The sequence below is a fragment of the Camellia sinensis genome, chromosome 9 (genome assembly GCF_055761805.1).
Source record: "Camellia sinensis isolate YWXY chromosome 9, ASM5576180v1, whole genome shotgun sequence".
In the NCBI taxonomy this organism is placed as follows: domain Eukaryota; kingdom Viridiplantae; phylum Streptophyta; class Magnoliopsida; order Ericales; family Theaceae; genus Camellia; species Camellia sinensis.
Window position 1 is genome coordinate 107,462,756 of NC_138969.1, and position 144,179 is coordinate 107,606,934.

General features: G+C 37.9%; 2 protein-coding genes across 6 annotated transcripts in view; one reads left to right on the plus strand and one right to left on the minus strand.

Annotated features, from left to right (window-relative positions):
• Nucleotides 1-6,446: 6,446 nt before the first annotated feature.
• Nucleotides 6,447-76,255, minus strand: TRANS11 (translocase 11). Of its 5 annotated transcripts, none has more exons than XR_014340165.1 (10): nucleotides 75,826-76,241; nucleotides 75,632-75,700; nucleotides 66,393-66,610; nucleotides 51,346-51,796; nucleotides 51,160-51,224; nucleotides 39,533-39,726; nucleotides 30,742-30,829; nucleotides 16,941-17,137; nucleotides 15,286-15,494; nucleotides 6,447-6,833 (listed from the first exon to the last, which is right to left on the minus strand). XR_014340165.1 is itself a non-coding variant. In XM_028254587.2 (8 exons), exons 1-8 carry the CDS (start codon nucleotides 75,985-75,987, stop codon nucleotides 6,651-6,653), a joined length of 1,551 nt encoding a protein of 516 aa, XP_028110388.2. In that variant the 5' UTR covers nucleotides 75,988-76,255; the 3' UTR covers nucleotides 6,447-6,650. The 5 variants fall into 5 exon arrangements, 2 of the variants coding, with proteins under 2 accessions (XP_028110388.2, XP_028110391.2); XR_014340167.1 differs by having other exon boundaries at nucleotides 16,953-17,137; nucleotides 75,826-76,239; XR_014340166.1 differs by lacking the exon at nucleotides 16,941-17,137.
• Nucleotides 76,256-143,560: 67,305 nt separating this feature from the next.
• LOC145799672 (uncharacterized) overlaps nucleotides 143,561-144,179 on the plus strand; it is a 2,828-nt gene continuing 2,209 nt past the window's right edge. Inside the window, exons 1-2 of the mRNA XM_082889282.1 lie at nucleotides 143,561-143,649; nucleotides 143,869-144,179. The exon at nucleotides 143,869-144,179 is cut by the window's right edge and continues 480 nt beyond it. Of these exons, the coding sequence (XP_082745408.1) occupies nucleotides 143,561-143,649; nucleotides 143,869-144,179 (400 nt within the window). The remainder of the gene's footprint in view (nucleotides 143,650-143,868) is intronic.

The window sequence follows — 144,179 nt, forward strand, 5'->3', positions numbered from 1 at the left end:
CACCGGAAGTGGCGTATGACCACGAAGGTGGTCTCCCGGGCCACAGTGTCCCTCTAAAGGGAGGAAAAAAGGTGTGTGCCAAAAACCGGAGCAAACGGAGGTAGTTAAGCGGTCCTGAACCGAGGCACACGGCCGACGGCTTCGAAAACCGGAAACTGGGCTCCAAACAGGAAAAATGGCCTACGACCACGAAACGTAGCCTACGGCCACTGAGAGATGGTCTACGAGACCTCTCCCTCCCTTTGGGAAGAGAAAACGGAGAAAACAGGACCCGGTTCGCAAACCGAGGTAAGGCACAAAATAGCCCCGAAGTCCGGAGGCAAGGCTCGCAGCCGAGACTCTGAAACCTCAGAACGAGCACAAAATGCAACATCACCGAGCGCTCAACTGGTGACGTCTGAGTCTTAAGGTCGGTCAAAAATGGGGTGTCTACAATGGGTTTTCTAAATTTTTTAAAAATATTTAGATGGCGACTCTGAAATCTGGAAATGCAGTCAATTTTTGGCATTTTTTATTTTAAATCGAATTTCCAAAGATTTGCCGGATTTTGACTCTTTTTTGTTTTTTTGTTTCACATTGCACTTGTGAAACCAGATTCAGAACTACGGGAGTCCGAAATGTAGGGCTATCGTATCCGAGAAGACTAAACCCCTCTGAGGTATACGAGGAACCAGTTACAGTTAGTACCGGTAAAATGGCTTTGATAGTTCTTGTATAGCCTACTTGCACTACAAGAAAACTGGGCTTAAAACACGGAACTATTTGCGACGGCACACATGCCGTCTCAAAAAGTCACTTTTTGCGACGGCAGAAAATGTCGTCTAAAAAAAGCAGAGTATTTGCGACAGCAACATTTGCCGTCTCAAAAAAGCAGAGCATTTGCGACGGTAGTACACTGTTGCAAAAAATAGAAATTTTCATATTTTTAATACTTTTTGCGACGGCACCACACCGTCGCAAAAACAGTGTTCTTGCCGTTGCAAAAAAAAGACTATTAGCGACAGCATTTTTTGCCGTCTCAAATAACATTTTTAGCGACGGTAAAATAGTGCCGTCGCAAAAAGTCAAGAAATTTCAAACGTTATTAGCGACTGTAAAGTGCCGTCGTAAAAGGTTAAAATGCTGTCGCAAAACATTAGCGATGGCACTGTGCCGTCGCAAAAACTCTTTTGCAACGTCCCCAGTTGCGACCCCCCTATTGCCGTCGCAAAAAGTCATTTGCCGTCGCAAAAAGTTTTTTGCGACGGCATTAGGAGTATTAGCGACGGTATTTCACCGTCGCAAAAAGCTGAAATTTTAGTAGTGTAGCAGACACGTACCTAGATATTCCTAGTACTTTGTATCTACTGCCCTGTTTTCTGATTTAAAAAGTATTCTTTTGTGAATCTTTACATATATGACTAAGGCATTGCATTGTTTCGAAAGAGAAAGTACAATGTTTTGGTAAAAGGGCATGCATGTACATTCACCATATAACTTTGTTAAGTTTCATACGTTGTGTTCAAATATCTCTATTGAGTTTTAACTCACCTTATGTGGAAACCAACTTTCAGGTGCTGATGATATGCCTCCATCAAGGACGTAACTTGGGAGAATTGTGGAGCTGAATGCTCATTTTTGTTTATTTTATTGTAATTATTTTTTGTACAAGCCTCAAGCTTTTAATTGTTTGGGAACTTGATCCACTTTTGTTGTAACCAAGTATCATCTTGGAAATATGTAGTCATTAGGGTATAAACTTATCTATAATCCATTTTGTTCCAGTTTATTTATATATGTCATATGCTATAGATCAAGATCTACGATTTATGAATTTATACATGCATACGTCATCTTTTGTACAGGAAAAGAATATCAATGAAATGTATGTAAGTTTTTACTTTTCCATTGAATATTATAAGGTGGGTTGTTATTATTTTGGGCCGTTACAGTAATACTGTAGTATATGCAGGTGAATAGATGAGAAAGAAAAATGATGGTGGAAATAAAAATAAAAAACTCTATTTATATGTAGAAATTTATACCAAAAATATCATAAATATGATGTGATAGTGATATTGTTATAAATATAAATCATCTTTATGCGTGTTTTGTTTTAAAATGAAATGTCACCATTAAGCTTGTATCATTGTGTTTAAAAATTCTGTATAAAATTTATATTTGTATATCATTGCTCAATAAGAATATGTTCAAATAGAATTTAATAATGAAAAGTTGTAGAGTGTAGAGTAATGATGATAGGAAGAAAGGAAAAAGAGGAAGATGGTCATTTAGAAATTTTAAGGCATAATATCAACAATTTTTGTTTAGTTCTTAATGTCCACTTAACAAGAGCTAGCAATTTGTAATGAGATTATAAACATCAGGGGAGAGAATGTAATTTTTAAAATGTGAGAAGGAAAACGATATTAAACATAAACAACAGGGGATGTAACTGTAATTTACCCTAATAAATTTGGTTCAAGGACAAGCAATCTAGTCCTCCGTCGCACAGTTAATAATTTTTGTAGACTACGCATGTTGGTAACGCACCCAGCTAATAATTATGAGTTATGTTATGGACTAAATAATTTATTAAATTTTTTATGAAATCTCTTACATGTGTGTGAGACCTATATATATGTGGGTTTGTGTAGATCTCACACCTATGTGAGCGGTTTGATAAAAAATTTAATAAATTATTTGGGATTTATAACATTTTTCAATAATTATAGACTATCAATTGGTTTGAGAAGTGACATTTTTTGGTGTTTAGTAACTATTCCGTTTTTAGTTTTTAATTTATATTTGTAAAAATTTTAGAAATTGTCATATAAATTTGTTTGGTAAACTTTTAAGTGTATAAACACATCTCAAATTAAAAATTAAGCTTAAAATTATAAACTAAAAAAATTGTATTTACAAAAGTTTAAAAATTGAAAAAACACATGGAAGGACTGTTTTTTTTTTGATACATCGGAAATAACATGGAAGGACTGTGGAGCACCTTGTGTGGTGCACAACAAAGTTAGCTGTTCAAATCACAGGAATAGCACTCGCGAAAACATTTTTTGCTTTATTTGTTTTTATTATTTTTAACGTACAAAATTTTACAAACGACGGGAAAAAAAAAAGTGAATAAGGTACACAAAAAAAAAGAAACAACGTGGTTAACTTTGTTCAATCATAGGGCAACAGCTCAGGAGAGTTTCTTTTATTTTTGTTTTTAAAAATTTTCAAATATTTTATTTAAATCAAACATATTTTTCGTTTTTAATTTTTTAAAAGTAAACAAAAATTAATTTATAAATTTTTTTATAAATATAAACGAAAAAACATAAACGTTACCAAACATTACATTAATAATTTTTATTTTATTATTAAAATGTGAGTTAAAAAAAGGTAATATGTTTAGAAAGAAACTTTTGACTCTTTACAATAAAAAAATTAAAAAAAAAAACATATAAAAAAAAATAAATTATATATTTTGTAGAATGAATGAAAATGAATCTTTAACTTTTTCTATGAGTTCAAAACTTTAAAAAAAAAAAAAATTTATCTAAAATAGTGACTTATCAAATAGGGTCTTTCTAAAAAATAAAATTAATGATAATTTGCGTAAATTACACTCTAGCCCTTTATATTTGGTTAGAAAGAAAAAAAAAAAAAAAAAAAAAAAAACCCCATATTAGCTACCACATGATATAAAAACATATATTATTATATTAAGATTTAAATTTGTATAAAAAGTGTGAGTTATATATCATGAAATATTTTTATACAATGTGACAGTTAGTGTGTCATTTTTTATTTAATTTTAGACATAAGTTAATTTTTAGAATAAATTAAGAAAAACCAAAAACATAAAGAGTTAAAGTAAGAAGAAAAAAAAAAACCCCCCCTTCAAAGACTAAAGTGAAAAACTCGCTAAATGCAAAAGAAAGTGTAATTTGCCATTTTTTTTTAAGGAGCACCCCTTAAATTTTCAAAAAACATATAAAAAACTTTACTTACGGAACACTTAGATCCCATCTATATTTTTGGTAAATTACATCGGTAGTACATACGTATTATCCCTTGTATTATTTTAGTTCATATATTTTTAATTGACTCAATTTTTATATTTAATTTTAAATTTTGTGTCAATTTGATCCAATAGATAAAACTATTAATGTTTTTAACAAAAAATTATTATTGAATTGCTTGCGGTTAACTCATGAAATTGCGCAAGTATATATTTTTTTCCCTAAAAGCATGACAATTGCCATTTATGTGTGTATTTTTTATTAAAAAATGTTTACAAAATTATAATCAATTGAACTAAATTAAGACAAAGTCACAAATTCAAGGTCAAAATTGAGCGAACTGAAATTACTAGGATCAAAATGACACAATGATCAAAATACAGGAACTACCAACGTAATTTGCCCTATATACAATTACAATATATTGTGGGAAAATTCTATCATATGCCCCAGTTCCAACTTTTGTGATCTTTGATTATAACCTATTATGCTATTAGTTATGACTTGATTATGATTCATTGTGGCCTTATTTATGACTCGTTGTGATTTTTATTATGATATTATTTTGGTTATAATTTATATGTTATATGGTGTTTAGTTATGACTTATTATTTTTATTATTTAAATTAAGACTAAAAATGATCTAATTATGACGTTGGTGTTGATCAACATCACAAATATCATAATTTGTAGGGTGCATATCCTTTTTAGAGTGTGTCATATTAAGTTTGACAGTCCAGATCTATTTTTATCTAAAATTTTAAACTTTCTAATTATTGAAATTCAATTTTCATTAATAAGTTATTGGTTTGATCAATATGCTAATAATTTTTTGGATAAATTACATTTTAATTCCCTGTGGTTTGCCTAAAAAATACGAAATTCCCCTATAGTTTCATTTATAACACGTAAATCCCCTGAACTTAATACCACACTGTAATTTTTGACAAATTTATTTATTTAAACAAAGCGTGGGATTCACGTGCATAAAAGTGTAAGCAGCACTCTCTCATGCGAAAAGCGTTACACTCTTGGACCAAAACACCCTTTCTCTCTCCCCTTATTATATAAATATGCAACGAACACATTAAAGCTTTTGAAATTGCCCAGATTAATTAACTCAAGATTTTTCTTCCTCACTGCACAACAAAACCAGCTTTCAATTCAACACCACCATTCACCCTCCATCTCCTTCTCATTACCCTTTCCTTATCACTCACTTCATCCAACAAACCAAGGCGATACACCCCTTACCACACCATTTCCATTCAGCACCACTACAAGCTAATATATATAAATACATCTTAGGTCTTGTTTGGCATATACTAAAAAAGTTAAAAAGTCAAAAAGTCACTATCCTATTTAAATCACATCATCTTATTTAAGGCACATCACCTCTCTACAACATCACTTCAAACCCAACCCATATTTTATAAAAAGTCAAAAAATACACTTATTTAGAACATTCCAAACCACCCCTTAATCTCTAAATAAATTTGTTAAATGGATCGAACCCAGTTAGAATTAAAGAAAATTAGTTTTTTTTTTTTTTAAGTTGTTCAATAAAAATTGCAAATTATAATGCAAAGAATGGTTAAAACTTGAAATAATTTTTACCTCACAACTTCATATTTTGTTCACATCAAATTGACTGCTCACATTATATAGATAATATATAATGTTCGTATATATGCCCACAAAATTACTTACAGAGAGTTCAAGACAAACAAAAAATTTCAACTACAAAATCTTACCCGACACTAAGCTATTTTTCTGAAGAGTGCAATGCAAGAGGGAATTGGGTTTGATGTGAGGTGTTGTAGGTGGCTACTTCATGTTAGGACAGCCATGGCTTCCATGGGGAAAAAAAAGGGCGATTTTTTCTTTTCTTTTCGAAAAGTGCAATGTAACAGGGAATTGGGTTTTGGTTTGAGGTGTTGTATGTAGTGGCTGCTTCAACTAGGACAGCCATGGCCTCTTCCATATTAAAAATTATATATGGTAGTTGAGTGCTGAGGGGAGAAGAAGAAAAAGAGAGAGTGAAAAGAAATGGTAGTTGTTGGACCTGAAAACGGCAGGTGGTGTCCATGACATAATGTGAGGGGGAAAGGATCAGGTATAATGAGAAAGATGGCATACAAAAGAAAATTAGAGAAAAAAAAAGTAAAGGTATTCAAGACTTTTTACAAAAGTTGTTACGTCTGTCCGAAATTACACTTTGGTATAAAATTCAGGAATTTAAGTGTTACAAATGAAATTACAAGGAAGTTTCATGTTTTTTTGGATAAACCACAAGGGGTTAAAGTGTAATGGGCACTCTATTTCATTAACCTAACAACAATTGACAATGGACAGGCAAGAGCCAATTAATTAATAAAACTCATCTCCGAGATTGAATTGTTTCCATTCAAATTGAAATAAGTGATCTTGTACTCAGAATCAGCCTGCATAAACCTCCAATATATATATATATATATATGCATTGTTTCTATATATAAATTTCACATTTTCTCTATCAAAGAATGGATGTGGCAGCCGAAAACAAAGACAACAAATAAAATTAACAAAAAGAGGAAGAACGGAATGACAATTATAAGTGAACATGCTAAAACAATAAAGGGGTCAGGCAAAAATGCTTTTGACTAGTTACACTGAAATAAGACCCACATATCCTGCAAATAAAGCTAACACGCAAGAAAGAACGTATGCGCTTGCAACAATAACTGGTTCTTTGACTCCACATAGCTCAAGGTGGTGGTGAAATGGTGCCATCCGGAATAAGCGGTGGCCAGCTCCGTGAAAGCATTTGGTGGTCTTGAAGAAGGATACCTAAAACATAAGCACCTCAATTCGGTTACAAGCTCATGAGAATTGAATTTACCAACTTTTGTTTCTTCAATCCAAGCACAACATGCTACCACAAACTTTAGGAAGAAAAATTGATCATAATAAATAGAAAAACCACCAATCCACCACAAAATACCTAGCATGTATTAAAAATATCAACTGTCACTTTGTGCACCTGAATATGTGCTTACTTGCATGTATTCATGTATCTACATATAAGCCCTTGCATGTGGATATCTAGCCAACAAGAACAATACACAGTTTAATTTCAGGTTCTTCTAATGAAGAAGATGCGGACTACAATCTTCAATTCTTAGAAATTATAATGATAGTTTTATCTTATTGCTTGCATCTCACTGTCTTGTTGGCCAAACCAATTCCATTAGCAAAGGTCTAGTTTCTCAAATTCAAGAGGAAAATCTTCCTCCATCCAAGTGGAAGAAGGGTGAAACATGAGACAGTCGTCCATTGTAGGGGTTCTTACTAGATACCAAATACATTGCACTTGTATTAATATCTTGAAGAAGCTTTTAGGCAACTTTGAACATACGAAAATGGCAATACTTGAGTAGCAGAAATCAGAATGGAGAGAACCAAAAGTAGGAAGAAAAAAGTTAATCAAGAAAGAAAGGGAACATGTCAAGACTGCATTAAAGGATTATATCAATAGCAATGGGCTGATTACAGTGAGATCACAAAAAAAGAGAGAAAAAGGAAAAGAAAGAAAATATAAAAACAGTAAAACAAATAAAGGAATTCAGTGGCGAACAAAAATATCAAAATTGAAGACACATCTGAGTCTTCTCATCACAGGTGAAAAGAATGATCGAGGGAAAAAAAAAAGAAGGTTATGGACACTGTTTGGATTAAATATAAAGAGAGAATGAACAGGACTAACACGAGAGAACGAAGAGCTATGAAGCACGGACACGATACGGACACGGGACACGACACGGACATGTGGACACGCAAATTTTCAAAAAATGAGAGATGACATGCTGGGGACACGTTCAATATATATAATATTATTTATTTATTATATGTACAAAATTAAAAAAATAAAAAATAAAAAATAGAAAAAATAAAAAGAGGGTCTCAGGTATAAATAAATAAAAAAGTAGGTTTTTTTTTATAAAAAAAAATACTTTCAATCTTTCATGAGAATAAAAAGAAATAAATAAATAAAAAGGGAGAGACAGAGAGTCTTTCATGAGAAGAAAAAGAAATAAATAAATAGAAAGGGAGAGAGAGAGACGAAAAACAAAGAGACGGAGACGATCAACGAGAAACGAAAAACAGAGAGGAGGGGACGACGAAAAGCACACCGAGAGAGAGAGACGACCTTCGAAGTGATGAAAGAAGAAGAAAAACGAAGCAAAGAAGGAGGACATACCTCAATCTAGGGCTTCAACTTCACCGCTTGAGGTTCAACACGTTTAGGTTCTTCTTCACCTTCTTTCTCTTCTCTTTCTCTTTGTCGACCAACAAGCTAGGGTTTTTGTTCAGAATCGTATCCCAAACGTGTCCAAGCATGTCCCAAATGTGTCCGACTACAAAAAAATTCAAAAAAAAAAAAGACACCTCCCACAGAGTATCGGACACATGTCCATGACGTGTCCGATGCGTGTCCGTGTCCGTGTCCATGTCCGACACGTGTCAGACACCCATACACTACCTTCGGAGAGGTGTCCATGCTTCATAGATGAAGAGAATAGCAACCGAAAACATATAACCTAATATATATACATTATCCCCTTCAAACTCAAGGAGGTAGTGTAGATACCATCTTAAGTTTAGAAACCAAGTCATGGAATGTCCCAGAAGATGTACTGTTACACCCTAAAGAATGCCACATTCTAAGTCAAATTAACTGTCTCATTACACAAATATTTAAAGTGAAGCTTAGAAATGAGTGATTAGGAAGCTTGGACCCGTCGAATTTCACTATCAACTAATAAGACTTAAGAACTAACCACCTCTTGAACATAGTGAGCAAGTGTGTATTGCATCAAAAGTATTTTTACATGACATGAACGAATATTTAGCTTAATCTAATCACCTTACAATACTCTAGAGATAGAAATATGAATTTATAAGATGAAACCTTAGAAGATGAATACAATTGGAAAGAAACTTCAAAGTGAAAAGCAAGCATTGATGAGACACACTTGAGAAGAAAAATACTTGAAGATTACTAAGAGTTAGGGGACACCTTAAGTGTAGAATTTGTGAATGCTAGGATGTGCCTATGCACTAATTGGGGAGCTTAAAGATCTTAGACTAATGTACTCATTATTTTAATACTCTATGTCATTTTGCAAATCATAATTAGAGTTAATTAAGTAGAATTAGTGAACCCTAATTGAGATTAATTAAGCTAAGCAAGATTAAATTAAACCTTGATTAATCAAAGACTAACATGGATTAATTATAATTAAGATTGATTAACTAAGTTAAGTACGTGAGATTAGAGAAATTGGTGAAGCATACACGTAGGTGAAACACACATCTCTTCTTTTATACAAATGTCCAACTTTGTCCTACCTAGCTTTTGTCTTTACCTTTAAATAAGCTAAATGAGGGGAGTGAAATCAGATTTCACAAGAAAGAGGGAGAAGAAAAGAGAGAAACATAGAAGAGAAGAGAAGGGAAGAGAAAGAAGAGGAGAAAAAAAAAAAGAAAAAAAAAGAAAGAAAGCTTGAAAAATCAACCAAAAATCCATCTTTTGATCATCCTAAGGAAAGATTTCAAGCCTAATACTAGTAGTAATCCTACCTATTATCAAAGATTGAGAAAAAGCTAAGATTTAATTGAGTTATTAACAAAGGTAGGAAAGATTGAAGAACAAGCTAGGTAGTCATGATTCTCACCAATCTGATCTTGATTCTGGTGCTCTTGATGCGTAAGAAGCTTCATCTTCATGTTTTCATATGATTTCTAAGAGTTTTGCAAGTTTAAATTCATGTTTTGGAAGGATAAGCAAGAAGGGTTTTAATAAAAAATAGAGTTAATGATTTCTTGACAAAAACCTAAGTTTTGATCCTGGTGCCTTAAGAATAAATCATGTTTTGAAGTTATTGCTTTGAAAAGAATCATATTTCCATTTTTTCCTTTAAGTTTTGAATGTTTTATAACAAGTTTTCCAGGTTCGAAGGCTTAGAAATGAGAAGAGGTAAGCTAGAACAAGATTGGATTTTCAAACAGCCATCCTTGCACGCCTGAAAGTGACTCCCGCACGTGTGGCCAGACCGTCTAGAAATCAATTTTTGGTTCTGAAATAACTGCACGTGCCCTCAGATTTTCCGCACGTGTGGTAACCTTCCCAATTTTTGGTAGGTCAAACAGGGTATTCGCCCGATTTGACTCCTTTTTTGCTTGTTTCGATGCACCGGATCTTATAGAACTTATTTTAGATCTAAAATAGAATTGAATAAAGTTTAGAAACTGATTTTTAATAGGAAAGTTAAAGAACAAAGTTTAGAATTGGGTTAATACATTTGTTTTGTGTTGCACATGTGGCAACCCTGCTCCAAACCTATTTCATATTTTTCAAGCCTTGTTTGCTTAGGACACCCCCATGCTTGCATTTGACACATGTTATGCACTTGTTTAAGACTTGAATTAAGCCTAGAATAGCACCTGACATGTAAGAGAAGTTTAGGAAAGTGTTTAGCCAAACTTAGGCATTCGGTTTGTTATATTTGTACATGTAAGCTAGGTACTTTAATACCTTGTTCATGCTTTGTGTAGGTCAAGCACTCGGAGGAGGAAACCTTTTATTCAAGGAGCCATTAGTAGTGTAGTGAAGTTATGTTTGTTAAAACTATGATTCAAAATGCAAACCTATGCTATGTTTATGAAAGTTAAGCTATTGTTTTGTTATGAATGAACATCCTATATTCTTGTATCATATATTAAGATGACATTCTTGGATCATGTCCCAAAATTGGGGAAATAACCAATCATGTCTTGATGGCCGAGCTCACCTTGCCACCTTCGGGTTAGGTGTCTAGCCGATATCGACACCGGTTAAACACCTTATAATCCTTGATATGTTCATCATTATGTAAATGTTTGCAAGCCAAGTTATGCAATGTCTTGCTCAAGTTAAATCTATGTTGAAACTATGATTTGAGGTTATGTTTAAAAGCTTGTCGGTGTTCATTCATTTACCACTTTACTGGCGATGGCTTACCCATCTCCCCTATATGTATGTAGGTACAAGAGAAGCATCATGGAGAAATTAGTTCCTTGAAGTTTATGCATGTATGCTAGAGACAAGAGGGTTGTAATTCATCTTGTATATTTTTGTATCCTTGTAAATATGTATGTAATCAAGAACAATGTATGCTTTCATTTCATATAGTTATGCACTATTCTAAATGGATGCTTCAAACGGACTAAATATAAGCAAAAAAATGGCTTTCACACAATGGAAAATTTGCCTAAATTATCCAAAGAGTCCAACTCCTTTTGTATGTTACGCCTTTGGTAGTCTATAACTACTGGCTAGTCACCTCACTATCCTGTTTGGGGTGAGATGGGGTTGTGACATGTACCTTGGTGAAGACATTAGTAATTTGATTGGATGAGGAAACTGAGAGAAGGCAAATAGTGCCACACACTTCTATTGTTACAGTGTAGTGTACTTACAGAAGAGTGAGAAACACCTAAGCCAGAGAAGTTCTTGAGTGGTATCAGCAATACCACAATATTCGGCCTCAATACAAGATCTACCTCTAACAATATGCTTCTTGAAGAAATAAGTGAATTGCCTAGAAAGAAGCAGAAGCCTAGAATGACAATCAATGGAATCATCCACCCAATCCGAGTAAGCATGTAATTACAGAATAGAGTACGCTGAGTAATGAAGACAACAAAATAGTATTATCGAGAGTAAAAAAGGTTGTGGCCATTTTTGTGACCTTCTCCCTCTTCTTTTTCTACATCAAACAGTGAGATAAACAAGGTTGCCAATGAACTATCATTAAAGTGACATCAGAAAGTGGGGTGGCATCCAAAGAGAGTGAGGCAAGCATTAAACTCTAGAGGTGTAAATGCAATCTTAGTATCGGTAAGTCCAACCCATGCTATAAGATCATAAGCATACTTAGCTTGAGAAAGAGAACCCAAAAAGTAAAATCATCCGTGTAAAAGAAAATTTCAAGCCCCCAAAAGTAGCTAAGAGAACCCAAATCCTTCATCTCAAAGTGCTTGCTGAGGGTTGTTTGAGTTTAGAAATAGTAGTAAAATAATCCCCAGTGATAATCATATCATCAACATGAAGGAGTAAGAGAGTAATACCTTGCTTTGTCTTGCAGATAAAGAGAGTAGAATCATAAGGACTTGAGGAGAAACAAAACGACCAATAGTAGCACTAAATTTTGCAAACTATGCTCGAGGAGCCTACTTGAGACCGTAGAGAGTACAACAAAATTTACAAACCTTGTGTCGTTGATGTGCATATCTAGGCAGAGGTTGCACATAAACCTCCTTAGTAAGATCACCTTTGAGAAAAAGCATTTTTGACATCGATTTGATACAATCTCCACAGGCGAGCTGCTGCAACTACAACTAGACTCCTAACAGAAGTGACGCAAGATACTAAAGCGAACATCTTCTCATAATCAATGTCATACTCATGTAAAACCTTTTGCAACCAAATGAGCCTTATAGCATTCTCTGGTGTTGATCTTGCAAACGCACTTACAACCAACTACCGTCTTGCCTAGAGGAAGATCAACCAAGTCCCATGTATGAGTTTCGTCCAGGGCTTGCAATTCTTCTACCATAGCTTGCTACAAAAGACGGTTAGAATTGGCGTCATGATAGGAAAGTTCATGATAAGAAGTATCGTGGGAAAATATTGGTAATCACATAGATGAATAGGTATATATCTCTTACATGAGTAGAGTGACAGATGGGTGGAGCAATGGAATGATAATTATATTGAATGGAGGCCAAAGTATATAGGGGCAGAACCATTAGATGAACCAGATACGGAGAAACTGTATTAATGAGCTCAGGATAAGAAGTTGAATCAAGTTCGTCAAGAACAGTTCAACGGAGGAATTGGTAAAAAAATGTGGTATAAGTGGACGGAAGATAGAAGAAAACATTTTATGTTTCTAAAAGGGGATATGGCGAGAAAGGTGAAGACATTTGCGAATGCCAACGTGGATAGCCCTTTTGTTCAATCCCATACCCTAAGAAACAACAAAAAGGAGCCTGAGGCTCTAACTTGGTACACTCGTGAGGCTGAAGCAAAACAAAGCTTGCATAGTTGAAGACTCTAAGAGTATTGCAATTTTGGAAAGCACCACACAAACACTCAAAAGAATACTGATTATTAATGATGGGAGAGGGAATACGATTCGTTGTATAGACAACAGTGAGAGCAACTTCTTCCCAAATTTGCTGAGGACAAGAGGCAGAGATAATAAAGACACAAAATGTGTCAACGATATATCTATGCTTGTGTTCAACAAGCCTATTCTGCTGGTATACAAGAACAATGATAGACTGTCATTTGTGTGAAGAACATTAAATGAACACTCTATATTCCGTAGCATTATTGGCACGAAAGACTTTGATATAGCAAGAAAACTGAGTTTTTACCATGTTTACAAAGTCACAGTAGATCTTTGGTAATGCAGATCGATTATGCATTAGAGGTATCCATGTAAAACGTGAATAATCATCAACAAAAATAACAAAGTTCCTGCAACCCCCCTCACCGCCAATGGTAGAAGAGATGAGGATCCCTAGACCTTGGAGGGAATAAGTTCCAAGTAGAGCAAACGACACAAAATCACTTTTATTAGAAGGCAAAACAAGTTTTTTGGCAAGTTAAAAAAAAAATAAAAATAAAAAACAAACAAACAAACAATCGACATCTTCATTTTCTATTAGACCTAACTAACAACTAGAGACTAAAGTTCTAAGTGACCAATAGACATACATGACTGAACCGAGAATGCTAAAGACTGATAATGAGGGTGTTAAAGTTAAGGCAACAGACTGCACTGGGGGAGAAGGCTAAGAATGAATCTGAAGATTAACGAGCTTTAATAGGAGCCCAAGCTTATGGCCTATCCCAAGGGTCTGTCGCATCCATAGACCTTGCACAAGACATCTTGTTGGAAATCTGGGTCGGGTTTCAAACTCGGGTTTGGGCGCACCATGGTGGCATGACCCAAGACCTGTTTGGAGACCCAGTTCTTTTGAAGATGGTGTTAAGAAGTGACACACTATAAGTGTAAACTTGGCCTATGTTAAACTTGGCCTATACCCGAGTTGATATTAATGAGCAAGATCAGCAGTGGTATAACACTCAGCCAAGAAATTCCAAATAGATTGGCAGTGTCAAAGCATCCAAACTGAAGGCTAATGGATGTAGTCAACGTGTTGCGAAACCAACTAATAGTCTGATGGTTTTTGTTATCCCACTCAACAAGGAGCGGAGGAAATTTATCATCTTGTTCTTTTCTGTGCTTGAGCTCCTTTAGATCCTTAGTGAAATATCTCCAAAGTTTATGTCCTTTGAGGAAACTAGAAATTTCTTGTGTCCAAAGGATGTAATTGGAGCCACTTAAGACGACAGATATTGGCTGAGAAACTTCATAATGTTCCATAGTAATAGAACAAGTAAGCTACCAACGCAAAAGTGAAATACAGAGGCTTATTTTCAGAAACAGAGGCCATAGACATTCAGAAGGCCAAAAATTTAACCAGATCAGAAAGGTTCAAAAACACCTTAAACCAGCCAATTGTAGTTGCTGGAAGGGGCTGAGTGAACCGTCAGCAGAAAGAAACCGGCCAAGATGCACATGCTGCACGCAGAGGAAATGGTACACGCATTGCACAAGAATGCAGATGCACGCATTGTGTGCTAAGCAAACAGAGGAAACAAGGCGACCATGCCTTACAGCACATAAGACAAGGGGCTGAACATGGAACAATGCACCAATGTTGTGGGGAGTGTGAGATTGTCCGTGGGTGATTGGAGCCCAGACTTCACTAGTGAACTCGGTTGATCGGGGCAAACACAATGGTGCTTTTAAAATTGAGATTGAAGCACTGGAATATTATTTCAATAGGCGAGGCACAAAGAGTGGACAGTGGTGGCGGCATTGCAATGAGATGCGACGGCAGCAGTTCACAGACCAAGAAAATAACAGATAGAGGATAGAGTTTTTGATAAGATAAATGACGGGATTTTTTACAACCATGTTGGATTTAATACAAAGAGAGAATGAAGAAAATAACTCTGGATTGATCATCCATTCTCTACAGTGAGCCATTACGCATATATAGGCAGAGTGCTGTACAAGAGCAAAGGAAAAGGAAAGCACAATCATAGGAAAGAAATAATACATGAAAAGAAACCAAAAATATATAACCTAATATATATACACATTTACACACAAAATACCTGCATTATAACTGATGCCGCTTCCAAGACAAAGATCCCAGACGAAATGAATAATGGAAGAAACATTCCTGTACAAGAAGCCATTGCAGCTAAAGCTCCACCTAGTGCCAACGAACCCGTATCACCCATAAATACAGATGCCTTGTATCGATTGTGGGAAAGGAAACCGATACAAGCTCCTGCCATCGATGCTCCAAATATAGCAAGATCTGATTTGTAATGCAATAGTCAGTATTTCAGGTCAATAAAATTTCTCCTCAACAGAACATCATGACTTAACACAGCTTATCGTCATGAAATCAAACTTCAAAACATTGAAAACAAAGTGAGTAGATTTCAACTTGCTGTCTGTAATTGTATGACAACTTTTATCGAAATATGCTGCAACAAAAGACATATGAAATTTCTTGGGAACAATGTGGGACCGTGCCTCTGATTAGCCATCTTATCCCTTTAAAAGCAAACAATACCCACATCACTTTGTACTAATCTCTGTGTCTGCTCTACTCTCTCTCCACCTCTCAGTACTTGGTCTCGTTCTTTCTCTATTTACATTTCCTTCGTGACAGTCGGCAAAAACATCAATCCAGCACCGTAATCTCACTAGTCAAACCAACTACCTCCTCCATAACCATCACCTCCTACCATCATATTTGACCTCCACAACCACCACTGCAACAATCCAATTATGTGAACACCATCTTCTCTCTCTTCTCCTTTAAAACCATTTACATCAAACCACCTTTTGTCTCTCCACTTCCTCTCTAAAACTTTTGATAAATTTTCATTAATTTTAATAACCACAAAACTACATGTATTAAACAAATCAAAAGATATGATGAAATAATATATTTTTATTTTTTTTTAGTTTTTTCCCCAAAAGACAGTCTCTCTAAAACATCAAGTAGTAGACCAGAAACAAATTTAATACAAAAAATAAACACAAGTAAATCAACTTCATGGATTTTCTCTTTCTACGTTCTCCATCTAAAAACTCTTTACCAAACCATTTTCTTACCATAACTTCCTGATGTAGGACAATTAGGGACAGGGCTGTAAGGACTACAAAGCTAACTTTTTGTGGGTTTTAATGGTTGCTTAAAACTGAATCAATAGGAATTTTAGGATTTCAATTATTGAATGAAATGAACTAGGTTTAGAATTAATAAACTGGGTGAAAGAGATCAAAACAGAGGCTATTTAGGAGCTGTGAACAGTAGCCATGAACAGTAATTGGCCTATGGAGGTGCTGAAATTTAAGGAACAAATAAAGGAAAAGAAGATAGGTCTAGGCATCACACCTAGGGTTAGGTTGCATCACACAAACCCAAAACAGGCTTCAAAGTTCTAAAAATTCTATTAAATATCAACTCTATTAAATTATAAATATTACATGGCTTTATATAGAACTAGGAGACATCCTAAACCAACTATAACAAAAAAAGAAAACTATTATAATATTTTTGACTTTCAAAACTAATCTAAGACTAGATAAGAAACAGAAACAATGACTAATTAAACAACTTGACCCATGAGATGACCCATGGGTGACCCACACAACTCGTATTTGGAAATTTTGCAAATTACCAAAATACCTCTAACCTAAAAATCCTAGAAAACATCCAATTAAACATAAAATAAGACAAGAATAATACCAGAAACATAACTATATAAGATTTCTATCAATTTCTCTATGAAATCATGCCAATGTCCAAGTATCATCGCTTCTCTGAATTTAGCCTTCCTTGAGCTTCTCATACTCTGCATCACTTCCATTCAACTTCCTCTGGAACCAATATCACACACCATTTAATTAACCGGGCAGCCCCGTCAAAGACGCGTCATCCATCAACTGAAATCAGAAAACTCCAATGACTTGAGAACAACTAAACTAAAAATTAGATCATATGCGCCTTCCATCATATCATAATTCACTATCACCATATGCACCATGCAAATGCACCACCACTATCACAACATGTTAATGCACAATCATTGTCCAATATAAACAACCACTGTCAACCTGTGGTACAAAACTGCATAAAGAGAAGTAAAAAGGAATTTGTAAGTTTTATACACTATAGAAAAATGGAAACTCTGGCTTTGTTTATAGGGAGTTGACTTTATCCAAGTTGAGCTTCAAATAGAGACGAGGAAATAGAAATTTAATCTTATACCAATTCCTTTGTTTTAAGGTTATAGAGATGAATGAATTACGGTTAAGACACACACACACACACACTTCCTTTGTTTTAAGGTTACAGAGATGAATGAATTACGGTTAAGACACACACACACGTATATTATTAATACAATCAAGAAAGACAAGGGGTACCACCCAATTTTTGGTGAAACTATGTCACAACTTTTTGTTAAATTAGTGAACGATAAAGATGTCAATTCATAATAACCCCAAGCGGTTGGCCTAGTGGCAAGACCTTGGGTCTTGGGGGTGTGCTCCCTCCAAGGTTCATGGATCAAAACCTCTTAGGTACTAACAATTCCTTGGGACCATTGGAATGGGGAAAACCCTTGAATTAACCATGGTACACTTGCGGGAAACTCCTTACCGAGGGCCTGTGCACCTTTGCAGATTAGTCGGGTTTTGATCCAAACACCCCGGTGCTCAAAAAAAAAAAAAAAAGATGTCAATTCATAACAATTAATGCAAGGTAAAGATGTAAATAGCAAATCTTCAACATTCTTCCAATAATTAAACTCAACAACTCACATTTTGTGGGAAGGTCCCTCATGAAATGTGGGTTAGTGGAAGAAAAATTAGGAATAACTAGATTAGAAGGAAAAGAATCAGGAATAAAAATACTTAATAAAAAGTAAATATAAAAAAAAAAATAATAGAATTAGTATTTGTTAACGCACAAGATAGCTTCGGTCATGAATGTTTATTGGCCATGGTAGGCGCAGTCGGCGGAGAGGTAGGCGTAGAAGTCCTTGGGTGTGTTTCGGACATAGTCCTTGGTCAAGGGAGTTTTCCGGCCATGGTTCTTTCGACCATGGGAGGTGTGATGGTAGTTCTCGGCCGGTTCAACGAAATTGCATGGTGGCAGTGTTCCTTACACGTGCGTCACGATTTTTGATGCTACAGATCAGTAAACTTCAAGCGTGGGGGTTTTGTCCTTAGTTTGTGTGGGTTATTGAAAAGTTATGTTGTTGTAGCTTTTGGTGGAATAGAAGAGTGTGGGTTGGTGAAAAGAATAGTGATTTGGGTTGAAAAGTAGGGTGTGGTTTGTAGAAAGAGGAGTGCAGCAGCATGGGTGTTGAAAAGAAGATTTTGGTTTGTTGAAAAGAGAAGCAGCTTGGGTGTTTTTGTTTTGGGTTGTGTGGGTTAATTTTGTGGGGATTCATGTATTTTATTTTTTAGTTAATACTTAATTTATTTTTTATTTTTTTGGTCTGTCTTATATTTTGTTTTTAAAAAAAAAAAAAGTTCGTGAGGCCAAAGAGTTGGTTGTATGGATGCGAATAGCAGTAGTAGGGGTAATTTGTACTTTCCGAATCCCTCTCGATACATGTCATCTTCCTGTACCTTTAATTTCATGCTGCTAATGAAATTTTTCTTTACTGATCAAGAAAAAGTTAACGCACACACCTAGGTGTGGGTGTGTGCCACACTTCTAGTATAAAAACTCTTCCATGGATGATTGATGATTATATATATTGCTTGACATAAAACGTTTCCTAAAAACATTAAATAACCACAAACATAATGAGTTCACTAATTTGTTCATAGACTATTGATAGGAAATCAGCATTTATTCCTAAGGCGAGTCCAAAAGGGATCTCGTTCACTAAAAGGCCTAGAAAGAAGTGAAAAAGACAATCATCTTGCTAGAAATGACGATGGCAACAAGGCAACACAAAGAATGATGACTACTTCTCCTACTCACAAAATTGTTTAACACTATGAAGCACGGATACTCCAAAAAAGGCCACGTATGTGTATCAAAAATGTATTGGATATTGGATATTGTATCAAAAATGTATCTCTCTCTCTCTCTCTCTCTCTCTCTCTGATGAAAAGGAACAATAAAAAGCTAAGGTAGTATATTCTTCGCTAAATGTAATTTCTTTTAGGATAAATTAGAAATATACAACTAAGTTTTGTCAAAAATACATATTACCCCCTCACATTTTGGAAATCACAAATACCCTTTCTTAGATTTTTTTGTAAAACTAACGTAGTAGAAAAACATAAAACCACCCAACTGCCCTCTAATACCAAAATGAAATTATCATACCACTCTCATTTTCATTCACTGACCACCAAATCCCTCTCTCTACGTCACCACAAAAAGGCAACATAATATTAACTAAAATTAAAAAGACATAACATAGATATCAAGAGATCATTTATATAACAATTATTACATTATAAAGAATGCAAAACAATTGCAAAATATTAAAATACACATAATGCATTCATTTTATAATTGTTATAAAATATATTTAGACTGCATGAGTTGCATTTCAAAGAATGCAAAACATTGACCTTGTTTTGAGGGTTTCAGAAGTGTCACAGTGTCACAAAAGTGTCTGATATTATGAATTTAAAATTTTAATTAAGACACGTTGAAGAAGTGTCGAACGCACTTTAGGAGTGCCGGTGTCAACCACAAGGGTCCAACATGACAGAGAGAAATATGTTTCCACTAGAACAAGTCCGTTGTGAGCCAAGCTATTTTATTTACTCAACCGAGCCGAGGCACTATTCACCAAGTGGGATGAATCAGAGAATTGTTGAAATAGCCTGTGTTACACGGACTCTTCTATTTCCCCCACAATACCCGTGTCCACTGGATATGACATTGGTAAGGGTGTGGGATATGTGTCCGACGCTCGTACACAATTTAGACACTCAGATCCTTTAATTTGTGGCAATACATGATGAAAGAAGAAATTCATTCATGTTGGTAAAGCAATATTTTTAGGCTCCCACATGAATTAGATATAGAAATTTTATATTTTTTCTGAATCATATTTAATTTCTAATATATTTCTACACAATTTAAAACATCTCATTTGAGAATATTATATAATATGCAATATATATGTACATATGAGGTGTCCCCGTACCCATATCCAATTTTGGATATGTATCCCAAGATCCTAAGATTTAAATTTATGAAGGTCTGACGCTTGGATATATACCCGTACCCGACACTCGTACTCGAGTCCATGTAGCATAGGAAATAGCTAAGAGTATGATGTACCCGATGAATGTTCCACTGGATGACTGGGGAGAAACAATTGCCAACTGGACTCCCACGTCTACGCTGAATGGATTCTCCTTGGGGCTCTATTTTTCTTTTTTTGACTAATATAGTTGATAGAGTTTACAAGGATGGCTTGGTAAGCAAGTAGGCAGACACCAACTCCCACATCCTTCTAGTCTTTCTTTCTTTACAAACTAAATATAGAATTTCCTTCCTAAAGTCCTGAATGGCGAGACGGGGAACTAAAGAGATAGGAATGAACAAAATCCAGAGATCTTATTCAGAATTTGCTCAATTTATCCCCTCATGAGGAATTACCAAAACATTTGACTCTTTACCCATTCTAATATAACGGATTAGTTAATCAAATAATAGATAGTGAATTGGTCAGTACGAAAATAACTAAATTACTAGTCGTAGAATATTATTCTCTTCAGATAATAAGAGCTTTGACTCGGCTTGAGCAACGCAAACAGTGGCAATGCCCTGAAAAACTAAGGGTTCCTTTATATATATATGAAGTATGGGCAACTCTCTTAGGTACGATCTAAAATAATTCCACACGTTGCCTCCATAGAAGAGTTTGCGTTTCATAGCTTGCTACAATTTTTCTCTTGCTTGTAGCTTTTCTTTTGTTCCTTTAATCATATGTTTGAGACTAGAGAGGTTTCATTCCAGTTAGGAACGTTGTTCATTCTCAATAAGAACGTGGTTGTAACTCGATTCTTACTCTGAATCCAGGAATCACAGTTTTGGAGTGGATTCATCACCCCTAGTAGGAAGTTGTTAAGCTAAGGTAAATATCTCTCTCGAATCGTTGGGAGAGCTAAGCAAGTCATGCCAAAAAAAAGAGGGACACATGTTGGTAGTAGTTGACATCATATTACTAAGATTATTTTGGAGGTAAGGTTTGTTGCTAAATGCAAGGAGCCATTCAAAAATTGTGGGACACTTGGCATTGTGAAATTAAAAAGAGATAAGTGGGAAAAGTGGCTTGTAGCTATTATTCTACCTATCTCAAAAAAGGATTAGGGCCGAGTGGACTACTACATATACCATCGCTCCATTAAAGACCCAACCAATGAATGTTGGGCACTCAGATCCTTAGTCCAAAGAATGATGGTAGATGACACGCAATAGCTCCCTCGCTAGCTGGAGGATGTCCTGAAAGATTCTCTCCCTCACCACAAAGACAATGGAAAAACAATCATGATGCCTTCTCACTATAGGTAAGCAAAAGAACCAATGGTGTGCAAGGCTCAGTTTGGATGGCACAAACTTGAGGGGAAATTAGAATATGATTTTAGGTCCCCTATAGTTCCACCATTTGAAATGGATTGGAATAGGAAAGTGTAGGTAAGTGAAGTTAGAGGTGGTCGGTTGTTGACCTCTGGGAACATGGCTGGCACTTCTACAGTCTGAGATCATCGGAGGCGGAGAGGAGAAGGCCAAGGCAGACTCAGAGATAGAGAAGTTGGCAGTGATGTACCTTGAACACTTAAGTATGTTGATTGTATTGTGTTACTGTATGAGTGTGTTTTTATATGTCGTATACATGATACATTATATAAGCTCTAGGAATATTGGAGCCTAAACAACCTGTTAGACAGGTGGCCAGCTCTTCCCAATCCCATAGAAGGTTGATATCAGCCCTACTACCATATGTAGTTTAGGCTAGCAGGTGTGAAGGCAACATGCCATATTATATATACAACAGAAGCGTGAGTGTAAAGTCCACACCACCTCTCTCTAAGCCTAGTCAAAGTGGCGCTATCTTAGCAGAAAGACAACCAAGCAAAGATCTTGACGTTCGCATGACCTTAGCCTCGAATTCATCCTCCAATTCATAATCCTCTGATGATCCCAAGCGGTGGTGCCTAACTACTACTCCCAACCTAGGTAGCCAAGTGTACGAGGGCCCATCCTAGTGCTAGGTGAGCCAAGGGCCCAGCCTCAGCAGCCCATTAAGCACAGGTAGGCCAAGGGCCTAACTATGTTGCTATTGGGTGGGTAGTGAGCAAGGTATAAAGGACCATGGGCTTGAGGTAGGCCATGGTGCTGCCTGTTGTTGAGCTTTTTGTTGACATATTATAATCACCGAAAGGCACTTAGCATATTATATTAGCCGAAAGTCTCTAAGATCTGTAATCATTTTTACGCACTCAGGGATCATCTTGTAATTGTCTTCTTTGTAAACCCTAAATCTTCATTTATAAATAAGGGGTGATATCTCATCATACCCTAAGCTGGTTACCCAAGCTTCATGGTATCAGAGCATCACCTCCAGGGCTAGGGTTCAAAGCATACCTAGTTGGATCATCTGCTGAATCGATCTTCTGCCATCATCCTCATTCCGCTTCTTCTTCGTCTCTGCCATCATCATCATTCCGCTTCTTCAGCCCTCGTCTTCATCTGCTTCGTCTTCATCTCAGCCCGTCGATCTTCTCCCGCAGTTCGTCGCTCGTCTTCATCAATCGCAGTTCGTCGATCTTCATCGCAGTTCGTCGCTCGTCGACCTTCTCCCGCAGTTCGTCGCTCGTCTCAGCCCTAGCCCTCGTCCTCGTCGTCCTCTGATCTCAAACCAAGGTACATATAATATATATCTATATATCCTGATATATATATATATATATAACTATAGCCTGATATATATATTTATATATAAATACATGTATATATAAATAACTCAACATATAAAAACAAAAAAAAAAAAAAAAAATGGTTTCTTAATTTTGTATTTTGTATGTCTTTATAGTGATCATTGTGCCTGTTATCTCACTACCACCTTCCGGGTTTTTGATTTCCACTAATTTGTTGCGGGTTTGGTAGTATTGTATCCATGACAGATTCCACTAGTGTGTCCCCTTCGTCTCAAACACCAAAAAGTGAGAGTCTCATTCTACCTACTACCATGACTGAGAACCCCAACCCTAGTCTGAAAATCACCACCTCTCTATTTAATGGTCAGAACTACCTAACATGGTCTCAAAGTTTGACTTTGTTTTTAAAGAGCAGAGGGAAGATGGGGTATGTTCATGGCAGGATACAGGCACCTAGTACCACTGACTCAGGTTATGACCAATGGGAGATTAACAACTCTTTGATTATGAGTTGGCTTATCCATTCGATGGTTCCAGAACTTGGTGAGGGCTACTTGTCTATGGAGACTGCCCAGGACATTTGGGAGGCTGTGGCTGTTACCTATTCCTGCAAAGGAAATTTTTCACAGGCATTTGAGTTGCGTCGCTCTATTGAGAGCACACTTCAGGGGGAGCAGACTGTTCTTCAGTACTTCACTTTCCTCACCAACGGCTGGAAACGCCTTGACCACCTGGAAGACTATAAGCCCGTTTGCCCTACTGATTCTATCGGGTACAAGAAGTTCATCGCACGGGAACGGGTCTTTAAATTTTTGGCTGGCCTAAATATGGAGTATGATCCAGTTAGGGGTCGAGTTCTGAGTATGGACACTCTCCTTCACTGCAAGAGGCATTTGCCTATGTCCAAAATGAGGAGAGTCGTCGGTCTGCTATGATGTCCCCTGTCTCTACTGACCGTTCCGCATTACTGTCTACTCCTCGAGATAGCCTCAACCTGCCTCCTCCGTCTGCTGCTAAGGAGTCTGTATTCTGTGATTATTGCAAAAAGCCGCGGCATACTCGTGAGACATGTTGGAAGCTTCATGGGACTCCATCTGGGGGTCGAAGTGATCGGTCGGGTTCTCAAGGAGGTCGGTCAGGCCACTCTCGAGGACGTGGTTCCTATTCCCGGGCTCATCAGTCTAGTGCCGTTGATACCCTTGATTCTAATTCCACTTCTGCTACCCACGCTTCTGATACTGAGCTGGAGGATGCTTTGCGCCAATTGTTGGACCGCAGATCTTCTACTGCTCTCAGTCCCGCTTCCTCGTCCTTTGCCTGCTCAGGTAATTTAGTACCTTCTCCTTGTGCTTTCCTGTGTCATACATCTTTGCCTTGGATTATTGATTCTGGTGCCTCAGATCATATGTCTGGCTCCTCTGATCTTTTCTCTGCCTATAAGCCTTCTTCAGGTCAGGACAAAGTTAGGATTGCTGATGGAACTGTTTCTTCTATTTCTGGAAAAGATTTAGTCCAAGTCACTCCTACCATGCATCTATCTTCTGTTCTCCATGTTCCCAAGTTTTCTGTTAATCTATTATCCTTAAGTCGTCTTACCCAGGATTTAAATTGTTGTGTGACGTTTTTTCCTGATCATTGTCTTTTTCAGGACCTTGTCACGGGGAGGACGATTGGCAGTGGTAGTGCAGAAAATGGTCTCTACTTCCTAGATCAATCGGACAAACTTGCTTATTCTTCCACCCCGTCTTCTCCTACACCCGTTGATGTCTGGCTGTGGCATCGGCGTCTTGGGCATCCCTCCTTTCATTTACTTAAGCATTTATTTCCTTCTAGTTTCGCAAATCATCATGTGTCTGACTTTCTTTGTGAGTCTTGTCAACTTGGAAAACAACATAGAGCTTCTTTTGCTCCCAGTTTGAATAAAAGCTTAGTTCCTTTTTCATTAATACACTCTGATGTTTGGGGTCCCTCTCGTGTTCTGTCTGTGAAAGGTCATTGCTGGTTTGTTACATTTATTGATGATTTTTCTCGTGCTACTTGGGTGTATCTCATGAAAGATAAGAGTGAAGTTTTCTCTGTGTTTCGCACTTTTCATAAGATGATTTGTACTCAGTTTGGGGCCACTATCAAAATATTTCGTTCTGATAATGGCGGGGAATACATAGATTCTGGGTTAGGACAATATTTCTCTACTCATGGCATTATCCATCAGACCTTTTGTACCAATACCCCTCAACAAAATGGGGTGGCCGAACACAAGAATCGGCATCTTCTTGACATGGCTCGGTGCATGTGTTTTTTTATGAACGTACCTCGACCCTATTGGGGCGACGCCGTTCTCACCGCTGCCTATCTTATTAATCGTCTCCCTACCCAGATTTCGGACAAACAGGCTCCGCTTCACGTCCTCCTCGGTTCTCAGTCCTTGTTTTCTATTCCTCCCAAAATATTTGGTTGTGTCTGTTTTGTCCATAATCACTCTCCCTCTCGTGGTAAGTTGGACCCTCGCTCCCTCAAATGTGTTTTCCTTGGTTATTCTCCTACTCAAAAGGGGTATAAATGTTACCACCCTTCTTCTCGTAAGTGGTTTGTGTCCATGGATGTCACTTTCTTTGAGTCTCAGTCCTATTTCTTGTCCTCTCCGGTGTCCCCGTCCTCACTTCCGGGGGAGCCTTGGTATGAAGTGAGTCCTGTGCCTCCTATGGTAGAAGTGAGTCCTGTGCCTCCTATGGTAGAAGTGAGTCCTTTGCCTCCTATGATAGAACCAGTTGTTCTTGCACCACCCTCTTCTACTGGAACTATAGAACCCACTGTCACCAAGAATAAGGATGGACATGTTTATATCTGGGACATCGATAGAAAACAAGTTAATTGGATACACGGGACCGTTTCTGCTACTCCACTGCCATCTCCTGCTTCTGATGAGAGTCTAGGTAATTTTGAATCTCGTGTGTCCATTGATCTTGATGTTCCTATTGCCAAAAGAAAGGGTGTGAGATCTTGTACTCAACATCCTATCTCACAGTTTGTATCATACTCTCATTTGTCATCCTCATATAGAGCATTTGTGTCCAATATTTCCTCTGTTAGCATTCCTAACCATTTTCAGGATGCTCTTGCTATCTCTGAGTGGAAACTAGCCATGATTGAGGAAATGAAAGCACTTAGGAAGAATGGCACTTGGGAATTGACTGAGTTACCTACGGGCAAACGACCTGTGGGCTGTAAATGGGTATATACTGTGAAACACAAAGCAGATGGGTCTATTGAGCGTTACAAGGCAAGACTTGTGGCAAAAGGGTTCACTCAGACATATGGCATTGATTATCAGGAGACCTTCGCACCCGTGGCTAAAATGAATTCAGTCAGAGTACTTCTTTCTCTAGCAGCTAATCTAGATTGGCCGCTTTATCAGTTTGATGTCAAGAATGCTTTTCTCCATGGTGACCTCGAAGAAGAAGTATATATGGACATTCCTCCGGGTTTTGAGAATCATCAAACAGAAGGGAAAGTATGCAAACTTCGGAAGTCATTATATGGTCTCAAACAGTCTCCAAGGGCTTGGTTTGAGAGATTCACTCAGGCTATGTTTAAATATGGCTTCAAACAAAGTCAGGCAGATCACACATTATTTGTGAAACATTCCTCATGCGGTAAGACTACAGCACTTATTGTTTATGTAGATGACATAGTTCTTACAGGCAATGATAGTGGGGAAATACCTCTGTTGAAGAAATATTTAGCCAAAGAGTTTGAAATCAAAGACTTGGGAAGCTTGAAGTATTTTTTGGGAATTGAAGTTGCTCGCTCTAAGGATGGGATATTTATCTCACAGAGAAAATATGTGCTTGACCTGTTGAAGGAAACTGGGATGCTTGGCTGCAAGGCATGTGCCACCCCACTGGAACCCAATCAGAAATTGGGGGATGATGAAGGAGGAGAAGTTGTAAATAGGGGGAGCTATCAACGTTTAGTTGGTAAGCTCATTTACCTATCTCACTCCCGTCCTGATATTGCTGTTGCTGTCAGTGTAGTTAGTCAGTTTATGCATGCTCCTCATCAGATTCACTTTGAGGCTGTCATGAGAATCTTGAGGTATTTGAAGTCTGCTCCTGGTAAGGGTCTGTTTTTTTCAAAGTATGATCATCTTCGTGTAGAAGCCTATACAGATGCTGACTGGGCTGGGTCAGTAACTGATAGGAGATCAACTTCAGGGTATTGCACATTTGTCGGCGGCAACCTAGTTACTTGGAGGAGTAAGAAACAGAATGTGGTTGCCAGGTCAAGTGCAGAAGCTGAGTTTAGAGCTATGGCACAAGGTGTGTGTGAACTTTTATGGATCAAATTATTGTTGAGTGATCTAGGTATTGCTCAGACGGACTCCATGCGGTTATACTGTGATAATAAGGCCGCCATCAACATTGCTCACAATCCCGTTCAACATGACAGGACAAAACATGTTGAGATTGATCGCCACTTCATTAAGGAGAAACTCACTAGTGGTACCATTTGTACTCCTTTTGTTCAGTCTGGTGAACAACTTGCTGACATTCTCACCAAGGGAATTGGGAATAAACCGTTTCATGACATATTAGGCAAGCTGGGCATGAAAGATATCTTCGCACCAGCTTGAGGGGGAGTGTTGACATATTATAATCACCGAAAGGCACTTAGCATATTATATTAGCCGAAAGTCTCTAAGATCTGTAATCATTTTTACGCACTCAGGGATCATCTTGTAATTGTCTTCTTTGTAAACCCTAAATCTTCATTTATAAATAAGGGGTGATATCTCATCATACCCTAAGCTGGTTACCCAAGCTTCACTTTTCATACTCAGACTCATTATTGTGGTGTGTACAAGTAGTCTTGTGAGGATGTGTGTTGCCTTGTAGGTCTACCACCTAGGTAGGGTATTGATGTTGTGACGCCCTAGGCGCTCGCCACGTATGAAGTGTGGTACAAGTACCCACATAAAGTAATTTATGATTACCCATTCAAATTGAAATTAGTTTTCCAAATTATGCAGGAATTTGATCCCCAATGCCTTCATGATAATCTCATTTTATCGCAATCCTATGTTTTAAAATGTTAAACCAAATATTTTCCGTTCTAAAATTTTTTTCCTGTATAAGATTCCTAAATACATAAGGTATTAGATTATAGGGTATTGGATTCCTAGTAATGAGATTCTCATTCTCCCTCTAGAATCCAAGCATCCAAACATAGCCCAAAGGAGAGGCCAATGGTTGCATTTCCAAAAATGGTAAAAAGAATAAGGTAAGAGGGAGAGCCATAAAAGTCCGACTATGGTTTTCCTATCCTCAAAAGGAGCTTCACCATCTAAAACATATAGGGCCTTGACAAATTTTCATCATCATTCTGACTTTTATAAATTTGAGAGGCTTTTTCAAAAGTTTCAAGAGAAGATGAATGGCTATGTGGCTTAAAGCTGTTGGCGAGGTGGGGGCTGGTCCCTGACAAAGGATTCTGTTTCTCAGCGGTCGTTTTTTCGAGTAAGAAGAGGAAGTGAATGATCATATTGGGTGGTGTCGTCTGTCTGTGGTGGAGCGTGGTCAAGGGCTCCGAAGGGCTATTGTGCTTGTTGGGTATAAAGTGCCATGGTTGTGTGTAAAGCTTCGGATTGCGTCGCGCAAACCAGGTAGGCTGGCTTTCTTGGGACGTTTGTTTGGGGGTCATAGAAGCATGGCGGCATGGGTTTGTGGTGAGGAAGGAGGTGGCTTTTCCATTCAAATCGTGGCAACAACAGGCGACAAAAGGGAATAGGTGTTCATTCTGCAATTCAATTTTGGGGATGGCTGGGAAAGGGTGGCTCTGGTCGTCTAAGGCTCTGCGATGGGTGATGCATGGGTAAAGAAAACTGGTTCCTCGAGTAAGGGGAGGAGGCAACAAGGGGCTTCAACAAAAGTGATAGAGAAGACGAAGGGGATGACATCATTGCGAAGATTGGGTCAAAGGGGGTCTGGTTTTGGAAGTTGGGTCGGTCGTTGGTTGGATGGATTGGGGACTTGGGAGATTTAGGCTTGGAGGTTCCTGTTGTATCTGATTGGGTTCACCAATGGTGGGCGAAGTAAGGAAGGTGGAGGATACCGGGATAAAGGGACAATTTTTCTTGTTTGTGTTTCAGTCAAGGCAAGAGGCAGAGGCTTTGATTCGTCTGCGATGGACTATTGCGGGACGTGATTTATTGTTGGACTAGTGGTCGCCAGTGACTTGCACAACCATTCATCTTTTCCACAAACTTTTGAAAAAGCCTCTCGAATTGAAGTCAGAATGATAGTGGAAATTTGTCAAGGCCCTATACGGTAACGAAAGGCGTGGTTGCTCCGTGCTCAGTGATTAATGTGGTTGATTTGGTTGGAGCGTAATAAACGTACTTTTCAAGGGATTTCTCATTTAGTGTCTTGGTTAGAGAATAGGCTTTTTTTGGTTTTTCATAGTTGGGTCACGGTGTCGGTGGATCCGAATGTGCTGGCCTCTGTAAATTTTGTGGATGATTTGATTAGTTAGGTTTCGGCCTATTGTGGCCCTTAGTTTTGTATTCTTTGCATTATCTTAATGCTTTATAATAATATTTGATCTTATTTATCAAAAAAAAAAAAAAAAAAAAAAATTCCACCATCATTCCTGAGGTGAAAGAAAACTACGTGCAAATAAACCCTACAAACCTTAAATCAACAATTTGATGCTAGTTATATGAACCCATCTTCTCAAATCAACTCTTATTGAGACAAATACCTTTTCAATCAACTAAATAAAAATGAGGATATTATGCTCACATAGTACGGATTTTACCCTAAGAAGCGCGGACACATTTTAGAGGATGTTGACACTCCAACAAGCGTGTCTACCACTTCTTCAACGTGTCTTGATTAAAATTTTAAATTCATAATTATGGCCACTTTTTAGACACTTCTTAGATACTTTGACGACACTTATGTGATGATTCTCTCCATAGCTCATAGTAACAATGTCCCACATCCTTTGGAATGGAACTTGTGCACTCCAAATGTGTTTTGAATCATATTTAAGATGAATAAATCATTTGTATCTCAATATTCTGTTTTGCATTTTATAGAATGCAATTGTTTAGTGAATTATATCTTGATGTTTAAGTTATGAAATATATGGATTTTTAATTTAATAAGAATTATATTGCCTCTTTTTTTTATAATTACCCTTCAACAAAATTATTTAGGACAAATTACATTGGTGGCCTTTACATTTTGTTCCTTGTATCATTTTAGTCCCTGCACTTTTAATAAATTTTATGTCAATTTGGTCCAATTGATAATGTCGTTAGTGTTTTTGACTGAAAATAATCATTGAATTGGTTGAAGTTAACTAAGGTTAGTAAATTTATAATATCTAAAAAATATGACACATGCCATTTATATGCATATTTTCCATTAAAAATGCTAAGAATTGTAATCAATTAGACTAAATTGAAACAAAATTATAAATTCACAGTCAAAATTGAGCCAATTGAAATTACAGGGACCAAAATGACACAAGAACCAAAGTACAGGAACTACTATTACAATTTGGCCAATTATTTATATATTAGGAATAATTGAACTACATCCACAAAATGTCAGTACCATGTAGCTGCTTCAAAGCCAACAAGATGCTCCAATGTCAGATGACCAAGATATTGGCACATACCACATATGATCAAGAAAAGAGTGCCTATAATCACATGAAAACCATGAAAGCCAATTGCTAAGTAAAAGGTAGAAACATAACGTAATTTGATTTGAAATACGATAAATTTATAAAAAATAAATTTTTAACGTATCCCAATGTGTCCTACATTTTTTAAAAATCATCATGTCGGCATATCTATGTCATGTCCGTTTCGTTTATAGTGTCCATGTCTGTGCTACTTAGCTTTTATCCTATTGTACAGACAAGAAAATTGTTTAAGTCACCAATTATCTAAAAAGCTTAAGTTCTTAGAGAATGAGCACAACTATGTATGTCAAGCTACCCAACGCCCTTCCTCACCAGCAACCTTGTCTTACACGTGGAGAAACAAACAGAATATCAAACAGAAAGAGAAGCAAACAACTAAACAGACCGCACCAAATGCCAACGGAGAGACATCCACCCAATACTTCTCTCAACCTGAGCTCTGATACCATATTAAATCATCAATTATCCGCAAGTGGAAGGTGGACAATAGTGGTCGGAGTTGGTTGCCAACTGCGGGAAGGGGTGGCCAACGATCAGTGATGGTAGCCAACCGCTAGAAGTAGTGACTTAAGGTGGTGGCTGAAGGTGTCTTCCAACAAGAGATCGAAGGTGGTTGACGCTGGTGGATGATGGTTGCCAGCCAATGTTGTGAAACCCGGACCGGACCGGCCGGTCGAACCGGTTGGACCGGGAACCGGGCCGTCTTCCGGTCCAGTCAACCCTCTAGAACCGGACTAGGAGCAAAACCGGCCTAGAAATGAAAAACCGTCGGACCCGACGGTCGAATCGGGATAACCGGTGACCCGGACCGAGTTTTGGCGGCTTAGACCGGTGATTTCTTCTTTTTATTTTCTTTCTTTCTTTCTTTTCCTTCTTTGTTTATTATATATTTATATATATATATATTATAAATATATTTTAAAATTTTGACTAAAAATTCTTACTTCAAGAGTTTCCTCTCATAAGGAAGAGTCTCATTGGAAGTTGGAGAAGATTATGAAAGTCTATTCGTTTTTATAGGAAAAGATTTTTTAAAAAGAACCTACAAAATTCTATGTGGGATTCAATCAAATTATTTGAAACATCTTGATTGCAGGGAGAGTTGAAAATTTCATTTCCCTCCAAAATTAAACCTAACATTCAATCAATTTGTTTGGAGGGAATGTTTAAAAAATTTAATTTCTTTAAAACAAGTGACTTTTTTTTTATCAATTATGACTTTATTAAATATTATTAATAAATATTATACAACAATTTTTATTTTTATTTGAGTATTTATATATATTTTTATTTATTTATAATTTATAATTATTTAATATTAATTATGACGTCATGGCTCGACCGCTTTGACCCGACGGTTGAACTGGTGACCCGTCCACCCGGTCCCTTTTCCGGTTCGCTCACCGGTCCGGTTTTCAAAACATTGTTGCCAGCCATGAGAAATGGTGGCCAAACGTGGTTGTTGGAGGAGGTCACCAAAAAAGTGCCAGAGGTAGGGGTTGCTGGCTGTGGCAGCTAATGGTGGTGATGAAGGGTAGGTGGTAGGTGAAAAGGGTGGGTGAAGGAGGAAGGAATAAAAATTTGTTTTTAAATTAATGAAACCAACTTTTCTACGAATATAAGAATTTAATAATTTTTTTGATAAGTAATCATACTTTATTAGAAAAGTATCGAGACGATGAAAAGAATAAAAAGAAAAAGCCAACCCAAAATGGGCCCAAACAAAGCTAACTAATCAAATCTTCCACAAAATCTACAAAAACCAAAGCATTAGGATCAACCAAACCTATAACCCAACTATGCAACACCGTTAACAGCCTCCTCTCTAACTATAGAACTAAATGACACATCCCCGAAAACCCACCTATTGCGCTGTTATGCTCCAACCAAAGAAAACTATGAGAAGCAAGCACCCAAGCTTTCCGACGCCTCTTCCCCACCCTAGCTCTACCCCAACTTTGTAACACACCCAACACAGACCCCGGTTGCACCCAAACCGGGCCAAACAAAGCAACAATAAAACTCCATAGTCGAGACATAACTAGGCAATGAAGGAGCAAATGATCCACCGTCTCTACATCCCCACAGCACATGCAACACCAATTTAGCAAAACATGCCTCCGCCAGAACAAGTTGTCAATAGTCAAAATACAGCCCAAAGTAGAATGTATCAAAAACAACCAAGTTATTTCCTCTTACTAGCATCCTACATTTATTAATGATATATGGCAAAAAGACCAACCTTTCACTTGACCACACAAAAGGTGAAAATATGGGTAGAGTCATTAGGCCCATTGTACATCAAGATATACAAGACCACAAGACAAAATCTAAAGTTTTCTGTTTCGAAGAAACTAAAACTTAAATTTTAAAATAATAATAATAAGTCCATTTGTACTTTAATACTTGGCATTCCTGAAAAGTTGAACATCCAAAATTTTGAGAGTACTAAATTTCTAGATCGTTAGTGTTAAATGCTGCTCACATGTAGGTGCTCTTTCTGAATTTGAATTTCTAAGAATGATTGTTCTTGTGGTATGTGTAGCTACCCAGGTCTTTCATCACCAGTCTACGTATGGTCAGCCAAAGAGAATCACTTCTGAGAGGAAATGAACTGCACCACCATGTAAATAGTTCGGGGCTTCCACTCCCTCCAATGATTTCTGCTCATATCTATGGTCTATTGGCAGCATTTTTAAAAACATCCTTAGTTGCTGAATCTGTCGAATTTTCCAGATCACCAGAAAATCCCTAGTTTTAGACCAGCCTAAGTTAATGTCAAACCAATCATATACAAATAAAAATGCTTTCAACAAAAATTCCATTCTATCGAATGATTTATCATCTTTTCATTGAAATAATATCCCAAAAATATATATATTTCCTCATGTTTGACGACAAATTAAGTAAACACCCCATGCCACCCAATAGCTGGTGCAAAGGACATCCATATTCAAATATGCAAGCACAATTAGTTAGAGACCATGATGCACTCTGAGGACATTAAAATTGAAATTCTGTGGGGTTTTTATAAGCTTTGTGAATAAATCTGTATATACAATTGTGTATAATACAAGGAGTACAACTGATACTAATTTAAAATAGGAAATATGAATAAACCTAATATTCACACAATCAATCTAATATATTAACCTAATTAACATAATATTCTTACACCCCTGCTCAAACTCAAGGTGTTTGAGCAGAAAACACTGAGAATTTGCAAAGAAGAACTGAAATCGAGCAATGGTGTGAGCCTTGGTAAAGAAATTAACAAGTTGCAATGCTGAAAATACGAAAGGAAGCGAGATGGAGGCAGACTGCAAATGTTGACGAACAAAATGACAGTCAATCTCGATGTGCTTCGTCTGCTTATGGAAGACAGTGTTATGAGCAATTTGAATAGCATTGCAGTTGTCACAATAAAGGGAGGTCGCAGAAGACTGAAGGACACCTAAATCAGTCAAGAGACAACGAAGCCAAATAATCTCAGTAGTGGTATGGGCCATAGCACGATAATCAGCCTCAGTAGTGGAACGCGCAATAACAGTCTGTTTCTTGTTTTTCCAAGAAATCAAGGAATCACTAAGAAACATGCAAAAGCCAGAAGTGGACTTGCAATCAGTGACGTCACTAGTCCAATCAGAATCAGCATAACCAACCAAGTCCAACGAGGAAGTAAAAGATACCAATAAGCCCTGAAATATAATACCCCAAAAATAATGAAGAATTTGAAACAAAGCAGCCCAATGTGTAGAATAAGGCGCCGAAACAACAGACAAACCACATAAACAGCATAGGCAAGATCAGGGCGAGTAACCATCAGAGAGACTAAGCAACCCATGAGCTCTCGATATAAAGTAAGATCATCTAGAAGAACACCATTAGTAATGTTAAGCTTCGCAGTAAGCTCAATGAGGGTATCAAAAGTCTTAGTGTCAACAAGACGGGCACGGTGAATAACCTCATTGGCATACTTGGCCCGAAATAGAAAGTAGCCCTTGAGAGAAGAAGCCACCTCAGACACAATTCTACGGTCTTGCTCCAAGTACTTTCTGGCCTCCTGCTAAATATACTACATCTACTCTGGCTTCAGATCCTAACTTGGCAGTGGGGGTGGGCATACGGTTGAGAAGAAAAACAGCTGTAAGAACTGCTTCACTCCAAAAGGGAACTAGAATAGAGGCAGAAGAAAGAAGGGACCCAGTTGTCTCAAGGAAATGACGGTGTTTACGCTCAGCGTGACCATTTTGGGCAAGTGTATCAGTACAAGAAGTTTAGTGAATGGTATCCAAATTGGCCAGATACTGACAGAACTCAATTTTAAAATATTCCCCACCTAAGTCAGGCCATAACAATTTAATGGTAGACCCAAACTATATAGTGATCATAGACTGAAAGGTACGGTATATTGGGTAGAAGTCAGATTTACAAGTCATAAAATAAACCTAAGTACAACAGGTGCAATCATCAACAAAAGACACATAACATGCAAAATCCCCTTTAGTGAGAACAGGAAAGGGTCTCCAGACATCAGTATGCACAAGAGAAAAAGGAGAAATAGAAATAAAAATACTTTGATTAAATGATAAAGCTAAAATTTTGGCAAGTTTACACCCCGAACATTTATCAATTGGACTAGGAGAAACTTTACCCAACAATCTTGATTGAGCTAAAGACCATAAGTGGTCAACAGACAAATGACCTAAGCGAGAATGCCATAAATAAAACTGACTAAATTGAGAATCGAACTGAAACGAGGAAAGTGCAGCTGGAGAGGTGGATAGAGGGAGATGCAAGCTTTCTACCACATAAAGGTCTCCAACTTCACGGCCCGTCCCAATCTGCTTCTTCGACACCCGATCCTATATACAACAAACAAAAGAGGAAAATATAATATCAAAACCAGAAGCATCAAGTTGACTGATAGATAATAAACTGACAGATAGTTGAGAAACATAAAGATCAGAGGGAATAGTAACAGCAGACATGGCAGAGGGTAAGACAAATGCAATAGATAGAACGAACATACTAGACCCATTAACAGTATTAATAGTAATAGGAACGAGAAGGGGAATACAGTTTTAAAGTAAGAAAATGTGAGTAGTCATATGATAAGAGGCACCAGAATAAAAAAGCCAAATAGAAGAAGGGATACCAAAAGAGGACCCAAGCAAACCTGAATGAAGAGAGGTAAAAGCGGAGGCAGATGGGCATGGCTGATAGGTGGACAAGACATGCTAAAATTGAGCAATCTAAGTACCTAAGGAAGCCAAGTCAGGATTTGGAGCCGGAGTAGATGTAGTATATGCGGCCGAAAAGTACTCGGAGCAGGACCGCAAAACTGTGTTTGAGGTGGCTGAGAAGACAAAGTAGGTTGACATCCCTTCTTGGGACATTTGTACTTCCAATGACCCCTCTGGTGGTAGAAAGCACACTCATCTGAACCTAATGGCCCCTTCTTGGGCTTCGCAGTGGCTTGAAGCTGATGAGGAGGTGAGGTCAATAACAAAGGAGGCTTAGCAGGAGCCAAGAAGATAGAGGGAGGTAGAGTCTAACAGGCCGTCTTAAGACGGGTTTCGCCACAGAGGAAAGAGGAGACCGGTGAAGGACGTCACCACGAATAGGAAAAACCAAAGCTAAATGGGTCAAATACTAATAAATTATGAAGCACGAACACCTCTCTGAGGGCTACGTATTAGTGTCAAACGCGCGGTGGACACGTGTCCGACACGTCGCAGAAGGGTCTTTTCTTCTTTCTTTTTTTTTTTTTTTTTTTTTTGTGTGCAGTCGGACACGTTTCAGACACCTTGGGATGAAAAACATAATTTCTAAAACTTCAAATGGGGGTCAATTTGTAAAAAACAAAAAATTGAAGAAATCCAACCAAGCCCTAACCTTGATTTTGAACAAAAAGAGGAGAAGAGGCGGAAAGAAGGTTGCAGGCCGATCGCTGCTCTTTACTCTTGCGAAGGTATGCTCTTCTTTCAACCTTCTTCTGCTTTTCAATCTATGTATCTCAGTCGCTCTCTCTCTCGATCTGCTCCCTCTCTTCTTCTTTCGATCTTCTTCTTCGTTCGACTTCTCTCTCTCTCGCTCTCTCTCTCTCTCTCTCTCTCTCTCTCTCTTTTGTTTGTTTTTTTCTTTTTCATTTTATATGATGAAAATCACTCTCTCTGTGACATTTTTGTTATATTGTTAATTTTTTTCTTTTTCTTTTTTTGACTTTTCTCTATCTCTATCTCTATTATTTATTTGTATTTTTTTTGTTTATTTTTTATTTATCTATATTCTTTTTTTGGTTGGTTGGTTTATTTATTTATTTTCTCTACCTTTTTAATTTTTTTTAAATAATTTTATGACATATAATAAATAAATTTAATTATATATATTGAACGTGTCCTTAGCATGTCGTGTCCCCCATTTTTTGAAAATTTGCGTGTCCACGTGTCTATGTCATGTCATATGTCCGTGTCCGTGCTTCATAGCTAATAAGAAACAAATTTAATTATATATATTGAACGTGTCCTTAGAATGTCGTGTCCCCCATTTTTTGAAAATTTGTGTGTCCACGTGTCTCTGTCATGTCATATGTCCGTGTCCGTGCTTCATAGCTAATAAGAAACAAAGCACAGTACTAGATGGGTCAACTATTCAATGGAGCAAATAAGAAGTATACCCGATTGGCAAACCAAACACTGAACTAGAGAGAGAAGACTAAGCAGTGAGGGGTCAAAGCACACTAAATCATATCGAACAGATAGGTCGACCAGATGAGTCACCCAAGTCGACCAGAAGGAAGAGACGAGCCTCATCGAAGGGGAGCCCTTTGGCAAGACAGAAGAACAACTATTGTTGATGAGAGAGAACTAGACTAAGATGATCCAGATAATCGACGAGCCAGACGAACCAGACGACTGATGAAGCAAGGAGCATCGATCGACACCCAATTCCGTAAGAGAAGTCACGAACCAATTTGAGCCAAGAAGACGACTCACGACCAATGATTGTGACCTCCTTCAACTGACCGCTAGGATTTCTCAACCAGCTCTGGTACCATGTAAGCTTTGTGAATAAATATGTATATTCAATTGTGTATAATACAAGGAGTACAACCGACATATATAACAATCCTAGACCTAATCTAAAATAGGAAATTGGGATAAACCTACTATTCACACAATCAATCTAATATATTAACATAATTAACATAATATTCTTACAGTTTTATGGTGGTTTAAAGCTGAAAATCAGTGGGAATTTTAGGCTTTCGATTAATGAATAGAATTAATTAGGCTCAGGATTGATAGATCAGGAGAAAGATATCAAAACAGGGGCTGTTTAGGAGCTGCAAACAAGAAACTAAAACAGAAAAGAAAAAGAAAGAAAAAAAAGTCTAGGCATAGCACCTAGATTCCGTAGGCACCACACCTGGTGTTAGGGTTGCACTACATCACACAAACCAAAAAGAGACTCAGAAAATTCTATAAAAATATCAACTCTATTAAATTAGAAGCATTACATAGTTTTATATAGACTTTAGAGATTTCCTATTCCAACTAGAAACAAAAAAAGAAAACTATTAAAAATACTGACTTCCAAAACTAATTTAAGACCAAATAAGAAATATAAATAAAAAACCAATTAAATAACTTAACCACAAGACAACCCATGGGCATCCCCTACAGCCCATGTTAGCAATTATGAAAATTACCAACATACCCTTTACCTAAAAATCCTAGAAACATAAAAATAATTATAAAATAAAACTCTAATAATACTAGAAACATCTATTATATATGTTTCCCATCGGATTTTCTTTGAAATCATGTCAATTTCCAAATATGTAGCTTATTTGAATTCACTCTTCCTTGAGCTTCTTATACTCTGCATCATCAGATCAGCTTTGGAAAGAATTGATGGATCCAAGAGTTTTTAAGTATAAGCTTAAGCCTAAAGTCTCATTCATTTTCATTGTCTTAGTCAGATGCCTGGATGAAAAATTTAGCACAAATTACACTAATCTGATAAAGGTAAGAGCAATTCTTGGACAAAGCATAAAAATGCATAATTTCGGCCTTGTTTGGTTTGTTTTTCAAAAACAAATTTTGAAGAAAATTTTTCAAAATTTTGTTTCGTTTAGTGATTTTGGAAAAAAATTTCTAAAATTACTTTCTCTCTCCCACACATCAATCAATCACTTTTTTTCTCTCCTCTCTCTTTGTCAATCACTTTTTTTCTCACACACATCTACCCAATTATAACAAAACATCATATCATCCCAAACTCCCATACTACAAAACTATTTTCAAAATATACAACCAAACAAACCAAAAATATTTCTAAACTCTCTCTCCAAAATCTTTTTTGAAAATTTATCTCTCAAAACCAAACCAAACATACCCTTAGTTTCTCCGAAGATGCTTGACTTAAAGCTTGGTCAGATTCTAGTTCTCTTCTGCTTAGTGTTTGTACAGTATATGCCAACAACTCGAAAGAATTCAATTGAATAGATACCCAAAAATACAATCTATGCTAATAATTCCATAGAATTTCCTATTCTTACTACTTCAGATATAATTTTTTTGGGGGGGAAAGCAACGAAATAAATTTATCAAATGTCGTGCTCTGATTTTATAGGAAATACATCAACATCCAATTAAGCGAAATTTTAAGCTATTGGATATCCATACTGACCAGAACATATTGGAAGTACCACAATTGACATTCCTATAAAAGCCAATGCAGCAGTCCCTCCAGCCAATCCATCAAGACCATCTGTTAAGTTAATTCCATTTGCCATGGAAACAAAGCAGAATGAAGTCAGAAGTAGATAACATTTTCCTAGAAAAACAAGCCCCAGTGGGGGAGGTAGAGGAACCAACATTTTCCTGCAATGCAACACAGTTAAATATGAGTAACAGCAGATGTTTTTCAACAATTATGACAAGAGTTATTCATGTAGGATGCAAGTGTTTCAACAGCAGATGTAAACTAAGAACTTCAATGCACTCGAATGGGTAATTTGTTCATGTCACTAATTCCACCAAGATTTTATGTCATCGAGTTAAGCACCAATGGGTAGAGAATTTTTCACTGTTGAAAACAATCAATTTACAGCTTTTAGACAGGGCTTTATACCTCGAGAAAGTTGGTGGAAATATTAAATCATTTTAGACAAGTTATTGTGCATTTTCTTGTTGCTTTGGTGAAACAAGCATTTTTTTAAGGGATTAAATAACTGTATGGTCATCAGTGATGTTGCATTTAACTATATGTACATAAATATGACAATGAAACTTCAATATCCCTAAAAACTAGTAAAATATAGTTATTTCCGTTGCGAAGTTTGGGCCAAGGAAGCATTGTTTATTTTAGGAGAAATCAAAGTTAGGGAATGATGAGACCATCACTCCCTTATATTTTAATAATATGAAATGTACAGTAGAAGCCTCAAGGCACAAAAGGAAACTACAACTAATGACAGCTAAGCAGAATCACAATCACAAAGATATTATTGTAACATTCTCCCTCAAATTGGTGCAAAAATATCTCTCATGCCCAACTTGCTAATAATATCATGGAACGGTTTACTTGCAACTCCCTTGGTGAGAATATATGTCAGCTACTCTCCAGACTTTACAAAAGGAGTACATATAGTATCACTAGTGAGTTTCTCCTTGATGACGTGACGATCAATTTGAAACATGTTTTATCCGGTCATGTTAAACTGGATTATGAGCTATGTTAATAGCAGCCTTATTGTCACAGTATAACCGCATAGAGTCTATCTACTCAGTTTCTAGATTACTCAACAGTAACTTTATCCACAAAAATTCACACACACCTTGTGTCATGGCTCTAAACTTCGTCTCTACACTAGATCTAACTACCACATTCTGCTTCTTACTTCTCCAAGTAACCAAACTTCCCCCAACAAAGGTACAAGACCTTGATGTAGACCTTCTATTAGTTACCGATCCTGCCCAATCAACATCTATATAAGCTTCCACACTAAGATGATCATGTTTGGAGTAATAGAGGCCCTTTCCAGGCAAAGATTTTAAGTATCTAAGAATCCACATAACTGTAGCTAGGTTTGCCTCATGAGAAGTATGCATGAACTGACTAACCACACTAATCGCAACAGCAACCACACTAACCGCAACAGCAATGTCCGGATGTAAATGAGATAGGTAAATGAGCTTACCCACAAGTCTTTGATAACCTACGTTACACGGACTTAGGTGTGGGTATCGGGTTTGGGTTCGGGTGCGTATCTGGGAGTCGGATACTTCAAAACTAAAAATTGAGAATACGGGGATATGTTAAATAATTATTTTTAAAATATATTTATTATATAAAAATGAGTTAAATAGTTATTTTTTAAATATATTTACTATTTTTTATCTTATGTATTATTTTTATTGATAATATTCTTAATTTATCTATATAATTAATTTTTTATTTTTAATTGACACATATATTATAAATACAAAATTATAATAAATAAGGAATAAAAAATTATGTTAAAATAAATAAAAATTAGATATTTTATTTTATAGATTTTTTTTATTATATATGATTTATTTCTTTTAAACAATTAGATGATTTATTTTATTTATTATATGTTAAAAAGTTAAGAAATAATAAATTATGTTAAAAAATAAAAAAAAGAAATAACAAATAAAAATTATATTAAGCAAAAGAAATTATATTATATATGATAAAATAAATACTTTTTTATTTTAGGCATATAAATTATATTATATACGATAAATTATATTATATAAAACAAATTCTATAAGATAGTGGCATGTATATAATATGATAGTGGTGTTGGTGACAGATAGTGGCATGTATAGAATATGATAGTGGTGTTGGTGGCAGATAGTGGCATGTATATAATATGATAGTGGTAGATAGTGATAATATATAATATGTAAGTGGCATATAATGGGTTATAATGATGTTTGTAATATCTCCTATATAAGTAGTGTCATTTGGTCTTGTAAGATAAGAAGTTTTGAATATAACAGAAATATATTTCTTCTTCCTCATATTTTCTAAGTAAATGAAGAGAGAGAGAGAGCACAGAGACAGAGAGAGAAGCAAATAGACACGAAGAGGAGATCAAGAATGAGAGAAGAGAGAGACGAAGACAATCGAAATCGACAATGAAAGAAGAGAGTGACGAAGACTATCGAAGCCCTAAGACATGAAGACGATCAAGATCGACAGTGAGAGAAGACAGTGATGAAGACAATCGAAGCCCTAATCTCAGCCCTAATCATAGGTATGCCACCGTATCCACTTTCTCCATGTCGTATGTCGACCAGATTCCTTGTCGACACGGGTACTTTGCCAAAACTGGTGAGTTCATGTAATATTAGCTGATAACTCCCCCTGTCAACAAGAACTCCTCCACTATCATCACCAAGTTTTTGGTTTGGCTCTAATGGTGTGTCACAAACTTTACTGCCAAGCATTCTAGTTTCTTTTAGAAGATCAAGCACATATTTCCTTTGACAAATGAAGATTCCATCCTTAGACCGGGCAACCACAATACTTAGAAAATACTTCAAGTTCCCCAAGTCTTTGATTTGAAACTCACTTGCCAAATATTCCTTTAACCCAGGAATTTCTTCAACATCATCTCCTTTAAGTATTATGTCATCCGCATATACAATGAGAGCTGTAGTCTTATCATGTAAGGAATGTTTAACAAACAGTGTGATTAACTTGACTTTGTTTGAATCCATATCTAAGCATTGCCTGAGTAAATCTCTCAAACCAAACCCATAGAGACTGTTTGAGACCATATAATGATTTCTGAAACCTGCACACCTTACCCTTTGTTTTAAGATCATCAAAGCCAGGGAGGAATGTCCATATACACTTCTTCTTCTAGATCACCATGTAAGAAAGCATTCTTCATATCAAACTAGTGAAGTGGCTAATCCAGATTAGCTGCCAGAGAAAGTAGTACCCTGACTGAATTCATCTTAGCAACTCGTGCAAATATCTCTTGAAAATCTACTCCATAAGTCTGAGTAAAGCCCTTTGCCACAAGCCGAGCTTATAGTGCTCAATCGAACCATCTGCCTTGTGCTTCACAGTATACACCCACTTGCATCCCACAGTTCGTTTGCCCTTAGGAAACTCTATCAATTCCCAAGTGCCATTTTTATGAAGTGCTTTCATCTCTTTAACCATGGCACGTTTCCACTTAGGGGTGGCAAGAGCATCCTGAAAATCATCAGGTATACTAACAGAGGAATTTTTTAACACAAAGGCTCTATATGAATGAGACAAATTAAAATATGATACAAAACTAGCGATAGGATGTTGAGTACAAAACCTCACACCCTTCTGGTGGGCAATATGAATATCATGATCTGTGTATTCAGGGTTATCAGAGTTACCTAGACTCTCATCAGTTGAAGGAGACAACAGTGGAAAAATCAGGAGAAGTGGTCTCTTGGATGCAAGTAACCTTCTGTCTTTCTTCGTCCCTGACATAAACTTTTCCTTACTCCTTGAGTGTATCAACTTTCATATTCCCAATAGCTGGTTCACATTGTGGTTCACATGCTATATCCTCGACAACTGGTAAAGGTTCAGAAACAGATCCTATGCCAGGAATCTCTACAAACCAAGGCTCCCCCTAAAGGGATGACTAAGAAACCGAAGAGGACAAGAAGTAGGACTGGAACTCAAAGAATGTGACATCCATGGACACAAACTACTTACGTGAAGAAGGATGATAACACTTACACCCTTTTTGAGTAGGTGACTACAAAAGAAGGACACATTTAAGAGAATGAGGATCTAGTTTAACACGAGTAGGGGAAACACACCCAAAAACTTTGAGGGAAATAGAAGACACGGGCTAAAAGCCAAAGAATACCTGAAGAGGGGTTTGCTTGTGCAACATTTGAGTAGGGAGGCGATTGATAAGATAGGCAACGGTGAGGATAGCTTCACCCTAGTAAGACCGAGGCATATGCATAAAAAAGTCATACAACGAGCTATATCAAGAAGATGACGATTCTTGCGTTCCGCAATCCCATTTTGCTGAGGGGTATTGGTGCAAGAACTTTGATGAATAATGCCATGTGTGTTAAAGTATTTCCCTAAACCCGAATCAATATACTCACCCCCATTATCAGAACGCATAATTTTTACAACAACCGCAAATTGAGTGCGAATCATCTGATGAAAGGTTTGAAACACAAAAAAAAAAAACCGCTCTTTTCTTTTAGTAAATACACCCAAGTAGTGCGAGAAAAATCATCAATGAAGGTGACAAACCATCTATGGCCTTTTAATGAAACAACACGAGGACCCCAAATATCAGAATGAATCAATGAAAAAGAAACGAAACTTCTATTAATACTCGGAGCAAAAGAAGCTCTGTGTTGTTTGCAAGTTGACACGACTCACAATTATACTCATAAACATTATTGTTCTTAAAAGAAGAAGGAAACAAATTCTTAAGTAATAAAAAAGATGGATGTCCCAGACGCCGGGTGGTTGGAGACTGGATGGCATGATGAGTAATGTGATCTTCCTAATCTAAGATGTAGAGGCCATTCTCTCCTCTAACACTGCCAATCATCCTCCTCATGATAAGGTCTTGAAAAAGATGATCATCAAGAAAAAAGGTTACACTACAATTCAAATCCTAAGTAAGACAACTCAATAATAGAAGATTAATAGAAAAATTAGGAGCATGTAAAACTAATGACAAAGGTAAAGAAGATGTGGCATGGATTAAACCTTTCCTAGAAACAGAAAAAATGGTGCCATCAGCAGTCCTTACTTTGTCCCGACCTGAAGAGGGCTTATATTCCGAGAAAAGATCAGAAGATCCAATCATATGATCCGAGGCACCAGAATCAATCCAAGGCAAAGTTTTATGAGATAGGAAAGTATGTGTAGAAGAGGCTAAGTTACCTGAATGGGCAAACAAAGAGGAAGATGCACCAGCAGGGAGTTGTGGAAGTCTGACGGTCCAGCAAGTAACGTAGAGTATCCTCAAACTCAGAAGAAGGCATACTAGACACAACATTAGTAGATGGGACAGCTGGAGCAGAGTCATGTGTATCAACTACATTACAATGATGGGCGCGTGGATTAGACCCACGTCCTCTAGACAGTCCAGATTAACCCCCTCGACTATCAAAGCAGTCACCATGACCCCCAAATAGAGTACACGAAGCTTCCAACATGTCTCACGAATGTGTTTAGGCCATTGACAGTAGTCACAGAATAAAGTATCCTTCTCAGAAGGATTGCGTGTACCACGGGACATACGATCCTCATCTCTAGGAGGAGCAGAGACTAAGGCCAAACACTTTGTGGAGGCAGGAGGAAGCATAACTGAGCAGCGACTCTCCTCATTCTGAACATAAGCAAATGCTTCCTGAAGGGAAGGAAGAACATACACCCCAAGGACACGACTTCGAACAAGATCGAACTCCACATTGAGACCCTCCAAAAATTTGAAAACCCTCTCCTGATCAATAAATTTGCAGTACCCCATAGAATCAGTTGGGCAGATTCGTTTGTAGTCCTAAAGATGATCCATACATTTCTAGCCATTACTGAGGAAGGTAAAGTACTGAAGGATGGTCATCTCACACTGTACTGTGCGCTCAATTGAGCGGCACAAGTAAGTATGTGAAAAATTCCCCTTTCAAGAATAGGTACCAGCCATAGCATCCCAAATGTCCTGAGTTGAATCCATAAATAAGTAGCCCTCACCAATATCAAGAACCATTGAGTGGATGAGCCACGTATACTCAGAGAATTTGTAATCTCTCATTGGTCATAACTAGGATCAGTGGTACTAGGTGCTTGGATGCTCCCATCAACATAACCCATCTTTCCTCAGCTTTTCAAGAAAAGTGTTAAAACACTGCGACCATGAAAGAAATTCTGACCATTAAACAAAGAGGTGGTGATTTTCCAATTAGGGTTAAGGTTTTCTTATGCAGTAGTCATAATGAGACCCTCCCCTTTAGGTGGCTGGGAGCTAGTGTTGGATTCACTAGTAAGTTCAGCCATCTTAGTATACTACTATCTAAACAACAACCTGCAACAATCACTACTACTAGAAGAGCGAAAAATGACTGGAATCAAGGCACATACAATCAACCACAAACCATGGAGAGATATAATCAGTCAAGGCTGAGGATTAAGGCCATATATTGACCCAAAAAATTAAACAAAAAATAGGGAGAAGGTACAATCAATCAAAACAGGGATTGAAATACTCTCAGTAATAAAGTGAAGACTTGTAACAAGGGAGAAACAAAGAACCAGATGGGTCAATCAAAACATAGATTGGAACAAAAAAAGGCTATGAAAACCCTAATCATGCATCAAGGGAGGTGCCGAAATTGTCCTGTCCAAGTTGTGAGCCCTAGACGAGGCTACAGAAGAGCAAAAATAGGCTCTGGTGGTGTCGGTTGGGCCTGGGTGGCTGTCGGCTGGTCTTGGTGGCTATTGGATGGGTCTGGGTGGCTCGGTAGCGTGTGGTGGTTCAGCAGTGTAGCGTGGTGGTACTATGGTGGTTGAGTAAGGGTGGATGATAAACGTGGCTCTGATACCATGTTTATTTTAGGAGAAATCAAACTTAGCGAATGATGAGACCATCACTCCCTTATATATTAATAATATGAAACATACAATAGAAGCCTCAAGGCACGAAAGGAAACTACACTAATGACAGCTAAGCAGAATCACAATCACAAAGATATTATTCTAATAAGCATGGACACTCCAAAATGGTTGTTGTGTACGACACATATTGGACACAGACATGCCGCTATGTCACAAGCAACTCCAAAGCGCCCATGATGTCCCGCACAAGCACCTCAATGCGCTTGTCAAGTGCTAAGGGGTGCCCAAGCAAAGAGCCAAGGATTGCCCAAGAGATGCCCCAGACAAGGGCCAGACATTGCCCAAGAAGCGCCCACACTGCCAAGCCACAAGACTGCGCCCACGTCCAACCCACATCTACCTTGCACGCACACCCAGTTGCAGCCTTGTTCAGCCAACAAGCATAGCACTGCCTCTAGCACACATACGGAAGAATCAAGCCACTTTTTGCCACACAACCAAGCTATGTTACACGAACTCTTCAAAATAAATCATGGGTTGGACACCCGACACTCAGACAAGGGTATGGGATATGCGTCAGATACTTTTTAACAGATACTTCTTATATAATCGTATACAACGTAACACTAATATTATATGTACATATTGTTGTATAATTACTATAAATGTCTTTTTGACACTAAAGTTACATATAGCACCAATTTTTACCTCACATACTTGATTAAAAAAATAACATTTTTTTGTCAAGTCATCGCATCCTTAAAATTATGATTTGATGAGTCCGACATCTAAATACATACCCACACTCGACGCCCATACCTGAGGGTGCTTAGACTAGTATAAATATGTATTTTGAGCATGTGACCCATTCCCTTTCTTCATAATTATTTGTAACTCCTCAAGCAAAGTGAATGTTTCCTCCTAGCACTTTCTTAATGGCCTAGAATGCTATTACAAAGAGGGGGTACCCAAGTGTTAAAACAGACCACTTGTGCCTTTAATGTACCCCAACTTAAGAGTTGTATTAGGCCTATTTTGTAGCACATTTGTGCATAGTAAAAGCATTGTAATTTCACTCTTCCGTTAATGAAATGTTATCCTTTTGTTTCTAGATTATAACTCCAAATGTAACACATTTGCCTTGTATTTGCTTTGATTGCTTGCTTGTAATTTGTATTCAAAGGAGTATTGAGTTTCGCGGGCTTGCCTAACAAGACGTGGTAAGCACCAAACATGTCATGACGCGCAAACATGCATGTCCACGTGTCGAACACTCCACGTAACACGTAAAAAAAAATTTATTTTTTTATTTTTTTTACAGGACACTTACGAGACACTTTATGTATGTGTATCTTGTGTTTGGTTTGGACACATCTCGGGACAACGTTATATATATATATATATATATTCTCTAGAAAGCTAATTTGGGATCAAAGTAAAATATATGGAAATTAAGAGTGGGAAGTGGAGAAAAAAAAATAAAAATAAAAATAAAAAGGCACTCACACATACATTGATGCCTCTTATATGTCTATGTTCTTAATTTATATACATTTATATAACAAATAAAAATATGTTTAAAAAATACTTTGTCATATCCTTGTCATGTTAGTATATTAATTTTTTCAAAATCGTTGCACGACATGTCCAAGGTCATGTATGCATTCGTGCTTCTTAGGTTTGGGCATCAAATATTCCAGACAAAGCACAAGTTAAGAACCATATTAATAAAAAAGAATACTTGAGAGCTCCTGCAACAAGTCAAACCATATTGGTTAAATTCATTAGATTTCAAACCTTTAGGATACACCATGAATCTAATCTTGTGTTTAAGACATACCATTGCAACAACTAACCCTAACTAGGATTTCACTTTCCTTTTACTAATTATTCATAACAATAGGGTTTCTTATCAAGGTTAGGCATGTGTATTGAATTTGACAATGTAAGTGTGAAAGGAAGGATCTTGAATATATAAACGCTGTGGCAACTTATGACATCAAAGATAACTTGCATTGATGATTTTGTGGACTTGGGAGCACTGCAGCATGGAGTCATTTTGAAAAGGGATAGTACTTGTGTCTACTGGACCCCTGATGAGAACACTAGTGGGATGAAGGGGGAGCATATGTCATGACCCAAACTTGCATAGGCATGTGTTGGGTCCCATGTCAAAAGCAAGTAAAGCGAGATTCACACTAAAATGTACTCAACATACATATCCACAAGACCTACAACCATTTGTTGTACACCATTTTATAGCACAAGTAAATTTGAAAGTCATAATGGCCATTCAATTGTCAAGTTGTTTAGGTTACTATTGCCTTAATATGTCAACAAACCAAACCAAACTAAGTAGTGAGCCCTACGAGCACCACATCATCGCCACCTAGGCATTCTCATCTCATCCCCACATGGCAGTCCTCCCAAGCAAGGTGAATGCGTAACTCCAGGCGTTTTACCCCTCATGAAGCAAGGTGTAAGTCTTAAGGCATTGAGATGTAAGCATTTTGAATTTTAAATTTTAATGTTTAATAAATAAATTAAATATTTTTCAATAGTGAAAAATAAATAAAAATTAAATATAAAACGTATAAATACTTTTCTCTTCAAGGCATCAAACATTTCACTGCGGAGAATGAAGCTTGCCTTCATTGAAAGTGGAATTGACATTCTTAGCTTAGTGATTGAGCTTTCGTATTTTTTGTTTATTGTTCATAAACTTAGTTTTTTTGTATAGAATATAGTCACAAAAGGGATTCTTTTTTATTTTTGACTTTTTGATGTTTAAACTATCTACTAGACTAAGTTTAACAAGAGTCTAAGGCAACCTCTTCATATGCATACTCATCATATGCTTATGCGCAAAAGACATACAAAGCGCACACCTTAAGTATAGCCTAAAAATTAAAGCGTTGATGCATTTGACCTTAGACTCGAGGCTAGGTGAGCCTCAACAAAGCCTTTGAAAACTTTGCTCCTAAAGCAACATAATGTATCCCTGAGCTAACTAATTGGTGTTATATGTCGAGCCTAATTTGGGGCATATATACCACCAAGTATGGCCTAGAGCGCCTGCCACCCCAGTACGCCAAAGCACCAAATGAACAAGTCAAAGCATGAAAAGCCCAACGCATAGCTCGCAACACTACATGGTAGAGCCAAGTTCACCTACTTGGTCATGGCCTACTAAGAAACGTCATAACTCGGTAGCACCTTGGCTCGCTAGCTAGGACAAGCCTCCATTTGATCATGGTCCTTCATTCCTCATTCCCATAGGATATGCCGAGGAGCTACTAGGAGCATCGCTTGCCCGAGCATGCCTCCACTCGGTCACTCCCACTCGATAGCAACATAAACTAGACCTTGACTAGCTTATGTCTTCCTTATGCGCAAACCCCCGTAGTTAGGATCACTTATCATGACCATGACCATGCCATCCTAAGCTAGAAGCAAGGTATAGGTATCCACAACTAGTAATCATCAAAGGCTTATGAATTGGAGGCTAAGATAAAGGGTTCATCAAGGTTGCTTCATTTGCTCCCCAAGTGAAGACAACTCCTCCTTGACTAGTATTAGAAAGAGGGACATTGACCCAACACCTGACACCTTGGGAGAGGTATCATATCCTACCACCTACATCATGCCATGATACACCCTCCGAGATATGATACCTACAATTGTGGCTCCCATAATACACCCTCCAAGGTCTGAATTATAGGACCCAACAATAGGCCTAATACCCCTACTCTATCAAACCAAGGAGACTTGGCCACTCATCTATAGGTGAGTTGGCCTGCAACGGTCTTAGAGCCTACAAAAGGGAGTATCCATGCAAACACAATCATAATGTTGGCTATCATCTGCTACAGCTGTGGTGATTGAGGACTCTCACTGCCACCTTCTCTCCCTCTAAGGCTGCTTTGGTTCTCTCCTCCGCCACCTCCACCAATCTCTAGCCATTTAAGTATCCACCATCTTTCCAGAAGTCTACGACCAATCACCTAACATACCTAATACCTACAAACAGCATGCTTCGAATGTACAAGAGTTGTGGCACCTTTAGGCACTTCCGAGAAAATGTAATATAAGGTCAAGTAACTCACCACTTAATTTGTGAGACAAGCTGACTCCGTTATCACCCAACAGGTAATGAACATTGAGATATGACAGGTAAAATATGTCAATTAAGATACTACAAAATGGCATTTTAGTCTGTTAAAATCAAGACCTCTCACACAAACACAGAACAGTAAACTACCAAATGGGAAAGGGAAAAAAATTAATAATAATAAACATAAAATAAAAAACAGAACTCAAGAATATCAGAAGCCACAAAACATCCTTAGCGGTACTTATTGTTTGGAAGAATCAGAGGTTTGCATAATCTTGTCTTTTCCTTGTCGCTTTTTCTTATTGACTGCAAATATATAATAGTTGTAATTGGGTTTTAGGGGTTTAAATTATTATTACGTAGAATGCTCAACCATCAAATTATTATTATTAGTTAAAAAAGAAGAAATAATGTAGAAGTGCTCAACCATCAAACTAACTTCTAACAGATTAGTGAAATTGCAAAAACTAGTATAGTTCTAAGTTTTAAACACTGGCTTTCTCTTTAAAACTTGTACAAGAATAGATATGTGAGTTACCATCAGACAAATGTGGAACAGATTAGTTACAAGAGGGTATACATGCTGTAGGGTGATGAAATCTTTGTGTTATCCAACCAAAACGAAAACAATGATCCAACGGCTACCTGTAAAGCAGCACAACTTAAGATTACTCAAGATATTGACAACCATCGTCTCTAAATCGTGTAAAAGGAAGCAAAAACAAAAAAACAAAAAAACTATTAAAAGCAAAAAAAAATGCTTTACCTCCAAAAGAATCCTCATCCAAGCAGACAAACCATTATTATGATTCTTGATGAGGCTTAAGATATCATCAAGTAGCCCAATTGCAGCAAAAGCTAGAGTTGCTGCTGCTGCACCAGAAACCTCAATGGAAGAAAAACCAACTAGTACTTCTGCAACAATTATACCAATTGGTACAAAAAACAACCCGCCCATTGTGGGGATGCCCTTCTTAGAAGAGTGCCTAGCAGGCCCTTCTTTCCTAATGATTGAGTGAATCTTCAAAATGTGTAGTAGTGGGACACAGACATAGCCTACACAAGACACTACAACTGCAGATATACAAAAGGGCCGCGTCAAATAAAAAGGTTCCAAGGGTAGTCTGACAATCCGCCATGCACACCAATCCACAAATAAAAGAAGCGTTGTCAAGAAGGTCATGAGTCCAATATTGTTTATCATTCCGTATTTAATCCTGCAATTTAAATGTTCCACAGTACCATGTCAATAATATTAAGTATAATAAACAGGTTGCTGAATTCATAACTTCATGAACTACCAAAAAACAAAAATGAGAAAAAACAGTCAAGTATCAGAATGTCTGCATATATCAATAATTACAATAATCACTTGCCAATGATGCTGACAGCTGCTCAGGAACACAGCTATAGAATGCCACCCCGCTTAGATGGCAATGGAAAACGGGGGTTCCATTATTTGAGGGGATATACTTTCATAGGAACTTTGAGCAATCCCACTGACTACTATTTGATTAAAGAAAAAAATTTTGAAAATGTCATTGTTAGAATACTTATTTTTGTTCTCTTGTTAATGAGGGTACAATAGTCATATTGCTTTGTCAGGGTTTGTATATATATTTTGCTGATGTATGAGGGATAATGATTATTCAATATATATACATATATATAATTTCTCTCTCCTCTCTTCTTCTTCTTATTTTTCTTCCTCAATCCCAACCCTAAATTCCTTCATTTTACATTCTAACTTGGTATCAAAACAATCAATTCTTCATTAGAAAGGTTTCTACAGACTCTGGAGATCGATTGGAGGTAACCGAGACGTACTGATGTCATCAGCCGTACGATGACGTCAACATGAGGTAAGCACTGTACGGATAGGTCATTCACCCTTGGATTCGAAATTTCCTTCTCAGATTTTTGGTGATTTTTGTGAAATTTTTTAATCATCCCTGATGTGAGTTTTCTATTTTCGAATGTTTTCGTGTTTTTTGGTGTCAATCTTCAAATCTGAATTTGGGATTGGTTTTTGTTGGATCTACTTGCTGAAATCCTATCTCTAGGAGCCGAAATACACTCCCACGGTGCTATTTGCTATTATTTGGTTGATTTACTACTGTTGGGTTGATGATTGATTCAATTATGGCCTCTATTTGGTACTGGACATATTTGGCTGTTTTATTTTCCAGTTTCTACCTACTAAAACTTATTGAATAGGGGCCAAAAATTATCTAGCAAGGACTGTTTGATCTTAAAGTGTTGATTTGTGCTGGTGAGTTTGTGTTTTTGGTTGAATTTGGCTCCAAATCTGTTTGCTAGACATAGGTTCTCCCCACTTATGTCTCTATAGTCATGGATTCTTGTTGATTGAACTAGTTCCAATGTCTATACTCATTGTTGCAAGTGCTAATTGGTGTGGGCAATTCCTATTTGCAAGGATTCTACTACATTCATACTCTTTTGTTGAGTATTTTGTGTGATTGATTGTCATGACTGAAATGTTGGAATGTGTTAGAAATATTTCCTATTTCATTCTTATGTATATCTAAGGCCAAGTTTGGGTACTTCCAAAAAAGCCAAAAAGTTATTCAAAAAGTTAAAAAGTTAACACTATTCACCAAAAGTCAACAATTACGGCTGCACAACTCCCAATTCAAATTTTTCCCTACAAATCAATTTTTACAATTTTTTATTACACATTTTTTAATAAAAAGTCAAAAAGTTAACCCAAACATCCATATTTTCAACCTCAATTTTTTAGTCCAAAAAGACAAAAAGTGCACTTTTTTAGTCTTCCCAAACTTGGCCTTAGTATCTTTATTTATGCCTTAGGGTGCTCTTGTAATTATGGTAATAATTTAACATAAAAGCGAATGAGATACCACTCATACCTCTAACTTTTCTCTTTTCAAAATAAACATGGTATCAGAGCCACTCTAAAACCCTAGAAACCACAGCACCACTCAGTGTTGTGAAAAGCACGCCTAGGTGCAATGAGGCGCACCCATTGCGCCTGAAGGGGACCCAGGCGAGGTGCGTTTGAAGAGTCGCACGCCTTGGACCTGACTTGGACCAGGCGCAACAAGGCGCAAGGAGCGAGCCTAAGGGGCTTTTTTTTTTTCCTTCTTGAATCTGATCTAACAGCTGTGATCTGTGTAGGAGAGGCTCCAACTAGGATTACAACTCATGTAATACAACACGGCAACAAGAAGAGTACATGAAAGAGAAGAAGAGTAAAGGAGAACAAAGGAAAGAGGAGTAAAGGAGAACAAACCTGGTCAGCGACAACTTCGACGACCTCCCTTCGACTTCGCCGACTTCTTCTTCTCGATTTCGACGACCTACTGTCGACTTTGTCTTCTCAACTTCGACGACTTGACCTCCCTTCGACTTCGATCGCTCTCTCTATCTCTCTCACCTTCGCCTCTCACGAGCTCGCGGTCTCTCTCTCTCTTCTCTCTTCTCTCTTTCTCTCTCTCGGCTTCTCTCTATCTTAGCTAGCCTCTGTTTTACCTATATCTTATATATAAGCATATATTATCTTATATCTTATATAATATATATTTATACATATTAATAAAAAAACACAAATATATGTATGTAAAATAAAAATAAATTATATTACACTGAAATTATAAATTATTTTACACTGTTGGTAAAATATAAATTATTTGTAATTATTTTACACTGAAATTCCAAATTATATTAGACTGAAATTACAAATTATATTACATTGGTGGTCAATTTTTTTCCTCTCTATTAGGAAAAAAAATTACAAATAATTAATTAATCACGCATTGCACTACACTGAAATTACAAATTATTTTCAATTTATTTTCCACACCCTTTGTCTTGATTGCTTTTGTTTTAAAAAAAAAGTTGTCTTAGTACTGTGAATGATTAGTCTATGTTAATTTATCTATTTTTTACTAAGATTGTGCGCCTTGCTTCAATAAAGCCCGCGCCTCGCCTTGCGCCTAGGCCCCGAGAGACCTTCAGCGCCTTAGTACGCCTTGAGCCTTTAAAAACACTGGTGCATACTGAGATAAATTGTAGTTTGCAAATAGAATTTCCCATAAAAAGGGCCTTATCCCGAACTGTGAATCAAATTTCCCATCAAAAGGTCCTTGTACCAAATTGCGAATAGAATTGAATCACGAATCGAAAAGTTTCAATCAACTTTTCTAAATTACATAGGAAAATGCATCACAACACTTAGATGTATCTTACAAATATGAAATATTTTTTTGATTAATAAATTTTATTACCACAGCATCAAGAAGATGCTAAAAAAATACAAAACGAACCCCTCAAAATAGGAACCTAACCTACTAAATCATCAACAAAATCTAAGATAACAAATAAATCTGGATTCACCTTCCCGACATGCAGCTGTACAAAACTCCCAAAAACCGAGTCTCGAAACAAGAAAAGAACAAAGCACTTCCTTGAAAAATCCGACGACTCCGCTCCAGCCAAAGCAACCACATCAAACACAAAGGAGCTAAAGCCCAAGCCTTCCGCCGCCGCTGCCCCACTCGGCCACCCCCCCAACAACAAAGAACCTCCCTGACTTGCTTCAGCTGAACCCACACCACTCCAAACAAAGAGAAAATAAGCACCCACAAACGAGAAGCAAACAAACAATGAATCAGCAAATGGTCCACTGTCTCCGCACCCGCACAACACATACAACACCAATTAACCAAGATATGATGCTGACGGATAAGATTGTCAATAGTCAAGATCCTACCAAAAGCTGTTGTCCACGCAAAGAAAGCCACTTTCGAAGGAAGACGAGGTACCCACACAGAACGCCAAGGGAAAACCCCCCCTTCACCACCACAAAAGGACAAATAAAAAGATGAGACTGAGAAAACACCTTTAGCCCCTAGAACTCCCCAAACCAAGACATCCGCCCCTTCCCGCCTAACTTGAACCCCGTATAGAGAGGCTAACAAATCCACCAACTGCCCAACCTCCCAATGCTGCACATGACGACGAAGAACAATATCCCAAACCAAACCCGCACCCTTTGCAGCCAAGCAAGACGCCACCAGCACATCGGGATCCACCACCAAACGATAGATCAAAGGAAAATGCTCTAGCAAGGTAACCTCCCCACACCACTTATCTTTCCAAAAACGCACCCTTACTCCATTGCCCACCCGAAACTGGACACGATCCCAGAACTAGACCCTGCCCAACCAAATCGCCTTCCACAACCCATAACCAAAAGAATCCCTTACCACCTTAGTACACCATTCTCCTCTCCCCAACCCATACTTGGAAGCCACCACCCTGCGCCACAAGTGATCTCGTTCCTGAGAAAACCTCCACAACCACTTTCCCAACAAAGCCAAATTAAACCTACACATCCTACGCATCCCCAACCCCCCAGCCATCTTAGAGCAACAGACCTGCTCCCAATTAATGAGATGATACCGAAGCTCTCCACCATCACTGCTCCACAAAAAATCACGCTGTAACTTTTCTAGCCGACGAGCCACCGACACAAGAATAACATGCACAGACATAAAATAAGTCGGAATACTACCCAACACACTCTTCACCAAAGTTAGCCTCCCCCCTTTCGATAGATATTGCCTCTTCCACCCTGCAAGCCGTCGCTGAACCCTTTCCAACACCCCATCCCACACCCCCTTCGCCTTATAAGGAGCCCCTAAACGCAACCCCAAATAAGATACCGGCAAATGAGACACCTTACAGCCTAAAATTGCTGCTAAAGACGGAAGTTGAGCCACCTCTCCTACTGGAATCAACTCTAACTTCGCCAAATTGACCTTCAGACCTGAGACCACCTCAAAACATAACAAGACACATCGCAGATACCCTAACTGCTTTGGATCAGCCCCATAGAAAATCAAAGCATCATCAGCATACAACAGGTGAGAAACACCAACCCCATCTACCACCATAAAACCCTCCAACAAGCCCTCCTGCACCGCCCGAGACAACAACCGACTCAACGCCTCCATGACAAGAATAAACAACAAAGGGGACAATGGATCCCCCTGCCGCAATCCTCTAAACGTCTGGAAATAACCCACCAGTGTCCCATTCACTAATACAGACATCCGCACCGTCGAAATACAAAACCAAACCCACCACCTCCACCTTTTCCCAAAACCCATCCGCTCCATAACAGCCATCAAAAAACCCAGCTGACATTATCATAAGCCTTTACAATATCAAGCTGACCTTCCCGCAACCGTGAATCCACACATTCATTGGCCACTAAAACCGCATCTAAAATTTGACGGCCACCCACAAAAGCATACTGGGGTTCGGACGCTACCTCCCCCACCTTTAACCGCAACCTATTAGCCAAAACTTTCGCCAGCAGCTTGTACACACTACCCAACAGAGTAATAGGACGAAACTGCTGAATATCCTCAGCCCCTCCAACCTTAGGAATCAAAGCAACAAAAGTCACATTGAAACTCTCCCCAAACTGTACCACTGCCATCACATCCCCCTTGACAACCTCCCAATAGTGCTGGAAAAAAGCCATTATAAAACCATCCAGACCAAAACCATCCAGACCAGGAGCCTTATCTCCACCCATCCCCTTCAAAGCCCCCACCACCTCTTATTCTGTAAACGGCTGCTCCAACCCATCAAAATCCGAAAGCATATCAAAATCCAAACTAGCAACCCCCGGACGCCAACCTTCCTCTGGCCTCTTGAGCAAATAAAACCCGACAATCCCCTTCTGAACCTCCTCCGCATTGTCAACACCACCCCGTTAACCCGAATCTTCTCAATCTGATTCACCCTGCGATGCGCATTTGCCATCCGATGAAAGAACTTTGTATTATGATCCCCTTCTTTCAACCACAAACACCTAGACTTTTGCCTAAAACAGACCTCCATCAGTGCAATTCGAACAAAATTTGCCCGCAAACGCTCCTTTTGAGCTATCTCCTCTTTCGCCAAACCCGTATGAACTGCCACCTCATCCAAAGAATGTAATTGAGCCAACACCGTGGCCTTCTGCCCATCCAAAAGACCAAAGACCTCTTTATTCCAGTGTTTCAAGTCAGCCTTTAAACATTTCAGCTTCTGCGCCAACCTATGGCTTGGAGAACTGAACATAGCATATCCCTCCCACTAACACTTCACCCTATCCACAAAACCATCTGATCGGAGCCACATGTTCTCAAAACGAAAGGGCGAAGGACCCCTACAAATACCCCCACCATCTAATAGAATTGACCAATGATCAGAAATTGGCCTAGGCAACTGACGTTGAACCGTCCCTGGAAAGTGCTCCTCCCAATCTCCTGTCACCAAAAATCAATCAATCCGGGAAGAAAACCGGCCCCGAGACCATGTATAGTCCCCCCGTGTAAAGGCATATCCACCAAATGCAACTCATCAATCAAATCAGAGAAGTTTTACATCACACCCAATATACGACCCTCGTGAGATCGTTCACCCGACCATCTCACCATATTAAAATCACCCCCTACACACCACAGAGTCTCCCACCAAAACGCAACACACTCTAACTCCTAAAAATATCCGCCTCTCCACACCCTGCACCGGCCCATACACCCCTGTAAACGCCCAACGAAAACCATCCTCCACACATCTGAACAAGCAGGACACTGAGAAAGCCCCAACCTCGGACTCCTCTCTCACCACCACCCTACTATCCCAACATACCAGAACCCCTCCTACCACACCTACCGCCAGAAGGAACACCCAATCAAAACACCGACCACCCCCGATCTCCTGAATAACATCCCTACCCAGACACTCCATTTTGGTCTCCTAAATACACACCACATCTGCTTTCACACTTCTCAACAATGCTCCCACCGCCACACGCTTCCCCCTGTCATTCAACCCACCCAAATTCCATGATAAAAGCTTCAGTCTCATTTCAACAAAAGTTGCTTCTCCTTTCCAGGCCGCACCTTCTTCCTTTGCGCCCCCAAACGACTATCATAATTAATAGAACACTCCAGATTACGCAACTCCCGTTCCCCCTTCTGACGATGAACCCCATTCTGAACAACTTCCTTTGATGGAATCCCACCACACCAAGACATTTCTATCGCCGAGAATAATTGCATAGCATTTACCTCATGCCCCTCAAATGAAATCCCCAACAACCGACTGACCTCGCTAATTCCCCCCAAAACCCAATCTAAAGCCTCCGAAGTTGAAGGCTCCGAAGCCCCAAAGCAATCTCCATCAATAGACACTCCTCTACCCAACCTATCATGTGACACTACCAGTGGCTGAAGAAGCAGTGAGTTTGAGGCGTCCTCATTCCCTGACACAACCAAACCATCAAATACATCATCCGCTAAATCCTCCCACCACAGCGGAACCACTGCCCAAACCTGACTATCCTGAGCCTGTGTCAGAAGCACTGATGGCTCACCCTCTGTTTGACCTGTTGATCCCTTCGTAAATTGTCCTGCTCTCTCCCAACAGCCATAGTCAGCCCCCAACACCAAGTCAACAGCTCCATCTTGGTACCCTCCCTCATTCCTCATTCCGCTCAACTGGAGACACAAAAAGCCTATCCTCATGGGCTGACAATAGAATCTCCTCCAAAGACGGTTGAACACCCTCCATCCCATCGGCGTTCACAATCACCTCACCTCCACACCCAAACACTGCAGACAAAGATTCGAAAACCCGACTAACAGACTGTTCAAGTTGGCTTCGACATGAGAACGAATCGGACCTCCCTCAACAAATGGGTTCAAAACGTGGGGCCAAACCTCATGGATGCAAACCAGGTGGCCCTGAAGAACTACCCAAAGGCCGACAGCCCCATCGTTGGGTCGATCGCCCAACTGGCCCAATCAGCCTTGCACTGACAGGCCCAAATCTTTTCTTACCCAAACTTGAATGGCCCAGTCCATAAAGCCACCCACCCCTCACATTTCGACCCAACAACACAGCCCCCCGACTACGCTATTGCAAATGACTTAGCCCCATAGGCCCAAGCCCAAAAGGCTGGCCATGGCCCAAAATTCACTGCCCCAATCTAGAACCCACTAACCCAAAAAGGTAGTTCCGAGATCGTCTCCCACCAACTAGCTCCGCAATTGACAAACGAAACCATGGCCCTGATCTCGCACCAGCATCCTCATCGCCGACCGCCAATTCCGAAACCTACCACTCGGCAACCACCAAGACTGATTTCGGCTAATCCACCCCCAACCTAGATCGAAGCCCTCTAGTACCAAAACCAAGCCTTCCCAACCTCCATCCATCGCAAGAATGAACATCTGTTGATGACGTTACCCCGACGACATGACCACCTACACCACACACCCATCCTGCTCTAACCTCAGCCCAAGGTTGTTAAAATCGGGATCCTACATTAGATCGTTGGAGGTGTTTATAGGATCGGATCGTAGAATCAGATCGAGGACCGTAAGATCCTACCGAAAAAGACAAATTACATAATAATTTAATTTAAATAAATATTTCTTATAAAGTATACACAAAATAAACTTATATTCTATTAAAAAGACGTGAAGATATTGTGAAAAATATAATACTCCATGTAAAATGTACATATAATATTATGCAATAGAAAACCCGACGGTAAAAGTTCTGTATTTTATCAAAAAAGAAGGTGAAGAAGAAGAAGAATTCTATAACAAAATACTTTACAATGTACAATAATGCATAAAAAGTGAAGAAAAAATATTTAACAATATTGGAAATGAAAATAGATTAAGAACTCAAAAGAGTAGCTTAGTCGAATGATAAGGTTTGTCGTTAGCATCCCTAGTGGAGCGGATTTGAGTCACAAAAATAATTTCTCCAAAAATTGAGATAAAGTTGCAATCATCTTACCCTTCTTAGACTCCGCTAAAGCTAAGTTTGTTTTTCCGACTATTTAATTTTCTTAAATTACCACAATATTTGAATGTTTGTTTCCTAGTTTGTTTTTCTTAGTCTATTTGATTCAATACTACTTAATTTTTAATATTTATTTTGACGACATAAATTAGTATTTAGACAATAAACATAAAATTTACAACAAAATATGTCATACAATACAAAACAAGGCTTATAAATTGGATCGGATTCGGATCAGGATTCCATGATCCTATAAGATCCCACTACTAGGATCGAAAGATCCTACCAACAAAGAGTTTTTTACATGATCCAGATCGATTGTACTCAAATGGATCGTAAGATCGTAGGATCGTAAGATCCGGATCGGGATTCTGATAACCATGCCTCAGTCACACTGCCACACTCCGGCTTCCACCCGACACACGACCCAGAAACAAACCACTGTCCGCCAACGCATCTGCCTGCCGAAATCGTCCTACTAACCACCTAATCTCAGCCCCAATCAGCACTATCTCACTGCGTCGACCCTGTCCTCGTTCCACCACTGACACCAAACGGCGACCTCTAGTAACAGCACCAATATCAACTCGTAAGACCGTGGACCTAAAAACAAACCTCCGTCGAGGTCCACGCTCCAACACCAGCAAAGGATTAGCCGGTCTCCCTCTGACACAAACGTTTTCGCTCATAGTTGATCAAACATTTTTCACCCCTGAGAAATCCGCTCGACATACTTTAGTAGATGTAGGGGTTGGACATGCCCCTAGCATCACAAGTCCCATGCTTGGCTCACAAAGAACCAAACGGTGTTACTTCAGCAACTTCCAATAGTAACCCAATGCCTTCCTGAAGGCATTCAACGGCATTCAAAGCCTTCCAAAACCTTTGGAATCCTACTAGAAGGTCCAACAAATATTTAGACTTAAATCAATGAAAATGTTTGTTTTGAATGATGATCAAGAAGTTAACACGAGGATCACCACCGTTGTTTTTTCTCTTTTAGATATTTCTTATCAACCATTCTTAATAAATAAATTAAAAATTAAAAAAAAAGTTAACAAAGACAAACTCTCAATTTCTAAGCAACAATATAGCTCAACGTAAATGTTTTCATTATTTTTTTTAATCAGCAACAAGAAGAATAATATATTAGAAGAGAAAAAAAGTATGACGAAGACAAGTGGTCCTCAAAGGAAACAACAAAAGGAAAAGAGAAAACAAAAGGTCAAACAGTCACAATCTATGTATATCACAAACAACCCTCTAATCATTAGAAAAAGAAAAAAAAAACATATATTGTTATTAACTTCTTACAACTAAAGTAATAAAAACACTCACCTCAATAGGAGTAAACAAACACAAATCTCCATTTTTTTCTTTTCAAAAATCTCACTTGATGCCTTCAAAAGATTTATTCAGTTTATAAGTGCAAACACTTGGATAAAGTTGAATATGTGAGCCTAGAATATTGAAGGTTATTTTTTTTTCCCCTCTTAGGATTTAAGTCTTCGAGAGTAAATATAGAGAGAGAAAACCAAAAGATGGCGTATAGTAAAACAATCTCAATTCAAACAATAAAAAAGCAAAAAAGAAGGCTAAAATTCAATTTTAGCGAAAATTGATTGATTCACAATTCACCCTCAATTCACAACCTATGAAGCATGGACACTTCAAAATTGGTGTCGTGGCAGTGTCCGACACGCGGACACTCTGGAGACACGGGGACACGTCAGGGACACGCGTGTCCATATCTGGACACGCCATGGGACACGGCGGGGCTGTTTTTTGAATTTTTTATATTTATTTGGGGTCAAAGTATAATATTTAAAAAGTAAAAAAAAAAAAAAAAAACAACAACAACAACGTTCAAAGCCCTAATCGAACAACTGAGGGAGTAAAGGAGTAAAATCAGACCTGCGAAGACCTTGTCTCTCTCAGTCGAAGCCCTCTCAAGTCAATCGAACCTCTCTCTCTCAATCGCAACCCTCCGATGTCCATCGAGGCCCTCCAAAGTCCGTTGAAGACCTCCGATCCAGTCGTCTCAATCTCTATTTCAGTCCATCCAGTCGTCTTCGACCTTCGATCCAGTCGTCTTCGAAGGTAAGCCTCTGTCGTCTCTTTCTCTTTCGCCTTTGTCTCTCTTTCTCTTTCGCTCTCTCTCTCTTTGCTCTGGTTTCGACTCAGATTGAGTCTGATTTTTATTTTTATTTTTATTTTTTTTATACGTTTATATATATATATATATTTATATGTAAGATTTTTTTTATTTTGATTTTTATTTGTTTATACGTTTATATATATATATATATATATGTGGAGACTTTCTTTTTTTTTTTTTGTACTTATATGTTTATATATATGTATATATATAACTGTATTTAAAAAAAAATTATAGGTTTATATATACATATATACAGTATGTAAACTCTTTTTTTTTTTTTTTTTTATCCTTCTAATGTTAATGTTAATTTATAGAAAAAAAGTCTAGTTCAAATTCTGCCAATAACACACAATCTGCCTTTGATGCTGAAGATGATAAGCCACTATGGAAATATGTGACTAGATCAGAAAAATCTGATGCAAGAGGGGGGAATTATACTTTTCAATGTAACTTTTGTCGGGTTAGTGTTTGTTAATTTTATTGAATTACACAAGATTGGATGTTGAATCTTTTGCCTCTTATATTTATTGAATTAATGGTACTATGTTAGTATTTGTTAATTTTGATTTAGAATGAATGTAATACGAATCTACATAACACATAAAAATATATATAAAAAAAAATAAAAATTCGCCGTGTCCCCCGCCGTGTCCGTGTCCGTGTCCCCATTTTTTGGCACTTCCCGTGTCCGTGTCCGTGTCCGTGCTTCATAGTTCACAACTATTTGCAATTCATGCAACCTATTTGTATACTATTAATTATACATTGAATTATATCGTATGATTCGAATCATGAATTGTACGATTCTAATAACAAAGATTATACCTAACATCATACAAAAAGGTTGACAGATGGACAAAGAAGGGCTGGGTTATGGTGCCAATGTGAATAGCAAGGACAAGAATTTTGCACAAAAAATGATGGACAGAAGCGTAGCAAATAGCAAAGACGTAGCAACAACTTATGCAAGGACCATCATGGGTTCATAAAGACATAAATGCCAAGTGTTGGACGGAGTCTGAACAGAAAATCAACGAGTCAAGACATATAGGACTAACCACCTTCAAGTTTTCATGGCAACCAGGAAATCTGTTGGAAATGAATTGCCACAAGTCATTTCTTCTAATAAATTACCACCAATTATGAACTCACTTATCTGCTTGTACAAGTTTTATTTAGAAGATAGACACTTCACTTCAAGGATCTTAGCTTGTGAATTCTCTCCAACTCAACTTTAGTGCTGAGGACAAACCAAAAAAAAAAAAAGAAATTAAGTTTAACCCTAAATCATAGATGCACATAATTGGCCTATGAAATTGAACATTTTTAGATATTTTTACATCAACTACGGTTCTACGACACCATTTATAATTCAATTAATATATAGACTACAATTTCATATATTCCTTTACACCAAAAGGTAGCCACACATGATGCACAAGAGCATTATCTTATGAGATGCTAAAATTTTGCCACGTGGCACTGTCTGCTTCCAAAACAAAGAGTCAATCCAACTTTCATTCACTTTATTATATGATGCACATGAGCATTATCTTATGAGATCCTAAAATTTTGCCACGTGGCATTGCCTGCTTCCAAAACGAAGAGTCAATCCAACTTTCATTCACTTTATTATATGAAGATTCCCCCCCCCCCCCCCAACCCAAATAAGGTACATACGGAAAAACATCAAATGATGCAAAAGTATCCCATATTCATGCCTAATTGCCTACATATGCAAAATTCCTCCTGCATAAGATATGAAAGTGGTCAACTCATCACTCTCAATTTGCAAGCATAACTCCTCCATGGCCATCTCTAGAAAAAATTAGGGATTTGATTTCAATTCACAAATTTTTGAGGAGCTGATATAGACAAGTTGACACAACAAATTCTAAAAGAAGAGTATGACAAGAACATATTAAACTACTAATATAATAAAAAATCTTATGTGCATATCATATAGAAATAATGTTATTCGATTTATTATCTAAAGGAGTATATTAAAATTGCGAAAATTTGATAGACAAAGCTCCACAAATATCATGTATGTAATACATACTTCTAGTACTGGCTTTCTTATCTTTAATAATACTATGTTCTTTTACCTCCCACATTGATTTTCACTAAGTTTTCTAAAACTCGATCATTCTATATTTTATTCTTTCTAAGGCTTTGTTTGTTTTATCAGAAACAGAACCAAGATGATGACAACAACAAAAAATGATTTCCTATTAGAATTATCATAAATGGGATTTTTAGATTATGAAAATCAAGACGAAACTAGAAATTTTGTTTAAGGGAGGTCAAGGTAACTGTAGAGAGAGAGAGAGAGAGAAGCTTTTAGAAGTGATAATTTCACACATAAGCTTTGTGAAAAAAATTAGCACCCAAAAAACAAACAAAAAAAAATTAAAAAATAAAAAGATCTATGTCAATGATTTGTTAATACTTATCCTAATTATTTTATACAATTTTTGAGATATAATTAAGATCTTAGTATAATTTATTAGACTGACATTTTAAGACATTTTATTGGTTGATATAATTTATACAAACAAAAAAACCTGCTTTGATTTTTATAATAAAAAAAATTAAAAAATACCAATAACATTTACATATCTAATCAATGCAATTTATGCTATTACATAATATGTGAAATAGTCAGGGTCATGCCATATATATTGTAGGAATACTAATGAAACAAAAAGGACCAATAAAAGAGTTTTCAAAAGCTCAGGAGGGGCCATTCTATATAACTTGTAGGGCTACAAACGAATCGAGCCGAGCCAAGCTTTGCTAAGCTCGAGCTCGGCTCGTTTACTTATCGAGCTCGTTTATTGAGCTCGAGCTCGGCTCGATAAAAAACTGGGCTCAAGCTCGGCTCGGCTCGGCTAGTTAACATTAATGAAGCTCGAGCTCGGCTCGGCTCGGCTTGGCTCGGCTCGATAATTTTTTTTTAATATTAGTTATATTATTTAATATATAAATAATGTATTTATATTATTATTTATATATATTTATATATTATTTAATATATAAATAATATATTTATTATATAATTTAAATAAAGATAAACAAGCCAGGCTTATATGAGCTCGAGCTCGGCCAGGCCGAGCCGAGCCGAGCCGAGCCAAGCCAAGCCGAGCTTGTTCATGAATAGCTCGGTTCATTTGCAGCCCTAATAACTTGTATAAATATTCATAAACTAGAGGGGTAATAAAAGAATTTTGAAAAACTGGGGGAGGGCCATGGCCCCCCTTATCTCTTTCTCTAAATTGAAGATAATATTATTGTAGAATGAAAATTATATGAGTCAGATAAAGTAGTTCGCGACAACCTATTTTCTGACAATAGTAACAAATATTCAAGTGGGGTATCTCAATTCAACGAAGCTGAAATTTGCAATGAGCATAGTGCCTACACAGTTCTGTAGTAAGAACAACAATTAGGATTGCCAATATATTTTTACGATCTCTTTTGCGTAAATGCAAATTGAAGTATTGTATATTGCTCCGTCAATTGAAAAGATCTTTAATAAGCTAGAATTTTTAGACTTCCGTTGATGTAATTAATTTTCTCTCTATTTTTCATTTCAACAGAACCTTTTATGGTCTCTCTTGATTTATTACCCCACAAACTTATGGCCAAACAAGACAAAACAGAATAAACCCCGAAGAAGAGAAGAATAATTGCAAATCTATCAAATAAAGAGCAAATTTCCACGTAAAGCATAAAAAATATTCAAAATAGACAAACTCAATCACTAAGAACTAAGCACATGCCCTTACCTACTTTTCCTACGTCCTCTCCTGATCATCGCAAGCCGATGGGCAGTCACAGTCAAAGTATCATTAGATGTAGGAAAGTGCTCTCTAGCTGTAGGCAAATCAACATCGGTTAGTGGATTTAGCATGACTTCTCCATCACTATCTTCCCCTTCACTTGATGAAAGCATGTATTCAACAATCCCCTCAGTGTCCTCCCAGTCATCAAGTGAAGAAAAACCCTATAAAACAAGGGGGGAAAAAGAACTAATAATAGAATTATGAAAAATGAATTTCTCAATACAATGCAAATAATTTGTAAGATCATTTATGGCGCTACCATCAACTATTGTAGATATCATATTAAATAGCATTGCAGGATAACATAACAAATTCACCTCTACTTAGCTAGACTATCATCTCCCAAGCTCTTTGATGTACATCATTATGCACTTGTACTAGTGTTGTTGTGTGACAAAGAAAAAAGAGGGGATGGGTGGTGATTGCAATTTGTAAAGAAAAAAAAAATACCAAAAGATATTAGAACAATCTAAAGCAATGGCAGAACCACAGAGGGAGCAAGCAGGTGCTCTCCTAACTTGTAAAAACACTACTCTCTAACTATTATTTTAAAGAAAATTTTTAAATGTACCCGCTCTGAAATTTCATCATGCCCCTCTAATTTTTTTATAGCCCTTCTTTTATTTTATTGTTTCAATATAATTCGTGCAATTTGTACCTTTAAAAGGCCTTGTTTGAGAGCAGGCTATTTTAGTAATTTTTTATTTTTTGGCTAAAATATGAGGTAATAAAACTAGTATGTTTAGGATGACTTGGTGGCCATTTATGGAAAAAAGTGCGAAAAAATAGGGAGAAAAAATAATCTTAGACTTTTTTGTATAGTTTATTGGCTTTTTGGCTTTTTTAATAACTTTTTGGCTTTGAAAAGTCTTCACATTATTTCTTTCTAATATCCCAATATTATTTTCCCCATTATGTTTTTTTGCTTATCTTCAATAAGAAATTAACTTATAAATCTTGTTCTCTTGTTAAATTTTGTGATGACCCATTACTAGCTTAGATCAAACCTATAAATCTCTGTTTTAGGAGGTTCTATTGGTTAAAACATTAAAGATTTGTTTAATTCATAACTTAGGTGAATTTGGGACGGTAGTATTTGCGTTTGAACTAAGAAACTTCTGTTTTTTGTGGCTCAAGAAAATAAAACCTTTGTTAAGGCTTTCAATAAAAGGTTAATGAGTCTATATTTTTATGAATTCTGAAAAAAAATGAATGAGTTATTCAATCAACATGACAAATTATTTGTTATAATCCCCTTATCAAATTACTCTGATGGGGTGTGTATGTAGTGATTACTCTAGATTTGGAGTCAACTTCCGACAAGTTGTATTTTCATTGATTCAGGTACCACTAAGTGAGAAGCATGAACATGAAAAGCATATTGGAATCCCTATTAAAACCACTTAGGGATGTCTGGATGAGTCTTAAACATATTAGCTCAGTTATAATGTAGTCATAGATGTATCTAGATCATGACACAAATATTGGTCATTCTACTTCTATGTACATGGGTGTATTTACATATATATACTATACACATATTACATATATATATACATATCTCAATTAAATATAAAATTTGAACAGAAAAAGCTTGCCTGTTTCCACCACCGGTCCAAAGGTTTTTATTTATTTATTTATTCAATTTATTTATTTATTTATTTTTTTTTTTTTTTTTGATCAGCAACAAAAAGATTTTTTTAAAAGCCAGAAAAAGAGGCGAGAATAAGACATCCTCTACAAAGAAGAAAGAAATAAAAAGACAAAACTGTGGGAGAAAATGAAAATTCCAAAAAAAAAAAAAAAAGACCATAGACGAGGTGACACTACATATTATAAACTGACACCCAATCTGCTGCAATCAGAAAAAGTGGAATCCCTCTGAACAAAGGATTCACCAAGGCCCAAAAAGAAGTTAAGTGATCCTTACCCACCCTCACAAAAAGGAACAGGGGCCAGATTGGATAAATTTAAGAAATTGACTTCCAAGGAGCGCAACCATTACCCCTAGTGACCACCTATGAGTTTTTACCATTAACATGAGTCTCATGCTTGCTTCTAATAACCGCATGCCATAATAAATCACACTCAATTAGGAATCTCTATAACCACTTACCAAGTAGAGCCATGTTCCTAACCACAATATTACCAATGGCCAAACCCCCCTTTTACTTAGGACAGGAAACTTTCTCCTATTTCACCAAATGATCCTTGCCCTCATCCTTCCCTTCCCAAAGAAAATCCCACATCAATTTTTCTAAAGATCTTGCCACCTTGACTGGAATCTTAAACAAAGATAAAAAGTAAATTGGGATACAACTTAGGACTGTCTTAATCAAAGTGTACCTACCCCCTCGTGAAAGTAAACCCTACTCCACCCCCCTCTAACCTCTTACCTATCTTTTCCACAACTAGATTCCAAAACAATTCACTTCTTGGATTACCTCCCAATGTAAGTCTCAAATATCTAATCGGGAGTGTCTAAATACAACATCCTAGAAGCGCGGCCACTCACTGAAGCTAATTAAAATCTAAATTAATACCCGCCACACAGTTTTCCAAATTAATCTTACAACCCGAGATCAACCCAAAAAGTTTCAACACTGAAAAAAGATTGCCCATTTGTCTCTCATCCCCCGATGAAAAGAAAATAGTACCATCCACAAACTGTAAATGTGTCACGCTAATCCTATCTCTACCAACATGTAAACCCTCAAACAAAACAGCCTCTCTAGCCCTATCTACCATCTTTCCTAACACATCTACTTCCAAAATAAAAAGAAAAGGAGGTAAAAGATCCCCCTGCCTTAAACCTCGAGAAGCCTTAAAACTCTCCCCTAATTTACCATTGATTATCACTGACATATTACAAGTCGCCAAACACATCTCTCTCCATAACCTTTCATATCCATTACAAAGTCCAAAAACTGCCAATCCACATGATCGTAAGCTTTCTCAAAATCCGCCTTAAAAGACAAGACCCTCCTTCCCTAAACTTCTATATTCCTCCACCACCTCATTTGCCACCATAACCACATCTAAAATGTCTTCCTTTCACAAAGGCCCCTTGTGTTAGAGAAACAGTAGCCCCCAAAGAAGGCCTCAACCTTTTTGACAAAACCTTTCCCAAAATCTTGTGAAGTGATGTAACCAAACTAATGGGCCTAAAATCCCTAATTCCGATAGCTCCCTCCTCCTTAGGGATTAATTAGATAAAAGTGGCATTTGAACACAAGTTCACCACCCCCATCTCGTGAAATTTCGTAAAAAATCTTGATAAATCCCCTTTAACAACCTCCCAACAATCTTGAAAACAGCCATAGAAAAACCATCCGGACCTGAACCTTTGGCCCTTTCACAATCAAAAACTGCTTCTCTAATCTCCAGTTCTTCAAAAGGTCTTTCTAACCAACTTGCACACACCTAATCAATAGACCCCCACTCAAGTCCTGTAATCTCTGGTCTAACCATCTCATCCTTCAAAAACAGCTTAGAATAAAAATGAAAAATCCCTTTGACTATATGATCCTACTACCCTAGGGCTTACCTCCAATCTTTTGATTAACTTCGTTTTCTTCTTTTTTTTTCTTTTTTTTTTTTTTTTTGGATAAATAAGAATACTTTATGGAAAGAGCATCAAGACAATGCAAAAAATACAAGAATGCAAAAGATCAAAAAGAACTCAAACACCTAACCAATAACATCATCCAAAAAGTCTAAAAAAAGAAAATAAATCCGGATCCACCCTTCTCTCCAACCAACTATACAAAGTAACTAATAAACGATTCTCTACCCACCACACATCATGAGAAATCTCTTGGAATTCCTCTCCAACCAACCCAGCGACATCAAACAAAATGGCACCAACAACCAGACCCGCCTCCATCCACAACATCTCCAACACCCACTAGGTTGCACCCAAACAATCCCGAACAGAGAACACACAAGACCCCAAAGTCGTGCCGCCGTCCATAAGAAGAAAACCACTCTAGACGGAACACCCGGTACCCAAATGCTCCTCCAAGGAACCCCCCCCCCCCCCCCCCCACACACCAAACTCCGATAAAAGGACGAAACAAAGAATTGTCCTTTAGTACTCTAGACACCAAACCAATATATCCTCTCCCCAACCCGTAACACCTAACCCAAACAGCAAGCTAAACAACTCCCCCAGCTGGTCAACTTCCCAATCCTAAACTTGACGCTGCAACTTAATCTCCCAAACCACCACATCCCCATCCCCCAAACAAGCAGCAACAATGACCTTTAGATCCAAAGCAATCCCAAATCAAAGGGAAATGCTCCTCCAACACAACCTCCCCACACCACCTATCCTTCCAAAACTAAACCTTCACACCTATCCCCACCCGAAAGTTCACCCTATCCCAAAACTCCCCCCTTCCCAACCATATCTCCTTCCATACACCCCGAACATAAGAGCCAATCATATCCCTCGTCCGCCAATCCCCACTATCCACACGATATTTGGTAGCAATCACCCTTCAGCAAAGACAATCCCGCTCCCAAGCAAATCGCCAAAACCACTTCCCTAACAACGCCCTATTAAAAGTTACCAACCTCCGCACCCCCAAACCACCCTCCTCCTTAGAACAACAAACCCGATCCCAAGCCACAAAATGATACCTAAACTCCTCCCTCCCCCCCCCCCCCAACTCCCCCATAAGAAATCCCTCTAAAGCTTCTCCAACCATTGTGCCATCGATATAGGAATAGCATGCAAAGACAAAAAGTAAGTCAGCATACTACTTAGCACACTCTTAATCAAAGTCAACCTCCCACCTTTCGACAAATATTGCCTCTTCCATCCCACCAACCAACGTTGCACCTGCTCCACTACACCATCCCACGCCTCTTTAACCTTGAAGCTGGAACCCAAAGGTAAGCCCAAATAGGGCACCGGCAAAGCCGAGAGCTTACAACCCAGAACTGCTGCCAAAGTCGGTAACCGATCAGCCTCTCCAACCGGAATCAACTCAGACTTGCCCAAATTGACTCGTAGGCCTAACACTCTCTCAAAGCAAACTAGGGCACAACACAAATAACCCAACTGCTCCACTACTACATCACAAAAGATAAAAGCATCATCCGCATACAATAAGTGAGATACTCCAATAGCACTCCCAGGTAATGGGCCCACTGAAAAACCCTCCAGCAAACCTTCACAAACTGCCCTCGATAGCAATCTATTGAAAGCCTCCATAACTAAAAGAACAATGGCGACATCGGATCCCCTTGTCTAAGACCCCAATAAGTCTGGAAAAAAACCCGCCGGCGTACCGCTCACCAACACAGACGTACATACTATAGATGGGGAGTAGAGACCAGTCACCAACACAAGCATACTAGAACTTAGATCTCGACTAGCTACTCGTATCCTGACAATCTGGTTAACCCGCCAATAACTATTTGCCAACCTATGAAAAAACTTCGTATTCTAGTCACCATTCTTCAACCACTGGCATCTAGATTTTTGTCCGAAGCACACCTCCATTCGGGCTAAACAAACATAATCCTGCCTAGCCGCCTCTCGTCTAGCAATATCCACCCCTAGAAGCCCACCAAAAACTTCCTGCTCATCTAACGCTTGTAAAATATTTACCACTTCCACTTTCTGAGCCTCCAAATGACCAAACACCTCATTATTCCACTGTTTCAGGTCTCCTTTAAGCAATTTTAATTTCTGAGCCAACATACAGCTTAGCGTCCCACTAACCACAGCTATTCCACCACCTGTGGACCTTATCCACAAAGCCTTCTGACTACAGCCACATATTCTCAAAGCGAAACGGTGTTGGCCCACCTCGAATACCCCCACTATCGAATAATAGTAGCCAATGATCTAATACTGGTCGAGGAAGGCGAATCTAAGCCACCTCGAACAAATGTTCCTCCCACTCAGTAGCAACCAGAAAACGATCAATCCGGGACATCTGTTGTCCGTTCAACCACGTGAAACTCCCTCCCTTAAAAGGCAAATCGATAAGGTGCACATCATCAATGAATAAACAGAACGCCCGCATCAATCCCAAAACCCTGCTACTCCCCACCTTCTCTAATGGCCACCTCACGGATCTGACCAATGCAACGCAACATTCTCCAATTCTGACAGAAAAGCCCCTCGCTCTAAATTATGCACCGGACCATAACGCCAGTGAACACCTACCGAAAATTGTCTTCCACACATAGAAACAAGCAAGATACAGGAAACCCCCTCCCTCCTCCCCCTTATAACCACCACCCTCTTATCCCAATAAATAAACCCCCAGTCGTCCCCACAGCTGGCAAGTAAGACCACTTCACAAAACAATCATCCCAAACCTCTCTCACCACCTTAGCCCCCTAACACCTCCATTTTAGTCTCCTGCAAGGACACCACATTATCTCTCGTACCTCGTAACACTGATCTGACCGCCACACCTATCCCTATCATTCGAACCCCGCACATTCCATGATAGAATTTTTAGTCTCATTTCAACAATAAAGGGCCAACCTGATCTCTTTGAAACCTACGCATCTCCATCGCTCCTCCACAATTGTAATTCATAGAGCACTGTAATTTTTCTAGTTCCCAGACCCCTTTGCGGCTTGCAATTGCTGGAACCTGACCTCCCTTACCTAGGACACCTTTCCTCCATAAAGCTTCAACCGCTGTAAATTATCACATTGCTTCATCCTCATGGCCTTCAAATGACACCCCGAACATCCGACTCACCTTGCTGATTCAGCTTAAGACCTGCTCCAAGACAGCCTATGCCATCAACTTTGCCAAAATCGTCAATACAACCTAACTCATCCAACACTTGGCCCAACACCTCATCACATTGTCTATTTGCCCCTTCTACTGCAAATAGATGCACCCCCGGGGGCAACTCCTAGCCCTGTGGCGACAAGCCCAAGCCTTGCCTCACCCCACCAACATAGCCCACCCCTTTATTTATAAGAGTAAATGCCTTGGGCCTTACATTATGTGGCCTCATACATTAACCAACCCAACCTTGGGCCTTTGGATTTCCCTCCTCCGACCAAACTAGCAAAATATACATCCATTAACCCCACCGGATGCTAACTCTCACTGGAGCACCATTTGGAGAGCCACGAACTCTAATTTGGACAAAACCTCGGGACTCAATTTTCAACGTCGCTCCATCTACCTCCAAAAAGCCTCCACACCGATTGTCAATAGCTCGAAACACCTGCTCCCCCACGTAAATGAACTGGGAGACTCAACACCTGTACCCAGAAGCTCTAATCGTGTAAAGAGTCTCTGCCCCTTGTGCACAACGCCACCGGTGACCACCAACCAAGTATCAAAGATCTGCCTTCCAAAACCCACCAACTCTTCAGAATTCTTGTAGCATCCGACCTGGTTAGAAAAGCAAATAGCACAAATTGGCCTCCAATCACCATCGCCGTCACCTGCATCCCTTAATCGTCCATAGTCGATTTGCCCATTCTGCAATTCGACAAGTCTCCATTCCCTTCTCCCTCAACTCTCCCACACATCCCAACAAGCATGAATCTAAAAACGAAATCCACCATTGCTCCGACCCCTGTTGAACCTCCGCATCGTATCCATCTAATACTGGATCAACACAGCCCTCCCAATCAGCCACAATTTGCCTCTTAACTCACTTGCAACAACCCCTCTGTTAACCCAACCATTACCCATTGACAAACCCTCCAACACTGAAGTAACATGATCTCATGCATCCCCAAAGGAAGATTGTGGTAGGAAGACATGATTCTAACGATCCCCTTTCTGTACACAATTTAGACTGATGCCCCTTCCTCCTCCGACCGCAACCAGACAACAACACTGTTAGTTCCTCCATAAACCTAACCCAAAAACACTCCGACAACCTTCTTTGGTGCCCTACGCAATTGGTCTGCCACCCATTTTATCTCAGCACCATACAACTCAATGGCCCTGCAAATCCCTTGGCTACGTTCCACAATATCAACCCGTCTCCTACCAATCCCATCTGCACTCCCTTCATTAAATTCAAAAGATTGGTCACCCAAAAAAATCAGCCTCCGACAAAGCCCCTCTGGCTCTGGTGAAAACATCACTGCCACAAGGTTAGGACATTACTATGTTCAACTACTCCCTCCTAGCCACCTTTAACTTCTTTTTCTTTTTCCCATCTGTAATCTTATGAAAGAATTTTGAATCAATGTCCACCTCCTTTAACCACTTCACCTTTTGCCTTATGGGACCAAAAAACCTACTCCCTAAAAATCAACTCTTCCAACTTCAATCTTAGCTCACCCCCCTCTCCTCATTGACTCAAACAAATCCCCTCGCATCTCCAATGCATCCAAATCCTCAAAATCCTACGGACAACCTGAGATTTTGAAGTCTCCAAATCCCCAAAAACCTCCCTGCCAACTCTTCACCTTTTCTTTAATCAACTTCAATTTTCTTATGAATCTAAAGCCTTCCCACCCATGACATCTAGCATTGTCCCACCACCCCCACAAAATTCTCCTTGAAAGAGTGATGTTCCAACCACATATTCTCAAATCTAAAGGGAGTCGGTGCCCACTTAAAAGGACAACTCTCTATCATAATGGGGCAATGATCAGAAACTAATCTTGGTAACGTTTCCTGTCTCACATTAGTAAACATCTCCCAATCCAAAGAAAATAAAAATATATCCAATCTACAACAAACCATATTTTCCCGAAGATTAGACCAAGTGAATTTGGCATTAAAGAGAGGAGAATCCACCAACTCACTCTCTCTAATAAACCCAAAAAAATCCCTCATAACCCTATTGATTCTATTCCCATTGAACTTCTCCAAAACCTTCCTAACCACATTGAAATCCCTCCTAAACACCAATTTGAAGAACACAACCTAAATAACCTATATAACTCCTTCCACCGACCCCTTCTCCTAGAAAGATTTTTATAATTCTATTCTAATAGTTTTCCAAGCATCCAAACAAGATCGTTTAACTTGAGCAAACTAAAAGAATAAAAAACTGAAAATATATCAATCCAAACAAACCAAGAAAGAAATTACATGTAATGAAATCAAACCACAAGAACTGAACATAAAAGAAAAAATCAAACCATGAGACAGAAAACAGAGCAACCCAGATAGTGAAAAATTAATACAATAACAACTGGATACACACATAAATATATACACATACCTCATCCATTGCTCTAACTTGACTAATCCTATGCCGAAATACATGTTTTCCGACACCTGATCCCGATAGCTACAACAAGCAACACAAAATACTTTTGAAAAAAAAAAACGTCTATGTAACCAACCAAACAAACATGTCTTTCTGTATAAATAAATATATTCATATATTTATATGTATTACAAGGTATACATTACCTTGAGATGAAAAGAAGAGCTGGGTCGATGAGGGCCAAATGTTCGATTCGATGAAATGCGAGGAAGAGAGAGAGAGGACCGTTTCGATGATAACAAAACCCCCACATGAGAGAAACAAAGCAGATTTGCAGATGATGAATGAGATCGCATGTCTACCAACATATATAAGACTATGATAGTTGAACAATAACGATATGAGATGTGGTCTCAATGTTGCGTACTGGGTTGTCAATTGAATCAAGCAACAAGGCCATCGAGGCTGTATGTATATACATTATATATATTGGGGTATATTCTTCTGAACAGAGGAACCTTGAGAGAGATATATATTGGGGTATATTCTTCTGAACAGAGGAACCGAGAGAGAGAGAGAGAGAGAGAGGAGAAACAAAAACTCAACGCTACCACCTGACTTCGAAATTTACGCAATGTTTTCGCCATCAAAATGACTCTCGCTTTCTTGGCGCGTGCATCCTCTTTTACTTTTAAATTGAGAAATTTAGAGTTATTTGGAATGATCTAAATAAGTGTATTTTTTATTTTTTTATGAAAAAATGTGTAGAAAATTAGAGAGATGATGTGATGAAAAAAAGATAAAAAGATAAAAAGTGTGTACTTATTTAAGATAGTCAAACTTGGCCTTATTGAAAAGTCAAATTTAAAAAGTGAATATTTTTTTTTATTAGTGAGATATTTATTTTTGTGAAATAGTTTGGTGAAAAATTATTTTGTTTATATTGAAAGATATTTTGTTTTTAATTTTACTTCTTGTAAGAAAATATTGTTGAAAAGTTCAAGTTAAAAAGGGTATACGGCATTAAGTCCAGTGAATATTTTTTGTTGGCGAGAGATTCACTATTTGTAAAATAATTTGGTGACAAGTACTTTGGTTTATTTTGAAAGATTCAATTTTATCTCTTAATTTATTTGTTGACTTTTTTTTATCTATTTACTTTTTGGGGTATTTTTTTTAAGGTCCCTGATATTATGATTTTATAGTATAAAGGCCATCAACTATTTTCATGATGTCTAAGGTCCCTCAACATCAATCCAGAGAAATTTCAGTCCTAGAGAAAATTCGATCCAGAGAAAATTCAATCCAGAGAAATTCTCTGGTCCAAACCAGAGAAAATTCAATTCAGAGAAATTCAATTCTGTTTAAAATTTACCTCTCATTCTAGCCAAAATGAGGTGTACAGTTCTAGAAACTAAAGAAAGAGAAAATGAAAAACATGAGTTGCAGAGATAAATCTCTCAACAGCAACGGTATACGAACGCAGCTCGTTGCCTTGGAGGTGGCATGCACATAATCACCAGCATGAGTATGAGAACAACCAACATAAGAGTTGACTTGATATCTGGAGTTTCGTCTTCACCTTCTGCCATGATCAACACTTCTTGCTCAAGCTTTCTTCTTCTTTAGTTTGTTTCTCTATAAACTGTGAGTAACAGAATGACATATAAAGGAAGTTCAAGAGGTAGTTGGGGATAGTGTGGATCTGATAATTAAGAGAATTGAGTATAATTTTTTTTATTATTTTATTTATTCGTTGAATTTGGATTTGAAGTATGTTTTTATTCTATTTCTGTATTCTTTCTAGATTTGATGCTTTTGCTTGTTCTTGTACTCTACCCAGAATAAAATGTGAAGTTGTGGTTAACAACCAAGTTGACTTGTTAATTATTTAGTGCCTGAGTTGGGAGCGTACATTGAATTTGCATTTAGTTTCTTTGAATTTGCATTTAGTTTCTTTGAATATTTGACCTAAAATTCAGTTCAAATGAAAAAAAATAATCGAAATAGACGTTTTGTGAGCTAAATTACCAGAGAAATTCTCAACCCAGAGAAAATTTAGTTCCATTGCCAAATACTCCTGGAAGCTTGCAATTCATAATCAAAATTGAAATTGAAATCAAACTTACATCAATAGCTCGCCTGGAAAGAAACCGGTCAAAATGAACCTAGAGAAATTTGAATTTTCTCTGGGATTACCCAGAGAAAATTCAAATTTCTCTGGGTTGAATCCAGAGAAATTTGAGAAATTATACTACTAAGAAGGTGGAAAAAAAAGAAAAAGAAAAAAAACCTATTTTACAACAGAAACAATCTTCCAATTTCCATTTGAAGAAACAACCGGAATTCAAAATGCTAAACCGAAAACTAGGTAATAACATACTCGAAGGTAGAAAAAGAGTTATACCCACTGTTGCTTTGTTGCTTCCATTCTCTCCAACAATCTTGCAATCTCAGTTTGCATTCTCATCTTCATCTTGTAGTAATCGAAATGTGAATTTTCCAACATCTTAACCTCCTCCTGTTTTTTCCTCCTCATTTCCTCGGTTTCCTGCAAACACAGTTTGGCAAGCTTCTCCGGCATACTCCTCTTCCAATTTCTCGTTCTCTGCCGACTTCTTCTTGCAGACCATGCAAATGTCGTCTTCGTCGCAGGGGAGGTTGCTAAAGTGCGCTATTGGAGAAGGAAAGGCAGGCCGGATCGCGGATCCGGACGGCCCGGAGGTCTGCGACAGTAGCGGAGCGAAGGGAGGAGTCGGAGGAGAATGTGTTGTGGAAGAGGTCGTAGAGGAGGGTGGAGGAGTAGAGCTTGTTGCCTTGGATCTGGATAACAGTGGGTGAGAGGAGAAGAGAGAGAGAGAGAGAGAGAAAAAGTCAAATTTCTCTGATATATGTTTAGAGACCTTAGACATCAAAAAATAATTTTGTGGATCTCTTCCATTACGAAAAGTGAGAGAGGGACCCTAGACCAATTTTCTCTTACTTTTTTTGACTCTCTATTCAAATTATTTTTTATTTGTTCAAATTTATATCTATTTGTTTAAATTTGTTGTTTATATATTCAAAAATTTTTCACCTATCTGTTGAATTTTTTTCTTATCTATTGAATTTTTATAATTTATTTTTTATATATGTTCAAATTCACACCATTTTCGCTTATATATTTAAATCTATCCGTCCAAATTTAATTATCTGTTCAATTTTTTTTTCCTAAATTATGTGTTGTTCCACTATCTATTCAAAGTTTGTTCCATTATCTGTTCAAACTTTACAACAATATTTTTTTATCTGTTCACTTTAAAATCTGTTTCATCATCATTAACAACAACCTTTTCAAAAAAAAATCATCATCAACAACAACAACAACAACAACAACAACTAAAAAAAAGATGAGTAAAGAGAGAGGATCTATTTCAGATCTCAAATCTACAAATGCTATTAAAAGAACATAAGAAGAAGGAGGAAAAAAAAAGAAAAAAAAAAAGAAGAAGAAGAGAGAGAGATAATCTATTTCAAATCTCAAACTTGTAGAATATATACATCTCTGTGTATATAGATTAGATCTGGAAAGAAAGGCTAAGAATACAAATATCTAATAATCAAAAACATGACACTGAAATTCAATTTGCAAAAAAAATATAATATATTTACGCATCACAAAGCTCTTATTGGATACTCTCTCTCTCTCTCTCTCTCTCTATATATATATATATATGTATCACAAAGTTTCAAAATTTTCAAAATCTTTGGTCTATGGATATGAATATATATATATATATTTATATATTTTTTAACAAAGCTCTCACTAGATATCATCACTGTCAATCTTACACCCTTCCATTGAATTGATAATATAAGTTCATTATAACCATATCTCAATCAATGTACACAAAACAGAAGACACTTTTGCTTCTATTTATTATTACCAACACACAAATAAGAATCTTCTAACACATAAGTAGACTAGCACACACATAAATTCATTCACGTTTGTACTAGATCTGATGAAACAAATCTATGTTTTTGAGCTTTGAATATGATGGTGATAACTCATGGCACTCGTCGACGGCGCAACGACAGAGATGAAAGGTGTTGAGATGCAGTAAAAGGATTTGAGAGCTGAGAGATGCAACAGCGTTGCTACTTTGGCTACAGCAAGAGGCTAGTGGTAACGTAACAGGTGGTAGTGGTAGAGGAAATCGTCGGCAGTGGAAGCCAAGGAAGAAGATCATCGACGATGGAGACGGAGTTGTGGAGGTAGAGGAGGAAAAGAGAAAAAAAAAAAGAGAAGAGATAGAATGAGAGAATGGTTTGTTAGGGCATGGAAAACAATATATATATATATATATAGACATGGCTAGTTTGGTCATTTTGGAGGAGCTTGTCCTTATAGATAAAGTATTTTAGAGTGTGGACCTTTAGGCAAAGAAAATTCAAAATTGAATTTATGGACCGAGTGCCCCTAATTTATCTGTCTACTTTTTCTATCTGTTTAATTTTCTTGACTACATATTCAAATTATTTTCTATCTGTTCAAATTTATATTTCTCTATCTAGGCGCCACGCTTTACCGGCTTCACCCAGAGGGAAAGGAACCCCCAAACAATAACACAATAATAGCACAACATGCTAAACTGCATAATATCGTACAAGTGTAATACATATACATAATCTACTCAACAACAACAACAATGCCATCCTTCATCAATGACCAAGGACAAAACCTCTAAACAGATAAATAGATATATTACTCTTACAATATAAATTCGTAACTAATTTCACCTTTTCAAATTAACCATTTCTCATTTTATTTCATAAAAGAGTTACACTCGTCATTTTATTCCCAAAACCAAATCGGTTATTCCAAACCCTAAACATTTCCAAGCCATAGCAAAAAACCCCTTTTTGCTTAACAAAACCTCGATTGGTTAGATACAATCATAATCAACTCAACATGACATAAATCAAAATAATCACAAAACTCAATTAAATCCCATTTTAATAACTAAGCCACTAATCAAATTCCATATCACATAACTCGGTTACTACACGACTTTACACATTTTGAATTAATCAAGCCCTTAAAAATAAATTAGAGCTTTTCCCCTTCCTCAACACTAATAAGCTTAGCTACCTCTCAATTAACCAGAACACTTACAAATCATCAAATTCAACTCGCAAAACTCAAACGCTAACCTTCTTATTCATGATTTCGAAAATCCATAACAAATATGATTTTTATGCAATAAAATCTACCTCATGTCTATATATAGACGATGTACTGAAAAAATCAAAGAAATCCCTACCTATTGAAGCAAAGTGGAGACAACCCAAAAATCATCGACGACGAAACGACGATCCGCTCAGATTAAATGGAAGCCCTCGCCGAGCTCTACGTTTTGGTATATGGAACTAGGGGTTAAAAATGTGTAGAAATAGATAAAATCAAGGGTTAAAGGGCTTGAAAGCTCAAAAATGTTAGAAGACAGAGAAGAGAGAATGAAAAGTAAAGAGATTTGACCAAAAAAGTGACTTTTAAAGATCTGACCCTGAACAAACCACTCGTGTAACGCCTCGCCTTTTATTACTTGAATTCATTACCAAATCCATACATTATTACCATTTTAAAAGCTTGCATCCATTCAGGAACAGGTAAAAATTAAATAGTAACATTATCTCACTACAATGATGAAGATATATAATTAAGACATAGTACAATGCCCTTAGGCTTACATTGAATAACAATAAATAAAAACAAAAAGGATTTTCCCTTATACAATACATGGCTCTCGGCCGACAAATAAAAGGCCTTGTGCCAGCAAAGTAAAAGACATCAGTCCCGAACAATCGTCCAACCTTGTACCTGAAAAAAAATTTGTCAATACGTGGGATGAGCACTAAGCCCAGTAGAGATCCGGAAGATCCTAACCAATCACAACATATAGATAAAAATGATCAAACATGCATAACGATATACTATATAAGTAGTATGATAGTTAATAACCAAAAGTATACTCATATAAATATGTGTTTCTCAAAAAGTTCCTCTTTGCTCAACACAGTATAAAAACCATTGCTTCTCTTAGAAATTCTCGTTTATCTTCCGACACGCATTTCAAAACCCCATTATTCTTTTGATAAAACCCTACATGCTAACATAAAAGAATTTCACTTAAACATTTGTTTTGAAAACATAACCCCATATACAAGTCATAATCCAACTCCACATATCACTACACCATACTCATCCACACACTAATAAATCAACTATCTTCCCTAGCCATAGGCCCAAGGACTAAAAGACAAATACAACACGAGAGACCAATAACGCACATATCTAAAACTAATATCCGAGAATAATACATATGACCAATTTCATCTCCACTGGCATACAACACGGATAGTAGATTCCACGACACAGATAACACATAACACTTTACCAGCCTCACCTAGAAGAAGGTGCCTTTCAGGTCATACTTTACCCCGCACAAACCGAAAGGAAATGAAGAAACCTCTATCAAGGTGCCACACTTTGCCAGCTCAATACAACGGGAAACAGACCCCCTTTCACACTTTATCGGGTGCAAATCAGAAAGGACGAGGAAACCTCTGTCAAGGCGCCACGCTTTGCCGGCTCAATACGGCGGGAAACGAACCCCCAAACAACATCAAAATGAAAGCATAACAAGATAAGCAACATCAATAATACACGGGTCTAATACATACGCCTAATCCAATTATCACAATCTCGACTGTTAATAGTTAAATACAATAACCCACTTCCTTCAAAATGTGCTCCACGCGCTGCCGTTCAACAACGAGTTTTCTTATATTTTTAAAATGTTTCCAAAACACAATATGAATTACAAAACACCAAAATCACACTATTCAACGACCATCTCATAACATATCAACATTTATGCACATTCCGATCACCTCTTTAACAACATAATCCATAACTCAACAATGAAATTGTCTATTCACAATGTCCATTTATAGTCAACAACATACCATCCTACATTACATTGCTCACACTATAGTTGTACTTATAACTTATATCTAACAATAAGCAATACCGTCCTCCACCGATGGCCAAGGACAAAACTCTAGACACCAATCTTATAATCCAAAACATTAATTAAGTACAACTAAATTCCCGTTCTTTAGTTTATAAAAGAGTTAACAAAATATCCATTTTGTAACGCCCTCAAAATAAATGCATAACTCAATCATTCATAATATCCATAGACATAAGAAAATAAAATATATTCATTCATTAGAGTGTTTTCTACAAAAGGTATTACATGTTGACAATAAAAGTAAATGCCCTATGGGCTTACAACTTTCCAAGTTAACACTTGGTTATAGCAAAAGAGGGTCAAAAGCCCTTTACAATTAAAGCCCTCGGCTTGGAAACAAAAAAAAAAAAAAAAAAAAAAAAAAAAAACATGTAACACAAAAGAAATATCAACAAAAGAAGCCTGCTGCCTCTAAACCACCCAAGCTAGGTCCTTGGAGGCGGCATGTCTCCTGTACTTGAAAATGATGTCCCATAAAGGGTGATCCAAAGCCCAGTAGAGATATGCTAAACATAATATGAGAGTTAACTAAAACATTAGCATTGGATAAATATCTAATACTTATCCATCTTAAACCCTTTCTATAACCAACCAACATTGGTACTCATATTTCAATCCACATTCAGTTATTATCCAAGTCAATTCATTGAGGTAATTCATTATCATATAAACAAGTCAAAATAAGACTACGACCCTTTCATCAACCCTTTAATTACAAACATTGTTCAACACTTCATATCTTGCCATTTTACGGAACTACGTCCGAGGGAACCGGCATCCATAATAAATAAGATTTTGAGACTTTCACCCAGGACACTCCGGCCAACTTAGTTCTCAATGGAGTCCATCCCCTATCTCCTCCCACACAGTGGAGTACATCCCCTATCTTCTCCCATACGAAGATACATATACAATGTATTAAACATGTTGGCATATACAATAGCCCAACAAATCACATGTTCAACATTTTAATCCAACCGTCATATTCAATGACATAACTCAATTGATTAGTTTCAATTTACCTAATTATCATGCAGTGTCTATAACAATTAAGACTATCCTCTACCGATAGCCCAAAACAGTTATTTCTAAACAGATAATAAATTTACCAAACAGATAAATTATCTACTTTTCCCTAGGTGGGTGATTATTCAATCCAACCACACTATCTAACCATAATCCTTCCCAATTCCATAATTTCACATTGAATTCATTATTTATACAAAATAGTTATTAAATTCCAAACTAGGGCATTTTCCCTCAAATTTCACAACATTGACCCAAAGGTCTAAATCTCATTACTTAGACAATTATACATCAATAACCCCATTTTAAGGTTCTCATACACATATGGAGTTTAGAATTGAAAATCCCTCTTTCAAACATTTCAACTTCAAACCCTAACTTCCCAAAATTTCCATATTTCACCATTTATACAAAATGACTAAAATTTATGTTAAAACTCATAAAAGTGAGTAGCTTATCCCTACCTCAAATGAAGAGACTCAAATGAGATGTAAGAGAGAAACCCAAGATGCTTCAAATCCAATATTTTTCGGATCAAAGTGTAGCCCAAGCGATACTCCACCCTTTCTACAAAGGAAGTAGCGTAAAAGAACTCTAGATCAAGAGTATTCGTAGAGAGAAGGGGTATTTTAGAGAGAGAGATAGCCGGGTTAGGGTTTGGGGATAAAAAGAGGTCAAAAAGTGAAGAAAAGAACTGCTGTTCCGATTTGATATATGCGAAGCTCGCTCGAGCGAAAGAATGGTCGCTCGAGCGACCAGACACAAAAGGACCTCGCTTGAGCGCAAAAAGCGTTGCTCGAGCGAACAATGCAAAGCTTCAAGTCTGCAACGCAGAAGCACGCTCGAGTGAAAGAGTTCTCGCTCGAGCGAAGAAACACAAAACATAGGGCTCGCTCACTCGAGCACAAGAAAGCTTGCTTGAGCGAGGAATACCAACCTTCATGTCTAAAAGAGACGCAGATGCACACTCGAGCGCAAGACTGCTCGCTCGAGCGAAGAGAAACAAGACATAAGGCTCGCTCGAGTGTACAAACCCTCACTTGAGCAAAGAAACAAACACCCAAGGCTAACTCGAGCGCAAAAAGCCTCGCTCAAGCGAAGAAGGAAAAACCTGGGCAACAACCATTTGTTTCAACTCTCAACCAACCTATTTCAAACTTGCCCAACACATCCCAAAACTCAAATACAAGGGATTAGAGAACGGAAAAGAGATATATACAATAATACTCAACCATGGAACCCAAGTCCGGAATATTCTAAGTAATGGGAAAAACCGGGATTACTATACATTTGTTTTGAAACATAACTCCAAAGTCCCCACATTTTCAACACACCTAAACACTCATTTATTATCATTTCCAAAAACCCCCAAACTGTTTATAATAGGCATAACTCACCATTTACATAACATTACTCATCTTCTCTATCCACAAATCCTTAGTTAGAAACCAAGGCTTCCTAACCCGACATCTCAACATAACAACAACCCGTAACAACCCATAAAACCAAATCACAAACTTAGAACCTCAAGCCTAAACCAACCCAAACGTGTTTAATGAGCTTAAACATGAAAATCATACTTTTAATGCAATAAAAAGGTCTATCTATAGCGAAGTATTGAAAAGAAGCTCAAGAATCCCTACCTCTTGGAGCGAAGAGGAGAAAATCCAAAAATCCACCGGCGACAAAAACACGATCCGCTTAGATTAAATGGAAGCCCTAGGCAAGCTCTATCCTTTATCCCAAAAGGGCCATAGTTGAGAAACCACTAGATCAAGGTGTATTTGTAGAGAGAATGAGAGTTTTAGATAGAGAAGCTCTAGATCTAGGGTTTTTAGAATATTTAGAGAGAGAGAGAGAAAGAGAGAGAGAAATGAAAAAGTGATCCAAAAAGTGACTTTTACAAACTGATATACGCATAGACTGCTCGAGCACAAGAAGTGTCGCTCGAGCGTCTAGACACAAAAAGTGTGACCGCTCAAGCAGAGGATGTGACCGCTAGAGTGCAGAATACAAACTCCCAGAAGTTTTGTAAACAAAAGACCACCACTCGAGCATAAGAAGTACCGCTCAAGCGCAGGAAACACCGCTCGAGCGTAGAGACAAAAATCTGGGCAACAACAGTTTTGACAAGCAAACCACTAACCTGTTTCAAACGCAACCAAAAAGCTCTAATAACCAAACTCAATGAGAAATAAGGAGAAACAAGACATGAACAATCATATAAGATAATGAAACTCTGATCCAAAACATCAAACGAGTTGGGTCTAAACCAGAGTCGCTATAACCTCCCCCCTTAAGGAATCTTGTCCCTAAAATTAGACAGGATGCCCAATACACCACGCACACCACGGAAAAGGGAATACACCCACCAACCCGAAACTAGATCCATTTGCAGGATACGTTCCTGAATCTCAGTCCGATACCTCGGTGCCCCAAAAACTCCCAAGAAACACACACAAGAGAGAAACTGCAACCATCTCTTGATCTACAAAACCCATTGGGATCAACAAGGCTAACCCAAATAACCGAACTGCTCACTCCCAAACGCCAAACACTTTCTAATCGTCCACAGCCAACTAAACACAAACCGAGCTCTCCACATTTGAACACTAAGGGAAAACCACACTCACAACCAGAAATTCTCTAGCAACTCTCATCGAAAAGAGTACTACACCCACAAACCACGGTCTATAGAGACAACTCTCCAGCATAACCAAAACAACTAACGTCAAACCCCTTCAAACCAAAAACACGTCACTAATAACTAAAACCAAATTATAACACAATTCACTCTTATAAGGTGAAACAAAACAATCACATAAATCAATTTAAGCAACAGTTTTCTTATTCATTTGAAAACTTTTTTTATCACTTACACTGTTTTCCCTAAAAGTTATTCAAACTCACACCATTTCCAAACAAAATTTTGTTCCAAAATTCCAAGAAAATCGAATGTTTTGCAAACATTTTCTCTAAACAACCCGTGAAATTTCAAACCCAAAGTTTTCAGTTGAAACGAGATGTCATAAGAGGCCATAAAACCAAACTCACTTTCCAATTTATTTCTTAACAATATCTGGTGAATCTCAACCATCACCCAACAACCTCTATCATACACTCAATGATATCACAACACAATTACCACATTTCTATAATAACGATGAATAGAAATAAATACAGTTCTAAGAGAGATAATGCAACACAAATAGCTTTCCAAATCTCGGAAGTTCCAAACCAATACAACACCTGTAATATTAATCTGCATAATTCAATGGCGCATAAGCGTTCACAAAATTAACACACTAACATATTACCCCAACTCAAGAGGTTCTATACATTCATAAGCGAGGCTCAATGCCCCCAAATATAACCAGAAATACCTTTCAACCTTACAACCCTTTGTTCAAACCGAAAACAATTTCTGAGGTGACTATGTGTCAACCAACTTCAAATACCATACAACCAACCCACTAATTCTCCAATCTCACAACCCAACAGTTTAAAACAAAACATTACTGCTACACCATTTCATTCTTGCCACCCCAAGACTAAGCACAATGCAAAACACACCCCTGTCGCTCAATGAGCAATACGAAACCAACCTAAGACATCACAAGCCAACACACGCCAACATACACTTCCCAAGACATCAATATGGCATAATAAAACTAGAATTTCTAATCCTTATAACATCTTTCAACACATTACAAGTAAATACAAAGTTAATTACATCTTTATACCATTTGGGTCTACGACCACATACATACATGCGTAAACAACATCTATAGGCATACAGCCTTAAATAAGATAATGCCATATTACATTACAAAACACCACAACTCCTTCATATTTCCAACTTTACTACTATCTCTACTTGGACTACTAAAACTGGCTCCACTCCCGCAGAGGGCAACGACGTCGAACATGGCCCATCCAACCACACCTAGAACCCATAGGTGGCCTCCTATTTTGAGACTGACTCGAGGATGCCTGAGTCTGACTAGACCCTTCAAAGGACGAGTCTGAAGAAACAAAAGTAGCTTGAGGCGCCAACTACGCTTGTGTCTGAGATCTCGCCTATCTCAAATTCTTATTAGGTCTACTACCTCTCTGAACAGTTGAACTTGCTGGTATGGCCTCTTCCTCCTCATCCTAACCAACACTACCAATAATGGCTTCTACATGAGCCGCTGCCTCTACCAAGGCTTGATAATCTCTATACATTGCCCCAGTAACCTTTTCCTGAATAAAGTCACACAATCTTCGCTCAGACTCAAAATAACGTTGCTCCTCTGTTGCGACCAACTCTGGAGCAAATCTCGACAAACTAGAGAACCTTGCCTCAAATTGTGCCAAAGAAGTATCCTCCGACGCAACTCAACAAACTGGTTCCTCAACCTTTTCCGAGCGAAAGGAGGAAAATACTTAGCCAAAAAGGTCTCAGTGAAAGAAGCCCAAGTAGTGTCCACAGAAACTTGCGCACACTTTCACTAATAACCAGTGTTTCCCTTCAGTTGGAAACCAGCCAACACAACACTTAACTTCTCATCTTCGACTCTGAGCATATCAAGAGTCTTGGTAATCTACTCTAACCAGTCTTCATCCTTCAATGACTTAGGCTCTCTTCAAAACACAGGTCGATTGAAGCGAAGAAATTCCTTGGTCAACCTAAGGCTATGCCCATGGTCTCCCACATTATGAGCTAGAGCATCTCTCACTGCTCTCACAATCTCACGTGCAACTTTCTCGCCCACAGCCGGCGCTACAAGGGTATGTGCTAACGGAACAACTGTGCCTCTACCGACACTTCTACTCCCCACACGATCTCTACTCCCTCGAGAAGACATCCTATAAAACCAAAACCAAAACAAACTTAGTAAGAAACACAACGGTCCTTCCTGAGACACACACTTACCCTTGCTAAGTTATAAGACACACTAAGTCCCGAAACACATAATTCTATTTCATATAGACAAGTGAACATTTCATCACATAATTGAATCAAGTTCACAAGATAACTACTCACTCCGGAACTCTCAAGGAATTTCTATTAGAAATCATGTTAATCAGGCATGTTTCCCGTAGAATCTCAAGGTAAGTTCATCGGTGACAAGCATTATCTAGGAAACTTGACCCCATGCTTACATAAATGCAACACATAAGGTCTTAACACATAAGTCATCTATATGCAATGTCCTCACCAAGCATAGCAAACCTAATGTGCTATAAACCACTTCCCAGGAGCCCAAAGTATTCGACCCAGCTCGCTCTGATACCAAGTTGTATTGCCCCGCCTTTTATTACCCGAATTCATTACCAAATCCTTACATTACTACCATTTTAAAAGATTACATCCATTCAAAACACATGTACAAAATAAATAGTAACATTCTCTCACCGTAATGATGAAGATATATAATTAAGACATGGTATAATGCCCTTAGGCTTACATTGAACAACAATAAATAAAAACGAAAAGGATTTACCCTTATACAATACATGCCTCTCGGCCGACAAATAAAAGGCCCTATGGCTAGCAAAGTAAAAGCCATCTGTCCTGAATAATCGTCCAACCTCGTACCTGAAAAATTTTTGTCAATACATGGAATGAGCACTAAGCCCAGTAGAGATCCTGAAGATCCTAACCAATCACAACATATAGATAAAAATGATCATGCATGCACAATGATATACCATATAAGTAGTATAACAGTTAATATCCAAAAGTATACCCATATAAATATGTTTTTCTCAAAAAGTTCCTCTTTACTCAATCCAGTATAAAAACCATTGCTTCTCTTAGAAATTGTCGTTTATCTTCCAACACACATTTCAAAACCCCATTCTTCTTTTGATAAAACTCTCCATGTTAACATAAAAGAATTTCACTTAAACATCTGTTCAGAAAACACAACCCCATATATAAGTCATAACCCAACTCCACATATCATTACACCATACTCATCTAGACACCAATACATTAACTATCTTACCTAGCCATAGGCTCAAGGACTAAATGACAACCACAACACGAGAGACCAATAATGCACATATCTAAAAATAAATAATCGAGAATGATACATATGACCAATTTCATCTCCACCAGCATACAACACGGATGATAGATTCTGTGACAACCCCAACCTCTGAACTATTATATTATATTGTTTCCATAAGCTTAATTGCATGGTTGTGTGTTTAATTGTGTGATTACATGCTCAATTTTGTAGTTATCTGTTGTTACATGGAATATACTTATCGACTTAGGATCAAAAATTGAAAGCCCAAACGGCTTTAGAAGCTGAAATTAACTAGTCCAATAGACTAATTAGAATATTTAGAATTTTATGGCAACTTTCGTCAAAATTTGATTCGAACCAAAATAATTAGAATAAAATAATTAAAATCAATTAAAATTGAGTAGGATTGATTATCTATAAGCAAGCTTAATTAGCCTAAGTTAATCACACCATATATAAGGCCCTAATTAAGTCTTGAGCTGATAATATACACATATGGGCTGAGATTTTGAGAGTGAATGAAGGTGAGCTTAACAATTCTAGAGAGAGGAAGGAGAATTTGAAGAAATTACGGAGGACTTGGAGGATTACATTTGAATACACTTGAATTCACACATTAGGTACGAAATTCAGCCCAAATTCTTGGAATTAAGTCATGTAGAAACTAAGTTCATGGAGTTATAGGATCATTTGCTTGAATTTGAGTAGGTTAAGCATGAATTACCATGAATATGATGAATTTGAAATGAATTACATACATGCATGCATGGTCATTCATCTATGAGTTTGAATTCCATAAAATTCATACATGCATGATGCTTAAGAGGGATGAACTTGAAGATTATTCATGGTTTCAAGCATTTCATATCACTTTGTAGTGTTTTGAAAAGAAGAGAACTCAATTCATAACATGCATGATTTTAACTTGTTGGGGTGAGCTTGAACTTGGTCAATTGGGGCATGATCTTGAATAAATGATTTCAATTGCCTATATTTTCAAGTTCTAAAATGTTTTTCCATGTTTTTGAACCAAACTCACAAGCTTTTAGCCTTTGGAATCATGTTTTGGGCTTCAAACACAATTCTGGAAATTCTAGAATTTGACCAATTCGCTAGAGCGATAGAAGTGTCGCTCGAGCGTAAAATTCATTCTCTCACCATCTTTGCAGACAATTGCATAGTGGCTCGAGCAACAAAGTGTGAGCTTGAGCGAACCCACTTTTATTCAGTCTTTAGCTCGAGCGACCATCGAGTGACCGTCGAGCATAAAATTTAAGCAACCAGTACTTTTGCAAAGTTTTGCAGACCGCTTGAGTGACCGAAGTCGCGCTGGAGCGACCATCCTTATTTTTGAACCCTTGCTCGAGCGAAGGAAGTTGCGCTCAAGCGAGGACCTTGTTTTTAGCAAATTTTGACTAACTTTTTTAAGTGCATACTTGCATCCTCATGTCATTTCTAATACTAACAGTGAAAAATAAATATCCTTTGCCACGTATTGATGACTTGTTTGATCAGTTGCAGGGGGCTCAAATATTTTCAAAAATTGACTTGAGATTGAGGTATTATCAGTTGAAGGTTAAGGATGAAGACATTGAAAAGGCTGCCTTCCGAACCAGGTATGGACATTACGAGTTTTTAGTCATGCCTTTTAGAGTTACAAATGCACCTGCAGCATTCATGGATTTAATGAATAGAATTTTTAAACCCTTCTTGGATGAATTTATTGTCGTGTTTATTGATGACATTCTCATATATTTGAAAACTAGAGATGATCATGAACAATATCTGAGAATGACTCTCCAAACACTTAGAGAAAAACAGTTGTATGAGAAATTCAAAAAGTATGAATTTTGGCTTGATGAAATTGTATTTTTGGGACACATCATTAATAAGGATGGTATATTTGTTGATCCTCATAAAATAAAAGCAATTATTAATTGGCCTACCCCAACTAATGTACCAGAAGTTCACAATTTTATGGGATTGGTAGGTTATTATCAGAGATTTGTTAGAGACTTCTCGAAAATTGTTGTACCATTGACTCAATTGACTCGAAAGAGGGAACCATTTGAATGGATGGATCAGAGAGAATCGGTCTTTCAAGAGTTGAAGACAAGATTGACCATAGCTTCAATCCTTACTATTCCTTCAGGTACCGAAGGTTTTGTAATTTTTAGTGATGCATCTTATATGGGCTTGGGTTGTGTCTTAATGCAGAATGGAAAGGTGATTGCATATGCCTCTCGACAATTGAGACCACACGAGAAGAATTACCCTACCCACGATCTAGAACTAGCTACAGTTGTGTTCGCATTAAAGATATGGCATCACTACTTGTATGAGGCCAAGTGTGAAGTGTACATAAATCATAAGAGCTTGAAGTACTTTTTCATCCAAAAGGAATTGAGTATGTGACAAAGACGCTGGTTGGAACTGATCAAAGATTATGATTTTCAAATCTATTACTATCCGGGCAAAGTCAATACTGTGGCAAATGCACTTAGTAGAAAGAATGTGGGAAATCTTGCCTGTTTATTCACAGATCAGAGAGAGTTGCTACTAGAGTTTGAAAAACTCGAAATTGAAGTGGCGCCTTTTGAAAAAGATAGCTTGATAGCTGCAATGTCTGCATAGCCTGCCATTATTGAACAATCAAACAAAAGCAAATGAATGATGAAGTTTTGAAGAAGATTTGTGATGTATTTGACACCAAGCCTTAACCGTGGTTCACGATGGAAGATTCCATGTTGAAATTTCAAGGGAGATTATGTATTCCTAATGATGCAAATTTGAAAAGGAAAATTTTGGAGAAAGCTCACAAGTCAGTGTTTGCTTTGCATCTGGGAAATACCAAAATGTACAAAGATTTGAAGTTAGTTTATTGGTGGCCCAACATGAAAAGAGAGATTGCCGACTTCAATTCTAAATACTTACAATGTCAACGGGTGAAGGCGAAACATCAGAAACCAGCAAGCTTGCTTCAGTCCCTCCCTATTCCAGAATGGGAGTGAGAGCACATAACCATGGACTTTGTTGTTGGCCTACCTCGAACACCTAGAGGTATGGACTCTATTTGGGCTATAATTGATAGACTGACTAAGTTTGCTCATTTTCTTGCTGTAAAGACTTCTTTTACTACATATAGACTTGTTATTATTTACGTTGATGAAATTATTTGATTGCATAGGGTTCCATTGTCTATTGTATCAGATAGAGATCCTAAATTTGTTTCTAGATTTTGGCATAGTCTACAGGATGCAATGGGAACAAAATTGAGATTTAGTACAGTATTGCATCCACAAACTGATGGGCAAACCGAAAGGACTATTCAGACCTTGGAAGACATGCTTTATATGTGTGTTTTGGACTTTTAGGGCAAATGGGAAACATATTTACCATTGGCTGAGTTTGCTTATAATAATAGTTTTCACGCTAGTATCCGCATGGCACCATACAAGGCACTATATGGTAGAAAGTGTAGATCGCCGATTTGTTTGATAGAGGTCGGTGATAGAGCTATCTATGGGACCGAACTTGTGCAAGAAACGACCGAGAAAATTAAGATTATTTAGCAAAGGCTCAAACTGCACAGAGCCAACAGAAAAGTTATGCAGATCAACGAAGAAGAGATTTAGAGTATGAAGTGGGGGATCATGTATTTATCAAAGTAACACCGATGAAAGGGCGGACGAGGTTTGGCAAAAAGGGAAAATTGACTCCTCGTTACATTGGGCCGTTTCAGATTCTTGAGACGTTGGGTCCTATTGCTTACTGTATTGCTTTGCCACCTGGAATGGAACAAATGCATAATGTTTTCCATTTGTCTATGCTTCGTGGATATCTTAGAGATCCATTCCATGTAATTGATCACCATTAGATTGCTTTAGATAAGAATATGATTTATGAAGAATGGCCCGTGCAAATCATCGACCGACAAGTGAAACAATTAAGAAACAAAACTATTCCTATGGTGAAAGTTTAGTGGAAAGAACATTATGGGAAAGAAGCCACTTGGGAATAAGAGGATGAGATGCGGCAGCGATATCCACATTTGTTTTCGTTTGAAGGTAACTTAAGTTTGGAGGACCAAACTTTCTAAGGGGGAGAGACTGTGATGACCCCAACCTCTGAACTATTACATTATATTGTTTCCATAAGCTTAATTGTATGATTGTGCGTTTGATTGTGTGATTACATGCTCAATTTTGTAGTTATCTGTTGTTACATGGAATAGCTGCTCACTTATCAACTTAGGATCAGAAATTAAAAAAACGGCTTTAGAAGTCGAAATTGACTAGTCCAATAGAATAATTAGAATATTTAGAATTTATGGCAACTTTCGTCAAAATTTGATTCGGACCAAAATGATTAGAATAAAATAATTAAGATCAATTAAAACTGAGTAGGATTGATTATCCATAAGCAAGTTTAATTAGCCTTTGTTAATCACACCCTATAGAAGGCCCTAATTAAGTCTTGAGCTCATAATATACACATATGGGCTGAGATTTTGAGAGTGAATAAAGGTGAGCTCAAAAATTCTAGAGAGAGGAAGGAGAATTTGAAGAAATTGTGGAGGACTTGGAGAATTACATTTGAATACACTTGAATTCACACATTAGGTATGAGATTCAACCCAAATTCTTGGAATTAAGTCATGTAGAAACTAAGCTCATGGAGTTATAGGATCATTTGCTTGAATTTGGGTAGGTTAAGCATGAATTACCATGAATATGATGAATTTGAAATGAATTACATGCATGCATGCATGGTCCTTCATCTATGAGTTTGAATTCCATAAAATTCATATAAGCATGATGCTTAGGAGGCATGAACTTGAAGATTATTCATGGTTTCAAGCATTTCATATCACTTTGTAGTGTTTTGAAACGAAGAGAACTCAATCCATACCATGCATGGTTTTAACTTGTTGGTGTGAGCTTGAATTTGGTCAATTGGGGCATGATCTTGAATAAATGATTTCAATTGCCTATATTTTCAAGTTCTAAAATGTTTTTCCATGTTTTTGAACCAAACTCACAAGCTTTAAGCCTTTGGAATCATGTTTTGGGCTTCAAACACAATTCTGGAAATTTCAGAATTCGACCAGTTTGCTTGAGCGACGGAAGTGTCGCTCGAGCGTAAAATTCATGCTCCCAGCATTTTTGTAGACAATTGCATAGTGGCTCAAGCAACAAAGTGTGCGCTCGAGCGAACGCACTTTTATTCAGTCTTTGGCTTGAGCAACCATCGAGCGACTGTGGAGCATAAAATTTAAGCAACCAGTACTTTCGCAAAGTTTTGCAGATCGCTTGAACGACCGAAGTTGCGTTCGAGTGAGGACCCTGTTTTCAGCATATTTTGACTAACTCTTTTAAGTGCATACTTGCATCCTCATGTCATTTCTAGTACTCTTAAGCACCAATTGGACTCATATAATTATAGAATTAGTTAGAAACACATAAGAAGAATAGAATTAAAATGAAATGGTTATCGAATGGTGCTTCAATTGTGCTTTTGTTATGTGTTTTGTTTAGGTGGACGTCTGAGGCTTAGTGACAACACAAACCACTGTGAGTGGTAACTTTATAAATATATGTTCAAGTAATATTTATTTTTAAAATTGTTATTGCTCTTGAAATCAATACGTGATCAATTGAATGGTTTATTAAAATGTTATTTTCTATTGATGAATGAAATTCACTTTTGAAACTGTATTGTGGGATCCATTGATTATAGAACCTTGCCTGGGGGTAACAATACCGTGGCCATTGATTAGAGGCCCTTGCTTGGGTGTAATAATACCATGGCTATTGGATTGATTGAAACACAGAGATCTCTAGTGTTTGACCCTTTGTGGTCTATTGGTTTGACCCTTCGTGGTCCATTTGCTTGACCTTTATGGTCCATTGTTATTGGAATATTATCGCTTCATGGATGTGCCATTTAATTTGATATTGAAGGATACTGACGGTGAAATTTATTGATCATTGAGAATTGATTACTAAGAACTGAAATGAGAACTGGTTTGGCAATGTTATTGAACTTCATTCACATAACTTCTTTATTCTATTATTACTTACTGGGCTCTAGCTCACTAATTATTTATATATATGTAGGTGGGCAAGTTGAACATCAAAGTTAAAGAATGCCTCGAGTCTACCTAGGTCAGCCTTTTTGAGGAGCTTCTGAATGAAGTAAACTAGGCTCATGTGGAGCCAAGTTAATTAAACCCCTTTTCATATTGTACAATCATTTTGTGTTTGTGTGTACTTTAGGGTTATGTATAGCTATAAGATTTGGCTATTTGAACTTATGTGATGGATGTACATAACGTATGAATGTTTTCTTATGATACGAAGTTCTTTCTATATATGCACGGCTCAATGGATAACTTTTATATTGTATTATACTTCCGCTAAGTCCCATAATTATCTTAAAAAGGTTTTTGTTTATAGAGGCCGTAGGTGATCTATAATTATTGGCCGGTCATGACGCTAAACCTATAGGGGCGGGTTTAGGTTGTGACAGACTCCACAACACAGATAACACATAACACTTTACTGGCCTTACCTGGAAGGAGATGCCCCTCAGGTCATACTTTATCGGGCGCAAACCGGAAGGGAACGTAGAAACCTTTGTCAAGGTGCCACGCTTTGCAGGCTCAATACGGCAGGAAACGGACCCCCAAACAACATCACAATGAAAGCATAACAAGCTAACCAACATCAATAATACACAAGTGTAATACATATACCTAATCCAATTATCACAATCCTGACTATTAACAATACACTAACCGACTTCCTTCAAAATGTGCTCCCCGCACCGCCGTTCAACAATGGGTTTTCTTACATTTTAAAAATGTTTCCAAAACACAATATGAATTACTAAACACCAAAATCATACTATCCAATGACTATCTCATAACGTAACAACATTTATACACGTTCCAATTACCTCTTTAACAACATAATCCCTAACTCAACAATGAAATTATCTATTCATAATGTCCATTAATAATCAACAACATACCATCCTACATTACATTGCTCACACTACAGTAGTGCTTATAACCTATATCTAACAACAAGCAATACCATCCTCCACCGATGGCCAAGGACAAAACTCTAGAAACCAATCTTATAATCCAAAACATTAATTAAGTACAACTAAATTCCCGTTCTATAGTTTATAAAAGAGTTACAAAATATCCATTTATTTTGAAACATAACTCCAAAGTCTCCACATTTTCAACACACCCAAACACTCATTTATTATTCCCTAAAACCCCCAAACTATTTATAATAGGCACAACTCACCATTTACGTAACATTAATCATTTTCTCTATCCACAAATCCTTAGTTAGGAGCCAAGGCTTCCTAACCCGACATCTCAGCATAACAACTACCCTGTAACAACCCACAAAACCAAATCACAAACTCACCAACAGCATAAACGTGTTTAATTTTGTTTAAACATGAAAATCGTACTTTTAATGCAAGAAAAAATACCACAGGTCTATCTATAGTGAAGTATTGAAAAATAGCTCAAGAATCCATACCTCTTGGAGCAAAGAGGAGAAAATTCGAAAATCTACCGGCGACGAAAACATGATTCGCTCAGATTAAATGGAAGCCCTAGGCAAACTCTACCTTTTTTCCCAAAAGGGTCATGGTTGAGAAACCACAAGATCAAGGTGTACTTGTAGAGAGAATGAGAGTTTTAAAGAGAGAAGCTCTAGATCTAGGGTTTTTAGAATGTTTAGAGAGAGAGAAAGAGAGAGAAATGAAACAGTGATCCAAAAAGTGACTTTTACGAACTGATATACGCGCAGATCGCTCGAGTGCAAAAAATGTCGCTTGAGCATCCAGACACAAAAAGTGTGACTGCTCGAGCGCAGGATATGATCGCTCAAGCGTAGAATACAAACTTCTAGAAGTTTTGCAGACAAAAGACCGCAGTTCGAGCTCAAGAAGTACCGTTCGAGCGCAGAAAACACCGTTCGAGCAAAGAATGCACCCTCTTAGTAGTTTTGCAAACCTGCAAAATTACTGAGAGTTTTCAAATACTGCTCGAGCACAGAAATCTTCGTTCGAACATAGAAATAAAAATTTGAGCAACAATAGTTTTGAAAAGAAAGCCCCCAACCTGTTCCCAACGCGACTAAAGCGCTCTTATAACCAAACTCAATAAGGAATAAGGGGGAAACAAGACATGAACAATCATATAAGACAATGAAACTATGATCCAAAACATCAAACGTGTCGGGTCTAAACCAGAGTCGCTATAGCTCGAGTGACCACTCTTGCACTCTAGCATCAAAGACACCAAATCGCTCGAGCGATAAAACATAGCTCGAGTGCAGAACTCACACTCCCAGAAATTCAAACCAAACAAAGACAGATTGCTCGAGTGAACATTAACAACTCTGAGAATCTCAGACCTGCAAAAGTACTGGATGATTCACAAGACCGCTCGAGCGAACAGTTTATCACTTGAGCGATGAAGAAAATTCTCAGGACATTACATCGGCTGTGGAGGTGGAGAGAGAGAATGGTTTGTTAGGGCTTGGAAAAAATATATATATATATATACAGGACTGGTTTGGTCATTTTGGACGAGCTTGTCCTTATAGACAAAGTATTTTAGAGTGTGGACCTTTAGTAAAAAAAATTCAAAATTGAATTTATGGACCAAGTGCCCTTAATTTATCTGTATACTTTTTCTATCGATTTAATTTTCTTGACTATATGTTCAAATTAATTTCTATTTGTTCAAATTTATATTTATCTGTTCAAATTTTTTGACTATCTATTTAATTTTTTCCATTATCTATTCAAATATCTGTCTAAATTTGATTATTTGATTAATTTTTTCCTTGAATTCTATCTGTTCAATTTTTTTTTTAATTTTTTCAATCTGTTGAAATACCAAGCCAAACCAAATATTATTTATTAAAATACAAAGCCAAACCAAATCCTATATGTTTAAAAAAAATTTCTATCTATTCAAATTTTGAATAGATCTGTAGATCTATTCAACAACAACAATAACTTTTTATAAGTTCACTTTGAAAAATTTGACAAATTGCAATTTGTTTCATCATCGACGTCATCATCATCAACAACAACAATAACAACAACAAATAATCAACAACAATTGCTATAAAAAAAAAGGTTTTTGGAGTCAGATCTGTTTTAACAACAAATAATCAACAACAACAACCATTTTAGCCATAGCTGAGAGTTTTGAGTTTGTAACACCAAAGATTAAAAAAAAAAAAAAAGATATACAGATTTAGAGTGGAGATCTGAGTTGGTTGTGGTGGGTTTAAGGAGGTATGTGATAAGATTATCGGTTAGGTGGATGACACTGGAGTCAAATTAAGATTGAAAGGTGAGGAGCTCATAAACAGGGTTGTTGGATGATGAGAGAGAGAGAAGAGAGAGGATCGTTAGGAAAAGGAGAGAGAGATGAGTCGATCTTGGCATTGCAGAGATTGCCATTTTTGGAAGAGTTTGGAAGAGTTACAGTGTAACACCCCCAAATAATTCAAAATAAAATAATTCTAACATAACGTTATATATATGCACAATATACCAAGACAACTACAAGATCGATCTCAAAAGTTCTCTTTCTCATTGAACTATAGATTGAGAGTTACAAATTACATGGAAACCCTTACAATTCAAAAAGTTAGAGAGAATTATAACAAGTGCCTTATGGCTTACAAGTTTCTAGATCAAAGTTTCAAAAGAACAAAATGACTCTTAGCCCCAAAAGAAAGCAAAAACATTGGAAGTATCACATTCCATAAGCACCATGTCCTTAGCAAAAACAAAAGGTTGGACCACTTTTATTTCATTGAGGTAGTTGCTGCTCTCTAAGTCCTGAAAGTTGTTAGACAAGAATGAGCAATTGCCCAGTAGAGAATATATTTAACCACGTATTGTGCGCTCGCCTTTTTTCGCGCCCCTGGCCTTTCGGAAAGGGTTTGAAAAGAAGGCCTCACAGTTCGGACTTCCGCGATTCTGAATCTAGTCTCACAAAGTGCAATGTGAAACTGATAATCACCAAAGAGTCCAAATCCGACAAATCGTTTTGGAAAATTAGATTTTAAATCAAATAATGCCAAAATTGGACTACTTTGCCAGATTACAGAGTTGCCACCTAAATATTTTATTTTTGGGGAAATTTAGGAAACCCTGACTCGTGCCAAAGGCCACGTGTCCATCATCACCAAAGTTGCCTCGGCTTGGGAACTTAGGTACGGGAGGGGAAGGTCCTGAAATGAGCACCCCCGCTCGCCCGATCAAAGACCAGCCTCTACTAATCATGATATGTTATTTTATAAATCTTATGTGTTCTTATTCCGATTATTAGCTAACTTTACTATGTGAGACACACATACAAGTTTAGACTAAGTCGCAAGACTTGGAACAATTCAACTCATGTTTGCTTTCGAAAATGGTTTGAATTTGTCACCCTTAAGTGGGCTTAGAAATGCGGATTTGCCACCTCAAGTGGGCTTAAAACATGATTTTGCCACTTCGCAAAGTGGGCTTAAAACTCACACTCGTTGAATCATTCCAATTCAAACAACAAAGTCTTTTTCCATAGGCATTCAAGCAGTTTAGCATTTAAGCACATGGCCTCATGACAAGCATGCGAAACATGGCAATATGGCAATCACACTCATGCAAGTATGCCAAAGCGTAAAATTTACCGAGTACTCCAAGCCAAAATAAAAACTAGTTAAAAAAATGCATGATCCTAACTATACAAGATGCCTAATGCAATACATGCAATAATGCAATTAATAGGCTCGGCTACTAATATGACATATGATACAATTTCATAACATGCTTTGAAACACGTATTCAAATAAGTATTGAATTGACAATGCAGTTTGAATGATGTGTCGAGCCTTGGTGCATGCAATACAAATGAATGGATGCAAACATGCGAGCATAAGGTATGCTAATTGAAAATGTCCCTAATCTAACCATCGAAAGCAGTTAAGTAAAAGGGAGAAAGACGCGGGGTTGGAAGACATGCACACACACACGCACACTTATTACAACATTGCGCCCTTGTGAAAGAGGGTCCGAATAAATAAGAGCTAAGCTAATCTAAGCTAAGCTAATCAAACTAATCTAATTAAACTAATTAGACTAATTATGACAAATCAAATGAATAACTAGCAAACTACTAATTATTACAACACTTAATTAATTAGAAAACTAATTAATTAAATTACAAAGCCAATGTACATAAACTAATCATGTGAAATATCTAAACTACACTGCCACAGCTCCGCCTTGGGAAGTGGAGGATGCATGCACTCGGTTTTCGCCCGGAAAGCCCTCCGATTTTGCTCTTGAGAGGCTCTGTTTGCAGGGTTGAGTACACTTCAAAACCTTTCTGCTCCACTTTACCAAAAACTTTCTCAGGATTGCACCAGTGGCCTGCCGACCATGGTAGGTTGCTGTCGCCCTCCTGCCGGCCAAAAATGTGCCTTGCCGGCCTAGAGTGAGCCACTGCTGGCCACCAATGAGCCACTGCCGGCCATTGATGCTCTGAGTCACCACACTGCAACAGAGCACAAACGGAGGAAAATGAAGGGTTTTCCAGGGGTTTATTTGTACTGTGCCTCTCATTATCATCTCAAAACCTCAAAGGAGTGGCATTCTTGGATCCAAAACCACCAATCAAGCAATTTCATTGCATGATGGCCAAAGATCCAAGTTACACAATTTCAATAAATGCACAAATATGACTCAAATGACCATCACACCCTATCATTTATGATCAAGGGTGATGGAGACCAAGGAGATTGGCTCATTTCATCACTTTGAGTATGAAATGCTCCAATCTTCCTTGTGTTCAATATAACGTCCAATTCAACACTTACAATGCAACACAACATGCTTATCTTGCTCAAGTTTTACTTATCACTTTTGTTTACTCATTTTAGTTACCGATCCATTCTTTAACTGGTTAAGTCCAAGGTGAGTGTCCTCTAATGGAAAGAGGGCTTAAACCACAAGTACCTTGAGCATGAAAGAGGCCCCATGCTTGTTGGTAATGAACTCCCAAAGGAATTAAACCATTAGGCATGAGGGTCTCAATTCCACACTTAAGCCAACAAGAGGCTCAAAGCCACTTTCAAAACAAATGGAAGAGTGAAGAATAGAGGAAGATTGCAGAGATTTCAGTGTTAAAATGGCATGCAAAATGACACTACAACATGCAAGCAACTCATGCAAATCATGTTTAAAAGCCGAAAACACCAAACTAGTGAAGATCAATACACTATAGGTGTGCAATACAAAGCTCCAAAGGTACAAACACTTCAAAGCAGTCCTAAAATAGCCCAAAAGGAGTCCTAAAACGTGTTTGAAGTAAGCTAAAAATAGCTAGAATAAAAGGCCAAAACATAGTACAAGCTAAACTATTAAGCACAATTGCACTACAAGCATATAAAGCAAGCCTCAAGGGACCAAACTAGCTCAAAAAAGAGCTTAAACATGCCAAAACAATAGCAAAAACACAGTGAGATTAAGGTACAAAATTCTAGAAAATCATGCTCACATGTTAGGCTATCTAGGCTTGCAAACAAGACACAAGAAGGGGAGGCTAACCCCTCCCATTTTGGACTTCAAAACATGGTTTTTACCACTGAAAATCCTTTGAGATTCAGTGGTTAAAAAGGCCAAAAAAGTTGATTTGAAAGCTTTGAAAGATGGCACAACAACTTAATAATCAAGCAACAAGAAAGGTGGACTACCCCTAACTCCAATCAAACCTCAAACCATCATTTTAGACCATGAAAATAGAGATTTTCAGAGGTCAAAACCAGCCTCAAAACAGTCTGTAAAGATGGCAAAACAAGTATTTAGATTAAGCTTAAAACACAAGTATTCTACTTCTTGAAGACAAGATGCAATTTAGGCAACAAAAGCAAGCCAAACCAAGCTAATATCCTCCTCTAAACCTCAATGAGGGCCTCAAGTAGCCTCAACTCAATGGTGATTAAGTTTGATCAAGGGTTTATATGCAATAGTGTAGAGAATTTAGGCTATAAAGCACAAAATATCAAGAGAGAGAGATTTCTATAGAGAGAGAGAATTTTTTTGTCTTCAAAATTTTCTAATCCCTCCACATGCAACAGGGAGCTTCTATATATAGAGAATGCAAAATCCCCTCATAAAGATCCAGCCACACACGTGTTGGAAGATGCCTCAATCTGTGCAAACAGCTGGCACAAAATATCAGAAAATATCTACTGATGCATTGGTGGCCGGCCGGCCATCGCTAGGCTCATTGATGGCTGGCAGGGCATATCAATGGCCGGTAGGCCATCAACAACATCATGTTGAAAGGACCTAAACATGGTCCAAAAATGAGACAAAATTGATGCAGGGTTTGGAAAACTCAAACCTGTGGCGTTCCGCTGCGGACTTCGAGCACTTGAAGAGCAATCAAACTCATCACTAGATATACCTGCAAGAACATCCAAGTCTTGAGGACGATCAAAAATGGGGTGTCTACAGCTATATAAACATTTGGTTTAAAAATATGCATGACCATGACCTTTACCCCTGAACACTAATTTCCCAAATTCATATTACAATGCACAACATTTCACTTAATTCCATATTTCTCGTCGTCACACAACCGAGCACGTGGACCCCTTAAAACATTTCTATATTTGTTGTCCTCCATATGGGGCAAGTGGGCACCTCAATTTCCTTGTATGGGTAATACCGTATCAAACAATGAGTAAATCATCCAAAACTCAATCTTTATCAAAATAAAAGGGATTTCAATACGTCTCCAATCTACCCACTAATTCCTCTTCAACTACTAATCAAGACCTATGAACAACAAGTAGGGTTTCACAAGAAAATTAGGGTTTTCCCTTCCATTCTTTCATTTTCCTTGATTTATGCTTTTTACATTATCTTTCATTAGTAGATAATCAAATCTTTCGCCAATTTTAGTGAAAACTTATTATCACCATTAATGTCCATATATGTGTATATATATATATCACCCATTTCAAATCACACATCCATACCATAAGATTAACACATATTGAAACCAAAATATAGATATACATAGGTAAAGATATTCTTGCCTCAAAAATTATGAGAGAAGAGGTGAAGACCCAAGGAATAAACTTCCAAAACAACGCGATCCAATTAGTTAAGAATGTAGCTCTTGATGAGATTAGCGACTTTAATGAAGGAGTAAGGATGGATTCTAGCTAAAAATAAATGAAATCTTGTGTTTAAGCGGTGGGGTTTTAGGAAATGGGTGTTAGCGAGAGAGAGAGAGAGAGAGAGAGAGAGAGAGTGTGTGTGTGTGTGTAAAAAAGTGAGCCCAAAAAATGTTTAGATTGAAATTTCAAACTGCTGTCCCGAACAGATCGCTCGAGCGAACTTTCTATTGCTTGAGCAATGAACACAATACAAGCAGACCACTTGAACGAACTACCCACCGCTCGAATGTTAAACGTAAGGTCTTAGAAGTTTTGTAGAGCTATACTGAAAATACTGGAAGCTTAATATCTACACTCAAGCGACCATTATACCACTCGAGTAGTCTTGCCTGTAAACAAGTAAGATACTAGGAGCTCCGCTTATCCGCTCGAGTGACCAATTGACCACTCGAGTGGTCACTCAAGACAGGTTGTTACATTTTACCCCCTTAAAGAATTTCGTCACTGAAATTTCTTCATTCCCGCTAAAAACAACACCAACAATCCCAAAGAAGACTAACATCATATTAACAACTGTCCTAATATGCATAATATCATCAAGGGAGAACAAAATCAAATCACAATTCATATAATAAGATGAAAAGTTCAAGCTTTTATGAAAATAACACTTTTTCATCACATCCCCTCCACAAGTCAAAATATGTAATGCTTAGGAAAATAACACATCATTCAAATTACACATCATTAAACAAATCTGATATTTCTCATGGACCTCAGCTTCTCGCTTCTAAGTAGTTCTACCTCATGGTGTTGCCATAACAATTTCACTAAGAAATAACTTTACCTCTCAAAACTTACTTTGGAGAATCTAAGATCTTTACTGGTCTCTTTTCACAGGTGGCATTTTCATCTACTTCTAAACTTGTCCAATCCAAAACATGAGAAGGATCGGGTTCGTAGTTACGAAGCATGGAAATGTGAAATACATCGTGTACCTCGGAGAGTTGTGGTGGTAAGGCAAAACGATAAGCTATTTCCCCTACCTGTTCTATAATATCAAAAGGGCCAATGAACCTAGGTGATAATTTTTCACTTCGTCCAAATCTCATCAAACCCTTCCTAGGTGATATTTTCAAAAACACATGATCCCCCACTTCGAAAGAGAAAGGTTTTCTTCTTCGGTCTGCATAACTCTTCTGTTGGCTTTAAGCCGTGATCAACCTTTTTTGACTAAGAGCCATTTTCTTGGTGGTCACACAAACTAATTCGGGTCCAAGAATGGGTGAATCCCCCACTTCGGTCCAACACATAGGTGATCTTCACGGATGCCCGTACAAGGCTTCAAAAGGTGCCATCCCGATGCTAGCCTGATAACTATTATTGTAGGTAAACTCCGTTAGAGGCAAATGCCTCTCCTAAGAACACTTAAAATCTAACACACAGGCCTTCAACATATCTTCCAAGATCTAGATAGTGTGTTCAAACTGCCCATCGGTTTGAGGGTGATAAACAGTACTAAAGGTCAATTGAGTACCCATAAGATTTTGCAAACTTTGCCACAATCATGCGGTAAAACGAGGGTCTCTATTTGAGACAATGCTCACTGGAACCCCGTGAAGTCTGACAATCTCTCTAATGTAAAGCTCAGCTAAGGAATCAACCCAATCCCTCATGCACATAGCTAGAAAATGAGATTACTTAGTTAGTCAATTCACGACAACCCAAACTGCATCATTACCCCTCTGTGTTCTAGGAAGGCCCGAAACAAAGTCCATAGTGATGTGCTCTCACTTCCACTTGGTTATAGGTAAGGATTGTAATAACCCAGCTGGCTTTTGATGTTTTGCTTTGACTTGTTGGCAAGTTAGACACTTGGAAACAAATAACGCTATATCCTAGTTCATACCTGTCCACCAAAATTGATGACTAAGGCCATGATACATTTTTGTGCCTCCCGGATGTACCGCAAGGCGTGAATGATGGAATTTCCATAGAACTTCATCCCTACAGGATTTTGGTACAATGAGACATTCTAAAAATCAAACACTCAAATCAGAATGTACCTTCAACTGCATTTCTTCCTTCTCTTGGAAGATCTTCCTTCAGATTACCTCTACATCCGGATCACCCCATTGAGCTTCTATAACCCTTGTGACAAGTGTTGGCTATGCAAGGACTGTAAATAAGGTGGCATTCTCAGGAGACTCGCCAAGATGCGAGTCAAAGTCACCCAGATCACCCAATATCTCCCACTCTCTAATGGGTAGACTAGCAATGGTATTTACAAATTTTCTACTCAAGGCATCTACAACTACATTGGTCTTTCCCGGATGATAATGTAATTCAAAATCGTAATCTTCCATAAACTCCATCCACCTTCTCTGACATAGGTTCAAATCTTTTTGGGAAAATAGATATTCAAGGCTTTTGTGATTCGAAAACATGTCAAATTTCTCCCTATATAGGTAGTGCCTCCATAGTTTTAAAGTAAATATGACTGCTGTTAACTGTAGGTCATGAGTTGGGTAGTTCCTCTCATGAGTTTTCAACTGACGCGACCATATGCCACAACCTTACCCTTTTGCATCAAAACACACCCATACCTTCTCTAGAAGCATCACAATAGACAGTGTAACCCAACCCTCTCTCTGGAATAATCAGGATTGGTGTGGTAGTCAGCCTATATTTTAATTCTAGGAAAGATTCTCGCATGCCTTACTCCAAACGAATTTTATGCATTTTCTAGTTAACCTAGTCAATGGAGAAGCTAGAGTAGAAAAATCTCTCACGAATCGTCTATAATAGCCGGCGAGGCCCAAAAAACTACGAATTTCAAAGGCATTCTTTGTTTGTTCCTAATTTGCATGACCTCTATTTTTTAAGAATCCACTATAACCCCATCCCCAGAAACTATATGGCCCAAGAACTTCACATCAGAAAGCCAAAATTCATACTTCTTATATTTAGCATTTAATCGATGCTCCCTAAGAAACTGTAAAATAATACGGAGGTGTCCTCCATGCTCCTTCTCAAAAAGTGAGTAGCTAAGGATGTCATCTATGAAGACTACTACAAATTTATCAAGATATTCATGAAAGACTCGATTCATCAAGTCCATAAAAGTAGTAGGGGCATTAGTCAAGCCAAAAGGCATTACGAGAAACTTATAGTGGCCAAATCGTGTACGAAAGGCTGTTTTCAGAATATCCTCCTCCTTCACCCGTAATTGATAATAACCCAACCTTAGGTCTATCTTTGAAAAACATCGAAAACATTTAAGTTGGTTAAAAAGATCATCTATTTTAGGCAATGGATATTTGTTCTTAATAGTGACCCTATTCAACTTGTAGTAATCAATGCATAACAACAACAGACCATCATTCTTCTTAGCAAATAGAGTCGGTGTTCCCCATGGGGAAGTATTGGGGCATATAAAGCCTTTGTTCAATAACTCTTGTAGATACTCCTTCAAAACGAGCAATTTTGCCGATATGAATATATAAGGTGACATGGAGATGGGTGCCGCATCGAGCACTAAGTCTATAGAAAAGTCGACCTCACGGTGAGGTGGTAATTCAGTGAGGTCCTCCGAAAAGACATCAGAATATTTGCAAACCACTATAGGGAATACACCTCGAATCCTACTATTCCCATCATTCAAGAAGGTTGCAAGTATAACGGTTCTGATTTAGACCTGACCCTTTTTATGTTCTTAGATCTAGAATTCTATATCTTCAACTGTTGTTTGTAACCTCTTACTCTTATTGCTAGTTGAGTTTGGTTGTTTGGGAGTTACTATTGTGTTTGAAACAAGTTAGGAGTTAGCTTTTCATAAGAGTTGTTGTCCAGATTTTTCTTTTTCGCAGCGGTGTTTTGGTCACTCAAGCGGTCTTTGAGATCTCTCAATATTTTACAGGTTTGCAAAACTTCTAGGAGTAGGGTGTTATGCGCTCGAGGGGTCTTTCTTACACTTAAGCAGTCTTCTTTAGTGTGCAAAACTTTTGGGAAGGGGTCATTGTGCACTCGAGTGGTGTTTAGGTCGCTCGAGCGGTGTCATTTATTGTTTATGATACTCGAGCGGTCTGTGCATATATGAGTTCCGGAAAAGGAAAATTTTATCACTTTTTTTCACTTTCTCTCTCTCTAAAACATTCCAAACCCTAATTTTTTCACTTTTTCTCTCTTTGATTCTTGCCTTAAAACTCCAAATACTCCATCATCCGTTGATTTCTCCATCCTAGTCCTTTGGAGAAAAAGATAGAGCTCATTCAAAGCTTCGTTCTAATTAGAGAGGATCTCGTTTTTGACTCTCTGAAAGTTTCACCCTTGCTCTCTTCCTCTTTTACTCTTAAGGTAGGGATTTCTTTAACCTCTCGTATGATCCTTAGCTTAATTATTTTCTCTTTGAAAGAATTTAGTGATTTGGGGATTTTGGGTTAACCTAGGGTTTGATTTTGAAATGTAAAAGAGGGGGTTTTCAAATAAATGCTTGAGAAGGTTGTGGAAGTGTGTATGTTGATGGGTTGTGTTGAAACATGGGAGGATCTTTCATTAAATGTGATTTTGGAAATAAGAGAAATTTTGTTTGAAAATTATTGATGTTTGTTTTATGAAAGGAAAATGAAAGATGTTGGGTTTTGAGAGGATATGGAAAAGGGTATCGGTTAATGATGACAGTGGAGTTGAATATTTATTATCACTCCCATTTTGAAAATGTTGAGATTTTATCTATGGTTGGACAATTTATCTATTGATTAGAAATATTTGTTTTGGGCTATTAGTGAAGGATAACTTTGATTGTTGTAGAAATTGCATGAGGATTAGGTTAAATTGAAACTAATTTCTCATATATCTTGTATCGAGCATTGCTTCATACTTGAATATTGAAAATGTATTATTTTTTTAAAAAAAGGTATATACCACTGAAAATGTGGTTGTGGTTTATATTGTTGGCCTGTGTGTCCTTGGTGAAAGTCCAGAAACCCGCACGGTTAGATGCCGATCATTTCGGTTAGTACCGGTAAAATGGCTTTATTAATGCTTGTATAGCGTACTGGCAGACAGGTACCTAGAGATTCCTAGTGTTTTGTATCCATTGCCCTATTTTTTGATATTAAAGTGTATTTTTTTAATGAATTAAAATGTATTGATAAAGGCATTGCATTGTTATGAGAAGGAAAAGTATAATGTTTGACAAATGGCATACATGTGCATTCACCTTATAACTTTGCTAAGTTCTATGTGCATTTACCTTATAACTTTGCTAAGTTCCATACATTGTGTTAAAGTATCTCTACTGGTTTTTAGCTCACCCTATGTAGAAAACAACTTTCAGGTGTTGATGATATGCCTCCACCAAGAATTTAGTTTGGGAGGACCGTGGAGTTGAAGGCTCATTTTTTATTTCTTGTTATAATTATTTTGTACAAGTCTTGGGCTTTAACTGTATTGAGTTGAACTCATTTTTGTTGTACCTAAGTATTGTCTTGGAAAGATGTGGCTATTAGGGCATTAACTTATCTGTATAACTTTTTATTTCAATTCACTCATATGTGATATATGCTATAGATTCAGGATTTAGGATTTATGAATGTATACTCGCATATGTCATCTTTTGTACAATAAAAAAATATAAATGAGAGGTTATTATTTATTACATTTTGTTTTGATTGTCATTAGATGGGTTGTTGTTATTATTTTGGGGCATTACAACTTGGTATCAGAGCTACAAGGTTTGAATACTTTAGGATCGTGGGACGTGGTTTTTACCATAATGGGTTTGTTTCGCTAGGTAGTATTAGAAATAGACCTGGTATGCTATGTGATAACAAATTTTTGTGACTATATGGGCATGAGATTTAGTTTCTAAGATATTGGTTGAATCTACGAGTTTCTAGAAGTCTTGTTAGAAGAGCACTTAATCACTGCTATTTCTAACTAGAACTCCAGCAATGTCGCGGGACGATCATTATCTAAAAAGGAAATTCGTTTGTGATTATGTGATTCAGTGCTAATGTGGAATGAATTAATTGTTGTTCATCGTATTAGGACGTGGGTGAATTAGCTTTGGCACATTTGTAAATGTGCTAATCTATTGTGTTACTATTAGAAGGATGTTTGGACGTGGATGTGGACGTGGACGTAGTGGTAGGCATGGCAGGCCTAGATGGCAGAAGGTGCTGATACCGGATGAAATTTCATCACAAGAGGAGGGAGTTGGTCAGGTCAACGTGGCTGAGAGTTGTTTTAATTGGTTGATGATTATTCAAAACATGAACTAGAGATTTATGCTTAATGGCTTAATCTCTACGGAGGTTCATTGTCAATGTCATAGTTTCTTTTTCATGTTGAGAATCACTTCCTATTTGACATATTTCGCACGTAATGGACATAATCTTTAGTGGACGTAACAATCATCTTGGACTTAAAATGAACCAACCCGCATAAAGAAAATGAGTTATATTGCTTGGGTTTGGCTGGACGTTATGTCGAATCGATTGTGTCAAGGGTTGTCTTACTTGAATTCATGATGCTTTGATGAACCTTGAAGCATCTTTACCTCCCTCTTTGAGTTCACTTTATGATAAGAGGGAGAGGTGGTTGTTGTTATTACATTTATTGAATTTTGTCCAAATTGTATCCGAAATCATCAAGCAATCAACTTGCTCATTGATGGTTTTGGAAACGATTCCAACCTTCTCTCGAGGCTTTCCCATGACAGAGAAGTGTGAGAGGGACAAACAGAGTTCAGAATAACTCTGTCTGCACTGTTTTCACTTCAAAGCACAAAACAAGATTTTGTATAAAATTAAGGCACGGTCAGCCTTATTTAGGCTTGGCTGGGTTTCATTGAGGGTCGACCGGCCTTCAATGTTTGGTCAACAGTATGTTTTGCAGAAAACATAGGGCAATGGCTGAAGGTGAAACAGAGTAGACCTAGGTAGACAGAGCAGTTATTAGGCATTGTGCATGCAACCCTTGTGCATCCTTTCTTACATCAATTTTGTAGATTAATGCTCCGAGTATTGTTGTAATTATTATTATTACTGTTATAATTAGTCTTGTTAATTATTAGTGTTGTAATTATTATTATTGCTTATTTGTAATCGTTATAGCTAGTTAACTTAAATAGTTAGTTTATTTCTCATTATTATCCTTGTTGTAATAGAGTAGTTAGCTAGTTACTTCTTTGCTTATTTATTCATTTAGTTTTCTGATAATTAGTTTAATTCGGACTTTCGAACTTTGATTCAGACCCTCTTGCACGAGGGCCAACATGTAATAAGTTGTATGTCTTCCAACCCCATGTCTTTTTCCGTTTTACTTATTTGCTTTTGATGGTTAGTATAGAACATCATTTTTCAAATTAGCATTGTTATGCTTTGCATCCATTGTCTTGCATGCATCCAAGATTCAGCTTATCATACTAACCTAATATCAATGTTCAAATTCATTGCGTGAATATGTGCTTTATCGCATGTCTTGAATGAAACCATATGCCATGCTCATAGCCGAGTCTATAAATTACATAATGTGTGCGTTGCATTTAGTCATATTGCATTAATTAGGAGCATACATATTTTTCTAATTATTTTGCTTTGTTTTGGCTCGGAATATTAGGTGAGCAATTTTGAGCTTTAGCATCTTACATCGAATGTTTATGTTGCCACGCCAAGCATATTTCCATGATGCTAATTGTTTAAATGACATACTTGTTTGAATGCCTGTGGATGGAGGCTAGTTGCTTGAATTGGGACAGTTTGATTAATGTACATTTAAGCCCACTTTTTCAAGTGGCACATTCACAAACTCTTTTCATTGTCAAAAAACAAACATGAAATCAAATATTCCAATTTTTGCAAATTAGTCTATACCTTGTGTGCATTACATAGTAAGTTAGCCTAATAAATCGGAACAAGAGCATATAATGTAAATAAGAATCACATCATGATTAGTAGAGGTCGATTTTTGATCGGGCTAGTAAGGGTGCTCAATTCATGACCTTCCCCTCTCCTACCTAAGTTCTCGAGCCGAGACACTTTGGTGATAACGGGCTAATGGCCTTTGGTAGGAGTCTCGGGTTTTCTAAATTTTCCAAAAAAAAAATAAAAAAATATTTAGGTGGCAACTCTGAAATCTAGCAAAGCAGTCTATTTTTGGCATTTGATTTAAACATCTATTTCCAAAAGAATTACCGAATTTGGACTCTTTTGTGTTGTCATTGTTTCATATTACACTTTGTGAAATCAGATTCAAAACCACAGGAGTTTGAATTGTGGGGCTAGTCGTATTTGAAAGGAGCACGAAAAGTCAAGCTACAAGTATCCAAAACTGAGGGGCATACATGCTACCTTAACCTATGGGGCTGCCATACAGATTTCAAGCAGAGGATACACCCCTGGGTATTCAAACCAAACTTTAGTCTCAGAAATCCCGAACCTTTTGTGTTCTAGGCATCGCCATTCGAACTCTAGTTTCTACCATCTCAATTGGTCTCCAAGGAACACATTGCAAACACAACCAAGACGCCTCTGGTGGGGAATGGTGTTCAGGGAGAGCGCTTTTGATTAACATTCTGATTTAAAGCAGGCTTGAGCTCGAGGTCGAGGTATACTCATACTCTGGAGAAATGGCGAGACCTGAGAAGGTGCATCCAGAATGTAATCTCAGAATTTTCTAAAGTTGAAACAAACTCAAATGCTCTGATTTTCTTTCTGCTTTTTCTTTGTTGTCTGGAACCTATGTAGTTTCCGATAGGTCCTTGTTTTGTTGATATCTCTTCTGATCGGGGTTGGACCTTATAGTTTATGAAAGAAAGAATTATGTTTTGCACATCATGTTGGGAACGTCACGGCACTCTGAGCACAAAAATGATTTATTTTTGAAATTGAAACTGAGAATGAGTTCTGAACCGGATATTGAGCCTATGACTGACCAAAGTACAAAATACAACTTAACAAAAGAAAAACAAAGTAAAAACAATCGAAACACACCTATTTATGCTCACCAAAATCAAAACAACTCAAAACAAGAATCAGTACAAACAAAACACAACATACACAACACTTGGATGTTTTCTATTGGTAGGAGACCTCTCAGTTCACAGGGAGCCCACTACTTCTCCAGGTCTTGTTTCCCACCATTTCTTATTTATGGCTCTCACATCGCTTTGGCCCTTAATCTTTATTTTCTTTAAAAAGCCCTTTCCTTACTTTTTCTCTCAATGCACATCTCTCTATTCTTTAATCTATCTTATTTTTTATCCCTTCCCAGGTGTGGTTGATGGATAAGCTGAAAGTTACAGACCCTTGCCCTAAGTACTCGGCTAGATCTTACTTCTTTTGCTCATAACTAGTGACTTTTCCACAAAGGGGTAGTGGTGCGACTGGATGTGCAACAGATCTGCAACTGACATCACTTGGCGATGCCCTCGGCTTAACGTAATCGAGACGAGTTACAACATGTCTCGACGGCTAGGTATACAATTGATTGATCTCACACATTGCGTTTCCTACTTCCCAATCTGGTCCAGACTCCAGTTTGGGCTTGATTAGACTCGTCCAAATGAAGTTGTCAAATATCTATTTCCATTTCTAGTTCGTGCTTCACACTTGGCTTGATACCTCATTGCTTGGGGGATAAGAGAGCTTTTGGCCCATGCTGTTAGCTTCAGTTGTGCCCTTTCTAGCGAGTGTATTGACAATAGGGAAAAGACAAAAAACCTGACTTGACTGTGCCCCTAGTTCATCTCATTGACTATATTTTTGTTTTTGGCTCTCTGCCAAAACAATTTTGACCAACATGAGAGTTTAGATTAACATGCTTGTTCTACTTTCTATTTTGAAATCATGTAAGTCAAGCTGTGAGCACTGAAAATTTTCCTTATTTGGGTCCAAGAAATGGTATAGTTTTGGGAAAAATGGAATAATTTATGAGACAATTAGTCAACTTCACTAAAAATCCTCAAAAATTGTATTTGTAAATGGCCATTACCCGACAAACGTGGAATTAACCCTTAAGGTGCACAACCTCAAATCCAAACTTGATTTGTCTTGCAGTTGAATCTTTTAACGGAATAGGACAACCGAATTTAAACGAAGATGAGCCAATTTGGACATGGATAGGATAGCCGAGTTGAATAAGGATAAGCCAATCAACATAGATGAGACAAGCAGATTGAAAATGGTTGGGGCTGAACTTCAGGATGAAGTTGCCTACGTATCCCAAAGACAGGAATCAGGCCTTATGTAGTTCCTCGGTTAAGGTGCACTTGGGTATTAGCTCTCTCCTTTTGCGCTCTAACTTTTGCCAAGGCCGCCCTTTCAGGTTTTCAACCTAGTGAGCTATATTTTTCTTTTTTCTATTCATTTTTCTTTTTCTTTTTTTCTCTCTTTTTTTTTTCTTTTTTCTTGCTCTAACTTTTGCCTGGGTCGCCCTTCCTGGCTTTTAGTCTAGCGAGCCTCTCAAGGATATAGAACTTTAACTTGTCCATATTGATTGGTTATGAGATCTCTAAGTCATCTGAATCCATGAGAATGGCTGTTGTTCCTGACCAAATAGTCTCTGATGATGTAAGGGTCCATCCAATTGGGTCAGAATTTGCCGCTAGTATCGGGGATAAGAACTCTATTGTCCTTCAACAATAAATTTTCATCTCTCAAATTCTAGGATTTGGCTTTCTTGTCGGTCTCCATTGGCTTGAGAAATGACCTACTTTTGAATCTTCGATCACATCTGACCTTTTTTGCCCCTAGTTTAAGGGCTGCTTCTAATCCAGCTGTGCAAGTTTCCTTCAATTACATCCGACCTTATTGCCCCTAGCTTAAGAGCGGCTTCCAATCTGGCAATTCAAGCCTCATATTTTGGTTGATCGTTGAACATTCTGAATCAAGGTTTGAAAGCTAAGGGGTTGAGTCTCGAGGTCGAGAGTGATCCTATGTTGTATAATCTCAAGATCAATTCTAGGCATGTCTTCACGGGACCACGCAAAAAAAAAAAAAAAAAAAAAAAATTCTGAAAGCTTTTAATAAAATAACAAGTCGCTCACTGCTCCTCTAAAGACAATGTAGAACCAATTTGGACCAAGCTAGGATCCTTTTCAGTACCCACATTAATAGACATGGTCTCATTCATTAAGGGCTTTAGCATGCCTCTTTTTATCTCAGTCGATCAAATTTTGCAAATCTCGAGGAACTTTTTCCTCTTTGTTCTCACCACAGTTATGGAAACAGTTTTGAAAAACTTTGGTCAATGTAATGATTTAAAGGAATAGAGAAGTAGGTGAAAATTACTGTAGTTTCATTAAGAACTTTTGACTTAATGATTGAAATAGACTCAAAAGAAAGAGTGAAAAAATAAACACAAACAAGATAGTGATGTCCGAGTTAACACCCCTGAAATCACCAAACTCTGATGCAACAAGACTGACTCAACACCTAATTCAGAAAGTAGAATAAAAAATGTTTTCAAATTGCTAAAATCGGTGTGTGCCATCCACCACGTCTAGAGTAAAATGAGCGCCCTAGGCAGGTGGTTCATCCCCGATCACAGAACTAGCCACATTATCCCCCAAGTTCATTAATCCAGCACCGATAGACTTTGTAGGACCTGGTGGGGTGATGACCTTGTTGTCAATCAAGTCTTAAATTTCGTGGTGAAGGTGAAAGCAACGGTCAGTATCATAGCCGAGTTACTGATGGAAGGCGCAATACTTGGCAACACCGTGCCTGGCTAGAAGGCAATCAGGGAGAGGCCGAGGGTCGAGGTGTTTGAGTTGGCCTTGCCCTATGAGGCTTTGGAGAGGTTTGGACAAGGTCATGTAAAGGAGATTGAAGGTGCAACTACCAGTCTTGGAAATATTGAGAGAGGGGTCGGCAGGTGTTGACTGGGTTTGGAGATCTCTTACGGGTGTAAGATTAGAGCAAAAAGGGGTATTTCTAGTAAGGCATTCCTTTTCATGGCTTACCCCCTGATTCAAAATGCTCCCAACTTGAGCAACAAAAGTATCATCCATAGTCTTTGCAACAACTACAAGCACTTGCCGCTTGTTCAACCCTTTGACTTTCAAAGTCTCAACAGCCCACCGAAGATGTGCATAGGGATCAATACTTGTCCCGGCCTTGTTCTTGCCACTTGCTTCAGCTTTGCCAATAGATTGGGTGGCTATATTGGGGCAAGACCCATTCATTGTTGACATGTTATCACCCAGACTTAAAATAGCTTCGTGGGTTGGTCCTTTCCAATTGCAGCTCGCTCTAAGATTGGAGAGCTTTTTGATGTGAAATTTTTAGCATATGATGTGGTTGATGATAGAGCCAAGATCCCAAAGGCTAAATCTACTACAATTCTCTGAAGATTTTCAATCATGCTCAACAGCTCAGAAGTAGTGGGTTCGGCCATTGGTGTCTGCGATGTATTTGAACTGACTTGGTTTTGATGAATTGGCTGAACTGGGCTCATTGGAGTAGGTTGGACTAGAATGGGGCTATTGTAGACTTCAAGTTTTAGGGTTTGAGATGATTAGAGTGCAATTGCATCCATCATACACAAGTCTGGGATTTCCAATATACACAAGTCTGTGCTTTCTGGAATAAACTCCTCAGGCTTGGGTAAATGGGCTAGGGTGATGTATATACTGGGGTTGTAGGTGGATGGTAGTGTATGAATTAGGTTGAGGTGTGGAGGTAATGGATTAGTGGTGGTATGAGGTCTTTTTGGTAGAGCTATGATCTCGTCGTCAATAAGATCCTAAATCTTGTGATGGGGGCAGATGCAACGGTTTGTATCATGACTATGTTGTTGATGATAGGCATGTTGATGATAGGCACACTATTTTGTGGGGTCATGTCTTGGTGGAGGAAGAGGACTTGGGAGGGGTCGGGGTTCTAGGAGCTCTAGGTGTCCTTTTTCTAGCAGAATTGTCAAGGCTTAAGCGAGATCCATGTAAAGAGGATGAAAATTTTGAGCTCGGGACAGAGTTGAAGTGGTTTATTTTAGGCTATTATTAGCAAATGAGTTTTTGATGGGACTGGTGACAATGTTTACTTCTAAGCATTTCCCAGCTGTGCTACCATCGGTAGTACCATTGGAACTGCGAACAACATTCTTCCTTATAGACTCATTACCTTCCACAATGATCCCTTATTTGATGGTATCCTCGATTTGAACCCCAATTTCATAGAGGTATTTAAAGTTAAAGAGTGTGAGGACTATCATTTTCTGGAGTGAATCTATTGATTGTTGAAGATGGATCAGTAAATCCTCTAGATTTGTCGGAGGCTGGGCTATTATAGGAATAGATGATTGTGCCTGGGATGAACTGAACAAAGGTAATCTAACTGGTGAATGTCAGAACAGTGGAACCGGTGAACGTTGTCCGGTCCTTCTTCGCCTTGCCACCGGCGAAAGTGAAGCGAACACTGGTTATCCCTGAACGAAATCTCTGGCCTTACAAAATCTATCAACATGAGTCCAGCATACCTGGGAGATATCGGAACCTTCTGAAGCTATGGTTTCAAGACTTCCTAGCAAAAGAAAAAAAAATAGACAGCACCTCAGCCCAATTTCCAATAGAATAGATATAATCACAGTTGAATGACTGTACTCCCCACTGAATTCTGCCCCACAAGCTGATATAACTGAACCATTGATATTAGGAACCCTGTATAGATCCATTTGCATAGCACATAGCATGTAAATAAAGCAAAAACACCCCTACAAGGGGGGTAGGGTTACACTGTCCTATTTTGGAAGAAGTCACTAGAGCTTACTACATGGACTAGGCCAATTGATCAAAAGGGTACCTGTAGACGTGCCCGAACGTCCCGAGCTCTGTGCGCAAATTGGTGCGAAATCTGTTTTGTTCATTGGACTACTACAGTTCGGACTCATGTCACGGTTCTGAATCTAATCTCACAAAGTGCAATGCGAGACCGATAAATCACCAAAGAGTCCAAATCCAGCAAATCGTTTTGGAAAACTGATTTTTAAAGAAGTGCTAAACATGGACTGCTTTGCCAGATACAGAATCGCCACCTAAATGTTTTATTTTGGAAAATTTAGGGAACCCTGACTCGTGCCTAATTCCACGTGTCCGTCATCACCAAAGTTGCGTCGGCTCGGGAACTTGGGTACGAGAGGGGAAGGTCATGCAATGAGCACCCCCGCTCGCCCGATCAAAGATCGGCCTTTACTAAGGACGATATTTTGTTTTTGAAAACACATGTGTTCTTATTATGGTTTATTAGCTAGTTTACTACGTGATGCACACAGCAAACAAGTATAGACTAGGTCGCCTAAGTTGGAACAAAACATTGCATATTCGTTTGTTTGAAAAAACGGTTTGAAGTTTGCTACTCGCAAGGAGGCTAAATTGAGGATTTTCAATGAATTGTTCCAATTCAAGCAATCCAACCATCACCCACAGGCATTCAAGCAGTTATATCAACTAAGCAGCTAGCCTCATGGCAAGGATGCTTTCATGGCAATCAATAACACACATGCAGTATGCTAAAGCGTAAACACTCACAGCGTACTCCGAGCCAAAACAGAGAACTGGTTAGAAATCATGCATGATCCTAGTTCATGTTAAAATGGCTAATGCAACACATGCAAAAATGCAACTCAGATAGGCCCGGCTATCCTAAGATGGCATATGAAATGCAACTTGATAACATGTATTCAAATCGGAATTGAAATACAATGCAGTTAGTATGATGCGCCGAGCCCGGTGCATGCAAGACAGATGAATGGATGCACGCATGCAAGCATAAGGATGCTAATTGAAACATGCCCTAAAACTAACCATCGTAAGCGGTTAAGTAAAAGGGAGAAAGACGTGGGGTTGGAAGACATTCACACACTCACGCACACTTATTACAAAAATACGCCCTCTCGACGGAGGGTCTGAATAAAAGCTCTAGCTACACAACTAATCTAATAATCTAATTAGACTAATTATTACACAACCAAAATGAATAACTAGCTATAACTAATTATTACAAAACTTTAACTATTCAAACAAATTAATTAAGTTACAACACCGAATGCTAAGCATTAAAATATGTGGACTAGGCCGCCTCAGCTCTGCCTTGAAGAATTTGAAGATGCATGCTCGATTCCCATCTCGAAAGCTCTCCAAATGCTCTTTAGAGGCTCTGTCTACAGGGTGTCTTTGAGAGCTAGCTGTTGGATCTTACCAAAAACATGTTGGGGACTGCACCAGTGGCCTGCCGGCCATGAGGAGCTGCTACCGACCACCCAGTCGGCCAAGAGTGCACACTGCCGGCCATAAATGAAGAGCTGTCGGCCAATAATGGGAGGGTGCCAGCCACTGGTGTGCTGTGACACCAAGCTGCAGCAGGGCACAAAATAGAGAAAATGGAGGGTCTCCCAAGGGTATGTACGCACTATTCCACTCCACATCACCTCAAAACATCAAGGGAGAGGCATAATCGGATCCAAGACCATCAATTACACATCTCGATGCATGATGGCCAAAGATCCAACTTGTACGAATTTCAATAAATGCATGACAAATAAGACACGAAGACCATCTCCTTATCATAAGGAATCAAAGGAAATGGAGACTAAGGGAGATTGGCTCATTTCATCACTTCAAGTATGAAATGAACCAATCTTCCTCGCGTTCAATACGACATCCGATTGAACGCAATGCAAAACATGCAAACAACATGACATGCAAACAACATGCTAATCTTGGTACGAAATACACTATTCTAACATGCTAGCAATCATGCACAACATATTAAGGGGCCAAGAATACCAATGCTAGTGAGGAGGATAACACTATAAGCAGGCATCACAATGCTCAAACATCCAAACCAGCTTAAAACAGAGTTACACCGTGCCCAAAACAGTGGCAAAACATGCTAAGATAGAAGCTCAAAGGACTATACAAACATGCATGCATATTAGCCCAAGCTTATGCACAAAACACAACTCTCCAAAGGCATTGAGAGAGTGAAATATGGAGTGTAGTGGCATGTTTTCCAGCACTGAAATGGCATGCAAAATGACTTGGAATCATGCAAACAACCTATGTAATGCATGTTGAAAGGCCTAAGCATCAAAGCTAGTGAAGTGTATTACACTAGAGGCATGCAAGGCAATGCTCAAATGGCCAAGCCAACCCCAAATAGACCCTATGCAGGCCAAAACAGTAGCAAAAATGGACTGAGATGATGGTTTGAAAGGCAAGAAAATGAGGCTCATACAATGGCTCACAAATAAGGCATAAAGGTATAACTCTCAAGAGCACTTAAAGAGTGGAAAATATGGAAGTGCAACAACACTATATGCCCTAAAATATCATTCTAAATGATGCCAAAACATGTAAATACCTCAAGTGCATGCAAGATTCCTCAAAACTCAAGGCTAGTCAAAGCTTTTGCACTACAAGCATGCATGACAAGCATCATTCAACCAAGAAGCCTCAAAACAGAGCTAAAACAGCCCAAAATATGAATAAAATCATGCTGGAGCATAGCCAAAATATGCTAGAATAATGAGCCAAAACAGCATGCATACAAGGCTAGTAAGCAAGATTTGCACTACAAGTACATGAAGCATGCAAGAGGCTATCAAACCAACTTTAGACAGAGTTATGACATGGCAAGAAAGTCACAAAATCATGCTTGAACTAAGCTAATTCAAACTACAAAAGCATGCTACTTTGTAAGGCTACAAGTAGGATTACACTACAAGTGCACTAAGCATGCAAAAGGTGACCAAGACAGCCAAAAAAAGAGTTATGGCATGTCTAGAAAGTCACAAAAATGAGCCTAAACAAAGCCACTAAGAAGTAGAAACACATGTTCTTTTGGTAGGCTATCACGACAAGCAAACAAGACAAGACGAGAGGGGACCACCCCTTCCTATTTTGAGCCTCAAAACCACAAGTCTACCACTAAAAATTTACTGGATTTCAGTGGCTAAAAGGTCAAACAAAGACTAACTCAAAGACCTTAACACATGGTTCAAAACAAAGCCAAACAAGGCACACAAGAGGGTAGAACACCCTCAGCACCAAAGAGGCCTTAAACAACCATGAAAAGTACGTAAACATAGAACTTTTTTTAGTTGAAAGCAAGGCCTAAAACAATATGCAAGGGTGGCCAATATGGTATACAAACAAAAACTTAAAAGGGGAATACACTCACCCTTGAAGCACAACTTCAAAACCAACAACCTCTGAGGCCAAAAACCAACTTTCAGAGCTCAAATAACATTCCCAAGAACCTCAGCTCAAAGATGGTGGTGTATCACTATGTGTTGTAGTGCAAAAGTGAGAGAAAAATGCACTTTAAGGCACAAACAAACAACAATATAGAGAGAGAATGAGAAATATATATATAGAGAGAGATATATAATTTCTCTAAAGTTGCTGAACCTCTGTAAGGGAGGAGGAGCCTCTCCTTATATAGAGGAATGCAAAGCAAAGCTTGTTAAACAAGCTTGAAAAGGGCTTCATCCCTCCATACACGTATAGAGGAGGGATGAGTGAAAACCACCTGGCTCAAAAGATCGGGGCGTGAAATCTGCTGAGACAAGGTGTTCTGCCGGCCATCAGTGGTGGCCAGCAGTGCCGCATTAATGGCCGGCAGGCTTCATCAATGGCAGACAGGGATAAATGCATGGCCGACAGTGGCAGAGAGTGGCCGGCAGTGCACTATGAGAAACATGCTAAAAGGACCAACACATGGTCCAGTAATGGAGCAAAAAGGATGCAGGGTTTGGAAAGCTCAAACCTGTGACATTCTGCCGCGAAAGTTGAGTACTCGATGAGCAATCGAACTTATGACTGGATGTACTTGCAAGCACAACCAAGTCTTGAGGACGGTCAAAAATGGGGTGTCTACAGTACCTCAGCAAGATTACATAATAGACCTCTCACATCTAACACCGAAAAGTGAAAGGAGGATCAAGCGTAAGGTGGTAACCCAGATCCAAGCGTTGTGTTCCCAACGTGACATTGTCTACGTCTAACCAGCCTTTCGGCAACCTTTTGGCAAGCCTCCGGCAATTCGTCCAGGATATCAGATGGTAAACACTGTGACTTATGAGCACCAACGCCAATGCAATGCAATGAACATATATATGTAAGTAAAATTTCACCTCATGAAGTTCAAGTCAAGTTCTCTAAATCCTCAGCAGAGTCGCCAAAAACTATAGCTTGTTTTTCGCGCTCCTTGGAGGGCTTTAGTCTCCTTGAATGCGATTGCCCTATAGTTCGGACTCCCGTGGTTCTAAATCTAGTTTCACAAGTGCAATGTGAAATAGAAAAATGAATGAGAGTCCAAGTTCGACAACTCCTAGAAAATCCATTAATTATCAGAGATGCCAAAAATGGATTGCATTACCAGATTTCAGAGTCGCCACCTAAATATTATTGGGAAATTTAGAAAATTGGGAAATTTAAAAAACCCATGACTCATGCCAAAGGCCACATGTCCGTCATAACCAAAGTGTTTCAGCTTGGGAACTTAGGTATGAGAGGGGAAGGTCATGAATTGAGCACCCCACTCACTCAATCAAAGATCGGCCTCTACTAAATCATGATGTGTATTTTATAGACATTATATGCTCATGTTCTGATTTATTTAATATACTAACATTACTATGTGAAGCAAACAAGTATAGATTACTTTGGATTGCTTTGATTTCATGCTTTTTTGAAAAGAGTTTTCAATATGTGCGACTCAAAGGAAAAATGAGCTCATATGCACAATAATCAAAGTCATTCCAATTTAAGAGATATAGCCTCCATCCACAGGAATTCATAGAGATATTTGAAGTAAGTGAGTAGCCTCATAGCAGTATGCTCGACATGGCAACAAAGACACACATACAGTATGCTAAAGCAAAAATGCTTACCTAAAACTCGTCCGAGGCAAGCCTAAAGGAAAAGAATAGAGTTAGCAAAATGTATGATCATAAAAATGCACATGACTAATGCAACACATACAAAATGAAACTATTAAATTTGGCTACTAATATGACATGTGAGGCAACTCAAAGCATGAGGTAGCACACATAATCATTTAGGAAGTAGTAAAAACGCTATATATGATGAGCCAAATTTTAATGCATGCTACAATGGATGCGAGGCATGGGAATGATGGAAAGAAAAACATGATGCTTTGTACAACTATGGCAAGCATGTAAATAAAAGGGAGAAAGAAATGGAGGTTGGAAGACATACATCAAGTGTTAAAAATTTGCCCCTACACAAGGGGGTCTGAATGTCCTAATTAACTAATTATTACAAACATAAATGAATAAACTAATTAACTAATTACTAGCTAATTATTACAAAATTTGAATCTCGAAGCTACTAATCTAAAGGACTTGAATGAGCGGTGAGGAATCACATGTGCCTAAACAAGAACATCCTTTGGAAACCTCTCTATTCGCTACCAGAAATTTCCCTGTTTGCAGTTAGAAAATAGTTCTGTTATGGACCTCAGGATCTGCCTGGCTTATTTGAAATACTACCACTGCCGTACAAAAGGGGTGGCCGGCTGACCTCATGGACTGGTCGGCCGTACAAAATGATGGCCAGCCAGCCACTATTTCTGGGGAAATACTTGCTGTGATAGAACTGAAGCAGAGCAAAATAGAGGGTTTCCAAAGGACGTTCATTCTTCTTGCTCCATCCTGTCATGAAGATTTTCAAGGAGAGAATGGGTTTGTTTCACAAATCATCAACTATAGCAAATTTGTTGCATGATGATCTTAGAAGCAATAGGAAAAGGCTTTATTAAGCACAACGAAAAACAAGACTATCCTACCTAGCTCTTTCCTATCATGAAGTTACTTCAAGGAAGAGATGGACATACTTCAAGGTGTACAACAATAGTATGAAAGCAAGAAATTTATTGCTAGTTAATCAAACTTGTGGTGAACCCTCCTACAACCATAAGGTTCCAATATACATATGAAAAGCTATAAGAATAAAAGCAAAGCGATCAACTCAAACGGATTGGCGGCTACGTCCTAAGCACACCAAATCTGCGAGGACTATTACACTATTACAACAGTTTAACTCTAATGTTCAAAGAATACTTAAATAACACACCAAACAACAAATAAATACAAAAAAAAAAAAAAACATTGCTCAAACTTAAAAGAAAACAAGAACAAAAAGCAAAGAGAAACTATATTTAACAACTAGTTCTCAAGCTTAAGGAATGGTGGCTAACCCCTTCATTTTTAACAAGGTTGAAATCACATTTTAAGCCTAAAATCACTCTGAAAATCAGTATTTAAACAAAGAATGAAGAGCAAAAGAGTAAGGGAAAAGGTTATGAAAGAGAGTTCATAGATCAAGCTCTTGAAAAGAGGAAAAGCTTCTTAATTCACAAGCTTCAATCTAAACTCTCTTAAGCATTTGAAATTAGGCTCAAAGCTTTGGCAAAAAGCTCAAAGTTTGAGCTTCAATGGCGTATCTATAGTGTATCTATATTCAAGAGGGTATATAGATGCTTTGAGGGAACTCCTAGGCCTGTAAAACAATTCTCTAACCCTAAATTCAAAGGGAATGTGCTGTATTTATAGAATTTCAACCGCTTTCCAACGAAAATATCTTCAAAAGAGAACAGCTGGCCAAAGCTTGTGCATGGGAGCAGCCTGTGCTGCAGAAATATCTGCTTCGCCGAACATGGCTGGCCATTTTTTTGTCTTGCTACTTTTTGAGTGACCAGGCTAGAAAAATAGGTTTTCATCCAAATGGGTTGCAAGATTTGGGTTTGAAGCTCAAAACTGAACTCTTTTGCAAAAGATTCGAAAGATTGCACAGTATAGCATTTCATCATCAAGTATTTGGAATGAAACGTCCAAGTCTTAAGGGCGGTAAAAAATGGGGTGTCTACAAGCAGTCTTCATGATTCAATTTACTATAAAGTGCGCAGTTTCCTATTTTTAGTGTTGGAGCCGTCTAGATTTTCAGAGAGGAACAAGATACAAGGTGTTTTATATTGAAGGGTGCTTTATGAGTGTTTCCTTGATGATTTAAGAGTGATCAATGGATTTGTTAACTTTATATCAACATCATCAAGGACTTGTTTTTCTTTTTTTTTTTTATTCACAAAAGAGAGTTGTTTTTCGTTGGATTCTAGGGAACTTGGTCCTGAAGCTTTGGTGGATTCCGGAGTGGCTCATCATCATGGATTCGACATCGGTATTATGGATTCAACGTTGGGCAAGACACGACAATTCCAATGTGAAGACGGTGATGAATGAGGCACATAAGGGTCGGTTCAATTTGAGCGTGGATTCGCTAGCTAATTGAGGGTACATTTGTGTAATTCCTTTTTATCTTCTTAGTGGATTGTTTTATGGCTTTGGCCCATGGTTTTTTTTTTTATCACAATTGGAGGTGCTCCAATTGTGGTTTTTTCCCATTAAATTGTTGTGTCCATTTAGCTTGATTGCTTGAGATTAGGAGTGTTATTTATTGTTTTAATTAGAACAAAATCACAAAATCAAAATCTCAGAGATTTTAGATTTTTCACGAATGATTTTGTTTGGCCGAATGATTTGTTTGCGTAACAGAGCAGTTTTGAGAAATTTGGCATTTTCTCTGAATTTTACACAAACATCTTAAGATGTTTTGCCTTTAAGCTTCCTCTATAAATTTCTCAGGTATTTTATTTGCCTCAAAAGTCTATAAATACCACCCCTCCCACTTCATTTCAAAGGGTTACTGATCTAAGCCGAAATGTTACACTTTGAGGCTCCCTATCTTGTGTTTTTAGTTTTTTGTAGCTTACGATATTTGATACAATAAAGTGTTTTGCTTCCTTTTCAGGTTAATATCACTCCAGAGACAAAAGGATCGCAAAAAGAGGCAAAAAGATCAAAAAAACCGTGACTGAGTGAATCTTCACGAGCGAAATTTGTAAATCTGCATGAGCTGATTTCCTTGACCAAAATTCGCCTCTGAGTGAATCCACATGAGCGGAATTCACAATCCGCATGAACGGATTTGCCTCATTATTTTTGCATGTGTTTTTAACTCAGAATTGACTGGAGGCTATAAAAAAAGGTTTTGGAGGCTTGTTTTGGCATCTGAAACTTGAGAGAAGATGGGTAGATGTAACAATCCCGACCTGTGATTAGTTTATAATCCTTGATTAAGAATGTTTAATAAGTAATTAAGAGGAAATTCTAAATTAATTGCATACGTAATGTGTTATTGTGTTTATATTTGTCTGCTGTAGGAATATATGTTGATACTTCTGTTTGAAAAATGAAGGCCTTATTGGCATCTGAACATGAAATTACCTAGATTTACGTGCTATTTGGGATTTTTAGAATTTTATGATAAGTTTAATTGAATTTTGATTTGAAATCAAATAATTAGAATAAATTAACAATAATTTAAGCTCCACTAATTGGCCTATATAAGGCTCAAGTTGAGTCTAGAAGCCTCACATACCTATGTGATCATCTTTGAGCCTTCAAAAACATGAGACAAGAGGGAGAGGAGGAAATTGAGGTCAAAAGAAGGGAAAAGAGAAGAGATTGCTAGAGGATTGAAGGAAATTGGTAAAATTACCCAAGAACTCACTAGGATTCAAGGAGTTGTGGACTTTAGGTAAGAATTCAAACCATAATTTATGAGCTCAAGTTAGTTTACATGAGAATTCAAGAGAATATAGGAATTGATACATATTTTGAGCTAATAAAGTAGAATTGGGAAACAAATCATCCATGCATGTACATATCATGGCAATTTGAAGTTGTTTTCCAAGAATATTCACATGTATGTAGTCATCCTTGCTTGGTTTTTTGAAATTCATCAAGTTCTACATTATTTAACCTCAATTGATCATGTTTTGGCAGGAAAGAATTCGTATCAATTCATGCATGTTCTATATATTGCATTTCAAGTTAAGTTTGGAATAATTCACTTGCTTTTGGGCCTTGATTTTGCAAAATGGCTTTCAATTCATGATGTTATACAAGTTTAGACATGTTTTCTCAAGTTTTGGGCCCAAAGGATGTGTTTTGAAGCTTTGAAATTGAGTTTTGAACTTGGGAAGCAAATCTGGAAATTCCAAAATTCACACTCTTCGCTCAATTGGTGGAATTTGCGCTCGAGCGAAGAATGCAAGCTCCCAGTAGTTTTGCAGAGTTTGGGGGTTGGCTTAAGTGGTAAAAGTTGCGCTTGAGCAACCACCCTTATTTTTGAACCTTTGCTCGAGCGAAGGAAGTTACACTCGAGCGTAAAATAAAAGCTCCCAGTACTTTGGCAGACCAAGGGGTCTGCTCGAGCGAAGGAAGTTGCGCTCGAGCAAATTGCCCTATTTTTGACTAAGTATTTCAAGTGCAGTTTTGCATCCTCACTACATCCTAGGCATTCTTAGACCATGTTTAAGCTATAATAATGAGGATAATAGTTAGAAACACACGCTAAGAATGAAGAATAATAAGTTTAGCGTCGATAGCACGTGTGTTCAAGTGTATCTGTCATGTGTTTGTAGGTCACGTCTTAACACCCGACTGATCGATCTATTTTGTGCAAGTGATCTGTTTTGCTACTGGGGCTATCTGTGAGTAACAACTCTGTAAAGCTATGTTTGATTATAAGTATTTTCAGAATGATAAGATATGATATGTTTTATGAAATGCTATTTTGTGAATCATGAAAGAATGTCCATTTTTCTGAAATGTATTTGTGGCATCCTTAGTTCACATGGCCCTTGCCCGGGAGAAACAATACCGTGGCTTATGATCATGTGGCCCTTGCCTGGGGGAAACAATATCGCGTCCTATGTTCACATGGCCCTCGCTTGGGGGATACAATACCATGGCTATTTGTGCACAAAATATTGACCTTTACGATCGTCTGTACCGACTATGCATGTGGGTCTTATGACCAATCTGATCTATTAGCTAACGGATGTACCACATATAACTGCTTATGAATTCTGTATAAGTAAGTGAATCTGAATCTGTTTCTAATATGAACTATGATTTCTGAATCTGTGATGGACATCATTCATAAACCCTTTACTCTGTTATTATTCATTGAGCTCCAGTTCACTGCATTATTTGTGTATGTAGGTGATCCGGCGCGGGACCAGGCCTAAGTTGCTAGCCTGGAGTTCTACTTTGTCAAGTCAACCAAGGTCGCCTCACGCAAGAGGCTTTACTTTTGTTTTGTTTTTTTTTTCTTTTGTGGTCATGTCGACCAAGCTTGTATATAACCTTGGTTTTGGGTTTAGACTACTTTTGAATGATCCTGGACTTATATATATATATATATGTTGAATGACTGTTTGGTGTGAGTTATTATACGTATGAGAGTTTTTTTTGTTATGCCATGTATACACAGCTTATTGGACAATCTTTGCAAGTTTTGCTTCCCCATTTTGGCTCCCTATTATTAAATATGATTTGATTTCTGTCAAAGGTCATAGGTAATCTCATGATTACTGGCTGGTTATGATCCTAATCCATAGTGGTGGGTTTGGGTCATGACACTAGAAGTTAGAGAAGAAGAACAATCATCAATCCATGGCTTCCTCTTCAACATTCAAAGTGTTCAACCTCTCGATGAGCGGCTAAGTTTTCTTCTTAGGATTGAGACGAAACTCTAATCAAGTATCATGTAATTTTGTATTTTAATTCTAGTTTGTCTTTGGAATTGGATAATCATTGTATGATCGTTTTTAGATCTTTTATTCAAATAATCTTTTCATTCGGTTTATACATTCGATTTGTGTGATTGAGAATGCATGATCATACAACTGTTTTACTTTCTTGTATATACAAATCGTGAGACAAGTCATGCTTAGGGTAGACGAATCATACTGCAACCTTAGTTTAGTGTAGACGATTCGTGCCGACTGAAGATGATTCGTGCCTACATTTTGAATATACCCATCTTCTTAACAATGATATTGGGGCTTGTAGCCACGATACATCATTTTTATTCGGGCCATTGATTTACTAGAATTGAATAATTTAATTACATGATATGAGATTAGTAGTGGATTCAAAATCCTAATTCTCTCTCCATATTCAGATTATTCTCTTTATTTTAATTTCAATTCTCATTAGCAAAAATCAAATCATCCTCTCTTCTTCAAAATAAATAAAAAATTACCACTCGAATTGATATAACTCAGCCCAAAGTCTTCATGGTACGATACCTGGACAATCCACTATTTTACTAAATTAGTTCTTTGTTTAGTTCTTCATGTTGATTTGAATGTCAATATATATATATATATATAATATACATACAACACTACACAAATAAATAAATAAATAATATGAGCTTCTTGTTGTTGTATTCTAATTTCCCATGCCTGATTAACACAATCTTTGGGTGTACTTGATTAGGAAACATGCTTCTCATTGCCTTAACTTATATCTCTCTCTGTTGCACATTTATTAGTTCATTTGTTTGGATTGGTTGCATATTTTGGGAGCTATGTTAGTCTTGTTGGATTGTTGTGGTTATGGGAGACAGTTGGGCGGATAGGACCACTTTCAGTATTTGCATGAATTTTCTTATTATCTCCTGAGCTATGCACATAATCTATTGTTTCAATTTTTTTTTTAGTGCCTATGCTTTATGTCTCTTTTCTCTTTGTGGTTGCCTTATTTTGCAAACATGTCCATTCGTGCCTGCAATCGAGCCAAGGGAAGTTGTTCCACCACCAGGTCTACCTCTACTGCTCATGTCCGCAATGTCCCCATCGTTCCCTAGGCCTAGAAAGCCATTGCTCAGAATATCGTCTTTGATGTTGACTACTTCGGACCTAATGCCTCCACTAGTTGGGCAGTTAGCAACTTCGTAGCCCATCAACTTTTGGGCTTATGTCAAGTGGATGTCCCAGCCTACCGCGTATTTTACAGCTATTTTATCAGAATATGTGTACGGGTCCCAATTTTCGTGACTGCTTGAGGACCACAGTCGATGGCATCACCTCACTATCCATCCTGATGATCTTGCCACCATGGTGCAACTGCACTCGTCCTCGCCACTCTCCCTCTCAGGACTATGAAAACACCCGATAACTCATCTTATCTAGACTAATTTTCTAAACCGTGTGGGTGATGCGAGTCATACCTTTGTTCGCCACCGCAACTTCCCCCCCTCCGACTCTAGCTGATCGATGTCATTTTTAGGCACAACGTCATTTCTTTGGGGCATAAGAAGGAGCGTTGTGATGCTTTCATTCGGTCTCTTCATCACATTGATTTTAATTTTTAGGTGGATGTCTTACAGCTCATTTGGGATTAGATGTACAAGATCATGACCGATGTGCAAATCAAGTAATTGAAGCTCATAGACTTGATTGCTTCCATATGCCAACTTGATCACCCATCTCTTCCATCGCCACTCGAGCTATCTGTTTAATCCTGATGAGGAGGTTATGGAGGAGCTCTAGTAGTATACCAAGCAATCCTAGATACACAGTTTGTCACGTATGCCTCCCCTTCAGATGCAGCCTTATACCACCCATATTGACTCCGCAGGTTTGGGTGATGATGTTCTTACGGACGTTCCTGCCCCTGGCCCTACTAATCCACCAGCACCCGTCTTTATGACTCGTGTTGATTATGAGGCCTTTCATTGGGAGCACATCCGCCTTCTACAGTCTGTGGATACCCTTTAGATTGATTTATATGCATATCAGGACCTCTCTCAGCACCATTATAAGGCCTTTTAGGCCTATATGCAGCAATCCTTCACCGATATGCAGGATCTTATGTGTTCCCTATTTGTGGAGTATAACCCACCACAACCACAGGCCCCTCAGTCACACCATGCTCTTTTGTATATTTTCTTTTCAGGCTCTGTTGTTATTATTATTCTCTACACTTTGATCTTTTCCTTTTCTTTTTATTTTCTTTGTTTTATTTTCTTTTTTTCCTTTTCTTTTTGGGTCTGTATCTATATGTGTGGCTAACTCTCCTAACAATGGACTTCCTATTTTCTTATATAGTTTTCTTTTCCATTATGTCTTGGCATATCAGGTCCTTCATTGCAAGTCATTGTAATCAAACTTTGGGGTGTTTCTCTTGCTGCATCTTCTATTGCTGATGACTGCTTTGGTGCTATTCTTTCCCTCTTTGATTTTTACTTGGCTACTTTATTTCTTTATATTTTCCTGTGACGACATTGCCATGTTTAGTTGAGGGGATGTTAACTTGCTGCCATATTTCTGCAGTCAAGCTTGATTAATGGGATTTATGCTTGATACAGAGTTTATATGTGAATATAGTTGTGCTATACTCTTTATCATGTTGACCATCCTAGTTTACTTATGTCTTGAGTTGAGAGTGCATGAGTTAGATATTTTTGGATTATTCATGACTTATGAAATATGAATTCATTTTGGTATCAATGCATGAGGATTGTTGGTATCACTTGTCACTTTGTGCACTTACATGCTCACATTTGGTTGTGGTAGTTAAAGTTAACATTTCTGATTATGTGTTGCTTCCAACTGCTTATGAATAGGTGTTCTTGTTAAAAAAATAAAAAATAAAAAATAGACATTGACTAATTTGAGTTTGTAGCCTTTTTAACTTGAGTTATTATTCCCGTTAAGGTGTCTCTTCACCTAGTGCCCTAAGTCTATATAGATTGGGAGTCATTGGCCTAACACTTCCTACATGAGTTGATTAGAAAGCTTAAGGGACTTAAACATTGCACAGTCATAAAAAAAAAACTAAAAATAAATAAAATGTTTGGCCTGTAGCCTTTCTAACTTGAGTTATTAAGTCCGTTGGGATGTTCTACACCTAGTGCCCTAAGTCTATCTAGATTGGGAGTCACTGGCCTAACACTTGCTACATGGGTTAATTAGAAAGCTTAAAAGATCCATTCAAAAATAAAACAAATAAAAAAAATAAGAAGAAGAAGTTCAGACATATGCTTGATTTCAAAGATTCAAGGCATTGAGTTGTTGGAAGTTAGTACATGAACAAGAGATGTTTTTCGCACCGAATCTCACTTTACACAAAACCAACATGTGACACCTTCCATCCGATTGTAATTTAATGCTGTTTGTTTGCATATTTATGGGCTCATGGATAGTTTGAAGATTTCTCTGACTTGCTTACTTGAAATTTTTCATAAATGAGAGAGGCTAGTTTTGATGAAAAAAAGGGGGTGTCGAGTATTTGTCTATAAACATGTCCTAAGTTTCGATTCTTTCGATCAAGTTAATGTTTGTGGGTATCATCTGTGGAAACCCTCACGAGACTTCACTTGTCCACTTGGGTAACCTTGTGGTTTACAAGGCTTGCTGCATATGCTAAATGCAATCGTGATCCCTATGAAAGTGGCTTAGATAGATTTTGCTTTGTTTTGCTTTACTCAAGGACTAGTAAAGTGTAAGTGGTGGTGGGGGGGGGGGGGGGTGTGATCTGAGCCGAAACGTTACACTTTAAGGCTCTCCATCTTATGTTTTTAGTTTCTTTTAGCTTATGATATTTGATAAAATAAAGTGTTTTCCTTCCTTTTCGGATTAATATCACTTCCGAGACAAAAGGATTGAAAAAAGAGGCAGAAAGAGCAAAAAAAAACCGTGACTGAGTGAACACGTACGAGCGGAATTCACAATTCCACACAAGCGAATTTTCCTGACCAAAATTTGCCTCTGAGTGAATTCACATGAGCGGATTTGCCTCATTATTTGTGAGCATGTTTTGGCTCAAAATTGACTAGAGGCTATAAAAAGAGATTTTAAGGAGCTATTGTGGCATTTAAAACCCTATAGAAGACGGCTAGAAGCTAGAGAAGAAGAATAATCATCAATCCATGGCTTCCTCTTCAACATTCGAAGTTTTCAACCTCTTCATGAGCGGCTAAGCTTTCTTCTTAGGATTGAGATAAAACTCTAATCAAGTATCGTGTAATTTTGTATTTTAATTCTAGTTTGTCTTTGGAATTGGATAATCGTTGTATGATCATTTTTAGATCTTTTATTCAAATAATCTTTTCATTCGATTTATGTATTTGATTTCCATGATTGAGAATAGATGATCATACAACTATTTTACTTTCTTGTATATACAAATCGTGAGATGAGTCATGTTTAGGGGATGCGAATCATGCTGCAACCTTAGTTTAGTGTAGACAATTCGTGCCGACCGAAGATGATTTGTGCCTACATTTTGAATATATTCATCTTCTTGACGATGATATTGGGGCTTGTATCCACGATACATCATTATTATTTAGGCCATTGATTTACTAGAATTGAATATTTTAATTACATGATATGAGATTAGTAGTGGATTCAAAATCTTAAGTCTCTCTCCATATTCAGATTATTCTCTTTATTTGCACAATTATTTTAGTTTTAATTTAAATTCTCATTAGAAAAAAATCAAATCATCCTCTCTTCTTGAAATTATATTAAAAATTACCACTCAAATTGATATAACTCAGCCCAAAGTCCTCGTGGTGCAATACTTGGACAATATACTATTCTACTGAATTAGTGCTTTGTTTAGTTCTTTATTTTTGATTGAAAAATGACCGATTAGTTACAAAAATGGTTTACACCCACACCTTCTCTTCAACCTTCTTCTCTCTTCTCTTCATTGCTTCTTCACTGATACACCACCTACAACTCCATTAATGCTAAAATTAAGGTTAAGAAATATTTCTAAGAGGTTACAAAATGTTTCTAAAGGCTAAAAGACTTGTTGCAGAGCCACATCCTACACTTCATCTTCAACCTCCATTTCTCATACACTACCCATCAAAACTCTATTAAAGCTTGAGTCCAAGCTTCTTACTCAGGATCCTAAGAACTCTAAGCCCTATCTAAAGGACCTTGAGGGTGCCAAGAAAGCATTTGACAACCAAGAAGTTCAGCCTCTTTCAAGAGGTGAAACTTTTAAACTATTTTCATCTTCACTATTAGCTTGTTTTTCATGTGATAGGCTATCATGACCCAAACCTGCCCCTATAGGTTTATCGTCGTTACTGGCCAGTAATCTTGGGATTACCAAAGGCCTCTAACCTGAATATCATATAATATAAGGGGCTGTAGAAGCAAATATATAAATACAATGTCCATAGGGCTGTGTAGACATACATGAAACTGAAATTTAAAACTTAGATACATAAGAGTGACGTCATATATATACATTAGTCGTACATCACCAAACTCACATATATAGAACTTACAAAACATGTTCAGACAAAACATAAGAAAATACAAAAGTCTCATAGACTTGTTTCATATAAACTTGATCTGATCTCAAAAGGGAACCTCCTCGGGAGGCATAGAGGCTAGCTGACCCAAAAAATCTCTAGGCAACAGCTTAGGCCTGGTTACGCGCCTGCTCACCTACATATATAATATAAATAGTGAACAAAAGCCCAGTCAATAATAACAGAGTAAAGAGTTTTAATGAATGATGTCCCATATCAAATTTAGAAAGCAAAAACATATTCATGTTCTTATTCAGAGTTCAAAAACATGTACTTATTTAGTTTCACAAAGGATCATACATGGTACACCCATTAGCGCCAATAGATCATATAAAGAGCATTAAGGGTCATACTTGACCAGTTCCTTAAAGCAACCTCCGGTACCGGGAACATATAACATACTTGAGCCACTGTATTGTTACCCCTGGGCAAGGGCCTTGTGCTCATAGACCACGGTATTGTTATCCCCAGGCTAAGGCCTTGTGCTAAGGATGCCACGAGTACTTGTCAGAAATTGGACAATCATTCATTGTACAAAATATAACATTTCATTAAATAGATCTTATTTCATAATACAGAAAATAAATAAAGTTGAACATAGCTTTACTAAGTTATTACTCATAGATGGCTCCTCTTGCAGAACATATTAGGTAGATAAATCAAATAGCTTACTGTCGCGACCCAAACCCGCCCTGTAGGTTTAGCATCATAACCGGCCAGTAATTTGTGGATTACCGAAGGCCTCTGAAGATATAAGCACATAGAAAGGGGCTGCGGAAGCAATTATACAAAATAGACAGGGTCCAATAAGCTGTGGTAACATACATGGGACAGAAGATTGCAAAACTTATATATCTATACATGAGCATGTCGGTCGAAGGACACCAATATTTACAAAACATTTACATAAGTGTAATTGCCAAGATCCGACTTTACAAAACATTCAGAGACTAGCATAAGTACAAAAACAGCCGTGTAACTAGACTTCGATCGGAAGCTCCTCGTGAGGCACAACAATTGGCTGACAAAAATAGAAATGAAGGCCATCAACTCTAGCCTTGATCACGCGTCGGCTCACCTACATACATAATATAAACTGTGAGCGAAAGTTCAGTGAACAATAACAGAGTAAAGGGGTTTCAATGAATGAGTCAGTATAGATTCAGAAATCACAATTCAGTTTCGTTTCAAATTCATAATTTGTCCAGATCATATACAAAAATCATGAGGTAAGCTTAAGTATACGTGATACATCCATTAGCATTAACAGAGCAGATACAGACACGTGAGGGTTACGAATAACCAGTTCCATAAAGGAACCTTCGGATCTGGGTAACAGAGAATAAATACGCTGAGCCCCAATAACGGAGCCTCCGGTACGGGTAACAGAATGCAGACAGATTAAGTTCCATGATGGAACCTCCGATATCGGGTAACAGCTAACAGATATCACATGATGCTAAGGATGTCACGAGTACATATCAGAAATTGGACAATCATTCATTATACAGAATATATCATTTCAGAAAACAGATCTTAATTTATCACACAGAAAATAAGTAAAGTTGAACATAGCTTTACTACGTTATTACTCACAGTTGACCTTAAGACAGATAGACGGAGCAGATTGGTCAAACAATACGCGGCACGTGACCTACATAACACATAATAGATACACACTTGAAACACATGTTCTAATTGTACACAATCTATTCCGTTGGCTCTTAGTGTGTTTCTAACCTTTAATTCTCATTATGGAGTCGTAAACATGGCCTAGGAATGCCTAGGATGGAATGAGGATGCAAGAATGCATTGGAAAACATTTCTCAAAACTTGCTGAAAATAAGGTCCATGCTCGAGCGTGGCTTTCCCCGCTCGAGCAGACATGCAGACAATGAAGCTCCGCTCGAGCATGGACTTCCCTGCTCGAGCGGACTGTAAACTCATGAAAAAGTACTGGATGCAAGATTTTCACGCTTGACGGACGCTCGACCTCCGCTCGAGCGTGAGACTCAGACCCTCAGTCAAGCATAGATTTCCTCGCTCGAGCGGACTGCAAAACACACAAACTTCTGGGTATATGCATTTCACGCTCGAGCGTAAACTTCCACACTCGAGCGGAGTGCATGTACTCAGAGTGCACGCTCGAGCGTAAAGTTCCACGCTCGAGCGTGGATCAAATTTCTGGAAATTCCAGATTTGATCACTAAGATCAAATCCAACCTTTGAACATCCAACTCATTTTTCTGGGCCAAAACTTTGGAAAACACTTAAAAACTCATGAAACAACATGTTTAAAGAATCATTTCAAGAAATCATGGCCCAAGAGCAAACCAATTGTGCACAAACTCAACTTTGAACTCAAATCAATCCATGAACATGACATGCATGAACTCTCTTGCACTCAACCTCTTCAAAACATGATCAAACTAGGCAAATTGTTAGGAAACATGGTGAATTCTCAAAACATAGATGGAATGAATACATGAATGAAAGAAACCTTTTGAAATCATGCTCACATTGTGAAAAAATGCACATGCATGCATGAATTGGTCCACCACTCTACTCCTAGAGCTTGATTCCCACATTTAAAGTTCAATTTACTTGAATTCATCAATAATCTTGTAGAATCTAACTCAATTACTCAATTTAGGGTTTAGTCTCATACCTAGAGGCTTCAATCTACAAGGATTAAGGTTGAGGCTCCACAAATCTTCTTCAATTATCAACAATTCTTAGCACCTCCTTGAGTTTGAGCTCAATCTCTCTCAACTCTCCCTCTCTCTCACGGTTTGCATCCAAGAAATGGAGGAGTGAAATGAAAACATAAGCTAGTGGAGGTCAAAATGGCCTATTAAGTGGTAATTGGTCAAAAGTAAACAAATGGCATTATTTTAATCAAATTTAATCGTTCCGAACCGAGTTTTAATTAAACCCACCATAAAATTCTATAAATCTTAACTAGCACATAAATCAAGTCAATTTCTGATTCGGACGCCGATAAGGCTTTCAATTCACAAACCGAAACTAAAACGTGAACAAATCTTTCTACGCCTAACATATATAAACACAATAATGCAACACACACATGCATTTTAATTCAAAATCCACCATAATTGCTAATTGGGCATAATTAATCATGGGTTAACGTTAATCACGGGTCGGGGTTATTACACTTACAGTGCGTGACCTACACAAACATAACAGATACATATTGAAATACACACTCGGGATAGTACTTAGCTTATTTCTTTTCGTTCTTAGTGTGTTTCTAGTCCTTATCCTCATTATTATGTCTTAATCATAGCCTAGGAATGCCTAGGATGTTATGAGGATGCGAAAACATGTTGTACTACACTTAGTCAAATTTGCTGAAAACAAGGTACTTGCTCAAGCATAGATTCCTTTGCTCAAGTGGAGGGTAAAAAATAAGGGTGGTCGCTCGAGCGCAACTTCCGTCGCTCGAGCGGTCTGTAAACTCTGCAAAAGTACTGGTTACTTGATTTTTTTGCTTGACACATGCTCGATGGTCACTCAAGCATGAGACTGAGGTCTTCGCTCGAGTGCAACTCTGGTCACTCGAGTGGTCTGCAAAACTTGTAAACTTTTGGGAGCATGCATTTTACGCTCGAGCCATCTTTTGGTCGCTCGAGTGGAAGTGCCAAATAAAGAGTTGTCGCAAGAGCCCAAGTTCTGTTGTTCGCGCGGAGAAAATGATACAAAACTTGATGATTTCCCAAAACTAAGGTTGTAACAACCCTCATTTTGACTTAGTCATACTTGCATACATTTGTGGATGATCTTGTTTTAATATGAACATTTGCAAATCTTGTCTTGTTTTGCTTGAATGATTGCTTGCATACTTTGTTCTTGCCTGGTGTGTTGTCGATGCCGTCTTAAGCCTGGCACCTGAAAAAACCTTTATCACTTAGAACTATCTTGGAACCCCTTTAGTCGACCCCCATCTTCACCTTGGCATATTGGCCGAGATGTGCATCATCTGGGCCGAGGTGTGCGTAGCCTAGGCCGAGATGTGCATCATCTGGGCCGAGATGTTAATATCTAGGCATTCAAGATCCTTGATCCTTGCGTGAGTGATTTTGTTCCTGGAATGGTATGACCTAGACCGAGGTGTGGCACATCTAGGCCAAGGTGTGGCATAGTTTAGTCAAGTGTTGTCCTTCCAAGCCGATGTCCTTGCCCTTTTGATTTCCAAAGTCTTGTTGTTAGCCGATGTCTTTACTTGCCGGTGTGTTCGTGCCGTCCAGCTTGTTGAGTACGCTTTGTCTTAGTCTTGTCTTGTCAAGTCAGTCACCTTTTCGAGTTGAGCGAATCAGCCGATGCCACGTGTCCCGACAGAGGGATTAAGTCAGAGTTTGTCGTGAGAAGCAGATCATTTTGTATCAATCTTGCCTTTTTAGAGAGAGAAGCTCTAGAAGAAGAAGAAGAAGAAGTTTTAGAGTGAGAGAGTGGACTTTTGAGCTTGATTTCTGGAGATCAAACCGTTAAATTCGTGTATTGAGGTTAGATTCTTGATTCACTCTCGTCGTTCTTATTGATCATCCAACTGCATTGCACGATCGAACCTGTTTTGCACGTCATGCATTGATTTAAAGTTTGGTTTTAGAAAGAGAAAATGGTTTTCATGTGTTTTTGAAGAAAAGCCTTGTTTGATCCGAAAGTTTGCATTAAGGCTCATGTTCCTGTGTTTGTTTTGATAAGATCCTTGAGTGTGGGTACCCAGGTCCATGTTTTTGAATTCATAGCATGAAATCTCAGCTTTTGTAATAGCAAGTTTTGATCTTTGCATTCATCTTCCCCATGTTCATGTTCTTCAAGTTTTTCATGCTCCTGTTCTTCATGTTATCAAGAGGGAAACCCAGATTTTTCCCGACTTCACTTTTGAATGTGGCCATTGAGGCTACAACTCGGCAAGGAGGTGTGGGACCTCAGCCTAGACCTGGTAGTTGCCTAGCGTGTTGTTCCAGGGATAAGAAACTGTGTTTCAATTTGATTGACTTAGTTTTGAAGAATGTCGAGGTCATTTGCATGTAAGCTAGACTTGTTGTGCATAGTGTATTCAATAGACTTTGCCATGTGTTGTAGGACTTGGACTGGCCTTGACCCCGACGTTTGAAGAACTAGGTGAGTGGTATTTCTGATAAAGTTATGTTATCAATGTTTTGAAGAGCTTTGCTTTGCTTGTCTTGAAAGATATTTGTTAAGCATGAATGATTGTCCTTAGTTTCGTATCTCGTATCATATTTGTTTGAATGGCCTTCTCGGAAAGTCCCTTGTGCTGGAGGTCTCTAAACTTTCGCAGCACATCTCGTTTGAAAGTCCCTTGTGCTGGAGGACTCTAAACTTTCACAGCACATCTTGTTTGAAAGTCCTTTGTGCTGGAGGACTCTAAACTTTCGCAGCACCCTTGATTTGTACTCTAGTGTTAGAGGGCTACGGGCCTTTGTAACATAGGTCCCTCGTGCTGGAGGACTCTAAACTTTCGTAGCACATCTTGTCCTGAAAGTCCCTTGTGCTAGAGGACTCTAAACTTTTGTAGCACCCTCGTTTGAGATGCCTATCTTGCTTTGTCTTGCTTTGCCACAGACGGTGTACCGCGTGGATATGTTTACCAGAATGTTATTGTTTGTAATATGTGATGCTAGTAAGTATTCCTTGAAACTTTGAAGATTTGTTAGATGGACGAGGTCCATTCCTTGTTATATATAGAGTTTGTCTTGTATTATTTTGAAAGGATTTCGGCTATTATTCATGCAAACCCCTTTATTATTTATACCATTCACTGAGTATCCAAGCTCACCCTCTCTATATATATGTAGGTGATGAACAAGAAGGCGGTGACGCCTAGATGTGATTTCTGGAGCTTGTTTTGGGTTTTGATTATGTCGGCTTAACCTGCATTTATGTCGGCCGTCTTGAAAATCATGCTTCTCAACTTGTAATATTTGTACTTCGAACACGTCGGCTGAGAAGCATTTTGATCAAGATGTATGTTTTTGTATGATTGTTATGTCGGCAAAGAAGATGTCGGCAACCTGGCAGACTGTGTTCTTAGACCTGTATTCGTACAATTTGTTTATGTCGGCTTGTGGAGCCCTTTGCTAATACGAAAAATGTAACTTGCATTTTGCTTTGTTTGTAATTAAGTTATAACCCATATGTAAATGGTTGCTATCTCATTTGACTTAAGCACAGCTCTTATGGACCACTTGTATTCTAAATTTTGCTTCCGCACTTGTGAGCCCCATATGTTTATACTCCGAATGTGTGTGTGAATCTTGTAAGTTGGCCTTCGGTAATCTCGAATTACTGGCCATCACGGCACCAAACTACTAGGGGCTGTTTGGGGTCGTGACAAAGGTAGAATTGGTACATGCATGTGAGAATTAAACTCAAAATGTAGGAAAATATGCATGCATGCATGAGATGGCTTAAATTCATCAATTCTAGCTGAATTCTTGCATTTCACAACTTAATTCTCTAGAGTTCATGTCCTAGATAGAATAATTACATAACCTAAAGATTGAATTCTTACCTTAAGGATGAATCCTAGTGAGTTCTTGCTCTACTCTTCCAATCTCCTTTAATTCTCTAGCAAATCCTCATTTCTTCTTGAATTCAAGTCTCTTACTCTAATTCCCCCATTCTCTCACATTTTTTAGGCGTAAGAGTGTAGAAATAAGAGTGTAAAGTGTTTAAGTAGTGCTAGAAGTGGCCTTATATAGGCTTGATTAAGGGACTTAATTAAGCTTAACTTAACTTAACTTAAAAAAATTTGCATTATTTTATTCAAATTATTTGTTTCCGAATCAAATTTTGATTAAAATTACCGTAAAATTCTAAAAATTCCAAGTAACACAGAAATCAGGCCAATTTCATGATCAGATGCCGATAAGGCCTTCAATTCGTAGAACAAAACATAAACACTTACAGATATTTCGACGACAAACATATATAAACATGAATAATGCAACAGACATGCAATTAATACAAAATTTCATCTTAATTACTTATTGGGCATTCATAGTGTAATAACCCGACCCTCCCATGTGCCTTGTATCTCTAGTTTTATGAGAAATTATATGTTCAATATGAAATTTCATGTAAACTTATGCTTACATGTGGGAATAGTTGAATTACGGTTATCTACCTGTTGTTTGTTGAAATACATCTGTTAAAATTAAATTGTTAACTTGACAATTTAAGGTCGTAGAGGCGTAATAGACTGAAATTGAGTATGGGAACATGCTAATGGAAATTTTTAGAGCCATTTGGGAAACTTAATTGAAAATCTACTTTGTCTGAATCGTTAAGGCTCGTTTGGCTAGGATAGAAGCTAAACTTATATAAGTGTTATATAGGCCCTTTCCTTGGACTCATTCTTTGAAATATAAGTGGAGTGGGGAATCTAGAGAACTTGGTGGAAGGAAGAAAGGAAGGGAGAAGAGGGAAGTCAACAAATTTGAAGATTAAGAAACTTGCTAGGAACAATTGAAGAATTCAACTTCAAGTGAGTATAGATCCTTGGTACACTCACAATTCCTCTTAAATTGACTTGATATTAAACTTTGTGTTGAAATATTCTTCCTCCATGAAAGCTAGGGTTTGATTGGACACATGATCATGTATCTCTTGAATGTGTAAGATAGCAACATAATCGCTTGATTTCTCTATGCTTTGCCTAGTCTCACTCTTTTATGTGTTTGAATTCATATCAATGAATAACTAAGAATTTGTACATGTATATCTACATAGTGAGAGTGTGAAATCATGGAAATTTGAAGTGTAAAAGGCCAAAGATCTAGAATCACATGTTTATGTGTTGTTATGTCATGTTTTAATACAAATCTATCTTGAGTTTGGCTATAAAAACTACCCCCATGTGCCCTAGGATTATTGAAGTTTCGGACTGAAAAACAGAGCAAATGACCGCACGTGCGGGGCCTATGGCTGCACGTGCAGGAGGCACAGCTGCATGTGTGGGGCTCACAGCCGCACGTGCAGAAAACAGAGGAGAAGAGTGAGGGCTTTCTGCTAAAAAGGCATGTGCGGCCCCGCACGTGCGGCGATGACCTCCGCACGTGCGGCCCAAGCTAGAAAATTCTGCAATCTTCTATCGCTCTTCCCGACCTCTTAAAAATATGGTTATGTCCGTTTGATATTCCCATGACGCACTTAATTACGTGAAGCGTAGCAAATTAAATAATGAGAAATGAAAAGAAAAGTGATGTGCTAATGCTTTATATGCTTTGTGTAGGGCATCTGCAAGAAGGAACCGACATCCACCCACATCACAGTGAGTGATAGTAGCTTACTAAAACGCTTTGTTCACGTTTTGTGTTTATAAATGTTATTGAAGACCCAATTCACTGGGTGAGTACTTTATGTTTATTGCAATGTATCCGATATATGTATGTTTGAACCTCGACATATGAGGTATGGACCTGAGGCCGTTCTGCTTCTTACTATAATGGGCCTGAGGCTGTTCTGTAATGTATTGGACCTAAGGCCGTTCTGTATTATGTTGGGCCTAAGGCTGTTTTGCTACTATGATGGTCCTAAGGCCGTTCTGTACTCGATTGGGCCTGAGGCCGTTTTGTCTTATGTGGATCCAAAACCGTTCAAAAAAGGGAGATATGATTAAGCGCATGACTTGAGAAAATGCTCTAGTAATTTATGTTTGTACTTCTAATTTGTTTATACTACCATCATTCATTGAGCCTTGATCACTTTACTTTTCTGAATGTATTGTAGGTGACCAGCTTGTGGATCAACCCTAGGCTAGTCCAGAAGCCTGTAGCTGAACTTGTTTATTCGGTCACCCAAAGTGACTCTTTTGTCTCATTTTGGTCAATCCCTAAGATAACATGTTTTGTTATAAGTTTCGGGAAAAGAAGTTGGTGATGCTTAACTTCCAAGTCTTTTTTTTTTCTTTTGTAATCTGTATTGTGAAATGTTCATGGAATGTTATGTATGAATAGCGAAGCAATATGATCCTGGCATTTAAACATAGCTCAATGAACATTTGTTCTTTTACTGTTTCGCTTCCGTTTAAGCCCCATGGTGAAGTGCCACTAAAGTGACTAAGTTAGGCCTCATGTGAGGCCGGTCATGTCTAAACTTTTGGGGGCTGGTTTGAGTCGTCACAGTTGGTATCAGAGCACGAGTTGCTACCTCACACACGAGTTCATTAAGCTTTAGAGCGTCTAGTAGAGACTTAAGTTACACTTGCATGTATCTTTCGGTACATATACAATAATTATGGATATATATACAATAGTAATAATCATGATCCATGCCTACTTGTGCATTTTGTATGTATTGTAATTTATGGTTATGTAGTCATGGTGAGAACCAGAACAGATGATCTGGAAGATGCAACTGCCACACGGTTGGATAGAATGGAAAGAATGATTATGGAGATGGCAGAAACGTTGGGACAATAACAGCAACAACAGCAACAACCACCACCACCAAACCTATACCACCGCCAAGAATAGAAGATTATCAAGCTGAAGATCGACTATTACACTCACGAAAGAATTTAAAAAGATGAAGCCGCCTTCATTCAAGGGAGGAATTGAACCAATGAAAGTAGAAGCGTGGGTGCTGGGTATAGAAAAATTATTCGAGGTTTTTCCTTGTACTGAAGCTCGAAAAATGCAACTTCTGCCTTCACTCTCGAAGACGAAGCACAGAGGTGGTGGATACTCACGAGAACTGTACATCAAGGGTTGATATGGGATAGATTTTTGGAGTTGTTCTATGACAAGTATTTTCCTCAAAGCATGCGAGACAAGAAGGTGACTGAATTTGAGACCTTGAGGCTGGGGAACAGAACCGTTGTTGAGTACGAGGCTCAGTTTGCTGAATTGGCCCGTTTCGCACCACATATGGTAGATACGGACTCTAAGAAGGCAAGGAAGTTTGAAAGTGGGTTATGGACTGCTATTCTTGATCAAA

What these genes read in the sequence shown, in the direction of transcription:
- TRANS11 (XM_028254587.2), bottom strand. Translation starts at nt 75,987, where the DNA reads ATGTTGGTAGACATGCGATCTCATTCATCATCTGCAAATCTGCTTTGT. An exon ending in ATTTCATCACCCTACAGCAT is followed by an intron (nt 39,727 to 51,159) that starts GTATACCCTCTT and finishes GTTGCATTGCAG; the next exon opens with GAAAATGTTGGTTCCTCTAC. An exon ending in GGTACTTCCAATATGTTCTG is followed by an intron (nt 15,495 to 39,532) that starts GTCAGTATGGAT and finishes ATTACAAATCAG; the next exon opens with ATCTTGCTATATTTGGAGCA.